This window comes from Mustela putorius, unplaced genomic scaffold (assembly GCF_011764305.1).
Source record: "Mustela putorius furo isolate JIRA1106 unplaced genomic scaffold, ASM1176430v1.1 tig00537335_pilon_pilon_pilon, whole genome shotgun sequence".
NCBI lineage: Eukaryota > Metazoa > Chordata > Mammalia > Carnivora > Mustelidae > Mustela > Mustela putorius.
The window spans coordinates 4,700,048-4,805,007 of NW_025422457.1; the positions used below are offsets into that span (position 1 = coordinate 4,700,048).

A 104,960-nucleotide genomic window follows, 5' to 3' on the forward strand; every position below is an offset into this window, starting at 1 on the left:
TCCCCACCACCCTGCTTTGTTTAGCCAGAGTATGTTTCTTGGAGTTAAAAACCCCAACTGCTATTGGTGGGAATAATAATTGGGAATAACAATGATACCTGTGTCATATGGCTTTATAAATTCTAAGTATATGGGAAACATCCAATCAGTGATCATTCTTACTATAAGCTATTAGCGAACATTACCGGGGTTTAGAAAATCCTGGCTGAAGACGCGATGTCTCTGACTTCATTAGGCTAGAATTCTCCCTTATTGCTTTACCAGAACAAATACTAACAGGTTGTTTATCATTGTAGTTCTGTATCTTACTCAGAGTTTCAAATTTAGAAATTTCAGTTCAGTCATTTTGGGTCAAAAGAGAACCGTTTTCGGCCAACCCCAGAAAGAAACCTGGGGAACTGCGAGGTTTGCGACCCACAAGAGGGCCCACCAGGCAAAAGATCTGTATCTTGGTCTCACCATTTGAGCTTTGCCCACACACATTAATTCAGATGAATAACAGAACAAAAGAAAGTACACAGCGTATTCTTTCATTAATGGGTTTATTCATCAGGAAAGGAAGAGAAGAATAAACGCTGACAATGAGAATGGCCCATTTTCAGGGAATTAAAGGACACTTTTGCTTGAAGGTGCTGAACGTTTAAATAACAAATAAATTATCTGAGTCAGTAGCTTTTAAAGCACATTCAGGGACGTCCTGGCGTTTTGCAAAGGCACCTCAGGGGCAGCTCTGAAGTTAGTCATCGTCCCACTGGCTAAATGTTAACTTGCAGAGGAATGGGGGTACCAAGGCCCTGAGGCAGGGGAATGACTTTGAAACAGGTGCATCAGACCCTAAAGAGGTGATCAAGCCTCGTATGTGACCTTGGTCAGGTCACGCCCCGCTCTGGGTTCTGTTTTCTTTTCTGTCCAACAAGGAGAATCAGTGATGGAAAGGAAACAGAATTCTTTTAGCCCTAAAACTCTGAGATCACTGCATGAGTTGTGTTCCCCCCAATGTCTGCTTCCAACAAAAAAATAGTGTAGGATTATCTTCATACCACCGTCTTCAAAGCCTGTGCATCATGTCTTTGACATTTCTTGGTGATTGCGAATCCTAGCTCTTTTTGTTTGTCCCTTTGTTCAAAACCAGTTTTTTTGTTTTTGTTTTTGTTTTTTTCCCCTTTCACTCCAGAAGTGTTTAGTGAGGGCTTTTCAGCAGTCAGGTGCTGATCTAGGTGAGGAGAAGAGGAATAGGCCAACTTTTCTGTCTTCTCCAGGAATTCCCAGTCCAGTGATGCGATGGTAAACCCACTTGTGTGGTTTTTTGGTGTGGTTCAGACATGTCTCCCAGGTCTGGCCCTTCTGACTAGGGATGATAATATGTTTGAGCCAAAGATCAGAGAAACTGGTAATTACCTTGGAAAGAGGGATACACACCACCCCAGCCTTTCGACACGTTTCCAATAAATATCTTCTGGCGCAAAGACCATAAGGCTTGAATCCGAAAGCAGCCCATTCTCCTATTCCCACGTCTTTGGTAAGTGCAAAGTACCTTCAATTTCCAGATCTTTGTAGTGGCTGGCTGGTTGGCCAGCTAGTTGTTTATAAGAATCCCCGATGCAGCCTTGTTTGACAACGTCTGTACAGCAATCTGATTTAGATCAATCTAGTCTCAAATTCCAGCCCCCTCTAACTGGGTCTGTCCTTTCTGGCAAGCCGGTCAACTTTGCTGAAACTTCTTCTTCCTGATCTGGAAAATGAAATTACAGACATCTCACGAGGTTGTCCTATAGGGAAGGACTCCGATACAGAGTGCCCAGTGTCTGTTGAGGCCTGGTGAAGACTCAGAAAGTGGCAGCTCTTTTTATGATAAGCTCTTCAAAGAGGGCCTTAGGCATCACCCTGCCTGTGAAGAGGAGGTGACTAGACCAGATCTCTCAGATCTCTGCTGGAACTTGAAGGAATCACTGTAGGGTTGAGCAGAAGCTTACAGATGTATCCTGGGTGCGAGTCAGGGAACCCCCCAGAACCACAGAAGGAAGGTGCTGGGGTGAAGCTGAGGCAGTAGTCTGGCCAGACATGTTGATGGAGTGGACATCTGAACTGGATTTGAGAAGAGGAACTTGCATGGCCTCATACCAAAGAAGGTGTCCATGGTTGACATTAGATTGTAGGCAAGTGAATGGATGAGGCTTTTTCTCCCCATTGACCTGCTTGATTAAACCAATAATGTTTGGAAAGCTGTATCACCACCATTTGAAAGATTAACCTAGAAAATCTCAACAGTTGGAGGCGGCCTTTCGTCTCCATAGTAAGTCTGGAGCGAGAGCTTGGGGAATGGTACCTTGAGAATGGAGGAGTCTTCTCCCCACACTGGGGAGACAAGGGTCTGCCAGCGCAGGGGTTGCACGCTGGAGGTCTTTCTTGTCTCATCTGTTTCAACCTGAACGGCGTTTAAGATGAAATCTCACCTAGTTTTCTTGGCTTTTTAAAAATATTAGACAACACGACCACACTGAACCACATTCTTGTGTAGTGAGTTTGCTGGCACCAACTTTTTGGGGGGGGGGGTTCCAGATTATTTGCCAATTTTCTCCTTGAAATAATCTTTTCTTCTGGTTTTTGTAACACTGCTCTGTCGTCCTTTCCCTCCTCCTTCGCCACCTGCCCGGTTACATTCCATACAAGCCCTGGCTCCTGTTGTCTAGAACGCCAGCTAGCTCAGGGCCCGGTTTTAGAGCCTCTTCTCTTCTCCCCAGTCCACAGAATCCTCCGGAGCAGTCTTTTGAGTCCCAGCTCTATGCTGTTGGAAAGGAGAAAAGCTCTTCCCTTCCTCCCTTCCGAGTTCTTCGGTGGATCTAGTCACTAAATTGACCTAAGACAGATTAACAAAAGAAAAGCAAATTTAATTTTCTATGTAAGGGAGCCGTAAAAATACAAGATTCAAAGAAGAGACCAAAGCAGGCAGCTTTGTCACCCTTTTCAGACAAGGAAGTAATACATTTGTGAAAAATCAGCAAGACAAAAGGGTTTGGAGTTGGTGTAGCAAATTAGTGAGCAAGTAACAAGGTTTGCTAAATGGCCCTCTCTGTTCCCCGCTCTGGTGATAAGGGTGCCTCCAGCCTCCTGGGACAGGGATGGTCCCTTTCATGTGGCAGGTTTATTTCCTCTTTTCAGGGAACAAAGGAAGGCCAGAGTGTCCTTTTCACACTGGCTGTTTCTTGAGTAACTTTAATTCAAAACAATCCATTTGCCAAAGCGGTGTAATTGGGCCGGCCTCTTCTGGAGTCCTTCCCGGCTTCTGTCCATGACAGCTCCGGGGCACATCAGGAACTTGAATTGTGCAGAAGCTCAAGATGGTAGGGTTCGGATGTGGTATTTCTCTTTCTCCCTTTTATCCTTGACCTGACCCAGGCTGTTTTTATTCTTAAAATCTTACTCATCTTGTAAACTGATGAAAACACAGAAAGTTATAAGTAAACAGATAGAAACTGCCTACAATCCAGAGACAACCACTGTTAATATTTTGGCTAGTTAAGAGAATTCTTTTACTATGCTGGTTTCCATCACTATCCTCTCTCACTGTGAGTTTTTGTTCATCAACACATTATCAGATTACTACTTTATCTCCCACCTTTTCTATGTGTTGCCCACTGCCCCAGACAAGGCCTAGCACACAGGAGGTGCTCAGTAAGTCTTTGCTGAATAAATGAGTCTCTCTTTACATATACAACACAGCTGAGATCGTATATATACAGTCCCAGGTTTTTCTTCATTTAGCATTATATTCCCATCTTGCCACTGACTTAAGCATTTTTCGGTCATCTGGGATGACAAGTATGTTTTGTTTGTTTGTTTTAGAGATTTTATTTATTTGACAGACAGAGATCACAAGTAGGCAGAGAGGCAGGCAGAGAGAGAGAGGAAGCGAAGCAGGCTCCCGGTTGAGTAGGGAACCCGATGCGGGGCTCGAGCCCAGGACCCTGGGATCATGACCTGAGCCAAAGGCAGAGGGAGAACCCACTAAGCCATCCAGGAACCCGACAAGTATGTTCTTTTATGAACTAAGAGAATCCTCAAGGGTCTATCATTACTTCTTCACTGAAGATGAACACTACAGACCTCCAGGCTTATTAGAGTAAATCAAGAGCAAAGCTTTGGGAACTCTAAACTTGACTCGCTGGTAGATGCTGACACTATTCTCAACCCTCACAATTCTTAGCTTCTCTTAGTAGAGAGAACTCTTAAACTTACTTTACCCAGGAAAGAAGGGCAACCTCCCCTTTGAAATCTTCCAAGAGATACTATTAGATCCTTTAAACTCTTGCTGAAATAGTGTGGTTCTGTCCTCGGGGAATACAGGAAGGCTGACACCAGAGTTCGTGTCCGGAGACCCTGAGAATGGATGCTACCATTTCTAAACTTTAACCCCAAATGGGAAGAAAGTGGTCAGGTGGGAAGGTAGTGGCTGAGTGAAAGGTGAGCCGAAACTGTAACGGAGGTGTGAGAAGGGCTGAAGACAGAGAAATGGAGAAGGTGCGCTGAAAGGAACGTGGGCTCAGGAGATAGACCAGAGAGCCCCTCCCATTGCCCGTCACTAAATGTGGGGCTTTGAGATGCTTAGAACTTCCGGTCGCAATTTACTCATCATTAACGAAAGCAATTATCAATAGATAATAGTAATTACGATTAGGCCTTTCAGGGGTCCGAGCTCAGAAACTCTGGAACGGTACACATGAGCAGCACAGTATCCCAGGATCTGAAAGTGGCTGCTAAAAGGAAGCGGCCCCAGGGGCACCTGGCTGGCTCAGTGGGTTAAAACCTCTGCCTTTGGCTCAGGTCATGATCCCAGGGTCCTGGGATCGAGCCCCACATCGGGCTCTCTGCTTGGCGGGGAGCCTGCTTCCCCCTCTCTCTGCCTGCCACTCTGCCTACTTGCAATCTCTGTCAAATAAATAAATAAATCTTTAAAAATAAATAAATAAATAAAAGGAAGTGGCCTCACTGGAATTAACAGGAGAGGCTACGTTGACTTTGGATGACAACAGCCAAAGATTTTATTAAGTAAACTCAAAATATAAACATGTCACCAATATTGACACTATGAATTATTAACTCATCTCTGCTCTGAGGGTCCTTGGCACTATTTGAGTTGTGGAACTCTTCAGTGCTTGTTTCTATACCCTAAACTATCCCCAGATTTGCCCCCCTGGGGTAAAAAGAAAATTAAAGGGAAGACAGACTGGTGAAAAAATTTTTTAAAAAGATACCAAAGTAGGGACGCCTGGGTGGCTCAGTTGGTTAAGCAGCTGCCTTCGGCTCAGGTCATGATCCCAGCATCCTGGGATCGAGTCCCACATCAGGCTCCTTGCTCCGCAGGGAGCCTGCTTCTCCCTCTGACTCTGCCTTCCACTCTGTTTGCCTGTGCTCGCTCTCGCTCTCTCTCTGACAAACAAATAAATAAAATCTTAAAAAAAAAAAAAAAGATACCAAAGTATAGGGGCGCCTGGGTGGCTCAGTGGGTTAAGGCCTCTGCCTTTGGCTCGGGTCATGATCCCAGAGTCCGGGGATCGAGCCCCACATCGGGCTCTCCACTCAGCAGGGAGTCTGCTTCCTCCTCTCTCTCTGCCTGCCTCTCTGCCTACTTGTAATCTCTGCCTGTCAAATAAATAAATAAAAATCTTTAAAAAAAAGAAAAACCTTAAAAAAAAAAAGATACCAAAGTATAAAGATAGGCAAAGTGATGCTGTAAATCCAAATTAAAACTAGACCAGAATATTTACATATTTTATTAAATCTTTACAATCAGTAATTATAATCAAATACACAATTATATACAAGGATTATATACATTTTGCCCAGACTTTTACATCACAGTACATAGTTTCCCTTAGAAATATTGTATACATTTATCACCAAACAACAAAATCCAACAACAGTAGTGTTACAGCACCTGTTAGTACAGACATCTTTTTCATAAATTACATCATAAGAAAATATACGGCTGTAAATTGGGCTTTTAAAAATGTCTTTTATAAAATCTGAACATACAATATTTCATTCACAGAATGTTTTTTTTTCTATGTTCTGACTGAAGCCTTGTGCATAAAACGACCGGTTGAAATATTTAATAAATCAGCTCCCCCCCCACCGCCCGCTTCCAAAATTATAAGCACTATCTGAATTACTTATGCTGAGCTTCCTTTATGATGAATCTGGCATGGGGTTTGGTGAGAGAACAAATGCTGGTTTTATTGTAAAAAGGGCTATGATGGCAATTTAAATTTTAAAGAAATTCTCAAAAGAATAATTAATTAGAAATTAAAACCAGAGAGTGCACAATTTTTCATTTTACTCTCTAATACTGTGAAGAAAAAGGGGAAAGTATAATGTCAAAAAACAATTTGTTCTGAAACAACAGTTATATTATTGTTGGAAGCCTATTAAAGGTTAAAAAGAAAAGAAAAAAAAACAAAACCTACCCAACAAAATATCCCATCCTAAACATATCCAGTAAATTACAATTCTGTCACACCTACTTTATGGGAAAATTATTGCAAATCAGGGTGTATCATTTTAATAGACTTTCATAAGCAGAAAAAGCTACAGCTATTTTTTAGTTAGGTAAACAAGTTAAGTTTTAAAACTTGAAAATACCTGAATTAAATACTTGCTCTAATATCTAATTTTTCACTTTCAGATAAAATCCTTACTTGATTCCAGGTTTGTAAACATTGTATAAATCCTTCTTAGTCCAACAATTTTATGGCTGTGGTGATCACTTCAGCTCTGTTTCTATGCAGTCAACATTTAACTGAGGTAGACCAGATGTTTCTAAAATTCAGGGTCTCATAGAATCCCCTGAATATTCAGGAAGTAAATAAAACATCTATCAAAGGTATTTAAAAAACAAAACATTCAAAAAAAAAAACCACCTAATGCTGTTGGAATTTTTTAATGAACTCAAAAAACAACTTCATGGCAGTACATCAAATAAGAATGTGTTGTTAATGATAACATTGGGAGTTCTGAAGCTGAACATTACACCTTCTCAAATAGGGAAAAATCAAATATGATTCCTTCTGGGTGTTAAGTATAACTTGTTATAAAAGACATATTTTAAAAGGATTCACTTTTATAAAAAAAAGTGAACAATCTGCTTCTAGACGTCAAGGAACGGCAAGAACTCGCCCTAATGGCCAAGGGCAGGGAAAGTAATAAGGAGGCTCTCGTATACCTTGAGATCTTTGCTGGGGGAAAAAACCACGTTGTTTTGTTAACTTAGAAAAGTTGAATTTAGACAACAATGGCTCTGAGCTACAAATACAAAATCAAATCAATGTATATAAGGCTTCTGGAATCAAAGTCTTAGAGGAACATCTGCTCCTTTTCTGCAAGCCCCAGTCCTATAAATCAAGGCAAGTCAAGTAATTAAGCTTCAGCTATTTTGGCAGCTTTGCAATTAATATGAACAAAGCACTATGTCTATCCTTCCGTATACTGTATGTATTATAGTTCTATCTTCTTACACCAAATTTCACATGCAGAAAGACTAAAATATCCATTTTAGTGTCAGGTTTAATTAAGGGCCAATAAAGGTCTTATTCTACTACTCTTCCCCGCCCTCCCCCTAAAACGTGAATTCTCTATTAGTTTTATTATTCATTGACCCAATTATATTTAGCTGGAATTTTTGAAAGCAGCTATTTATCCCCTTAGAAAAGATTATGTTTACTTGGGATCTAAGACATACTGTACACGAATATACATAACTACAATACAGCACTGCTCTCCATACAGTTTAACAGCTCCCCATACAGTTTAAGTTCATCAGTACCTCAAAACTGTGTTTTAAGAAAAAATTAATATGTAATGTCACGGTAAAGAGAAAGAAAATTAAGTCTCACAAATATTCCTTTAGAACTGATTTAGTAAGTTTAAAAATAAATAAATAAAATGAATAAAACCATGATTTCAATTACAGGGCTGTCTACAGGGTATCAAGAACAGATTTTAAAACTTAAATGCGGCCAGCACCAGACTGCCACCAAAAAAAAAGGGAAAATAAATTCTCATTAAGCTATATGGCTATATGTTAGTTGCCACTGTGTATGCTTCTTACACAGGTTACCATAGATTACTTTTCAAGTCCATATCAAAAGGAATATCTGTTAAAAAAAAAAAAAAAAGAAAAGTTAAAAAAAAAACCTCAAAAACTATGATTCAACAGAAAATGTGACAGATTCCTTAGGTGCGTCTTTAGAAACTATAGTTTCAAAGAAGAAAAATAGTAGTTTCCCTAGGATTTTTAGATCACTACCACAGTTTCATTATGGCTCCCTAAAATAGAAAAATGGAACAAAATGTATTCAGCTATTGGCGGTATGGCCCTTGTGGCTCAAACTGCATACTAAACATGGGATGGAGTAAGGCTGATGGCTAGAGGTAATCACCTCTAAGAGAAATGAACCGGCAAAGATTTATAATTTACCCGACAAGGATAGAACTTTAAGTTCCATTTCAGAGTAGTCATGGCTCTCCCTACGGAAGGCCCAATGGCAAGTTCATATTACATTATAGTTTCTCCCTTGTTCCATTTTTCCTAAGTATTAAGTAACCAATTTCCATAATATATTATATGACCTTTTTACCTGGTCCCAATGATTAACTTTATGCAGAGAACTCACTGAGAAAAGTACACTGGGTTCACCTTTGGTTTAAACAAAAAGGACACTGTTAAGAGAGGAAAAAAACCAAGTCATCTTGATCATTTGTTTCACGATGAAGCAAGTGGAAGTGATGAGCAAAGCCCGTTTTCATCATAAACGCATCTGCTTCATGACCACTCAGGTCACTCTGAGTGTTTTTGTGAAGGCAGCAAAACCAGAATGCCCACAATGCTCATATGTATTTTCCCAAAAGAGCCTCTAACCCCCAAAACGAGGAAAGTCAAGCTTCCTTTAACTAGAAAGCTAACAAATTCCTATTCTCCACTCCACCATCAACTGAATTTATTTCTTGTCTATCCAGAGACTGCACAGCAATTTGGCTCCTAGGAATGCCCAGCTATCCTTTCCCGGCCTGAGGGGCTGCAGGGTGGTGTGACGCTGTCCCAGGCGGGAGTCAGGGTGGGGAAGGGACTGTGAGTTTCCATTCTGGATGGGACGGTTTTAAGCAAGGTCAGCTCTAACGCAGCATGCTCCAGGCTCCTATGACCACCATCTCAGTCAGAACGTGGTTACTCATCAGCATCCTCAAAGACTCCCACTAGAGAGCCTGCTTAGTATCAGGGTGTCTGTGAACCACAGTTTGCCTTTTCTTTTTAAATACCTACCACCGGATTCTTTAGTGAGTCATAGTTCATCTTTCTCCATCATTTCAAATGCTTCTATATCTTCATTCCAGTCTGCTAATATGGAGTCTATAGGCTGGACCTTTTTACCCCAGCTAACATTAGGATTGGAATCTTCCTCAGTTTCTGATTGTTCCTGGAGTTGGTTATCTAAATCTGTACATTCACCATCAAGACTTGTAGTCTCATGGTTCTCCATGGGGTTAGAATTCTGTTCAGAAGCAGAAACGCTTGCAGCATTGTCCGTATCTGCTGGAGATGATGATTCTGGTTCTGAGTTTAGAGAACTTTCCTCAGGAGACTCTTGATCAACCAAATCAACCTCCTGAGAACTTGGCGTAATCTGTTCAGCACTCTGATCCTGAGAATCGTTTTCAGAGGATGGCTGTTCTTCACTCTCCATGTCGGGATCTGTATGTGAAAGAAAGAAGCTTCATGCTACTTTCCCACTCAAAATATTTACTATGGCAGTTTTAAGAGCATACTGGTTTTCACAATAAAATGAAGAAATAAAAGAAAAAGAAAAGCACATTAATGCAAAACAGTGAATATTAACATTGAAGGGTAAAAGTACTGCCTTCGAATAATAATGTAACCACATTTTTCTTTTATATGCATTTTGCACAATTCGACAAAACTTTCAAACCGAAAGGATGACTCTAGTCATCATCTAGACTGCCTTCAATGGGGATTAGTTGTGCCAAGAAACACAATAAATAATACTGCTAAAATGCATATAAATTTGCACTAGATGTCTAAAACTTATTGTTAAATATCTAAATTCAGAAAAGCTTGTACATGAGAACACATGAAACAGAATAAATTTTAAACAGCACTTATCAGTATGTTTTAAGATAATACTCTTTTGGAAAGTGAAATTCCACTCAGTAAGCCATGAAAATGCAGATAATTCAACACTATGGATTTGAGGGTACTAATGTGGTTAGATAAAATATTTTCACAAAGACAAGCAAGAACAGATTATTTATTGTATTTCATTATTGTAGGTCTATGAATTAGAAGGTATCATTTAAAAATCCACTGGGAGGCTGAAGAAGAGGTTAAACCTCTTGTATTGAAGATACAGTGAAACTGCTAGAGACCTTCTGTTCAGGGCTCCCACGAGACAGTGCGGGACTCACACTGATGGCCCCTGCCGTGTGCTCCCCGTCTCTGCAGGCAGTGAGCTCGTGGGTCCTGAGGGGCCCCTCTCAGTGCGGCAGGCACTGTGCAAGGTGATAACGTGAGGCAAAAGCCAAACACCAGACCTGCCCTCATGGATCTTTCAGTCCAGGTGGGGAAAACATTTACAAATAATTACACAAAATCAATGGAAAAGCGTAACTATGACATGTTTTATGTTGCTAGGAAAGCTTACAGAGAATAGGAAAGAGTAAGGAGAGCCGAGGGTTTCCTTCAGAAAGTGACACTGAGCTGAGATTTAAAAGGTCAGTAGAGTTAATGAGTCAAGGAAGGGAGGGAACATGGGACATACTCTGAAGCCGGAAAAACTAAAGGAAACAGGCATGCGGGAAGGTACAGACAGGTGCGTTTATGTACACCCTGATGAAGGATTCCCTGACTAGGGAAGTTTAAGTTCGCGGGAGCTGGGGAGTCCCCACACTCTCTCTCTTCTAAGCTGTGGAAAAGGTATACTTTAATCCAACAATCGGGAAAATCACGGTGGGGACCAAAGCAGAGAAAACAGGAGCTGGCCGCTCACTTACAATAGGCTACCCTAAGTTCAAGGGAAAACAAAAAGAAAAACCTTCAGGGTTTTTTCTAGATTGTATTAATCTGGTTTAGAAGTATAGGAAAAGATGTAGTACTGTCTGATCTAGTAATAAAAATTGTGCTTTTGGCAAAAAATTACCCTACGGCTACAGATTATGCAATAGATTCTGGAAATCTAGCTAAAACAACAGGATAAGAAAACAGAAGTCGGTATAAATATAGGAAAAGAATAGATCAAATTGTATTTTTAGAGTGTGTTGTATATTTAAACTCAAAGCAACTCTAAATTTTTAAAAAATAACATTAAGATAATATAAGAACTTGAAAAGAAGGGTAAAAATAAAATAGGCAAATAACCTCTCTATAGTAAAAACAAGTTAGAAATAAAGTTAAGTACCCTTTTCATAATAAAAATTAAAACTATAAAATGATTAGAATTGCTATAAAAGATATGAGACCTACATTACTTAATACCATAAAATGTTAATAAAAACATACAATAAGACCAGATTACATTTACAGATAGTAAAACTTTCTACTTATATATAAAGCATACAACTACACAATTCCAAAATGAACCCCATTTCTACTTTTTTTTTTTTCTTTTGGGACCAGATAGAATTATTTGGAAGTTCTTATGGAAGAATATATATCGAAGAGAAGTCAAGAAATTTTGAAAAGAACTAGTGAGAAGGGAGTTGCCTTATCAGGTATCAAAATACATTCAAAACAGCAAACTTTTATTATTGGCACAGGAGTAAACAAATAGATTAGTTGAAAAAAAGAGCAAGTCTTTCCAGACTTTCTAGACAGAGAAAATATGTACGACTATCTGACAGACAGCAAAGCAGCAGCTATCAGTAAAGTAAAGATGGCCGTTGAAGAAACAGAAAAGGCAAGGAAGGAGTTACTGTTGGGGTCGCATGGTCTCACGGCCTTATTCTACGGGGCGGGTCAGCGTCCTGTAGGGAGCAGCCCAGTCCTCAAGAGCATTAACTACATCATCATTAAATTCCGGAATGGAGTATCAGAAACACACACACAAAAAAATGAAGAAAATCTCAGGATACAATGACAAGAAAATGATTAAGTTTTTTTTTTTAATATTTTATTCATTTATTTATTTGACAGAGAGAGAGAGAGAGAGATCACAAGTAGGCAGAGAGAGAGAAGGGGAAGCAGGCAGAAAGACTGATGTGGGACGCGATCCCAGGACCCTGAGATCATGACCTGAGCCAAAGGCAGCGGCTTAACCCACTGAGCCACCCAGGCGCCCAAGAAAATGATTAAGTTATAATAATAAAAGAACAAGGGAGCCTTGGCAAAGACTTGAAACTGGATGTTCTATGATCATTGATACGTCTGTCCGGCCAACATTTGCTGCAAGCACGGCTTATAGAGATGAGAGCAGGTACAGCAGCAGGATTTAATATGAATGTCAAAGTAGAATGATATTAAAAAGATCCTTGGAGCGCCTCGGTGGCACGGTCCTTTAAGTGTCTGACTCTTGGTTTCGGTTCAGGTCATGATCTCAGGGTCCTGAGATCAAACCCCATGTCCGGCTCTGCACTCAGCAAGGAATCTGCTTAAGACTCTCTCTCCCTAGGGCGCCTGGGTGGCTCAGTGGGTTAAAGCCTCTGCCTTCAGCTCAGGTCATGATCTCAGGGTCCTGGGATCGAGTCCCACATCGGGCTCTCTGCTCAGCAGAGAGCCTGCTTTCCTTCCTCCCTCTGCCTGCCTCTCTGTCTACCTGTGATCTGTCAAATAAATAAATAAAATCTTAAAAAAAATAAAAATAAAAAACTCTCTCTCCCTTTCCCGCTGCCCCTCCCCGTTCTCTCTCTCTCAAGTAAATAAATAAATCTTAAAAAAAAAAAAAAGACACTCTTACATTTCACCTATGAGAATAAGAGAAAATTCCATTAAGAAGCTGGTATTTAGGGTGCCTAGGTGGCTCAGTGGGTTAAGCCGCTGCCTTCGGCTCGGGTCATGATCTCAGGGTCCTGGGATCAAGTCCCGCATCGGGCTCTCTGCTCAGCGGGGAGCCTGCTTCCTCCTCTCTCTCTCTGCCTGCTGCTCTGCCTACTTGTGATCTCTGTCAAGTAAATAAATAAAATCTTAAAAAAAAAAAAAAAAAAGGTAGTATTTAAATGGGTGTGCAGGATGCTAAATGTCCTCAAGAAGAAATGGGCCATGGGTGTGCGGATAGGGATGGATAAGCATCTCAGAAAAAGGAAGATATGTACAAATGCAAAAATGCATGCGCAAACATGTCAGGCTAATAGAGGGGTGCAGGTAAGTATCAATTCGGCTTAACAAGAATGCTTCAGAAGCTCCTTTCCAGGCCAAGAGGTCTTCTGCATACATATTAAATTTTGCAGTTCAACTTTAGGGTAGATTCACCCCAATCAAGTTCAATGGGGGATAATCTTAGGAAAAGTAACACTGCTAGACTTAAATCTTGAGCAGTTCGAACCATGGGACCTTTCTTTTCTTTCCCCCATTTTCTCTGTCCGCCTCTGTATCAGGTAGGTATACATACAGGAACAGGACTGAAAACAGTCTACTGCTCTCAAGGCACCATAGACCTACACTGTAAACTGAAAGCATGATCGTGTCTGGAACCTTCAAAATGCTGATTCATTTCCCCTTTAAAATACTACTGAGAAAAAAAAAATAAAATAAAATAAAATAAAATAAAATACTACTGAGAAAAGGAAATGGATTCTTAATTATAAACTATCAATTTGGATCTAAATGTAACAGCACAGTGGTGAGCACAGGGTTGGAATAATTCTTAAAATTTGGAAAGGTGGGACACATGAGAGACAAGATACTAAAACTTCCATGACAAGCTCAACTATTAGAAGTAGGACTGGTCTGACCTGAGGAAGCAGTATTTCCACTTCATAAATTACTAATGCTTTACTTCTTTAGAAGAATGTGTAATAAGATATCTTCTTGCTAGCAGACAAGACTATTACAGATATATATGTATATATATATATTTTTTAATTTTATTCATTTATTTGACAGAGAGAGAGACCACAAGGAGGCAGAGAGGCAGGCAGAGAGAGAGAGAGGGAGAAGCAGGCTCCCCACCGAGCAGAGAGCCCTTGACGCGGGGCTCGATCCCAGGACTCTGAGACCACGACCCGAGCCAAAGGCAGCGGTTCAACCCACTGAGCCACCCAGGCACCCCTATTACAGATATTTCTGTTATCAATCGCTGGAACTTCTCATCAGAATTAGAAAGCGAGAGTGGGAGTAGGGGCTTGTTCTGGGGCTTTGGGCTTCTATTTTCTGTGTCAACATGTGGGATGAACTGCTCAATTAAAACTGTGCGACTTTATAAAGGAAGTATGAATTTGTGGAATGAGATTTTTAAAGAGCAATCTGGAGGACATGTTAATGCGCAGATTTTAAGGATGCTAATTACTGGAGGTACTTATATAATCCTACCTAGCCCCCTTGATGGTATAATATGGTTCATACATAACTGGGAGACTAAAAAAAAAGGAAGAAAAGGTGCCTTCTTAGTGTTGTTCAATGCTTCTCAAAGTGTAACTGAGTGGAATTACCTGGGATGCTTGTTTACAATTTCAGATTCTAGTCCCCTGCCTTCCAAGAGTCTGATTCAATATTCTGGAGTAAGACTTAGGAATCTACACTTGTAACAACAGCATCAGCATCCGCTGATGCAGAAGAGAAATGCGGGCATGTGGTAATGGCGCAGGACAAATGAATGACAACACTAGAGACATCATCTTCTTAGGATATTTTCCTAAATGAATAAAGTAGTTGATTTAATAAAACTATTACTGAGTTTCTGTTATACCAATAATTTTATTATATTGATTTTGTTAACATAGTTGTGCAACTCTTGAAAGAGCTACATAAAAAGGGGAGGTTTTTTTAAAGACTTTTTATCAAACGATCATTCTGTAACAGAATCACAGCTCACTAACTTTAGAGCCCAGCAAAACTTTAAAAATAAATCATTTCTATAAAGCCCTTTTAACTGCACAGTCCTTAAAAAATACTTTTCAGGAGTGCCTGGGTGGCTCAGTCCGTCAAACAGCTGCCTTTAGCTCAGGCCATGATCCTAGGGTTCTGGGATCGAGCCGCACACTGAGCTCCCTCGTCAGTGGGGAGCCTGCTCCCTCTCCCTCTGCCTGCAACTCTGCCTACTTGTGCTCTCTCTCTCTCATCAAATAAATAAAATCTTAAAAAAAGAGAGAGAGAAGGGGCACCTGGGTGGCTCAGTGGGTTATAAAGCCTCTGCCTTCAGCTCAGGTCATGATCCCAGGATCCTGGGATTGAGCCCCGCATCAGGCTCTCTGCTCAGCGGGGAGCCTGCTTCCTCCTCTCTCTCTCTGCCTGCCTCTCTGACTACTTGTGATCTCTGTCTGTCAAATAAATAAAATTAAAAGAAAAAAAAGAGAGAGAGAGAGAGAATACTGTTCAGATAGTATTTTTTGTACAGTAGCACACCCCCCCACCGGTTTTCCTTTGTGACATTTCAGTTACCCGCCATCAGCCGTGGTCAGGAAGCAGATGATCTTCCGCCTCCTGACCCAGCATCAGAAGGTGAACAGTAGCCTAATGCTAGGGTCACACTGCCCATGTCATTCCTCTCGCTACATCTCATCAAGTAGCATTTTATCACCTCATATCACCACAAGAAGAATGGGTATAGTACCGTTAAGATATTTTAAGAAAGACCAGGTTCACATAAATCTCATTACAGTATATTGTTCTAACTGTTCTGTTTTATTATTAGTTATTGTTATCAGCCTTTTATTGTGCCTAATTTGTAAATTAGACTTTATCACAGGTATGTATGTATAGGAAAACATAGTATATATACAGAACAGTAGACCATCCATAGTTCCTGGCACCTACTGGGGGATCTTGGAATATACCCCCCACAGATGTGGGGGCAGGGGAGGATCTATAGTAGAATTTATCTTTTTCTCTTATTCTTTCTCTGGTATGAGAAGCATATGCTTTACTATGACCTTGTAGTCCTAATCCCATGCACCCCTACACATATATGTATTTTTAAAACAAGCTGATATTTTAAAGACTTTACATTATATTCAAATAAAAGTGATCAAAATTAATACATGCCAAAACAACAGCATCGTCATTAGACTGACTCTTACATGGACTAGTGAGTTCATCTATACTATATGGATATGTAATTCATAGGATTTGTTAGGACAGGATCAATAAAGAATTTTTATTGTGGGAGAGCTGACTAGACATGAAAATCTAATTACATTAATCCAGATATTATCATGGTATCCACTGAAACAAGTTATATGTATATATATATTTGCACATGCATGTGTGTATATATATACACACATACACACATACATATATACATATACATAACTTAAAGCTTAGTAATGCAAGATACTTACTACTATTAATAATGTAGCTTGGAATCATTTTACCTTTTAATATTGCTGCTGAAATTCCAATGGTAGCACAAATAGGGGGGAGAAAAGCAAAGGCATTAAAGAGTTATATGGAGTAATAATTTGCCTGTGTTTGATGTGCCTACACGCATATATGGAGGAGAGAGGATCCGAGTTGAGAAAAAAGACTCAGAAAAAAAAAAAACCAGGAACACAGGAGGATTTAAGAAGATTAGAAATCCTATTCTGTTCTGTTTTTATTTCTACATCTTTACAAACATTCATCCTATTCACTTCATTGTTCTTAAATACTAGACACGTGGAAGATCCTCAAAGAAGAATAAAGTAACACAAGAAGAGAAGATAACACACTGATCTGGCTAGTACCAGAGTACCACTGAACTTTTTTTTTTCCCCACTGTTTCACTTGGAAGTTACACTGAATTGAATCAACCACCTACCAAGCTGTTGGACAAACATCCCCAGGGATTCAAGAACCCTGCACAAATCCCACAACGTTAGTCATAACGTTGGAGGCATCTGCAGAGAGAAATACAGTTCTCTCTGCAGATGCCTCCAGCGGCTAGGTAAGCCCGCTCCCAGAAGCACGATGGCAGTCTATGTCTGATGGGTCACTTTCCCTCACTCCTCCACTATCCCCCGGTGTCAAACTAAAAAAGAGTACTAGTGAGACCTTGCATTTATACAATTATTTGGGTTTCAAACAACTTTCAAGTTACTAACAAACATTTTGGCCTAGAGAGGACTACATATTGTCACAACTTAAGGCATGCTACCCTGTCCTTCACACACCAGCCAGTTTTAACTCTTGTAACTTATAAATCCTTATGTGATAAACGTACACCTCGGTGGACAGAACCTGCTAGATTTTTACTGCCTTCACCAAGACAGTGGTCATCTGATTATTGGTGGTCTGCTGAAACCCAACTACTATTACATTGTATATAATGTCATTCCATACAATCTTTTTATTCCTTATAAAAGAAATGTAAGATGTAGTGTCAGTATAATTGAACAGTGAACACCTGAGACTGTTTAAATTGACTCTCTTGATATATTAGCTATATTTTTATCACTGGGCAGAACCATAGCAGAAGTGATAAATGTCATATAAAAAATAAAATTCGAAAAACATCCTAAGTCAGCAAACAAAGCAAAATAAATGTTTTACAACTCTTATTTCCAAAAATATTTTTCGAAACCATCTTCTATTTTACCAGTTAACCAAAAGTAACTTTTTATAACTCATTTTTATTATCTAACTAGTAAAATCAATGCTAAGCTGTATAAAAAACACGTGATTTTTTACCCTTACCTCTATCTTTTGCTTTGTCAGAAAGAAGCACTTCCACCTCCTCATACTCCCGGATGGCATCCAGTATGATGCTTCCTTCTTTACTGAATAAGAACAGCATGGGGATCTTGATGTCATCTGTGTCTTTTCCATCACCCGCCATCTGGAACAGAGGGGCAGTATCACTGCTGCTCCCCTCATTGTCATCTAGCCAGGAAATGAATAGAGTAAACGTCAAAACCTCTGTCCATTAAAAAGATCTATAGACCAATCTTTATTATTGTTTTCGCCTGTTGGCGGCATTTATTTTATCCATCAAGAATCAGAAAAGTGAACATACTTTTAGAGCTCACTAATTCCATTCCTAGAAATTTATTCTGAGGAAGAACTCAAAACAAGCAAAATGATCTAGTTCTAAAGTAGTTTACTGGAGTACTATTTGTAATTGTGAACAACTGTGAATTATTTTTTTTTAAAGGTTTTATTTATTTGACAGACAGAGATCACAAGTAGGCAGAGAGGCAGGCAGAGAGAGGGGGGGGAAGCAGGCTCCCTGCTGAGCAGAGAGCCTGATGCGGGACTCGATCCCAGGACCCTGAGATTATGACCTGAGCTGAAGGCAGAGGCTTTAACTCACTAAGCCACCCAGGCACCCCTATTATAAGCAAATTATAATTAATTACTTAATGGAACACACAGAAAAACAGAATATTACTATTACATGAAAAAGTAGAACACAATAATCCATAATTATGACTAAAAACTTCCATATGCTTATAAGAAAGCCCAGAAATATAAATATTCAAAGCCTTGGCTTACAATGATAGAATTATGAATGAAATTTCATTGCTGTTTAAGATTTCCTTTAATGGCATTTACCAAACTATTAAATGATAGCTCCTATTTCTATACTGTTCACAAAGAAGAATGATGATCGTGGTTCTTCCTCTGTAAGTTGAGGTGAACACTACAGTTGTTTCACACGGGTGAGGTAACTGCTGTAGGACTGCTAAATAACTGCTTTACTGGTGAGGTGGTCACGCCCCCCTCTAACTGCGCTGCGCAGGCCAGATGAGAAGCCTGCCTGTCCCTTCTCAGAGAGCTTGCTGTGATAGGCCCTGCTAAGTGGAGAATACCAAGTAGGACTCTCCTCCTTAGCGATAATTGATTGGACAAAGCAGGGCCACCTGGCTCTCAGTCTCTCTAGAGGCCCCGGAAGTGGCACACCGCAAGACGGTTTCAGTTAGCAATGGACAGGGATCTAATAAGGGGGCACAGACTCAGGACTGAGGCTCTAATTTTAGAATGACCTGTTTGGAACTAATGAGCAAAGAGGGAGCAAGCTGGTGAGAAGCTGGAGAATGAAGCAGAACTGCAAAGAGATGCAGCGAAGAGAGTCTATGAAGAGAAGAGAGTATAGGAAGACTGAAAGATACGAGAGAGAGATGTGAAAAACTCTAGCAGCTATCATGGTTTCTGATGACTTTTATTCAGCCGAATTTCTTACTCTCACATTCAATTAAAATAATCCAGTTCCGGGGACGCCTGGGTGGCTCAGTGGGTTAAAGTCTCTGCCTTCGGCTCAGGTCATGATCCCAGGGTCCTAGGATCGAGCCCCGCATCAGACTCTCTGTTTAGCGGGGGACCGGATTCCTCCTCTCTCTCCCTACCTGCCTCTCTGCCTACTTATGATCTCTGTCAAATAAATAAATAAAATCTTAAAAAAATATACAAAAGATTGGGGTGCCTGGGTGGCTCAGTGGGTTAAAGCCTGCCTTTGGCTCAGGTCATGATTCCAGGATCCTGGGATCGAGCCCCACATGGGGCTCTCTGCTCGGCAGGGAGCCTGCTTCCTCCTCTCTCTGACTGCCTCTTTGCCTACTTTTGATCTTTGTCTGTCAAATTAAAAAAAAATCTAAAAAAATCTAAATATATATATATGTATATATAATATATATATACACAATAATAAAATAAAAAAATAAAATAATCCAGTTCCATGCAGTAAACAAACCTCCCTTCTTAAACCAGCTTAAATCAATTATTGTCTCTTGCAGCCAAATGATTATTCTAAGATAATTTTCACTTTTAGTACTTGTGATAAAAAACAGCTAAGCCCTAATCTGCTCATTTATATACAATGAAAACCAGCAAAACCAAACAAAATACTTCATCAGAAACAAAAAAAAAATAATAAATAGGGAAAAGATGTTATAATACAAGAAATTTTCTCTTTAAAAGTGATATTTCCTGGGGCACCTGGGTGGCTCAGTGGGTTAAACCTCTGCCTTCAGCTTAGGTCATGATCTCAGGATCCTGGGATCGAGCCCAGGATCAGGCTCTCTGCTCAGCAGTGAGCCTGCTTCCCCCTCTCTCTCTGCCTGCCTCTCTGCCTATTTGTGATCTCTGTCAAATGAATAAATAAAATCTTAAAAAAAAAATTTCCTGAGAGTAAGGATCATTGCCTCTTACTTGTTTACCCACTGAACTCAGTAGAAGATTCTAATAACAGCTATTAAAGAAAACAAACTTGAAAAACCTTGCAGAGTATAGAATACCTTGAGAATAAGACTTAGTGGAAACCTAAACTACTCCATATGTGTTCCAGCCCTTATTTCTTCTATTTTATATTTTTTAAGTCTTGGTAAAGAGGTGTTCAAAATGATAGTGATGACAAGTTATTAAATTCCTCAATAAAAACAACCTCACAGTGTGGAAAATCACCAAGGATGAAGAGATCATTTAAGTTGGGCAGCAGCAGCCTTTTTCTGTAATTGGCCAGAGAGTGAATATTTTAGGCTATACAGTTCTCTACTCTTACTGTTGCTCGGAAGTAAGCATACACAATATGGAACAAACAAACATGGCTGTGTTTCAGTAAAACTTCTATTTACAAAAAAAGGCAGTGATGTGGACTTGGCCTACAGGCTGTAGTGTGCCAATTGCTGATTTAAGTTATTAAGCAGAACTTCTCCTAATACTGAATTAACTAATGAAATCTCTGCACTCAATAAATCAGCCCTGAAGTGCCCGTATAGGATAAGCAAAAGGAAGAGTAAATAATTATTTTCACTGAAATAAATCCTAGTATTTTATTTCAAATGCCTTAATTTTTACTTACCTTGAATTGGAAAAGGAAATCTATCCCAGAAAGAAGGAAAAAATTCAAAATAGATTTTTCCCTGTGCGAGAAGCTATAAAAACTTTTAACTTCATAATTAGGATGTGATCTCAGGTCTTGCAGTTCTGAATATAAACTATATACTTAAAGCAAAGAAAAATTTGGGGCACCTGGGTGGCTCAGTCAGTTAAGTGTCTGACTCTTGATTTGGGCTCAGGTCATAGTATCAGGGTTGTGAAATCAAGCACGGCATGGGGCTCCCTGGTCAGTGGGGAGAGCCTGCTTGAGACTCTCTCTCTGCCTCTCTGCACCCTCCACCCTGCTCCTTCTCTCTGAAAATAAATAAACACATCTTTAAAAAGGAAAGAAAAATTTCTTTTTTTCCTGGCAGTCAAGGTCTGCTTGTTCGTGATTTTCTATGAAAAATAAAAGAGCAGAACACACTGGTTGAAATACGGAGGTAAAATGATTTGAGTTCGTAATTTCAGTGGAAAAAAGACCCAAGGAAAAAAAAATTTGCTAGGAACTAGTGCTTATACCTATGATATGTAAACTATTATACTAAGACATTTTGTATATATTATAGTCAAACCTTAAAACCACCTGGAAGATATTTATTACCACTTCTACTAGAGCTCAAAAAATATTCTACTGAGGGGCGCCTGGGTGGTTCAGAGGGTTAAGCCGCTGCCTTCAGCTCAGGTCATGATCTCAGGGTCCTGGGATCGAGTCCCGCATCGGGCTCTCTGTTCAGGAGGGAGCCTGCTTCCCTTCCTCTCTCTCTGCCTGCCTCTCTGCCTACTTGTGATCTCTCTCTGTCAAATAAATAAATAAAAAATCTTTAAAAAAAAAAAAATTCTACTGAATAAACCAATAAACTAAAGCTAAGCCAAGGTCACACCATGATCTTGCGGCGGAGCCAGGAACTGCACCCCAATGTATTTGAGTCCAAAGCCTGCATCTTTGTGGAGGAATGGGTATTTTTAATGGCTTCCCACTGGAGGTGCCAGAGTGTAATTCTTGCCTTTAGAGGGCTTTGGATCTGAAAGCACATTTTCTTACCATGCTGTTGGGTGCTTTGGGGTGCCCCCACGTTCTTATCTGTCCCAAGTACTTTTATTGGCCTTAATATACAGAAACCCCAATCTAGACTTTCAAAAAAGATATACAAGACACAGACATTATTTAAGAGAGTCACTGGATTACCCACCCATTATGCTGTCTGGTGAACTAAAAATAATGTGATGAATTCTGCTAACATTTTGACAAACCCAAGGAAAAATCCTAAAAATGATCTCCTCCCAGTGTACCCAATGGCACAGAGGAGTACTCACCAATAACAATGCCACCAATGGCACCCGCATTCTGAATGTTGCGAGCCTTTTCTGCAAACATGCACTGTCCTCTTTGTATCAAAGCGATTTTTCCCATCACTGCCTCGGGGTTAGTAAGCTCTGAACAACCATTGTATGGTTTACTGCTTGCAACAAATCCTCTGGTCTGTCAGAAATAGAAGGAAGTTAAATATCCTTTTGTCTTCTCAAATCACTCTCTAGTCAATACAATTCACCATCTAGGGCTTTACTTCATTTCTAATGATAACATATCCAGTATAAATTTAGCAAAAAGTTTTTGTTTTGAACTCTTTTGCAAATCATAGTACCCAACCAACATTTTACTGTGCTCTGCAGTTTATAAAACATAACTACTTTTTAAAGCATATAGAGCACATATATATTTGTATATAAAGCATAAATACAGTTTATAAAACATAAATTACTAAAGCTGATCTTTATAATGACTCTAAGAAAAAAATATCTCCATTTTACCTATGGGGAAACTAAGACAGACTTGGGTTACATAATTTACTCAAAGACACAATGTTAGTAAGTGGTAAAGTTGGAATTCATAGGCAGATTCACTTCATACCCACATCCACACTTAAAATAGCTGGGAACCACTTTTAAACCATCATTATAGGCAGAAAAATTTTTTGAAAGAGGGGAAAAATGGATTTAATCTACATGAATCTGTAAGCAGCTCTCTTCCTAGAATGATCAATCCATCCGAGAACTGATTTTGAAGATACCAACATAAAGATACTTTAATATCCCTCTCTCTCCTAGAATGCAAACTCCACAAGGGCATGATCTGCACGAGCTTCATAAACAACACACACAGCTAACATCTAAAACAGGACCTAGAATACAGTAGTACTGGACTCAAAAAAGAGCTGCTTGACTGGATGAGTCAATCTATAAACATTTAGAGCTTTAAAGTACACACACAAAAAACATCTCCGTTAGAGGGAATGGAGTTCAAAGAGCATTGGCTTTAGATTATCAGGCAACTTGGGTCTGGTCCCAACTCAGCAACTAGTTACATGAATGTGTGAACTGTTTAACAATGTAGGTATTTGTTTCCTACATTAAAACTAAGGGGCTGGGCTAGCTTAGTGGCCTTCCGAGAGTTGGCTTGGTGGGACCACAGTGTCATGCTCTCTATGGCCACCTGAGCGAGAGCATCTCTGGTTTTAGTTGTGTTCTACCTTAAAGCTCCAAGTTAGATTTCTGTTCAATGAAAGGTTCTAGTAGTTGCTAAAAAGTCCAAAAAACCATTTTTAGATAAATTAAAGATACCAAATTACAGAACAGGCCAAGAACTAGACAATATGTGAACAACATTTTAAGTAAAATTTTTAAGCATGTTGTATACATAAATTATGACTCAAAATTTTCAAGATATAAAAAAAAAATTTTTCAAGATATGCTTTTAACTTTAATCTGCTTTAATCTGGGAGAATGGATATTTGGGTTTTAGTAGATTAAATATTTAGGTTTAACAAACTGAAACTACTAAATTAGACTAAGCAATGAGACAATACTTACACAATACATTCAGTTTCAACAAGCATATTGTAAGTGTACACACCTCTTTATGTTTAGACAGATCTAGCCCAAACTGAGCTGGTCCAGCAGTTAACACTACCCTGCCAAAAAATGGGTGGGAAACAATTTGTACAGCCCGTGGAGGTAGCTGCTGTTCTTTCTGTTGCTGACTTGACAATTCAATCATCTCCTGCATAAACCTCAACCCATCTTCAGCATCAATTGAACTAGCAGCCTAGGGAAAAAAACAGATTAATTTTATCCTTTTGAAATGAAAACTTTCAACTTTCTGATGTCTTAAATACTAATGCACTATATAACCTACTCTAAAATTTCCCCTTTCGGTTTCAGTCCCTATCAAATACTTATGGCCTGATTTGTCCTAAAAATACTACTTCTGGAAATATTTTCTGAAAGTACATTTGTAATTTTTTTCAACATCTCCTTCACTGTTCTACAAACCACTTCTGATACAAATTGAGAACTGGACTTCCACCAAATGCTGAAATGTTTACTTTGCTTGATTTTTTCCACTGCTTCCCCTTTTAAGAAATAAACCTCATACTGATCCATACTTCGCTTCTTTGGAATTATGATCCAATAATCACACTAAATTCAAAATATATGTATCAGGCTTCTATTAAGATCCCAGCAATGGACTAGGAACTGGGGACAGAGTCTTTCACTTTAAGAAGTTTGTATCTAGGGCGCCTGGGTAGCTCAGTGGGTTAAGCCGCTGCCTTCGGCTCAGGTCATGATCTCAGGGTCCTGGGATGGAGTCCTGCATCGGGCTCTCTGCTCAGCAGGGGCCTGCTTCCTTCCCTTTCCCTCTCTCTGCCTGCCTCTCTGCCTGCTGTGATCTCTCTCTGTCAAAGAAATAAATAAAATCTTTAAAAAAAAAAAAGAAGAAGTTTGTATCTAGAGGATACAGACATATAAATTTACCTATGATAAAATTCTCATGTGGGAAATTAGTCTAGCAGCACAGACAAGGGAATGTTTGATTCTGCCAGTGTGGATCTGGGAAATATTTAGAGAATGATATTTGAATTGAGTCTTAACAGAGGAAAAGCTGAAGAATGCCTACCTTAGTGGAAAAAAAAGGTGGATTCCTCACACTTAACAGGAAAAGTTAATTGTACTTGACAGAGTTAGAGGACAAGACAGAACAGAGAGAAGTTTGGAGACAGAGACAAGTTCAAGACTATCTAGATATATCCAGGTTTGGTGACTTAAAGAGAATGATGCTAGGGGTATTGAGATGGCAAACAAAAAGGAAGAAAAATGGACTGAGATTGGGGCACAAAGAGATAATCCAGGTTTAGACAGAGACTGAGATGCAGACACATGTCATACATATGACCGGCAGATAAAAGCTGAATTTAAGAGTATAGGTAGGAATCAGGGTTACCTACGTACATCTAAGAAATCACACGTACAAAGATGACAGCTGAGCTTGCAGAAACAGATGTGACTGCGAAAGAAGAATACAGAGAGAAAGGGGTGCGATCCAGACTCTCTGGTAGTGCCTACATTGAGTGGCTGTGGCAAAAAAGGAAAGTTCCAAAGGAACGCACAAAGCAATAAACAGAAAAGTAGAAAAGTTATATGTTGCTGGAATGCCCTGAAAGCCAAGAAAGGGGTATATTTTAAAAAGGGTCAGTCAACAGTTACAAAAAAACTAATCAAATAAGGATTAAGAGGTCACTGGGTGGTAGTTATGCCATTGGTGGCGTAAGTGAACATGTCACTAGAGATGCTGCTCTCTCTACTGAAAAGTGACAGTAAGTGAAACATAAGGGAGCAGGCAGAAGACTCTTTAAGAAAGGACTGATATGACAACAGAGATGAGAAAAGAAATCAGAGGGAAAACTAAGGTTGTGGGAAGTCTGGATTTGAGATTAAGGGATACCATGTTGAAATTCTTTAGCAAACTGTGTTTTTTCTCACAATCAATATATTAATAAGGTGAATAAACTGAAAAATTAAAAGGTCTCATATTATGAAAGCTTTTTAAAGCAAAAAACAATAGAATTTTCTCAAAAAGCTATGTTATTTTTCCTAGGCATAAACAAATACTTGCAAATTTTGATTTTCACAACGAATAAAAATAAAATAAAAGATTTTTGGAAACTAAAATACTGTAAACTACAGAGGTACTGAAATGAATTACTAGCTTTTAAGATTTGCTGTAAAGGGTGGAAAGACAAGGTGCTGAGAAACAGAAAACTCTGAACTTGAGCCCTACATTTGACTCTACTGATTTCAGAAAATTACCCAACCTATTCGTGATTTTTTTTTGATGTTTTATTTTTTTAATTTAATTTTATTTTTTCAGTGTTCCAAGATTCATTGTTCATTTGATTTACACTAGGAAGGGGCCGAATTACATGGCTTTCCAAGATACTTCCACGTCCTAAAATTCTGATTCTCTAACTTTAAATCACATATTAAAAGTTTTTAGAAAGCCAAATGTCATTATCTTATGAAAGCTGATGAGACCAAAAAGGGCAGAGATGGTAACTAATTAGTACAGCAATGGCTTACTTGGATTGCATGTTGAACCAACTGGACTCTCCCATCTTTGAGGTGAATCAAACTCACCCCCATCTTCTTCAAGATTTCTAAATGTTCAGAATTAGTGGCCATGAAATCTCTGGCTCTCAGAGGGGGTTTAGCTCCACTCCTGAAACTCTCCTCTCTGCTAAAAGTAATTATAGGCAAGGCTTAGAAAACTACAAATCAGAACTGGGGAAAAACCCAAGACAAATAAAAATAATTTTAGATACTTGCAAAACTGCTAGTTTTAGAACTAGTAGAACTGGAAAAACTGGAAACAGCTATTTTCTCATATATAACTTAGTTTATTAAGTGGCATGGTCAAATATATTTTACAGTTACCAAAGCATGTATATTATCTACAAGTCTGTATTAGTCGACAGCCTTATAACTATCTGAAAGCACAGAAAAGGTTGGCTTGGGGATTTGTTATTATTGATTTCTTCCCTGAAAAACAAGGAAGCAAAACAGCATTTCTATCTGTGCATAATAACACTCACTTAAAAAAAAATTTTTTTTTTAATTTCTTATTGATGGCCTTTCTAATGTAACTATTTAGGAAAAAATGAACTCATTAAGCCAAAAAATTTTATTTAAAAACTAAGAATCAGTACTTCATCAAAAAACAAAATCAAATGAAATAAGAAACTGTATTTTCACTACATAGAAACTACAGCTTAAAGGAAAAATACTTCCTACATAAACAAGATATGTGGAAGTATTTGAAGAAACTATTTTGTGTAAAAATGAACTACAGAAGTTAACTATTATATGCCACCCACTGACTATTAACAGTTCATTAAACAAAATAATCACCATAATAAATTTCCATAATAAGAAATAACTTTGCCATCTAACTTTACCAATGAATAACTTTTCATTAGTGATAACTACATACTTCAATATGTTTTTGGTCTAAGTGAACATCTTCTTGGCCGTTATATATTCCTTACACTCTCTGTCATTTACTAACAATTAACTTCGTTATTAACAAGTACGAAATAAAACATCTTACACTCTGATGATGCCTCTAGGACAGCTCTTATCCACCACATTTTTCAAGGGTTCACGAATACTCTGAGCATACAGTGGATCATTAGGAAAGAGAATCTGAGTGTTTGGACAAGTCCAGTCAAAATTACTGTCATCCAGTTCTGTATAATCTGAGGTCTACAATATAAAAGAATGTTACATAAATAAAAATAATTATTTTACTAAACATTATAGCATGTTCATATAAAACATTAAGTGAAATCTAAGCGTGTATAGGATAAACAATATAATAAAACAAGAATACAATAAGTGTATATAAGATAAAACTGTAAGAAAACAAAATAAAGGGGGGCGCCTGGGTGGCTCAGTGGGTTAAGCCGCTGCCTTCGGCTCAGGTCATGATCTCAGGGTCCTGGGATCGAGTCCCGCATCGGGCTCTCTGCTCAGCAGGGAGTTTGCTTCCTCCTCTCTCTCTCTCTGCCTGCCTCTCTGCCTACTTGTGATCTCTCTCTGTCAAATAAATAAATAAAATCTTAAAAAAAAAAAAACAAAAGAAAAAAAAATATCAAGTGTACTTTTCTTCCTGCCATACATATATTTATTGAATTCTATTCATGAATTATTTTTCACTTGGAAAAATAACCACATAAAAGAGAGGAATAAGACATTTAATTAAAAAACATAACCTACTGTATTCTTCTTAGAGATACTTTGATTTGTAGTAGAGAGCCAAAGAGGTAACAGATGAGCTTCTGTTGTAAAGATGTAATCTTCTATGTCAAAAATAATGTCCTCTTTATCAGCAAATAGCAGGTAAAGATACTTAAACATCTCAGCCAAGAAGAAAGAATCCATCCTGAGATAAAAAGTCACAAATAAATCTAAGAACATAAAAATATCCAATGCCAACTATCTGAAATAGACAGAGTCAAGGTCAATGAACAAGTCTATACCAATTCCGATGTCCAAAGTACTATAGTATCTATCTTTTCCCCCAATGGAACAGTCTTGACTCGAAGCATATTCCAAGGGAATGAAAAACATCAGAGGGGCTGCCTACCACACAGGTACACTAAATCTTGTCAATAGTACCGACAAGATTTTTCCCATTGGCCTTCCAATGAAGGAGAGTTTTCCATTTCTTCTACAGAGAACCAACAGCAGGGAGGTAATGCAGATAAACTTTACCACTGAGAGCCATACAAGAATTCAATTAATATTAAGCTGGATAAAGTAAAACAATTTTGATGGAGTTCATTATGTAGCTATTTAAGTGATAAGCAAGAAGGCTTTAAAGGTAAAGGAAATCACTTACAAAAAAATTACAAGAAAAAAGTACAGCACAAAATCACAGGGACTACGATTATAACTTTGTAAATCTTTAAATACTTATCAAAAAGGGAACAGAGAAGAAACAAAGGGGATAAAAATATATGCGACTTTATAAATTATTTAATGTTACAATGTTTTAATTAACATTTTTTAAAAAGGCTTTAATAAAATTAAAAGTGGCAGAAAAAGAGCATAGCTGTTAGATGGAGTTATAGTAACATGGAATTTATCACATTTACTACCTCCCAAAGCAACTTGTAATTTACTGGACAGATAGCATAGTTTCACACCTCCAGCCAAGCACAAGTCCTGGCACACAGTAGGCACTCAATAAACATTTACTAAATCAAAAGCAAGTTTTAACAGTATTACTGAAGAATGAACTAGAGAGGCAATGGAACACAGAGGTAACGATTTGGGCTTTGGAAATAGAAGACTTTCCACCGACTAGCTGTAGAATCATAAGAATATTATAGAAGGACTGTGAGTTTCCGTTTATTTTTCTGGAAAGGACATAATAATGCATGTCTATGTCTAACACTGGGGTAAAGACTAAAAGAGATACTACACATTTATTATTTAGCACAGCACCCGGCATATGTAGGAGCTCAAAAACAGAGCTATCATTATTTTTCCTATACAAAATGTTTGTTTTAGAACATCTATAATCTTTCAAATTTTTTTGAACATTTTATATGTTAATCTTTTCAGAATAGATAAAACACTTCCTGTCAATCTGCAATATACTTATAATAATTTAACCTTCACTGGGGGATAGTTATTATCATGAGCAAATGCTACCTTGAGAACCACAGACTGATGAGCAGGGTGTTGATTTTTGGGCGAATTCTAGAACTTACTATGAAAGAGATGGTTAGCAAACACTTAGAATAGAGAAATGGTAAAATCACTACAGTACAAATTGGGTAAGGCTAGCAAACTGGGTATCATATCATATAATTTCATTTGTATTATAAAACCATAAATATATACATATATGTAATAAAACTATCTGGAAGACTGTTTATCAAATTGCCAACAGTAGTTATCTTAGGGCGGGCAAGCAGGGAAGTGTCTTAGGAAAGATTTTTGATATTCTTTTTGCCATTTATATTCTTTCAGTGATCATTAAGGAACATACAGATATTCCCATTTTGAAAATTGTATATGTGTATGCTCGTGAGCCAGGGGACAGCACTGACAGATCTGTAAGGGAATAAGCAACCAGATGCAAAAAACTTGCAACCTGAAAGCCCTCAAATGTCATACCACAAGGTATACTAGTCATGGTCCAAACCAGAATTCTTCCCCAACAATTTAGATGGCAACTTTTTAAGGTATGCCTATCGAAACTGCAGATCACTGGAAACAGGTAATTTAGGTAGTATCTTAGATGACTGAGATGAGATTCAAACTCCCTTTTAGGTCTAGAAACACACACACACACAACAACCCAACAAAATCAAATTTTGATAGGCTAAGGATAAAGTTCGAAGTTTACAACAACAACAACAAAAATCGCTTTCTTAAAAGCAGGTTGGGGAATACCCATTTGTCAGGCCACAATTAAGTAACTGAAGTGAACTGGCCACAAACTCACTGTGAGCTGAATATAATAAAGCTGCTCAAAATCTAAAGCTTCTCTGGTAACACAGAATGATGATTAGTAGTTCTCGACCTTTCGCTGGGCCAAATGCAGGAGAGGTACAATGTTGCCATGAGAAACAGTGAGTTGATGAAGCCCTGATCCTCAGCTGGATGGAGGACGAAAGCCCATCAGCTGCTCAGAAAATTAGCGACCTCACAACTGTTCTCGAACAGTGATGTTTTGCCAGGCACATCCTGAGGATGGCTAATTCTGGACATGATACTTTAAGAGATACTCTAGGGCGCCTGGGTGACTCAGTGGGTTGAGCCGCTGCCTTCGGCTCAGGTCATGATCTCAGGATCCTGGGATCGAGTCCCGCATCGGGCTCTCTGCTCAGCGGGGAGCCTGCTTCCTCCTCTCTCTCTCTGCCTGCCTCTCTGCCTACTTGTAACCTCTCTCTGTCAAATAAATAAATAAAAATCTTTAAAAAAAAAAAAAAAAGAGATACTCTACATACTGGAATATAATCAGACTGGGGCAAAGGCAGTGGTGAACGGTCTAGAAACAATGTCATATAAGGAATATTTACAGGTAAAAATAGGAGATTGCTAAATTTACAAAACTGGAACTCTCTACATAGAGTAAATCATGCCTTGCTCTGTAATTCCTCAACCTGTTACTCTTTTTTCAACTATAGCATAAATCACCTGGTTGTAATTGTATCTTTACATACTTATCTTCACTAACTACAAGTCAAGGGAGGGCAGGAATGGGTTCTAATTTCTCTTCCCATCCCCACAAGTAAGTGCAGTGCCTGGCATTCAGCAGGTGCTTAATTATTTTGTTCCTTGCATGAGCTGTCAGAATAGCACTGCGTTCAAGAGCCAATCTTCCTTGATAAGAATTCTAATTACTAATTGTGTGATCTTCGGTAAGTTCCCCAACCTTTCTGTGCCTTGGCTTCTTCACCTACACAATGAAGATTATAACAGAAATTACACATCAGAGGGTTGTTGTCAAGATCAAAGGAATTAAACAAAGCAGGGGCTTAATCAGAAGAGTGCCCAAAATGTAGACAGCAGTAAATAAATATTAAAAATAAATACACAGCTTGTTGGTATCTACATGCCTACTTCCAAAAACCTATCCATTTCTCACCAGCTACGATCAGGGAAGTAGGTCTCAAGCCTCATTAACTATTATCTAATTACTCTCGAGTGAAGGACTAAGGACAGCTCTGAGTAGATGATGAGGGCTGTGTCTCACCTGCCTCTACCCCTCTGCCTGAAATTCCTTTTACTACTGTTTTCTCATCCTTATCTTGAAGGATGATACAGAAGCCTCCAGAAACCCTCCAGGGACTGTCATATCCCAATCTTTAATACGTTTCATGGCACATTTACAAAGTAGTAGCATCTCTTTATCTGCCTATTCTCAGTGATTCAAAGATGGAAAAGACATGTCTTCTATCTTAAATCCTCAAAAACTAGTATAACTCTGGCACATAAAACACTTCATAAACACCTGTGGAATGAACATTTGGTAACCAAATCAACAAATGTTAGTGTTCATTAGAGATGTGCTGCTAGGTTCTGGATGGTTAAAATAACCAGATAAGTAATTCTGGAATAACTGTAATGTTAGTGAATATCACAGTAACCAAAGTATGCTTTTTACAGCTCGAGTATTTCATGCCATCCACATCTATCCGATATGTGATGAAAGAGAAATTGACAATGGTCTTCCCCAGCCCTTCAAATCGGCAACAGAATAAGAAAGAATACACACATTAACCAAGACATGCTTTGAGGAATTCTTGACTAGCAAAAATCATAATCCAGATCATTCGTCATCATCTTGATAATTTCAAACATTGTACATAATATAAAAACTATTAACACAGGACCCCCTCCCCGCATTCCTAATACTCCTAATACCAAGGTTCTGATATTTAACATTTATTTATTCATCTACTTAAAAATCATTTAAGCACCTACTATATGCCAGGCACTATGATAAAAATACAAACTGTTCAAACAATTTTAAATAAGCCCATTCAAGAGTTTAAAATATAAACACAATGAACTACCTTTTGCATCTTCAAAAACCTTTTGTAAAAGCATTAAGTGTATCTGAATTCTAAGAGTTGTATTTTGTGTTGTTTCAGAGTTACCCTGAGGAAAGGGGATGTTAGGAATTGTTTTACCTGTCCTCATGACTTCCAGTACGAACATCCTTCATGGCAGCAAATCCGCAAGGCACTCTAGCATATTTATTTAAATTTTCAATAAGTGTTTTCCCTACTTCAAGGTAGTAAGGATCTCCTGTAGCCTATTAAAAAGGAGAATATATGTATACATATATATAGCTTATATATTACCATATACCCACTCATTTATCAGGGATTTATTGAGTACCTACTAGGTGCTTAGGCATTGTATCAGGCACTGGAGTATATGTTACATAGAACTTAGCTCTGAAAATAAGCCAGGGATCTGCTTTATGGAATATCTTAAACACATAACTGGAAAGCTGTCCAATTACATTTCTCAGCCCTTTGATAAAATTTTCAAAGCCCAAAAAGGTAAGAGACATGCTTTAGAAAGCAGCTCTAAAATATAACATTTTTCTTTTTAGAAATGTTTATGTAAATATTTTGAAAAGACACAAAACTTAGGTGTCAATTCTTCTATCTTTCAATAATTATGGTCTAGATGAATGAAAACCATAACATATCCAATCATGATAACATTAAAACAAGGACTTTGAAAACCCAATAACTATTACAAGGTAGTGAGATATCCAACAGAGAATGGGGACTAAACAGCAAAAAGAGAGGTAAAAGAGCTTACTTTATATAAGAAGTAGGTACTTTCTGCAAATTCTGGTCTTAAAGGATGTTGAGCCCAATGTACCCTGAAATCTGTGGTAAATGCCTAGACAAAACAACATATAAACAGGTATAGAAATGTGATTAAAAAACAAACAACTGGTTCCAGAGTATACAGTATATAAGTTAGACTATAAGAAAATAAAATTAAAATATTGGTAACAATTTTCATCAATAAAATGAAAATATTCATTGCTTAAATCATAATTCATTTTTGCTAAAGTGCTATTTTTAGCAATTAAAGTATTTCTGTAAATGATCATTTTGGCTATTAGGAAGCTTAGAGAAAACTATGAAACTCAGTAATGCTACTAAATGGGTCTTTGTGTTTTCTTTTTCCTTATCTCCATTTTTTCCTCTTAATTATTATTATTTTTTTAAAGATTTTATTTATTTATTTGACAGAGAGAGATCACAAGTAGGCAGAGAGGCAGGCAGAGAGAGAGAAGGAAGCAGGCTCCCTGCTGAGCAGAGAGCCCGATGCAGGACTCGATCCCAGGACCCTGAGATCATGACCTGAGCGGAAGGCAGCAGCTTAACCCACTGAGCCACCCAGGCGCCCCATTTCCTCTTAATTATTAAGTCCCTTGTTCTATTTCTATTTTAGCATTTTAGTATATTCTTTCTTTTGTAACAACCTCAAATCCTCTGCAGAGTGAGACAAGGCATTATTTAAAAATAAAACTAGTCTCACTTGAAATTATTCACTAACAGAGCCAACTGGTTTAAAAAAAAAAAAAGATTAAAATAAAACCAAAACCTTTATGGGAACCAAATAAAACTTCATCTGTGATAAGATGTATTTAGTTGAACCTTGGTTTATTCTCAGTGGATATGAATTTTCTACAATGCATAGGCCTACTTACCTGAAGTCTAATAAAACTATACTTTCTCAAACAAACACTTACGGAAGCAATCTAGGGGCACCTGGGTGGCTCAGTGGGTTAAAGCCTCTGCTTCTGGGGGCACCTGGGTGGCTCAGTGGGTTAAACCGCTGCTTTCGGCTCGGGTCATGATCTCAGGGTCCTGGGATAGAGTCCCACATCGGGCTCGCTGCTCAGCAAGAAGCCTGCTTCCCTCTCTCTCTCTCTGCCTGCCTCTCTACCTACCTGTGATCTCTGTCAAATAAATAAATAAAATATTTTAAAAAAAAAAAAAAAAGCCTCTGCTTTTGGCTCAGGTCATGATCCCATGGTCCTGGGATTGAGCCCCGCATCAGGCTCTCTGCTCAGCGGGGAGCCTGCTTTTCCCCCCTCTCTCTCTGCCTGCCTCTCTGCCTACTTGTGATCTCTGTCTGTCAAATAAATAAATAAAATCTTTAAAAAAAAAAAATCTCTCTAGTTGGTGGGTATATGTAAAAGTTAGGACGAGAAAATATGTATGTAATGGCATAGATTAGGAAAGGCTTAGAAATACTACTTTGGGTTGTTTTCTTTTTCACAGAGGTCAGCATTACCTTAAATTAGACTTCTCTTAATACATGAGAAAAAGGAAAAACATATATAGTACTGTATAAACCAAAAACTACTTAATTAAATAAACTATTTAACCAGGAAAAATACAAATAGGAAAGAATAAACCAATCCTGAAAATAACATTTGCTATCTTTAAATTAGCAATTTATAATATATGTAAATTAGAATTCCAAAGATGATGTGCTTACCTCTGGTAGGAAATTATGTTTTTTTATCACCTGATATAACATTTCATGAGTTTCAATAGCAGGTCTAATATCCCCCTTTAAGACCTAGAAGTCAATAATAACAACAAAATTACCTAATAAAATAGGAGTTGACTTTATCTAGAGTCATTATATAAACAGAAAAATGTATATTAATTTTAAAATGTGACTCCATTTTGGTAACTCAATTTTAGAGATCACATATGCACTTAATTATTCTATGTTAATACTTTAAAAGCACAGGTTTTTTGGTGTGGGGTTTATTTGTTTGTTTGTTTGTTTTACCTGCAAACCTGGAAAAAAGGCAAGCAAAGCATCCATCCAAGTTCGAGCATTCAGCATTGGCTTGTGGATGTGTACATCAAGCAGAAGAGGTGGCTGGCTAATGTACCTCATTATGGCATCGTAGTGCTAGAAGATCACAGTATGTATTCATGAAAGTAGATGAAAAAAGATGTATTATTCTTAAAAACAGTAATTAAATCTCACTGTGAAGAAAGTTAACCTGAATTTATATATAAATACATTTACTTATAAGCTATGTAAATATTTAAATTATTCTATATGGAAATCTTTCTAAAATATAGTATATATACTCCCCTGTGTTAAATCTGATGCAGAATATTAAAGACTATAGTTGAATATTAAAGACTATAATTAATAAAGAATCTTCTGAGGGGAGATCCTATTGCTGTCTTGTGGGAATGGCCCATGGCTGTGGCCAAAGGATGCTCTTATGTCCTCTTGAAATATAGTTATAGGCTTCTGTATTACAGAATTAGTTGCATTTTTCTCCTGTGTATAGGAAGTTTGGTCCCTTCTCAGCTAATGTAATACTCTGGTGGAGCTCACCACTACTTAAATTAATGTATCTAATTACTGTTACCCCTCTTACAGTCTGCTATACTTTTATATTCTTAAAAACTCTTTTCCCCCTTCTTTTACCTTCTAGGTATTTCTCAGATTTGACAAAAACAGGTTGAGCTGTTAGTCAATACATGAGCCAATTAAGAAAAACCTATCCTGGTTCACTTAAAAAAAAAAATCTTGTTATAATCTAATAATATGTGATCTTTTTTTTTTTTTAAGTATTCAACTGGTAACTTATTAGGTCTCTTACTGGTTTTTCCTAACTCATCTATTATTTAATAAATATTATTGAGTATCTGCTAGATGCTAAGGCATTGTTCTAACACTTCAAATGCACTAGCTTATTTAATGCTTCCAATAACTCTATGATAATACTAATATTCCCATTTTGTGGATAAGGAACAGAATTAAATAGTGTAAAGTTACTTGCCCAAAGTCACAAAACCAGTGGTACACCAGGATTTAAACTCAAGTGGGACAAACTCTCCTACGTTAGCCACTATACCATACTGTCTCTCAGTAATGTGGGTGAACTGATGGGTGCACAAAGAAATTATAAATGATGTTGAAAAGAATACAGTGATATAGCTGATGAGTTTACTGTACTGATTTCAATTTGCTTCAGTTACAAAGGCAATCCGATCAGGTTCAGTAATCCATCCCCTTCTCCCCTAAAAATATGCCTGTGGTTCTGACCCAGACTTAAAAAGAGTTATTGACCTGCTTTTGAAATGAATACTAGTTTCCCTAAATCTCCAAAGCCCTGCATGCTTGGTGTGATCAAGGACTAGGCCAAATTTCCAAGATTTCAACAAGAACTGGAGTCCAAAGGAGAAAGATAACTAGTAATTTATTCCAATAAATTCACTTCCTTGTATAAAAGATTAGGTAAACTCAAATCTACTTATTTTATGACTTACTGGCAGAACTCAAAAACTTCTGAAAAGAGATGAAAATAAAATTACTTTGTAAACTAATTTTTGGAATGTATGTAGCTTTGTCCTGCCCTTGTCCAACATCATCAGGGAATACTGACAAAAAAACCAATACACATTTTAAAAAGATTGTTTCTCCAACTGTCACTCAGTTCAGTTTCTATCAAAATCTGGCACTCAAATAAAATTGGCTCTAAAGTTACTATAAAATTAGATCAACTTACTGTATTAAATCTTTCCAGAAAACTGTCATCTCCAAGCAAGACATAGGCTTTCAATAGATATTCATAATAGGAATCAATCCCTGCTCCAACTCCACTATCTATGAAAAAAATACATATAAACATGGTTTTTATTAAACAAGTCTTAAAACCTCTTGACAGAGTACAAGTGAGGATAGGAATACACTAAGAATGAAACGTCAGTGGCGCCTGGGTGGCTCAGTGGGTGAAGCCTCTGCCTTCAGCTTGGGTCATGATCTCAGCATCCTGGGATGGAGCCCTGAGTCAAGCTCTCTGCTCAGCGGGGAGCCTACTTCCCCCCACCTCTCTGCTGCCTCTCTGCCTACTTGTGATCTCTATCAAATAAACTAATTAAAAAAAAAAAAAGAATGAAACGTCAGTCTAAACATAAAACTATTTAAAAGTTCAACATTTATAGAAATATTAACCCAACTATATGAATAACAATGGTTCCTTGCTGATATCTGTATATTTACAAAAAAAGAATCTTACTTTGCAAAACTCGTTACATAAGTCTTATTTAAAAGCAGGAGATAGTAGTTCTAAGAAGTTTTTCAAAGTTCATTTTCTCAGTGAGAAACTCCAAAAAGGAAACATTAGAGAGGACCATTATACGTTTTAAAAAACATTTAGATCCTTAATCAGTAAGACATCAATCTTTAAAGTTAGAGTAGATATGAAATCAAGACTGCTGCTGTTTGGAGGGTCCAATTTTAATTGCTGCGACTTCCTCCAAGATCATCACCGAGAACCAAAGGAAACCGTAAGAAGCCTGGCAGCATGGGCAGGGCAGGTAGGGAAAGGGTGGTTTTGGCCTGGAGCAGAAGGCAGCTGGACATGACTAAGAAAGAATCAAATAGGAGGGAAACTGCTAGAGCTTTGCTCTTGCTTCTCCCAAACCACTATCTTAAGACACACCTCCTCCTCCACTTGCTACAACTCAGGTCTCCTCAGGTCTCCTCAGGAGTAAAATCAAGACAGCACTGAAACCCTGCCTAAGGAATTGAACAAAAGAGGTGGGAACTAATTTTAGACATTCTTTCCCCTACCTTTCCTGGTGATTTCTGAGGTTGGTGCGTTTACAATTTAAATTACAACTACAATTACAATCTTAGAAATCCCTATACCCAGGGACCATGCAGCATCAATGAAATCAGACTCTCCTGGGGTCCAAGCATTGATATATTTTTTAAAAATTCTTAGAATTCATCCCTAAGATCACTGGGGATGACAGGGATTGGAATCTGACCTTCTCACAGAATAGGTGAAAAAGGAACATAAACTTATATGCCAAAAACATTTAAGCAGCATGACTTACTAAAAATAAAAAGAAGGTGCTGGAATGAGAATTTATCAGAAGAAGAAATAACAAAACAGGCACACTTACTTTAAATGATTTAATTTTAAAATTAGCCTAGTAGACATACTAAAGATAGGGAAGATACTAACAATATAAAAAAATAAGAAAAAAAATTTCAAGTAAGCTCTCCATCTTACATGGGGACTGAACTCATGCTCTATCAACTGAGCCAGCCAGGTGCCACACAAGAAAAATGTTTTAACCAGGCATAAATATACAGAATAAAAAATGAAACAGTTAAAACAATAAAGCAGATGGGACATATAGCAGAAAGGGTGAGGCTGAGGCAGAGATCAGCAAATTGGAAGATCACATGTGGCAATCTTCCAGAAGAAAGGAAGGCAGAAGGAAAAAAAAAGAAAATATAAAGATAAGATATATGGAGCAGAGAAACAGAATTGATTTAGATAATAGGAAGTATAAAAAGAGAGATTAATAAAAATGAAAAGAATATCTAAAAAAATAAGACCAGTTTTCAGCAATTAAAAACAAAGATTTTAAGGAGAAAGGACCCACAGAATATCCAAAGGAGAGCTAAAGGAAAGTCTACACCTAAAATTACAGACACATTTTTAGAAATTTCTCTTTGCTTTTAATATTCCTAGTCTTCCAAAGAGGAAGAATAGATCACACACATAAGGGCATAAAAATCAGAATATTTCTCATTTTTTAATAGGATGTATGAAGACAACAGAATTGTATTTTCAAAGACTTGAAGGAAAAGAACTTAAATAGAAAATTTTATAAATATCCAAACGAACACTCAAATATGAAAGCATAATAAAATTGTTGGATATAAAAGGCCTCAGAACTATTACAAGCTACTGAAAACAAGGATAAATAAGTAGGAAGGAAGACAAATCTACCAGATGTTGTTAGCAATAAATACACAAGGTACAAGTGACCAAATACCTTGACAGTTTGGTTTTTTACCTTTAAAGAAAGGAAAAGAGGGCTACGCTAAGACCAAAAGGAAAAAGAACATATTCACAGTGAATAAAAACTAAATAACTACATAATATTAACAAAACGAGGGGTGGAGGTTGGGGTGACAAGAGGTAGGAGAAGATGCCTAAGTTCATTTCTTACTAGAAGGTAAATAGAGGTTTCATTTAATAACAAAAGGATTAAAGAGAAAACAGGAAAGGTAGAACACACTGAAATTACAAATAAGATAGTATAAGTCCAAATATATTAAAAATAGAAGTAAATAGAAATACATAAAAAAATAGAAGTAAAAATAGAAGTAAATGTAAATGGACTGAAATCACCAATTTAAAGACAAAGACTGACAAGTTGGCTTTTTAAAACAATCCATAAATTTCATTAAGAGTTACACTCAGCATGAGCACTTGAAAGACTGAAAATAAAAGGACAGAAAACTTATCAGGCAATTAAGCAAAATAAAGCTGATGTAGCTGTATTACTACCAGATTAGACTGTAAGACAAGGAATATTATTAGAGATGATCACTACATAATGAAGAAATACTTTAAATCATTTGTGTGTTTAAAACAAAAGACACAAAAATATTTCTCTCAACTAAGAAGAGAGAGCTATTTTAAATGAATGTACCTAATAAAACAGACTAATGCACCCAAAAATATATACAAAGCAAAACAAAACTACAAGGAGATATTAATAAGTCCACTACCACTGTCAGAAATTTTATCTACCTTTCTTAATTCTTAGTAGGACAAGCAAACAGAAAATCAGCAAATTGACACATACAGAACTCTATATCCAAGAATGAGAAAATACACACTTTTAAAGTGCATGCAAAATGTTCATAAAAACCAGTCATGTTTGGGGCACCTGGGTAGCTCAGTTGGTTAGGCACATCCAACTCTGGTTTTAGCTCAGGTCACGTCCTGAGATCGTCCCCTGCACCAGGTTCTGCAATGCGCCTGGAAGCCTGCCAGAGTCTCACTTTCCCTTCTCCCCTCCCTTTGCCCCTCCCCCTACCCCATTCATGCAACCTTTCTCTCTCTCTCTCTCTATCTGGAGAAAGGAAAAAGAAAAACAAAAAAACCTGGCCATGTTCTAGGCCAAAAAGAAAACGTCAATAAATTTTAATGGATAGTTATCATATAAATCAATATCATATAGGTATCAACAGTATTTTTTTAAAAGTACAACTGAACAGAAAATGGAAAAAATACAAAAACATCAATATTAAAAAAAGGGAAACCTATAGAAAAATTCTACTCTTCCATACATAACCAAGAAATACTCTTGGAGAAATATATAAATATTCATGGCACTACTTTTCATAAGAGTAAAATCCAGGAAACAATCTAAATGCCTAGACTGTGACTGATTCATCCAATAAAATATTATACAGCAGTCAAAAAAAAAACCAACTACACCTTCATGCAACATTATACATGAATCTTAGCAATATATTATGTGAAAAAAGTCTCAAATGCATGATGTGATATGATTTTATAAGGGTTTTTTTTTTTTTTTAAAGATTTTATTTATTTATTTGACAGAGAGAGATCACAAGCAGGCAGAGAGGCAGGCAGAGAGAGAGGAGGAAGCAGGCTCCCTGCTGAGCAGAGAGCCCGACGTGGGACTCGATCCCAGCACCCTGAGATCATGACCTGAGCCGAAGGCAGCGGCTTAACCCACTGAGCCACCCAGGCGCCCTGATTTTATAAGGTTTAAAACAAAAAATTCTTTTTAAGAATACATACTGATGCAATAAAACTTTATTAAAAGCAAATGATCAGTAGAAGATAAGAATGCTATTTCAATTAGAGAAGGCAGAGGTATGGGACTGCAGAAGTGGAGTCAAGGATCATACGCACAAGTGTTTGTCATCAAGTGTCCACTTGTGGGTCCTTATTACCTTATTAAAAACGATTAAATAGGGGCACCTGGGCAGCTCAGTGGGTTAAGCCTCTGCCTTCACCACAGGTCATGATCTCAGGGTCCTGGGACTGAGCCCTGCATTGAGCTCTCTGCTCAGCGGGGAGCCTGCTTCTCCCCCACTCTCTCTGCCTGCCTCTCTGCCTACTTGTGATCTGTCTGTCAAATAAAATCTAAAAAAAAAAAAAAAGGATTAAGTAAAATGGGCCATGCATAGACCAATGATGAGTGTGTCATCATCACTGATTAGGATTAGGATTAGGACAAGGATTAGGATTAATTTAAAATGAATTCTGACTAATTAATTTGTACCTGAGTTCCAAGCAGATTAAAAAACAGAAAAGAAATGGTAGAATTCTGAAACCAGAATTCTGATTAGTTTCAAGAACCATCTACATAAAATTTGAAAAAAACCTTACATAATACTAAATAGACAAAAAATAAGATAATCTTACTAAGAATAAATATTCTAGTATATTTCCATTCACCTATGCTCTATAAGGGTGTCTTATAAAGATAAAATTATATTCTTTACATAATTCTATATCCTGTTTGTTCATGTAACATTTGTCTCATGATTCCAATTCATTTCAATAACATCTAGTGACAACATTATTAAATATAGATTTCTACTTAATGTGAGACAACTGAGGTATTCTGATTCTTTAGTTCTCAAGAAAACTAGTTCTAGGGACGCCTGGGTGGCTCAGTTAGTTGAACGACTGCCTTCGGCTCAGGTCATGATCCCGGAGTCCCAGGATCGAATCCCACATCGGGCTCCCAGCTCCATGGGGAGTCTGCTTCTCCCTCTGACCTTCTCCTTGCTCATGCTCTCTCTCACTGTCTCTCTCTCTCAAATAAATAAATAAAATCTTTAAAAAAAAGAAAAGAAAGAAAACTAGTTCTAGTGTTTCATCCATATCATATCTATAATGCTGTATCAATTAAGGTATGAAATAAAACAGTAAGTCCATCTAGAATAAATGTGCTATTTTTGGATCCCAAAGAAGAAAATCAGGTTAAATTAAAATTTCAGCAATCCGGTGAAAAACTATGCTTTATACTGTCCCAAAGATTATTTTAACAAATGAAAATCCTTTCTTCCCCATTCAGAGTATGTGAAGGCTTGATTTAAAAAGCCCAACTTACATGAAAAAAAAAGAGAGAGCGCCCAACTTACATACCTTTTCTTACCCAATCTCCAGTATGAATATTTATAGTCACACCCACTAAATTACTACTTCGTTGTCTTTTTTCCCAGAGAAAATCAAGAGCTTTTCTTGCGTATTCCTATAATTAAAAAAAAGAAAAAAGGATACTAGAAGAACTGCATGTCTCTGGCAAACAGGAAACAAAGAAACAAAAGTCAAAGGCTCATAGAATAGTTTAAGGATTACATAAAATTCCTATGATAATCATTTATAATATACATTAAATTTCCTTATAAGTCAATCTTGGCTCTTTTTCAGCCAATCAAGCCCAGTTAAAAAGAATGAGTCTAAAAATACTATTTAGTGGCAGTGATCTCAGTTTGAGACCTTCATGTTCGTCTAGATTAGTAGTACAAGTTCACATTCATATACATGTATTAGAAAATTATATTAATTGCGGCCATAATTAAATGCACTTCTTAAAATAATTTCTATCACTTAAATACAAAGTGAAAATCTCCTCACAGACTCTTACTTAGAGAATTCCAAAGTTGGTATGTCATCTCTGAAACACAAACAGGCATTTCAAGAACCCACTTTTTACACAGCATACAAGTTTGTTAGTGAAGAGTAAATAAATTCACTAGTATTCATTTGCCAATACCAAACATAACCTTATGACACCATTTCTCTTCTTTTTCACTTATTTTTATCCATTGGCCACGAAATTAAAATAGTTTCTGATCAAATTCTTAGGTCTGGATAAAAAGAGGTTATAAAACATAAAAGCATAAGACATGTGCAGCAGAGTTTCTAAGTTAAACTTAATTTCGGAATGTGAATCTACTTAGCATTGGAGAAGTACTTCTACAGAGAAGCACTTCTACAAAAGAAAAAAAAAATCATTAAACCAATTTGCCACTCTGCATATTTAAGAACAGGGTATAAAATAGTCTTCGCTCTTAAGTCAATTTATTTATGCTGACTTTTTTAAACAAAGCAGACTATGGCTTTAATTAAATGCTATTAATTTCAGAGCCAGAAAGTTTCATAAAGATTATATTTCCCTGTTCCTATCTTACAGCTAAGAAAACAGGCCCAGTGAAATCAAAGATTTAACCGAAGTTTAAAACTGAATTACAGAACAATATGAGAATTCAGAGCTCTTTATATATTAGATCAAAAGTCATTTTGCCAGATAGTATTTTAGGCATTATGAAGCCATATAGTCACTATCACAATTACTCAACTCTTGTCACTTCAGCACAGATGCAGTCATAGATACAAATAAATAAATAAGCATGGATGTGTTTCAATAAAACTTTATTCACAAAAATAGGCATTGGCTAGATCTGGCCCCGTGGCTGTTGTTTGCCAACCCTGTATTTGATCGATGCTGTCAAATGCATCGTGTTGCTTCTCTTAAAATAAATTACTGTATATTCATGAAGTTAAAAACATCATAATTTCCAAATAGATTTATTCATAAGTACAAAATAGACCAGTGGAAAGAGTATGGGCTTTGAATTTAGAAAGGCTTGGATTCTAATTTCAATTCTACTCATTCATCCATAGCTGTGCATCTTATACTCTTCGAGTTTCACTTTCCTAACCTATAAATGCATCAGTATCTCAGAGTTTGTAGTTCAAATTAGACTGTGCAAAAGTGACTATACTTTTCAATAAAAGGAAAATACATCAGCAAAGTACAGAATAAAATCAAACCAAACGTGATAAATCTGTCCTTGACACTCTGAACATACAGATACACAAAGACCACTTGACTTGTTTTACTTACACTCAGATCCAATGTCTCTAATGCTAATATATATTCCCTAGTTTTGCTTGCTATATGTGTGCCATTTGCTGAATTTTTAAAAATTTTCCCAAGTCATATTTTTAAAAAGAGGGTGTTTTGTGATACTACTCCACACAATAATTTGCCTAAACATATAGATAAAATTAAAGTGTGAGACATAGCTAGTCTATAACAAATTACTTGGGGAATATTAAGTCTTTTGGATAAAAAATAACATTAACCTTGGAGGTAAACAAACTTACAGATATGACTATCAAGACAAGTGCAAAAATTATACTGTTTCAGCGAGGTTCTCAGATATGCAACAGATCATCTAGAAGTATAACAAATAAAACAGTTTGTCATGTAAGACATCTGTGATATCAACTTCATATAATATGGCTAGATATCTCCTAAGAATAAACCTAAACATTTATAGTTTGTGAAAAATGCAGTTGTATTAACTCACAATGACTTCTAGGTTTTTGACAAAAACCGTATAATGGAATCTAAACAAAAGTGTATAAAATGATAGCAATCCTCTAACTGATAATCCTCATACTTGAACAATGAAAAAAAAGATATAAAGTTAGTTACGCCCAATACCCAAGAGATCAAAGACTATGAAAAGCAAACCTCAAATATTGTTGCTCCTGTGAATCGACTTAAAGCCGCAAACTCAAGGATCAAGGTACCTGCACAAGCTGTACAGGTATCTGTCTCAGTTCCAGTCCGAGCTTCTGGTTTTCTGATACCAAACTTTAAATTAATCTAAATAAAACCAGAAGATTATCATTAGCAACTATGAACAGGAAATGGCTTCTGGATAAGAGATTACTTTTCAATCAAGATTCTTCATCAAATCATCATAAAATATCTCAACACTGAAATCTGATGATCTTTGTGACTTTCCAATTTAACATCTAGAGAAGAGTATTCTACACATATAATATTCATGGGGTAAGAAAGTTTTCATTGATTTCCTTCCTTAATGAGACCAAAATTCAGTACCTATATAAGAATTACATAGGGGGGTGCCTGGGTGGCTCAGCGGGTTAAAGACTCTGCCTTCAGCTCGGGTCATGATCCCAGTGTCCTGGGATCGAGCCCCACATCAGGCTCTCTGCTCAGCAGGGAGACTGCTTCCTCTTCTCTCTCTCTCTCTGCCTGCCTCTCTGCCTACTTGTGATCTCAGTCTGTCAAATAAATAAATAAAATCTTAAAAAAAAAAAAAAGAATTACATAGGGAAAATACCTAGTTCTATATCAATTTTATTCTCTGAACAGTCTGAAACTAGACTAGCTCTAAAAGAAATTTGAGAATTTATGAAAAACCAGTACTATATTAGTCCTTCACAGCAAAAAAAACAAAAAAACAAAAAAAACACTGATTAAGTTATGGTATGTATTCAAAAGGAGATTAAAATTTTGTTTACAGCTTTTAAAAGTTTTAAAATGTAGAGTATATTGCCTTGCTGACAGGCTATCAAGCAACACAGAAAATTTTTTCAAAAGAGTATTTTCTTAATAATTCAAAGACAGCCAAATTACATTATAAACCTAGATTAACCAGAAACAAACTGACCAGAAACTGATTAAAACTTGAATGGTCTTCTGCAGTCTAAATAAATATAAAAAAGAGCAAGCATACAGCAAGGATTTCATATAACAATAAACAAAAACATCAAATACAAATGTTTCCAGATCAGTTATTATTCAGACTCTGTAAGGAGAAGTTCAAATAAATTCATATTTCAACTTATCTGCAGAAATCAAGTGCTGGGTAAGCCTATTACCTTAATAGCGCCCAACTGACTCTAGGAAGCAAGGAGACAGGGATAATACCCACTTACCACCAACAGACAAACAACAAAAGTGAAATGTACATGAGACATGAGGAGTGGATTGTTGCACTGGCTGTTTACCTCACTTTCCAAAATGTCACTTGAGGCATACAAATGCTATACAAATGGAACTAACAACAAATGCTAAGATCTAAAACTCAGAAGAAATCTCACAGATATTTGATAAAATATCACTGGATTGGGAATAGCTGAGAGCTAACAATAGCAAAGTCCAGGGAAGTGGTCATAAGAAAGCAAAGGCAAGACAGAAAACATTTATATTCCATTTTTAGTATCTCTTCTCTTAACAAAAAAAAAAAGGAAATACTTTGACACACTGAAGTTCTGTACGTCAAAAATATTTAAGATGGTTGTATATTGCATTATAGTCATTACTGTCCCAAGATGGTTGGTACTAATGATATAAAAGGTTTATTTCTTAATATAACTATCTCTAGTATCATATCATTTCCATCTCCTATGCTGAAGATCCGCATTATTAAACAACTTACAAATGCAAAACCTCCAGAGGGCACCACGGTTTTTATAAGACAAGGAAAAAGGGCTGAGTGCTTATGTTAATCCTCTTGTTGAGTTTTGCTCTAGAGGCTGCTGAGATAAGCTGCAGTCCTCCTGACTAGATCTCAGAAGACCAGTGTAGAGGGCGCAGGTAGGAGCATCTGTTTAGTCACGTGCAAGTTAGAAACAAGGAGGTTATTGCCCTTTACTTGAAAGGCTTCAGACAAAAAGGGTTAAAAATATAATAAAGGTTTTTTACTTAGAAGGAAATCTGGAAGCTGCTTTCTCCCTCCTGGTCCTATGTTCCTGGGAATCACAAAGTAGTCCTTGAAAGGAACATTTTTTTTTTTATTGAAAGGTAGAAGTTTAAATTACCTACACTAAATTTATCTAGGCTATATATTTGCTATACCCTAAAGACCCCTAAAGTACAAAATCAAAATGGAACTGCCATTAACCCTATGTTTTATGGATATAATCATCTACCTGACCTTAGAAATGAGGTCTTAAATGAAAAACTGGCAAAGTACTTTTAATTAACTTTGAGGAAATGGCATCACAAAGTGTCGACTGCCTCTAGGGTTTATAGGGAGATGTAACAAATGACCATTAACCAATAAAATATAATTTCTGTCCAGCAAATTCTTGAGTTAAAAGCAATAATGCAATACTCTTAATTATGTATGCATACCTAAGAAACACTGTACACATTTTCATGAGTAAAAGCTCGTAAGTCTGGAAAGGCAAGGAAGACAGTTTCTATCAGCAGTCCTCTTCTAAAAGGAAATTTTTATAATTTTCTTGATACTTCAGAGAATAAGAAAACAATACATTTTCTTTATTTTACTCGAATACTCTTAGTAGCTATTGTTTTAATTCCTCTTCTATTTCTCGTGTTATGACAAAAGTGAAGAAATGCTAGATTGCCCCAAATGTAGCACTTCCTATTAAAACAAAAACTAAAAGTATTTACTAAAAGTAAATACAAGGGGCGCCTGGGTGGCTCAGTGGGTCAAAGACTCTGCCTTCAGCTCAGGTCATGATCCCAGGGTCCTGGGATTGAGCCCCGAATTGGGCTCTCTGCTCAGCAAGGAGCCTGCTTCTTCCTCTCTCTCTGCCTGCCTCTCTGCCTACTTGTGATCTCTGTCTGTCAAATAAATAAATTAAAAAAAAAAAAATCTTAAAAATAAAAAGTAAATTCAATTAAAAAATACCTGGGTTATTTGAAATAACTTTGTTTTTAATTTTAATATGCTAAGAAAATAAAAAGATCAACAAACAAGTTTACCCACACCAAAAAGCAAAGAAATTCCAATTAAAACAAGACTGCATTTCTTCTCATCCAATTGGGAAAATAATAACAATACACACTGTTGGCAACAGTACAACGACACATACACTTTTATAAAACACTATAAAAGTGTTTTATAGTTATAGTCTAACTATAAAAGTGGAACTCTTCTGCAGAGCAACTGGGCAAGAAGTACCCAAAGCCTTAAAAAACATTCCCTATTTGGGGCGCCTGGGTGGCTCAGTGGGTTAAGCCTCTGCCTTCGGCTCAGGTTGTGATCTCGGAGTCCTGGAATCGAGCCCCGAGTCGGGCTCTCTGCTCAGTGGGAAGCCTGCTTCCCCCTTGCCTCTCTGCCTACTTGTGATCTCTTTTGCTCTGTCAAATAAATCTTTAAAAAAAAAAATTCCCTATTTCTGGGACTTACTATTTCCTCTTCTAGTAACTTATCCTATGGAAGAAGTAAAGAGATCTGTACAAAGATGTTTGCAGAAGAGCTATTCAAAATATCAAAAGTGAGAAATTTAGATAAGAGATTTAATAGTCTGTTTCTCTAAACAAACAAAATAAGTGTTGGTCACGATCCACTAAACTGGTGGGTAAAGTATTATGCCTCCAGTTTGAAAAGCACTGCTCTACATTATGCTCTCTAGTCAAAGGTTTCTTGATGGTGAAAGTGAGTCTTACTTGATTTATATTGGGAGAAAAAAGTTATTCCAGGTAATAGAGATGAAAGGCCTAACAGCATGGAAATAGAAAAAAACAAAAAACAAAGGAAAAGATGACCTTAGGTGGTTGGGGGGAGGACACTATTAGATTTTTCTGGCTGAAATGGAACACTCATTTCATTGGGGTATGAGGTTCTGAGAGCATGTCAGAAAGTCTATTGCCAAACCATAATAATAATAAATTCTGAATTCTCATAATAAATTCTGAAAGTTAAAAGATACTCTGTACAGGGGAGCCTGGGTGGCTCAAGATGTTAAAGCCTCTGCCTTTGGCTCAGGTCATGATCCCGGGGTCCTGGGATTGAGCCCCGCATCAGGCTCTCTGCTCAGCAGGGAGTACCTGCTTCCCTTCTTGTCTCTCTGCCTGCCTCTCTGCCTACTTGTGATCTCTGTCGGTCAAATAAATAAATAAAATCTTAACAAAAAAAAGATACTCTGTACAATCACAAGTAGGCAGAGCAGCAGACAGAGAGAGGGGGAAGCAGGCTCCCCGATGAGCAGAGAGCCCAATGCGGGGCTTCATCCCAGGACTCTGAGATCATCACCCGAGCTGAAGGCAGAGGCCCAACCCACTGAGGCACCCAGGTGCCCCCGTTTTGAGATACTGGGTTGGTAGTACAAGAAAGCCGGCTGCAGAGTCAACTGAGGGAGTTTTGTATTCCCCCCGAGAAAATGTTATATTAAGCAAAGGGGAAAAAGCCAATGAATAGGAAAAGAACTTTATATGTTGGTTTATTTCTTTATTATTTTTTTAAATTTTATTTATTTATTTGAGAGAGAGAGCATGAGCAGGGTGAGGGGCAGAGGGAGAAGCAGACTCCCTGCTGAGCAGGGAGCAGGGCTTCATCCCTGGACTCCAGGATTTCCGGATCATGACCTTAGTCAAAAGCAGCTGCTTGGGGCACCTGGGTGGCTCAGTGGGTTAAGCCTCTGCCTTCGGCTCAGGTCATGATCTCAGGGTCCTGGGATCGAGCCCCACATGGTGCTCTCTGCTAAGCAGGGAGCCTGCTTCCCTTCCTCTCTGCCTACTTGTGATCTCTCTCTCTCTCTCTCTCTCGGTCAAATAAATAAATAAAATCTTTAAAAATAAATAAATAAATAAATAAATAAATAAATAAAATCTTTAAAAAAAAAAAAAAAAGGGTGCCTGGGTGGCTCAGTGGGTTAAGCCGCTGCCTTCAGCTCAGGTCATGATCTCAGAGTCCTGGGATCGAGTCCCGCATCGGGCTCTCTGCTCAGCAGGGAGCCTGCTTCCTCCTCTCTCTCTCTCTCTGCCTGCCTCTCTGCCTACTTGTGATCTCTGTCAAATAAATAAATAAAATCTTTAAAAAAAAAAAAGCAGCTGCTTAACTAACTGAGCCACCCAAGCCCCCCTGACTTATTTCTTTATTAATGCTATTGGTCTCTCCCTCCTGTCCAAGTTAGACACCTCAGTCATTACTAAGTTGTGTATAATTCCTAAACTACTGTACATACCCATCTTATTCCTATTTTACTCTTTTCCCTCTGGCTTATTCTTTAGAGACTTAAAAAATTAATCTTACCGGGCGCCTGGATTAAAGCCTCTGCCTTCAGCTCAGGTCATGATCCCAGGGTCCCGGGATAGAGCCCCACTTCCGGGCTCTCTGCTCAGCAGGGAGCCTGCTTCCCCCTCTCACTCTGCCTGCCTCTCTGCCTACTTGTGATCTCTCTTTGTCAAATAAATAAATAAAATCTTAAAAAAAAAAATCTCAAAATGAATGCTTCCTGTGTTTTCACCTAGTTGGAACCCTTCCCTACCCTTTATTCTCTCACATTACATCCTTTAAGGGTCTGTTTGCCTCTAATTCTTCAATTGTTTTCTAAAACACCTCCTTTTGTCTTAGGTGTTTTCTTAAGTATCTAAATCTCATCATCCCAAAGCTACAACTGTGTGGTTCCTCCAGAGTCTCTGAACCCCCTCCTTCCCACTGCTCTACTTCCTCATTCCCTTCTTTCTTTAAATTTAAATTTATTTTTTTAAGATTTTGTTTCTTTATTTGAAAGAGAAAGAGATCACAAGTAGGCAGAGAGGCAGGCAGTGAGAGAGAGGAGGAAGCAGGCTTCCCACTGAACAGAGAGCCTGATGCAGGGCTCAATCCCAGGACCCTAGGATCATGACCTGAGCCGAAGGCTGAAGTTTAACCCACTGAGCCACGCAGGCGCCCCTCCTCATTCCCCTCTGTCTTATATTCTCTCCATATCCTCTCTTCCGGGGAGCCAACACCCACTCTCACTGTTTCAAATGTATCTTCCGCACAAATAATTCTGTGCCCAAATTCTAGTCTGGCATCTGTTTCTTCCTTCTTTGCAGCATAATCTAATCTATGGTTACATGGTGACACATAAAAGCCTTAAATGAATCTAAACTCTCATATCACTCAAATGCAAAACTGAAATGTCAATATAAATGTTTTATATAGCTATCAAGTATTTTTCTTCAGCCTTAAGCACATGACGAATAATGGCTCCAATTACAAAAATTCATTTCTTTTAAGACCATAAAGGAAGAATATAAGGGCTGCCATATTTTTCAGAATTACTTACTCTTGGATAAGGAAGGCCACTGGTAGTATTGAAAGCTGGTAAAAGTTTGTAACCCAATTGCTTGGCCATTTGGAGAAGTTCATCATTGTACCACTGCATGTACTCCCCTTTTTCTTTCAGCATGATTGCCAATGAGTGTCCACCCAAAAGACCCCTACAAGCACAGAGATGAAACATTATCCACTTCTTACAGATACTTAAAAGTCACCACCTAAAAAGATGTGGGTACCTTGTTATCGACAATTTAGCACACATAAGGAAAGACCTCAGAACATTTTCTTTTTTACACCTAACTCTGGCCGTTCATTTTATGACAAAACACAGATAAAACAAGAAAGTTTTAAATGTTCTATCTGCTGAAGTATTTGGCATTCTCAAATACCTTAAAATTTCTTAAAATAAAGAAGACCCTTAAAAACAAAAGACTTGACAACTTTTGATTCTACCAACTTTAAAATTTAACTTAATGATATCATCACATAACCTTTAACTCTTACAGTATAGCATTAAAAAACCCTCCCCAATTCTGTACTAAATATAATAGATTAACAAACTCTGTGAAAAGCTACATAAATATTTCCTAAACTGACTTACTTTACCTGTCAAAAGGAAATGTGTTACAACATACAAGTAACCATTAAATATAAAAATTTAATAATGCTGAAACTTGAATTAATAAATCCTGTAATTCAATATTTTTAAATGTTCTAAAAACATTTTAGATTGTTGAGTTGAGTGATAGTATTATACATTTAATTTCATTTGGCCCGAAGGGTTATTGGCTAAGATTAGCAAACTACAGAAACTAGTGAAAAACCTGAGCTATAGCTAATATGCAAATGTTCAACCTCTAATCCTTTTTTAATGGGGGGGGGGGGAGTCTGCAACAATTTCCAATGTCTGCTGCTGTCTGTGCCTAATATAATGCAGTCATCCCAGAGCCTCTGTTTCATAATATCCCAACTTCTATCTTTTAAACATAAGAAATATCTTGCTTTATTACCATCAAGAAATAAAGCCAGTAAACCTTGGCTTTTCTGTTATTAAAATTATAGCTTTAGTGTCTTACATACTTACCCAAGAACTCTGATGTTTGTTTCAAAGACTGATACAACTACATCATTATCTAAATTAACATCTCTTAAAACTTTTCTCACCGCATCTTCAAATTCTTTAGTTTTATTTAATACCTAGGAGAAGAAAATTATGAAAATAAAATTCTATCAAGTCAAAGAGAAATAGCATTAGAATGAAATGCTAAAAGTTAATACAGTAAGACTCTAAAAAGTGACATATACAAAATGTTTCCCTTAAACCAATGATAAAAACGTGGTATCTAAAACCCACCAAAATTAACTGCCTATATTATAAGGAATCTTTATATATTTCTTTTTTAGATACACAGAAATCATTAAGACTTTAAAACATCATCAGAACTGTTAACTGGTTTCTTAATATATTACCCTTGACCTAGAGCTACATGAGATGAGCTCTACCAGGATTTGGTTTCCAAGTCAAAATATCACAAAAACCATCCTATTCACCAAACATCATTTTAAAGGTTGCTTGTTTTCAAAAGAGAGCACACCCTTCAGAGAATGACTGACTGACTAATCCTAAACCACATACCACCCGCAATCCTCCCGCATGGATACCCTGACCCTTAACTATAAAGGAGTTTAATGTTGTAATCAAGAGCAAGCCCTGTTTTGAACTCACTACCTGAGTAATCTTGGTCAAGTGACTTCCATCTCTGAACCTCTTCCTTCAACCATAAAAAGAAGAAATATCAAAAAAACTTTAAAAAATTTTAAAAAAAGAAGAAATATCCACTCCTGCAGGATTGCCCTCTTAAATGAGGTAATATATGTAAAGTATTTTCAGTCGAGTGCCTGACTTAGTAAGTGCTTAACATCATTACTGTTATTATTATCATTATCACCATAAGGGTCTAGAATCCTAACTAGGTTAACAATCCTGTGGAATCTTGTGATCAGTTCTGTGAAGGGGCCAATGCATTACATAGTTGCTCTGATTTTTCAGTCAAAATCGAGGCTGTGTCAGAGAGCTCTCTTGTTCAACTATTAAGCCCAACAGTTAAAACCAGAAATAGACAAGACCACTTAATTCATGCTCTAGCTACTACTCATTGTGCTATTGCTCATCACACTTCCCTGAGCCACTGACAAGACATTTTGCAGTGACCAGAACATTCCAACCGCCAGACCAGAAAAGTCCTGATATCAATGGAATGCCTAGAAGACCACAGCCTACACATCCCTTCCTTGCCCCTGATTACGGGATGAACACCTACCAACCTCCGCCCTCAATCACACGCGCCCGGCCTGCTCTCTTGCATGTACCCCTACCCTCAATCTCACCTTATAAAACTCTAGGTATCCACCTTGTCTGTGGAGAGGTCTGTATTAAGGCCTGTGCCTGCTACCCCCCCAGCTGCCAGGCCCCAAAAGAAATCTCTCCCCTTCTCTTTTCCAAACCTTCCTCTCTTGAGTTACTGGCTTCTCTTGCCACAAGTTTATCTGAGTCTGTTCAACAACAGTGTTGGCATAACCAGCCAGGAGCTCTGCTTCTGATTTGTCCAGCTCCCTCGGCATTCCCAGGGAGAGAGCAGCTGGCTGAGGCAGCGTGCTGGGCCTTACCTGCTCATTTCTTGGGTTAGTGGCGGTGATAAGTTGTTCGATAACTACACAATTACCCGGTATTTAGACCCCAGATCCATTAAAAGTAGTTCTCCTTTTCTTGCTTGTTTAATCTTCCTATTTGATAATACTTCAGAGTGCCTTTCACTTGATTTCTTTCATTAAAAATTCTAATATAGGTATAAAACATTCCATAAGAATATTTGACTAAGACTGAGCCTGGGTGGCTCAGTGGGTTAAAGCCTCTGCCTTTGGCTCAGGTCATGATCCCAGGGTCCTGGGACTGAGCCCTGCATCGGGCTCTCTGCTCAGCCGGGAGCCTGCTTCCTCCTCTCTCTCTGCCTGCCTCTCTGCCTACTTGTGATCTCTGTCTGTCAAATAAATAAATAAAATCTTTTAATTAAAAAAAAAAGAAGAATATTTGACAAAAATTCAAATAAAAGTAAAAGTCAGGATAAGTTCTGAGTAAAATATACTATCAAGCCTGCCCTTAAACTGCTTGGGACACCTGGGTGGCTCTGTCAGTTAAGCGTCTGCCTTCGGCTCAGGTCATATTCTCAGGGTCCTGGGATCCAGTCCCACACTGGGCTCCTTGCTCAGTGGGGAGCCTGCTTCTCCCTCTGCCTGCCACTCCCCCTGCTTATGCGCTCTCTCTCTGACAAATAAATAAAATCATAAAAAAAATTAAAAATGATTAAAAAAAACACTCCTCCTTATCCACTTCTATATCCATGTAAATTCTGTAGCAACAAGTGCAGCTGCAAATAGCCCTGAATCACTTTTAGAATGAAAATCAACTGTGCTACTCCCCACTCATCCACATTTAGTCTCATTTTGTTAATCTTACTCTTCTTCCTAGGTCTATCTCCTGAGAATTACTCCCAAGAATTATACCAATATTATTTGTTTCAAAGGAGATTAAAAGTGGAAAGAATTCTCTTTGTCCATAATTAGCTAGAAAATTCATTCCAACTGCTCTATTACTTAATGAACTCTTTAAGCTCTTAGCTGATAACAAAGATGAATTCAGGCCTCTTCCTTTCCTCACCATCTTTAATTTGTTTTGGTATCTATCTTTCTACAGCTTACATGGTAATGTAGACTATAAAGATCACACGTGATACATTCTATTATTATTTTCAAATAAGTCAAATAAAATAATCACAATGTAAAGGTAAGGTAAATCAGAAATACTATTAAGTGTATTACTAAAATGTACCAAAACAATTCCTTTTTTTAGTAGGAAAAAATTTTCTAAACTAATTTTCTGTTTAAACTAGACAGAAAATTCTATTTAAAAAAATGTTTCAAACAGTAATAAAAATTCAAAATGAATTTTTATCTTTCAAAGTTATGATGGTATGTAGTAAGTTACTTAGGCTATTCCTACTTGAAGAGACTAAAATTTAAAGAGTTTATAAAGTATTCTTTTTTTCAGTGTTCCAAGATTCATTGTTTATGTACCACACCCAGTGCTCCATGCAATAAGTGCCCTCCTCAATACCCAGCAGCAGGGTCACCCATCTCCCCACACCTCTCCCCTCCCAAACCCTCAGTTTGTTTTTCATAGTCCACAGTCTCTCCTGCTTCTTTCCCCCCTCCGATTTATCCCAATTCACTTTTAAGTATCATTTTTTAAATGTAAGATTTTTATCTACCTTTCTTAACTCCTCCTGAGGGTAATTTCAAAAAATAGAGGAGTTATTTATCTGAATCTGAACCAAAGATAAGTAAGAAATAACATGTTATAGTTAATAAGAAACTTAGATACCTAATTTAGGCCCTTCTAAGGTGAAAACAGGAGCCCAGAGAAGTTAAATGATTTGACCGAGGTTGCACACATCAGTATTATGTGATCACTCCTTATTACTCCCTGCCACAAGGAGCCAGAACTCAAGTTTATACCACACAGTACGGAGAGTATGGCCTGTTAACCAGCACGAACAGCACCACCAAGTGGCAGCTAATTAGAAACACAGATTCTTGGACCCTACCTTCAGTCTACTGGATCAGAATCTGCATTTTAGCAAGATCCCTAGGTGACTTGTAATACATTGAAGTTTAAAAAGTACTGCAGTATTATACAGTATTTCTCAAACTTTATCATATATCAGAATCATCTGGAAGCTTGTTAAAAAACAGACTGCTGGGCCTCGCTCCCAGACTGTCTGATTTAGTATGTCTGGGATGAGGCGCTAGAATTTTCCATTTCTAACAAGTTGTCAGGTGCTGCTGCTGCTGACGGTCCTGGGATATTTTGCAAATTAAAGCCAAAGTATACAACTGGTATAACATGAAAGACAGAACCTTTGTAATAATGAATGGCTCCTCAATTAGAAGCCAACAGATTTCTAAATTTAGGAAAGTTATGTAGCCTGATAGTACCTTTTCTCCTTCATTTCTGTTAAGATTTTTTAAAGCATATGATATCTGAGATCCATGTTCAAGAAAATCTTACAGAGAGATGATGGGGAATTTGCTATATGGAAAGAAAGCCAAGCTGACAGAACGAGAGACAAAGTTAAGTTCAGCTGTGATCCTTCCTAACACAAAGCTACTGCTCCTCACTTACTTCCCCCACGTCAAGGTAGACCTGAGAAGTATGACCTAGCTACAGTTACAAGGACACCACCTGGCTTCTTCCAGGGTGGCAATCTGTGCCTCCCGGGATATCTTGTTTACCTTTGCCTTTTATTTGTAAAGGAAGCCCTGTTATAACAGAACACATAGGACCACTAAACCAAAAATAAGGCATACAAATATTCTCATTCTCATAATCATGATAATACAGTTCCCATATTCCTTTAATCTCTGAGAAATAAAGTCACAACTTTTGAAACCCTGACCCAACTGTAAAAGTTGTAAACAATGCAGGCTTCACAACAAAAATCTTCTCAACCATGGCTGCATTTTATAAATGAAGAGAAGCTTTAGGAGCATAAATAGTAATAAAGCCCTGCTCCAGAATAATTAAATCAGAGTAATTCATGAGAAGGGGATATTCTTTAAAACTTCATAGGTCATCCTCCTAAGGTGCTGGTATAGAAGGAGGGATGAGGGACGCCTGGGTGGCTCAGTTGGTTAAGCAGCTGCCTTCGGCTCAGGTCATGATCCCAGCGTCCTGGGATAGAGTCCCACATCGGGCTCCTTGCTCAGCGGGGAGCCTGCTTCTCCCTCTGCCTCTGCCTGCCATTCTGTCTGCCTGTGCTTGCTCTCTCCCCCACTCTCTCTCTGATAAATAAATAAAATCTTTAAAAAAAAAAAAAAAAAGAAGGAGGGATGAGAAGGGAAGTGAAAGGGAAGAGAAGAGGATAGGAAAGGAAAAGAAAAGAAAAAGAGAATGCCCATTGAAAAAAGAACGTACAAACAATATTGGAAAGAAAAGCTTGGTTCCGAAAAGTTCCTGCCAGCCCAAAGATTTTTTTGTTGTTGTTTTTTAAAATATTAATCAATCCTCAAGACATTTACTCAAAGTTGAGAATTAGGTCTAAAGGAAAATCCTGAACCAAGCCTATACTGTAAGTGATCTCAAAGTAAAAAATTAGATACTGTATATAGAAATTATGACATCTGGAACTCAATCTTTCTCCTCTGCCATTACAAACCATCCCAACCAGAATTAATTAAAATGATTTTTATCCCATGAGGTCAAAAACAGTTGCCAAGAAGTGAACACCTGGTGCTAAAAATCACTGGTGTGAAAAAATTAAATTTTTTATGAACCTAAGAATTCTAGTTTAACAACTTCAGTATCATTGTGGCATGCCGTTCTGGATCAAGAATATCAGTGGCATTTTCTAGAATTAATTTCTTCCAATAGCTTCAACCTCCTTGCATAATGGGGAAACAACCTTCCTGATTAAAAGTGCCATCACATAAGCTACCATACCTATAAATTATTTTAATACCTCCATGACTTCTACATACTTTCACTTGATATTTACATGACATCAACTCAATACTGTGAAAGAGCTATTTAGAAGCAAAGCTCAGAAGACCTTAAATTCTGAAAACTTCTACTTCAGACTTAATGCATCATGACTGCATTCGTAATATTTTGAGTGTACAAATTATGAAATTTATAAAATATGTAAATTCAAGAGGATTCAAACCTACCACAAGAGTGTCCAAAGAATCAATCAGTGTCAGGGAAAATCTAAGAAACAAGTATAATGAGACACAAACCATTAGAAGTCTGAATATTTTATCCATGAACGTATAAGCAGATCTATCTATGACTTATCGACTGGCAGTTTCTATCAGCTAGGACTTCCAGGCATCTATAGTACTATGTAACCTATAAAGCACCGAAGGCACCGGAAAAGGCTTAAACATTACATTTAATATTCAGTGTATCTACGTATCTTTCAAAATGAATAGAAATATTCATTAACTCTCTTTTAAAGCAAATAAAATTATTAAACCATCAAAATATGAAACCAAGGTGCCTGGGTGGCTCAGTCAGTTAAGCATCTGCCTTCAGCTCAGGTCATGATCCTGGGATCCTGCAATCAAGTCCTATGTTGGGCTCTCCGTTCAGCAGGGAGTCTGCTTCTCCCTCTCCCTCTGCCCACCCTCCCACCACTTTTACTCTCTCTCTCAAATAATTAAAAAATAAAAGATATTAAACTATGAACACTTTACAATGTATCAATGACTTTATATACATTTCAAAAGTTATATTCATCTTAGCAACTCTTCACTGATCTAAGAGGTAAACTGATTTTTTATAAAACATAACAGAAGGAAATAAAAGAGTTTAAAGTCTCACTTAAAGCAGTCCTTGAAATTTAACCAACCCCCAGAAATACAACTGTAAGCTGCATCTAGGATGTCTAAGACTTCAGAACCCTGAGCTGCCACACCATCCACCGCGTTAATACTCACTTTCCCAAGGCATCATCAACATCCCCCCGACTTGGCTCTTGGCCTCTAACGCGACCTCTACAGGTTAAAGGCATGAGTTCATCAGCTGGGTAAGCATGTTCCTGCAAGGGAAATTACAGTGAGTCACTGAAGAAAATAAAAGAAAGCAAACATCATCTAGAGGACACAATCTTCTTGCAGTTATTTTTTAAAAAGGAAGATGCAAGTTACTCAGAAGTTCTACTATTCTTAAGTCTATGGGAACCTTTTCAAAAATTTAGTTATAAAGTCATACGTGCCTAAGAAAAAAATGCTAAAAAATCTTTCTTTAAAAATCTGATAATCTGCTTCCATTCCACCAAATCTCACTCTTCAAAGATAACGACTGTTACGACTGGCATTTATGCTTCCAAATTTATCCACATACATTAAAATACAGGCACATACATAATTTACATTTTATTTACAAATAGGTACTCATGCCATAGGCACACATTGCTCTAAAATTTGTTTACTTTAATCACCGTGGGGTTTTTCCACGCTAGAATTTTATAAATGTGTTTTTTAACTACAAAGTGGTCATTTAATATTAGCTAATATTACCAAGTACTTATGTTTTAAGCACTGTTTTACACAGTTTAGTTCATTTCATTATCATACCTCTGAAACAGATTCAATTATCCCTATTTTACAGAGGAGAAAACTGAGGCCCAGAGAAGGTAAGTAAGCTCAGACATGCAACTAGTAAATGACAAATCCAGAATTTGAGCCTGGCGACCTGACTCGAGAGCATATTATCCTTCACGGTGCCCGCCCTTCACAGTATCACACAGTATGGATACACTACAATTCACTTATTCCTCACTTGAGGAATATGTAGATTGAACTCAGTTTTTCACTATATAGACATGTATATGCATACATCTTTTGCACATATGCTTGTATTTCTATAGATTAAATCCCCAGAAATACACCCAGTGGGTCAAAGGTATGGATATTTAATTTCTGATACCTACAAACTGAAGACACTAACTTATATCCCAACAATACTCTAACACAGGAGATGACCAATCACTTATATTTTGCCGATCTCTTGCATAAAAAATGGTAACACAAGTTTTATTAATGAGAATAAACTTTTTTTTTGTATTCGTCATTGCTATTTATTTGAAATGTCTGTTTATATATTTTGTCCATTTTCTATTGGTTGTCTTATTGGCCAAGACATTCTCTATACATTGTGTTTGTTATATACAGTAAAAATATTTCTCCTGTCTTTTATCTTTTATTTTTAAGATTATTTATTTATTTATTTGACAGAGAGAGAGAGAGAGATCACAAGTAGGCAGAGAGGCAGGCAGAGAGAGAGGGGAGAAAGCAGGCTCCCTGCAGAGCAGAGAGCCCGATACAGCTGGATCCCAGGACCCTGGGACCATGACCTGAGCTGAAGGCAGAGGCTTTTACCCACTGAGCCACCCAGGCGCCCCTTTTGATTATCTTTTAACTTTGTTTTGGTGCTTTTTATTTTAAATATGTAGTTAAGACTATGAGTCTCTTCCTTTATGGTTTCTAGATTTCAGGCACGGTTAAGAAAGCTATCTTGAGCCTCTGAAAAGAGCACCCTTATTTTGTCTAGAGATTTACTCCATCTGGAATCTAATACCCCTTATGATGTAAAATAGGGATATAGCTGTGTTTGCCCCCCCAAAAGAGCCAATTTTCTAAATTCCACTTTTTAAACAAACCATCCACTCCCTAATTGCTTGAAATGCAGCTTTATTAGTTCAAAATTGTCTATACATTCCTATAGCCTCATTTTTGTTCTGCAGATCGATCTGCTTGACAGATTTATTTCCTATGCCTACTGCCCTACAGATCTAGTTCCTGCTCCAAACCATTATCTTAATTATTCTACCTTTCCACTATACCTTCCTACTTAGGACAGCAACTCACTCCCCCCAATTATTTTTCTTCAAAAAATTTTTAACTACTTTTTCAAATTTAGCTCTGTGGATAACTTTAGATTTTCTCTAGAACTCCACTGAAATTTTAATTGGAAGAGCCTACTTTGGGGGAGAATTGACATTATTACCAACTGGTTCTTCCCATTTAGGAATGTACTATATCACTACATTAATTCAGATCTTCTTTTATGAATTTGGTTTTCTTCTCTAGGTCTCACACATTTCTTAATATTTATTAATAGGAATTTTATCATTTGGGATACTACTTTGAGCAAAATTTTCTGTTAAAGATTTATTTATTTATTTGAGAGAGACAGAGAGTGTGTGTGCATGCACACGTCAGGGTAGGGGTAGAGGGAGAAGGAGAGGGGAAGCAGACTTCCTACTGAGCACAGAGGCCTCTGCCAGGCTCAATGCAGCTCAATCTCAGGACCCAGAGATCATGACCCTGAGTGAAACCAAGAGTTGGACGCTTAACTGACTGGGTCACCAGGGTCCCCTGGAATTCTTTTTTTTTTTTTTTTTAAAGAACAACCATGACAGAGTATTTCTAATCCAGATAATAATGAAACAGACACAAAAATCTTCCCTCCTATTCATTACAAATACATAGAACTGCTGTATCAGTATTAAATTATTTTTAAAACATAGCTGAGCTTAAGAACAAGAAAAAATTCTTAAGTACCAAAAGTGAATAATGGAGTACAGAAGATGAAGCTGCAGTGACAATGGTATGGGCGTTAGAAATAAAGATAGACTTCAGGAGAATTATGTTAATGCCCAAAGGGTATAAGAGTTGATACTACTGGTCTTGCATACATGGCCATAAGCCAGAGAAGTAGGTTCTTTAAGTTGGATAGTTGCTTCAGTAAAACTAGACTGGATCCCCACCTACTGGCAGAAAAGGACAGAAACAAGAAAGTCCTGCTGAACTTTATTTTTTTCACTAGGGGACAGTCCCTAGAAGATTCCTCTAAAATTAATTACATGATTATGATTAGAGATTAGAATCACTGTGCTTATATATTTCAACTTCAGACAATATTCACTGATTCCCTGTCAATAACAGTAATATAGGGGCGCTTGAGTGGCTCAGTCCTTAAACATCTGCCTTCGGCTCGGGTCATGATCCCAGGGTCCTGGGATTGAGACCCGCATCAGGCTCCCTACTCTGTGGGAAGCCTGCTTCTCCTTCTGTGTCTCTCTCTGTCAAATAAATAAATAAAATCTTTCATTCAACTTAAGATTTTTGCCAATTATGCTACTACAGGCAGTCTTCAACCTGCCTGGCCTCGCTACATAGGAGTTTCTACAATCTAGTTAAATAAACTCTCAACAACATGACTTAAATTCAGTTACCACTGTGTATTAACTGCAAGTGAGTGCATAAAAGACAAACTTCGGTGCCAGTTCTTCAACCCACAAGTCACTACATAAATAACCGACACTCATCATGATCAGTGATCACTCACATCACTTCTTTCAAAGTCAGTGTCTTGATTACCGTGTGTCTAGTTTTTAGCTCATACATACCAAGCGTGTGGTTATCCCCTTGTCAGCCAGTGATAATCAGACATGACAATGTGACAATTTATGAGGATGGATAATCAAAAAAGGAAATTAGCCAACAAGGATGAAAGTTCAGCGAAGAAAAGAAAAATGAGGGCACTGAAAGTGCAATTTGAACTGAACATAAACACTGTAGAGAGCAGCTGGCCAGGGACAGTTGGTCACACTGACACTCCAGAGACCAGCAGATGTGCATCTACAGGAACTGAGTGAGGGCCTAATTATCCACATAGATGAAGAAAGTGGTTGCAACATAGAGTGACCAGGTCACAAAGGAAAGGATACCTGCAAAAACACTTCTCATTAAAGGAATTCCCAGAGGTATTTCAGGGAAGGGAAAAGGGTAACATTTTTTCAGCTGATCCAAATTTTGAAAGCAGGAGGACAATTCACAGATGCACAGAAAAGATGTGTGCTGTTATCTTAGGTTACACAACTAAAATGAAGGCAATGGAGGCAAGACTACCCAATCTTAATGAATTTTTGGAAAGAAATAACACTTTAATTTTCAAAGTCTCTAATATTTTGAATGTTAGTTGTGCTATTTTAAAATCTCTGTACATTTATAACCATCAGAAAGAGAATTTTCAATATTTTGACAAAGATTTTAAAAGGTTTGTAACATTTGTATTCTGGTCTGGAACCCTAATTCCCACAGTTGCTAGTATCAGAATTTTTCTTAAGTAGAGTCAACTCATACCATTTTTCTAATGGCTTCTCCATTCCTGACTTTTTATTTTGACTCAGCTGTCGGTTGCCTGGACTTGTCCTCAGGTATGTTTTTGTTTCTCGGTTTTTTAGAGTGTCATCAGTATTGTTATTTCTCTAGTATCCCTGGGTTAGGATGTCTCTTGTCTTACACTTGAAAAATAAAATGAATGTTATAAAATGCTCGAGACATATTTTCTTCCCTTCCGAAATTTGAGGATACTGTTCCACAACCCTACATCCACTGAGAATCATCATGGCAAAGTTTCTAAGACTAGTCTGATCCCTCGTACCTTGAACGACTTGTACCACCTATGCCTGTATGTTCCCATGATTCTTAATTCTTTAAGTTCAGCAGAAATACTCCCAATTCCATACCCAGCTCTATCCTACAGCCTCTCACTAAACTCAACGATCTATATGCCAAATCCATAGCACATTAGCAGCAGAAAAACAGAATAGAGGACATAACACTAAACACCTGGTCAAACAGAAAAGGAAAGACAAAAAAATAATAATAAAGTAGGCTAAAGAATACAAAAAGCACTGAAGCCTGCAACCCTTCAGATATTTAAAAAAGTTCAGTGCTCCATAATGATTCATTTCCTGAGGAAAGGATCCCAGACAACTGTTTGTACTATAATTAGAATCCACATGCAGCTACCAAATTCTGAATTGAACATACTGTGATTTTAATATTATATACAATTTTTAGCATAAATTCCTAATAATTTTATCTTTTAACATTTTAAGTTCCTAACTTCTTTTTCTGTGTTAATGCCAAAAGAACTGTGATTTCCCAGAATGCATACGATTTTTTATTGCTTAAGTTTCGTATTGAACACATCTAAACAACACTCTGAAGTACTTCAAAAGTGATATATTTTCAGCTTGCTGATGAATTTTGAAACTTCGTAAAGTATCATTCAAATGTTAATTTGACTGTAAGGAGTTCTTTACTATCTAAACCACCACGGCTTAGAATACTTTATACTATTCCTAGGGTTCTGCAAAAACACACACATGCAAAAACACTTCTGTCTGAAATTAAATATGAAGCTCAAACCCTAGGCTTATCAAGATAAGAAAAATATTAGGAGCAATTACAAACAGAATTATCAAATAAGGGAGCTTTGAACAAGACGTAAAAATACTTTATGCCCTGCTAATTCAAGATTACAGATAAAAACAAAAACCACAGCATTTTCTTTGGGCTAACCACAAAGTGAACTACAGCTGGTTTGCGTAAATCCGGAGCAATGCCTACGTCGTAAATAAACAGCCATTACACTTCAAATATCCTGTCTACTGGAGATAATAGAGTAATATAGTAATACCGTCTCTTCACAATGTATTGCTAGAATGAGGGACAAGTAATTCCTATTGCTATGACTCAGAACCACAAAGCACAATAATTACTCAGAAACAAAACTCAGGGATAAAAAGAGTCCTATACAAATTAAGTAGAACAGGTGCCTACCTAAAAGCAAGAACAATTGCATAAAACAAAACCAAGCAGACTTCTCTCTCTGGTAGAAACTGATACCACGATTCTAAAATTTACAGAGAAATGCAAACCAGGGCACCTGGATGACTCAGTAGGTTAAGCCTCTACCTTTGCCTCGGGTCATGATCTCAGGATCCTGTTTGGAACCCCACGCTGGAGTCCCTACTCAGTGGAGAGTCCACTTCTCCCTCTCTTCCTCTCCCCATGCCCCACCCCCCCACACGTGCGCATGTCCCATGTACACACCTGCGCTCTCTAATAAAATCTTAAAAAAAAGAAATGCAAATAACCCAGAATATCCAAAACAATTTTGAAAAAGAACAACACTGAAAGACTTACACTGCCTGATTTCACAACTTAATATCACACGAAAGACAGTGTGATATTAGCATGCATATAGATATTCGGATCAATGGGGAAAAAATAGTCTAGAAACAAACCCACACATAGATGGTTAACTACTTTTACACAGATACCAAAGTAATTCAGTGGTAACAGGATATTCTTTTCAACAAATAGTGTTAGATAGAGATGGATATCTACATAGAAAAAAATATAAATCAATCTTTACCTCATTCTATATACAAATATTAACACAAAATGAGTGATAGACCTAAATAAACAGGCTAAAATTTTAAAACAGCTAGAAGAAAATCTTTGTGGCCTGGGCTAGGGAAGTATTTTTAGGTAGAATATAAGATAGGAATCATAAAAAAGGATAAACTGCATTTGATCACAATTTAAAACATTTGCCTTCATAAGACATTGTTAAAGAAAAGGCAAAGCACAGAGGGGGAGAAAATATCTGTGCTATGTGATATATGTGATAAAGGACTGATATCCAGAGTATTTAACTCTTATGACTCAATAATCAGGACAAATGACGACCTGATTTTGAAATAGACAAGAGATGTGGAGCAGGCATCACTAAAAAAGAGATATACTAAGCACACAGATTTTCAACATCATTGGTTATTGGGAAAAGTCAAAGTCAAAACAAAATGCCACTACATACCTTTTAGAATAGCTAAAATTAAAAAGACCGAAAATACCAAGTACTGGAGAAGATGTGGCATAACTAAAACTCTTATACATTGCTGGTGGGGAACACAAAATATTAGACACTTGAGGGAAGTTTTTCAGTTTCTTACAAAGTTAAATTTATCCTTCTCATATAATCTAACAATCCTGTTCCTAGTTGGGAAATACATGAAAATGTATGTCCATATAAAAATTTGCATTCACAGCAAATTTTCATAGCAGTCTTTTTAATGATAGGCAACGACCAGAAACAAGCCAAATATTTGTCAGTTGGTGAACAGATAAACAAAGTGTGTTCTATCAAATCAACTGAATACTACTAAGCAATTAATAGTAACTACAATATATCCAACAACATGGCTAAAATCTCAACACCATCATGTTAAAAGAATCTGAATCAGAAGACTACATACTGTATGATGCCATATATGAAACCCTAAAAAGGAAAAACTAGTGCCAAAAGCAGATTACAGTGGTTGCCAGGGGTCAGAGGTAGGGAAAAGGAACTGACTGCTATGGAGCATGAGGAAGCATTTTGATGGAAAAGTATGTCATGACTGTGGTGGTAGTTAAACAAATAGAAACAATTGTCAAAACTCAGAATCAAGTACGTAAAATTAAAAATTTTTTCAGGACACCTGGGTGGCTCAGTTTGAGTTGGGCCGCTGCCTTCGGCTTGGGTCATGGTCTTGGGGTCCTGGGATCGAGCCTCACATGGGGCTCTCTGCTCAGCAGGGAGCCTGCTTCCCCCCTTCTCTCTGCCTGCCTCTCTGCCTACTTGTAATCTCCCTCTGTCAAATAAATAAATAAAAATCTTTTAAAAAAAATAAAATAAAAATTTTTTTCATCTGTAAGTTATACCTAATTAAACAAAAACTTTATTCCACTGAGTTAAAATCCTATACAGAGTATCAGAGTGTGAAAATAAAATATTACAAGGGGATACTACAGAATTTATGGCAATTGGACAAAGTTTAGGATGCTCTAAAAGTACAGGGCAAGGAACACTGGTTAACAAAAGATAGTCCCACACTCATTCACACAAGAAAAGACATAAATTTATAACTTCCCTCCTCCCAGCCATTAGTACCACTTTTAAAGTACTTTATTTACAAAATTACTCTCTTATTTTTTTAAAGATTTTATTTATTTATTTGAGAGAGAGAGGCAGAGGGGGGCAAAGGGAGAAGCAGGCTCCCCGCCTGATGTGGGGCTTGATTCGAGGACCCGGGGATCATGACCTGAGTCAAAGGCAGAGGCTTAACCCACTGAGCCACCCAGGCACGCCCAGAATTACTTTCTGATGATCAAAAAGAAAACATTAGGTACAGAGTTTCAAATGGGGAATATGAAAAAGTTCTGGAGATGGTAATGGTTTGCACAACATGGTGAACATACTTAATACCATAGAAATGTCCACTTAAAAATGGTTAAAATGGGGGCACCTGGGTGGCTCAGTCATTAAGCGTCTGCCTTTGGCTCAGGTCATGATCCCGGCCGGGGTCATGGGACTGAGGCCAGCAATGGGCTCCCTGTTCATTCATCGGGAAGCCTGCTTCTCCCTCTCCCACTCCCCCTGCTTGAATTCCCTCTCTCACTGTGTCTCTCTGTCAAATAAACAAATAAAATCTTTTTTAAAAAATTAAAAATGGTTGAAATGGTAAATATATATATATATGTATATATATATATATTTTTTTTTAACCACAATAAAAAATGTTCAAAGAAAGTAACATTGGGGGGATAAAAGTAATTCTAAGAAATCTTACATAAATCAAGAAATCTATAAGGAAGTTATATTTTCCCTTGGTTTGAACGATAAGGACGAATCTACTGTGTTTTTTGAACTATGCTCTCATGAAATCAAGCTTAAAGTGGTTATTAGGTATGATTCTACTAGGTAAAAGAAACTGTGCTTACCAACTCTTTTAAAGTTTATTTGTAATGTTTAAGGCTCTACCTTAACAGTTTTTACTTCTAACAGTTTGGGTAGTTGACAGTAACCGGAAAAACGTTGGGAGACAAGTATCAGGTCAGGAAGCACAGATCTAAAACGGTTCTGCATTTGGTGGCCTAAATACATGTCATTTTGTCATCTAAATTAATCTGAAAAGTAACCTCAACGTAAGTACTAAAAACATACTAACAGAAGTGCTGAAGTGGCTATGGTCTGAGGTTAAATAAGGCCACACAAGAACTGCCAAAACAAACATCTAATTTCATGTTATTTGAGGGAAAAAGAAAGCCATCTGTGCAATTTACTGTGGATAAATTGCAGTTGGAGCAAGGCTAGAGATCTGCCAAACATAGTTGTTATAATGTTAATATTTAAGCCAATAATTGATAAAACCAGAAAATTCCTGGATATAACAAAGGATGGCAGTATTGTGGTACCTTACAGGGCACTGTTATTGAAAAACAGTATTTACAGAACTTTGGAGAATCAAGAAAGAAAAAAAAAAGGTAAGGGAAAAAATAAGCTCAAAGGGTACATGCCCAAAACAGAAAAGAATGTGTTTTAAGAAGTTTGTATGTACAATGGGAAGAATAAGCTCTCAGTTAAAGGCCTGGATGAAGTTTAGGAGGGCAATTTCAATCTCAAGCAGAGAATGAATAATGACAGTAGCAATAAACTCTTATATAGTGCTTCTTATTTGCCAGACACTAGATCCACATACTTGAATTATATTAACTTATTCAATCCTTACAACAGCAGTGAGGAAACAGACTCAGGGAGATTAGGTAACTTTCTCATTGCAACATAGCTAGCTCATAGTGCCCTGTTCCATTTCTAGACTTCTTGCTCGCTCTTAATATTATATTGCATCTTTGGAAATCCATTGGTCTCCTAGGAACCAAGAAAGTTAAAAGGAATTGCTCTGAATGCTCACTAGAATGGAGAATAATATAAAAAAGGACTAGTGAGAAATGAAAAGCTTTCAGCACTTATTAAAAGCCCACCATGTGCCAGGTACTTACATTTCAGCATAGCAGGCAACCACTACAACAAAACAAGCAGACTTATAGATCCCAAAACTCACCATAAACTTGTATCTTTCGTGAAGTTTGTTAAATGATTTCTTTGAATTTAAAAGGCAAAGATATATCATAATAATCAAATGCAAAAAAAATCACTATTTGATTACATCTTCACAAGAATTCAATTCAGCTTCAAAAAAATTTATTTTTTAAAAATATTTTATTTATTTCAAGAGACAGAGAAAGCAAGCACAAGCAGGGGGAGGGGCAGAGACAGAAGGAAAGAGAAAGAATCTTAAGCAGACCCCACACTCAGCATGGAGCCCCACTCAAGGCTCCACCTCATGACCTGAGCTGAAACCAAGAGTCAGACACTTACTGAAGCCACCCAGGTGCCCCTCTTTAAAAAAATTCAATAAGGGGACGCCTGGGTGGCTCAGTGGGTTAAAGCCTCTGCCTTCAGCTCAGGTCATGATCCCGGGGTGCTGGGATAGAGCCCCGCATCGGGCTCTCTGCTCAGTGGGGAGCCTGCTTCCTCCTCCCTCTCTGCCTGCCTCTCTGCCTACTTGTGATCTCTGTGTCCTATAAATAAATAAAATCTTAAAAAAAAAAAATTCAATAAGCATTTGTGTACCAGGCATGATTTCAGGCACAAGACATATAAAAGATGAATTTATTAAAAATTAAATAAAATGGGGCGCCTGGGTGGCTCAGTGGGTTAAGCCGCTGCCTTCAGCTCGGGTCATGATCTCGGAGTCCTGGGATCGAGTCCCGCATCGGGCTCTCTGCTCAGTGGAGAGCCTGCTTCCCTCTCTCTCTCTCTGCCTGCCTCTCCATCTACTTGTGATTTCTCTCTGTCAAATAAATAAATAAAATCTTTAAAAAAAAAAAAAAAAAAAAATTAAATAAAATGATCCCTGTTCTCAGGACACCTGGTGGCTCAGTCAGTTAAGCGTCTACCTTTCATGATCCCAGGGTCTGGGGATCCAGTCCCTCCCGCATCAGGCTCCTTGCTCAGCAAAGAGCCTGCATCTCCTTCTGCCTGCTGCTCCCCCTGCTTGTTCTCTCTCTATGAAAAAAATAAATAAAATCTTTAAAAAATAAATTAAAAATAAATAAAATGATCCCCGTTCTCAACAATCTTACAAGCTACAATAGCCCTTGACAATTATGCCCATTTTACATAAGATAGTGCTCAGAGGGGTTAAATGAACTGTTTAGGGTCCAAGCTATTAAATAAACAAAACAAAATTTGAGCTCAAACCCATCTAATTCCAAAACCTATATGCTTTTGCTTTACAGCAAACTAATACTGTTTCTGAGTATTACAACTGGAAAAAAATTTCAGGTGACTTCAAATAACTAATACAGAGCACCTGGTCTCTGCTTAATATTTTAGAACTGTTTCAGGTTAGTTCTGAACTTGAAAAAGGGAAATGAGAATTCCAGACTAAATCTTGGGTTACAATCTTCACATAAACTAAGCAGAGCACAAGTACCTTGCAAGAGTCACTTGTGTGGTAAAACCGTTGAACTTTTAAAAATATGTATTGCAGAGGAATGCAGATGGTGTGGATCCACTGGAAAAATGAAGGGGCGTGTTAATTCCAGGAGTTCCCAGTCTTCGGGGTTGAAATCCCTCCCCTTTCAATCTTATAGGTAGGGAGGTGTAATACAAAGCTTCCCAATTAGGGTCCAAAAAATAGGAACTGGCCCAGGAAGTCCTCGGAGAGCTGTTGTCAGTACTCTGTTGTCAGAGAGCTCTGTCATAAATCCATTTACTAAGTGAACTCTGTAACAGGGAAAAATGTATCGATAGAAATTTCTGATGTTTACCTAAAAAGGGACAGGGATATTAAAAATATTGTGCTTTAGGGGCACCTGGGTGGCTCAGCTGATTAAGCATCTGCCTTTGGCTCAGGTCACAATCCCAGTGTCCTGGGATCGAGCCCCACACTGGGTTCCCTGCTTGGTGGGGAGTCTGTTTCTTCTCTGTCTCTCTTTGTCCCCCACTGCTTTCTCTCTCTAATGAATAAGTAAAATCTTTGTAAAAAATAATTAATTAATTAAAATACTGTGCTTTACAAAGAGAGGATCCTCTTCACAGTGAAATATACTGAACTGATCCAGCTGTATACCCTTTCATTCAACTTTGGAAGTAAAAGTATGCATTTGTGAGATGGCTAATGTTTGAGGGTATAGCATCGATCCACTTGGCCACCACAAAACTATTGGCCTAGATTTGTTCAATTTTGCTTGGCCCAAATGGAATGAACTAACCAGAGATAAATAATTTTGAAAGAACGATTAAGGGAATTATTAAGAGAATGGCCAAGGTCTTTAGAAATGAATTTAAAACTGTGTTTTCAATATGGTTAAAAATACCCCAAGTTACATTACCATTATTTTCAAAAAACATTTATTAAGAACTCAATATAGGGCGCCTGGGTGGCTCAGTGGGTTAAGCTGCTGCCTTCGGCTCGGGTCATGATCTCAGGGTCCTGGGATCGAGTCCCGCATCGGGCTCTCTGCTCAGCAGGGAGCCTGCTTCCCTCTCTCTCTCTCTCTGCCTGCCTCTCCATCTACTTGTGATTTCTCTCTGTCAAATAAATAAATTAAAAAAAAAAAATCTAAAAAAAAAAAAGAACTCAATATAGACTCCTAGAAAAACGAAATATAAGGAGTAAGAATTATCAAATATAAAACATGTTCAAACAATACAAAAATGCAGGGCGCCTGGATGGCCTCAGTCAGTTAAGTGTCTCCCTTCCACTTGGGTCACAATCTCAAGAGTCCTGGGATGGAGCCCTAAGTCAAGTCTAGCTCCCTGCTCAACAGAGGGTCTGCTTCCTGCTTCTCCCTCTCCCTTTGCCCACCCCCTACCTGTGTTCTCTCACTCACTCTGCTCAGTGTCAAATAAATTTTTTGAAAAGCTAAAAAAATGGGGTGCCTGGGTGCCTCAGTGGGTTAAAGCCTCTGCCTTCGGCTCAGATCGTGATTCCCAGGGTTCTGGAATCAAGCGCCACGTCAGGTGCTCTGCTTGGTGGGGAGCCTGCTTCCCCCTCTCTCTCTGCCTGCCTTTCTGCCTACTTGTGATCTCTGTCAAATAAATAAACAAATAATTCTTTTTAAAAATAAGATAAAATAAAAAGCTAAAAAAAAAGGTACACGAACACATAAAGTGTGTATACTTAGGTGTTTATAAAGATGTTAATATATGAAGATATTTGCATTATATATAATGAAAAATGGATTCACAGAATCAGTTGAAATATACTTAAAGCAAAATCAATTAAAGTTAGTTCTCTGTCAAACATTTCCCAAGTATATTTTATAGGCTTTCATCATAAAAGAAAATCTGACACATTTTAAAATGTTTGTACATTTGTACATTAAAATGCACAAACATTTTAAAATGTAAAAAACTAAAAACATATTTTAAAATGCAAAAACATATTTTAAAATTCATAAGAATTCTCAGAATAATTTGATTACTCTTTTCAAAATTATAGAAATTCACAGAGAATTTTCTTTGAATTCTAAAATTTGTTGCTAGCTCATCTTTTTAGAAATTAAACATTTTTTTTTCCTGAAGTCTAAGATCATTTTATTAAGGGGCATGAGGCAGGAAGAAATAGGGGGCACCTACACCCCCCAGCCTTGCCATCCCCCAAGCGGCTCCCTGTACTATGGGAGGATTAAATTTTTAATTGTGGTTAAAAAAACATAAAATTTGCCATTTTTAACATTTTTAAGTTCAGCAACATTCAGTATATTCACTGTTGAGCAAGAGAACTCCGTAACTTTTTCATCTTGCAAAACTAAAGCTGCAATTTCATCCCAAGTGAAGACTAAGACATTTTAAAACAATACAGATCAGTGTATTTAGAAAGTAGAATATATTCAAATCAAAGCCCACTATTAAGACATAACTTGGACAGAAACTAGGTCATATTTTGTCTCTTTTCAACAACCGTTTTCTTCGTAGAGTATATGAAGCAATATTGTAAACAGTATTTTTAAATAAGAGAAAAATTTTCCCAAAGGCTGGAGATAACATCTTATGCATACACATCCACAATATCTAACCATATTAATCACTCACATTGCTGATCTCATCAAAGGAAACTACTTAAATACAAAGTTACCTAATCTAATGCAGTTTCATAGCTATCCAATTAAACTTCTCTAAAAACCAATTACCAAAAACACTGTTAGTTTATGCTTGCACTGTTTTTTTTTAAACTTCCGTTAAAAAGAATGTGCTATTAATACAGGTTTCAAAATCTGCAGCTATTTTTTATATAATAATCCACTCACATAAATGATGTATAAAGATAAGACTTCTACTTACCATATAGTTACCATAAGCATGATCAAACATTTCCAGTACTTGATTCCTAATTTTAAAAGAGCAGAAATGGAAAAAAGTTAAGTACATTCTAGAAGTTTTTCCTAAAAAAGTTAATGCTCCTTCATAAACATACACCCATTAAAAAAAAAAAAGAAAGAAAAAATTAGTTAGAAACGACATAAACAGAGTCAAGAATACATTAGTGTTAGTAGACAAGCTTTCATGAACCACAGAGAGCTGGCCAAACTTTTACTATTCCTAGCAATTTATGTAAAATTCACCTTATGTTTCTCAAGAAAATTGATAAATGATGCATGCCATGCAGAGAGAAGGAAATCTGATGCTAAAAAACAATTACCTCTTAAAAAACTATTCAACAGGTCTTTTTTTTTTTTTAAGATTTTATTTATTTATTTGACAGAGAGATCACAAGTAGGCAGAGAGGCAGACAGAGAGAGAGAGAGAGGAGGAAGCAGGCTCCCTGCTGAGCAGAGAGCCCGATGCGGGACTTGATCCCAGGACCCTGAGATCATGACCTGAGCCGAAGGCAGTGGCTTAACCCACTGAGCCACCCAGGTGCCCCAACAGGTCTGTCTTAAATGGAAGAATATAGCTGGATATTCTCTCAAGAGAAGGGTGGGTATGTAATGATTTGAAATAACAGTACTCTAACAAGCTTCTTTCATTTTAAATCAAGTCACTAATGCCTCGTTTAATACATACTTATTAACATATGTTTGTTCACACTTTCAAAAGATATACTTTATGATTTTATGATATACTGTCTTCTTTAAAAAATTGTCAGAAGTCAAATAATATTCATGTCTCAAATGAGAAGAGATTTGTGTGTTTTGGCTATCTGTCTTTCTTAAAATCCCCAAGACAACTATTTAAAATGGAGATTTCTGATCCCCACACCAGATTTACTAAGTCAAAATCCATTTATCTGTCTGGACCAATAAATCAGTCTTTCAGTTCAACACTCCCAAGTTTGGGGGCTTGAGGACTACACGAAAAGCTACAAAGTTAATGTTATGGTTAGACAAGGCCAACTATCTCAATAATTAGCAAGGGAAAAATATTTCAGTAATCTTCTATTAACACTTACTATTGTTCCCAAAGCTCCAGTCACTAATAGCAAGAACTGAAGAAAGTGTTAGAGAATATGGCTGGGTATAATTTTATTTTACTTCCTGTTACATTGCAATTGTCATTTTATAAAAACTGTAATCATGAATGATGAAATATTGGTAATAATAAAGCTAGCAGACAGAAAAGAACTAATTTCCAGATCCTAGCTATAATGACCAGCAAAATCAAGTACACTCAAATTTGTAAACTGAATAAATTAAGTCCTGACAAACTTTTTATGAATAATCATTTTAAAATAATCATTATAAACAAGATCTTATCACTTTGCTAAAACATGAGTTATGTCTGTACATATATCATAGAATATGGGCCAAGTTATCTCAGAAAACTATGAAGTATCTTTTTTTTTTTTTTTTTTAAAGATTTTATTTATTTATTTGACAGAGAGAAATCACAAGTGGATGGAGAGGCAGGCAGAGAGAGAGAGAGGGAAGCAGGCTCCCCGCTGAGCAGAGAGCCCGACGCGGGACTCGATCCCAGGACCCTGAGATCATGACCTGAGCCGAAGGCAGCGGCCCAACCCACTGAGCCACCCAGGCGCCCCAACTATGAAGTATCTTAAAGAATTCTTCCACACATTTATTATATTACAGACGATAAAGATCTCTCAAATTAGCTAATGAACCACCAAAAACAATGTTAAAATTTTCCTTTCAAGCACTGGTATCAATAAATGGAATATGGAAATTCTTCTTCCTTTCACTGAAATGGAATCAACACAAGAGTACTGCCAAGAAATAGGAACTCTTTTAACTGGTAATGGCAGTGCCTAGACATGTGCATTAAAGATAACATAAGCTTTAACTGGTTAACCCAAACTTCAAAAGCATTCAGTTTTCATGATTATGAATAAATCACAACTGCATATGAGGACACATTATTTTCCAATCCTTACATTTTTGTAGCACATGGCCATCAAATTTCACAACACATACTTCAAAGTGGAGATATTTAATACTCAGTTGAGCACTCTCTCTCCTAAACCTGTAAGTCCTCAGAGTCATCTTTAAATACAGAATGGTAGTTTACTCTATTAAACAGAAAAAATGTCTCTGTGATGATTTTATTTCTATTCAGCCAGTGAACGGAAATTTATTGGGAATCAGATCCACAGTTTGAAAATTATGTCTTTTTAATTATGTTAAAATAATTTTTATAAGTCAGCTTTTTCTAAAACTACATTGCCTGTCAATGTCTTACAGAAATTGGATAACTTTATACTTCCCTTGTTTTAAAATGAAAAGATTGGGCGCCTGGGTGGCTCAGTGGGTTAAGCCGCTGCCTTCGGCTCAGGTCATGATCTCAGGGTCCCGAGATCGAGGCCCGCATCGGGCTCTCTGCTCAGCAGGGAGTCTGCTTCCCTCTCTCTCTCTGCCTGCCTCTCCATCTACTTGTGATTTCTCTCTGTCAAATAAATAAATAAAATCTTTAAAAAAAAAAAAAATAAAATAAATAAATAAATAAAATGAAAAGATTATATTAACAACTGCTGTAACATTTAAACCACAAAAGCAAAAAACAATGCATTCCAGAAAGGGTAAGACTACATATGATCAAGTAAAAAATTCCACAAACTGGAAGCAATTGAGCAACTGCTTCCAACTTGTGATAATTCCAGTCTTTATCATCCTTGGTTTGGGGGGACAGGAAAAGGGATGAGGCATTTTTTGAGGTTTTTTTTAATCATAAATCACTTGGGCTTTTAAAAGAATCGCACAGGTTCAGGTTCCGGAAGGAAAATTCCCAGAGGGGAAAGCAGTCAAGCAACTGTGTATTTGTGGTTTATAGCTCCAGACTCTTACTCTCAAAATTTAAACTGACACTTCAAGTCATTTTTGTTAAACTTTTCCAGTTAAAAATTAATTCTGACAAAAATGACTTAACTAATGACTTTTCTTCAAATAAAAATTTTTAATACAAAAAAGAAAGAAGAGTGGTAGTCAAATAAGATACTTTCTATCTTTAACAGACCTGAAGCTCTCTTTCTAAGTCTTAAGAAGTGCAACACAGTGGAGAGAACACGGGCTCCGGGGTCATACAGACCTAATCTTGAATACTGAGTCCACCATTTACTAGCTCTGAGTTTGAACAAGTTGATCTTGAGACTCAATTTCCTCCTCTGCATAATGGGGATCACCTCCATTAACAGGGAGGATTAGAGAGAGAACATATATAAAGTGCCTGGCACAGAGCAGGGCATTCATTAAAACAGTTATCAATGACACATTAAATTCATAAAGAGAGAAAATTTAAGATACTAATTAAGAGTTTACTGATCATTTTCTTTGGGTAGCTGACTTTTTTTTTCCCCCCAATCAGGCATCTTTTATTGTTACCTTATTTAAAAGTTAATACAATACTCTTGCAATGATTTAAACAACAAGGAAGTATATAAAACAAAACCTGATGGTTCCATCTCACCTCCATCCTAACCCAGGGGGTAATCATCCTTCCATGTTTTTCTGAGCTTAGACAATTTTTTTTTCTGCTTCTAAAAGAACATGGGATGGTGGGGCACCTGGGTGGTTCAGATGGCCACGTGTCTGCCTTGGGCTCAGGTCATGATCATGATCCTGGGAGTCCTAGGATCTAGCCCCCACATCTCACTCCCTTATCAGTATGGAGCCTGCTTCTCCCTTTGCCCTACCCTCTGCTCCTGCTCTCTCACTGGCCTCTCTCTCAAACAAATATAACCTTTTAAAAAGAAAAATATATATATAGAATGGCACTATACATATTATTCTACAGTTTACTTTTTTTTTTTTTTTTTGGTCTTGGGAATGTATCCTGGATAGCCTTCCAATGATCTACCTCCTCCCTAATGTCTGAATATTATTTCACAATACGGATGCTCCGAATAACAGTCCCATTCTTTCAAAACGCACATCTTGTACACCTATCTATACATCAATAGTGCTTTTATTTCTGTAGGATTGATTCCCTGAGTCGGGATTATTGAATCAAAGAGTACGCACAATTTAAATTTTAGGAGATACTGTCAGTAAGTTACAGCAATTTACACTCCCACCAACTCTTTTCTCACATTTCAACTAGTCAGTACTCTGTGTTTTGTACTTACGAATCCTTTTTTTTTTTTAAGATTTTATTTTTAATTCATCTCTGAATTTAAAAATTTTTTTAATTAAAAAAAAAATTAATTCATCTCTGCACCCAATGTGGAACTCCAACTTACAACCCTGAGATCAAGAGTCACAGGCTTTGGGCGCCTGGGTGGCTCAGTGGGTTAAGCCTCTGCCTTCGGCTCAGGTCATGATCTCAGGGTCCTGGGATCGAGCCCCACATCGGGCTCTCTGCTCAGCGGGAAGCCTGCCTCCTCCTCTCTCCCTCTGCCTGCTGCTCTGCCTACTTGTGATCTGTCTGTCAAATAAATAAATAAAATTGAAAAAAAAAAAAAAAAAAAAAGAAAGAGTCACAGGCTTTACTGACCGAACCAGACAGGCACCCCTGTACTTATTAATCCAATGGGAAAAACAGCTATCTCATTGTTTTAATCTGCATCTCTCACATTTAAGAAGTTGAGTAACTTTTCATGTTTATTGACCATTTGCATTTCCTCCCATGTGGAGGAAATGAACTCTTCACGCTCTTTGCTCATTTTCTTACTGGTTCTTGGATTTTTCCTTATTCCTTTGTGGGACCCAGCGTATATTAGGAATATTGACTCCCAACTAAATGCTGTAAATATAACTGATAGTTTTCTGACACTTTCGAAACTGGTAAAATTACTTTGAGTAAAGTGAACAAGTATATTTAATTGAGACTTCTGAATAATACCATTAAATACTGTTCCATTAGAAAACGTAGTGCAAGAAAACACTGCAAGGAAATGGTAAATGTGTGAAGTTCAAATTCCAATGAACGCCCCCTTTTCCCGTAACAGGTGTAAAGACTATTTCCTTAACTACTCTGAGATCAGCAGCATTTTCCAAGCTGGGAGCTCACTTGTGCGAGACATTCAACCATGTCTCCGACTAAAGACAACCGCAGGACTCTGTCGCGTGGTAACACGGGCAGTAGCCCCCTTCACGGGCCATTGACATGGCAGCTGCGTTGACAAACGGCGGATGGCCTCAAGCAGCCTGCACAGGTCACCGACGGCCCAGGCGACACCCCGACGGCCCCTCGAGGTCGCACTGCAGGCGACGGCCCTCACCTTCCCGGACCCTGTCCTTCCCTCGCGGGGCAAGAACCATCCCAATCGCGACAAGAGAAGCCACTGCGCGCCCGGGTCGCAATGACAGGCACCTCGCCTGTGGTCCGCCTCCTGAGGAAACCCACCCGAGGCTGCCAGGCACCCTTACCCAAGCTTCTGTCTCTCCTCCCTACTCATGGGCGCGGCCCCCGCCGTCCACACGGACGTGGCCGACACCAGGCAGAACGCGGCCGTCGCCGCCACCAGGCTCCATGGCGCTCGCTGGGGGACCGAGGACCCACAGCCCCGGCCGCCGCCGGCTTCGCTCATGGCCCCACGGTTCCGCGCACGCGCAGCGGCTACGCCCGGCCGGTGGGACACATTGCCGGACGCCGGTGGCAAGGGGGCTGCGAGCCGTGCCGAGGGCGGGATGCGGAGCTACGCGAGCGGCAGCCGTCGCCGATCTGCTTCCCGAAACCACAGAGCCGGTCCCCAGCGCCAGCGCTGCCACCGCCCTCCGCCCTCAGCAGCCCCGAGCACCTCCCCCAGCTTTCCGGTGTCGTAGTCTAGGAAACCGCCTCCCCCAACGCTACTTCCGGGTAGGGCCCAAGGCGCTGAGGCTCAGGACCAATGGGAACCGGAACGGAGAGGGGCAGGCTCCGGGAATAGGAGAGGGCATTGGCCGGGAGAAGTGAGACGTGGACAAAAGGCGGGACTGGGGCGGGACCTCTGACTTCGACCCTCCTCCGACCCGTGAACTTGTGACCCGAAGACTACAAGTCCCAGCGTGCACGGCTTCCTCCGGCGCGGTTCTCAATCCGAGTCCGCCTGCCCAAATTTCCACCCAGAGTGGGCGCGCTGCACCCTGGGACGTGTGGTCATCCGAGGGTCACGGGCGGTGCCTGAGACCCTGATTCTCGCTGCGTCTTGCGGCCAGTCCTTCCTCTGGGCCTGTCAGCTGCGGAGTCTGGGGAACCTGTCAACCACGTATCCCTCTTCCTGTGTTTGACGCTTCCCGGAGGGCTGGCAGAATGAGGCTTGCACGTTCCCAGCTCGCTCTTACACGCTTTAGAGACTAGTATTGGGGTTGTCTTTTGCTCTCGGGGGATTACAAAACGGTCACAGCAAAAATGACAACCTTTGACGCAATGTGCTGAGAGTTTTACTTGCGCTCTCTCGTGCAAGCTTCTCGACTCTTAAGAAGTAAGTACCGCCATTCCCATTTTGCAAATGAGGAAACTGAGGCTGAAGAGTTTGGGGGAAGAAGTCCTCATCCCGCTGCTGGATTAGATGCCCAGCCGACCTCTAGGACTGAGGAGTCCTTGAATGGAACCGCATCCACAAGGATTAAAAAGGACACGTACCTGATTAATAACAGTTCTCTAAAAAACTCAGTGCAAGGAGAGTAGAGTGAGCTGCAAAGAAGATTAATGAAGGAAATTGGAACTTGTGATTTATTTTGATCACGGAGTCGGAGTCCCACATTAACTATTGATAAAATGAGTAGTTTCCTCTTGAAAGAAAAACAAACAAACAAACACGTGTGTGTGTGTGAGATAATTCGGTAGATAGGTGCGGAGTTTAGGTGCAGACGTGATCTCTGTGACCACAGGAAATCGCCTACTGATCCCCTCAGTTTCAGTCAGTTCTATTTCTGGAAACGTTTCTCCCTTGATTTCTATCACCTTGCATCATCCACTTCCCTCTCAGACCTACCGTTCATGTGACACCAATGACTCTTCCTTCACTCCCCCACTCTCCTCTTGCTTAGAACGCTGGTGTTCCCTGCATTTTAAGGTTTTCTTTTTGTCTTTTTCCTCTTTGTGCGTTATTCTTTGGTAATTTCTTCCACTCATACGGATTCAGACATCGTATGCCTGTGGTTGATTTCTTAATCCCTATCTGTCCCGATCTCTAGACGCCCCCCAATCTTTGCACTTTCCTAATAGAAATTCCCTTCTCTCTGACCCAGCGTAGCTCAAATCTAGTATGTTCACTGGTTCAGGTTAATGGATTAGAATCATCTTCAACAACTCCTCCTCCTCCTTCAGGGTCCACACCCACTCAGTTGCCAAATTATATAGATTTTACTTCTGCTATCACTACCTGCTGTCATCACTCCTACTTCTGATCCATTCAAGCTTCATTACCTCTTTCCTGAACCATTGCAGTTGTCTCCTAATTATCTCCCTGCCACCCTACTTTTTACCCCATTGTTACCAGAGTTGCCATTAAGGCCTTCCAAACATGTCATCTCCCTTCTATCCCTGCCCTACCCTCAGATTCAAGCGATAGCTAACAAAATCACATGTCCTACCTTTCTATACCTTTGCTCTGACCTCTGCTATCCCACCATCTTTGCCTGTAGAACACTCTACCCATTAAATCTTGGCTCAGATTCCATCTCTACAAAACCCTTTCAAAAGCTTACAGCCATCAGAAGTCACTCCCCCTGTTCTTTCATTGTATTCTATATTTATGATGGCATTTTTCACAGTCACCTATGTCCACTAGATTGTGACTGTTTGGAGGGTATGGAATTCAGCTTAATTATGTGTATGTTCGAAAACTCTGCACTGTGCCTCTGCTGTTACAGATGCTTAATAAATGTTAAATATACTTGTTTCCTTTTTCCTTCAGTTTCCTTATCTATAAAATAAGGACTAATATGGTCCCTCGATCTACTTAGATGAAGGCTATGAAAACACATGAGGTCATTTCTGTACAACATTTAATTTTATTCTTTTTATGCACTTGCAAATCTATTCCATCCGGGATCCTCTTTGGCAGCTTTAAGGATGAAGTTAGCTAAATAAATTACACCTGTGCATTGTTCTTGGCTCCGGCATAAAGAGCATGACAAGGTAAAGGTCAATATCAACTATCCAGTATTTGAAAACTAGGAACAAAGAAAATAGAAAAATAGGGATGCCTAGGTGGCTCAGTTGGTTAAATGTCTGACTTTGATTCAGGCCATGATCTCAGGGTCCTGGGATCCAAACCAGCTGGGGCCTCTTGTTGGTCCTGGTCAGCTGACATAAGCCACGTTTGCCCCTCCACCCCAGTCAGGTCCTCTGGGGCTTCTTGCTCAGCAGGGAGTCAGCTTGTCACTCTCCCGCTGCCCCTCCCCCTGCTTGGGCACTCTGTTTCTCTCTCAAATAAATAAGCAAAATCTAAAAAAGAAGAAGGAGCGGGGAGGAGGAGGAAGAGGAAGAGAAAGGGGAGGAGAAACATAGCCAATGACCTTCAATTTTATTGAAATTTAGTCAAATCAGTTATTTGTAGTAGATTATTGGAAGTAACTCAAGTTTTCTTTATCTTCATGATGTTCCAAGCCTTTTTAAGAAGTCAAAAACTGACTAGTAACTATCATTAACAATGTTTTCAAGAAGGAGTTCTGGCTTTTAGTGTTTGGCATTGTCTATCCCCCACTTTGGCTTATATATTTGTTTTCAAGCTAACACTGCATTTAAAAAGTGTCTGATGAGAACATGGAACATACTTTTGTTGACTTGCTAAGTAATAAGCATTTTTTTACTCTTTTACTGAAATTCAATTTCTAGCCAGTTGTTGAGTCCATTTGCCACTAATCTCTGCAAAACTCTGAGTAGAAAATCTTGTGTGGCCTAAAAAGCATTGCAACTTGTCATAGGTAAGGTGGAACCCCGTGGAAGTGAATGAAAAATATATTCACGAAGTACTTTCAAAGAGATTCTATTTTTAACTCCATGATGGAAATAATAAAAATTCTTAGCTAATTGGCCAGTTATGAACACCAGAAATAATTTACATTCCGTATTTTAAAACCTATACACATTATTTTAGAATCTATACACTTAGTGATTAAAAAGGGTATGAGTTAGACAACAGAAAATTGGTGTGTTATAAAGGGGGAAACGCTGGTGGAAAGTGTTAAGGAGAATAAGGATAAGGACTTTTAAACAATATGGAAAAGATTTTAGATGTGTAAAGACTATTAAAAATTGTAAGAAATCACAGGGTGCCTGGGTGGCTCGGTCAGTTGAGCATCTGCCTTCAGCTCAGGTCATGATCCCAGAGTCCTGGGATCAAGCCCCGCATTAGGCTTCCAGCTCAGTGGGGAACCTGCTTCTCCCTCTCCCTCTACTGCTCTGCCTATTTGTGCTCTCTCACTCTGTCAAATAAGTAAAATCTTTTTTAAAAAAATTATAAATCAGAGGGCGCCAGTGTGTTAAGCCTCTGCCTTTGGCTCAGGTCATGGTCTCAGGGTCCTGGGATCAAACCCCACATCGGGCTCTCTGGTTGGTGGGGAGCCTGTTTCCCCCTCTCTTTCTGTCTGCCTCTCTGCCTACTTGTGATCTCTGTCTGTCAAATATATAAATAAAATCTTTTTTTAAAAAAATTTATAGGGGCGCCTAGGTGGCTCAGTGGTTAAGCCGCTGCCTTCGGCTCAGGTCATGATCTCAGGGTCCTGGGATCGAGTCCCGCATCGGGCTCTCTGCTTGGCAGGGAGCCTGCTTCCTCCTCTCTCTCTCTGCCTGCCACTCTACCTACTTGTGATTTCTCTCTGTCAAATAAATAAATAAAATCTTTAAAAAAAAAATAAATAAATAAATAAATAAATAAATTTATAAATCACTACACTACAGAAATAAAAAGCTTTTGCATAGCAAAGGAGACCATCAACAAAACAAAAGACAACCTGGTGAATGGGAGAAACATTTGTAACTGATGTGTCTGATAAGGGGTTAATACTCAAAATATATAAGAACTTACACCAAATAATCCAATTAAAAATGAGCAGGGGACATGAATTGACATTTTTCCAAAAAAGACATACAGATGGCCAACAGGTACATGAAGAGGTGCTCAACGTCAGCAGGCATCAGGGAAATGCAAATCAAAACCACAATGAGATATCACCTCATACCAGTCAGAATGGCTAGACTCAAAAAGGATAGCAAATAACAAGTTATGGGAAGGATAGGGAGAAAAAGGAGCTGTTGGTGAAAATGAAAGATACTGTAGTCACTATGGAAAACAGCATGGAGGTTCCTCAAAATACTAAAAAGATCATATGATATTTATCCAAAGAAAATGAAAACACTAATTCAAAAAGCTATGTGCACCCCTATGCTTATTGCAATACTATTTACAGTAGCCAAAATATGGAAGCTCAAGTGTCCATCCATGGAGAAATGGATAAAGAAAATGCAGGATACACACACACACATACACACACACACACATACATATATACTCATACAGATATAATGGAATATTACTCAGCCATAAAATAGAATGAAACATTGCCATTTGGAACAATGTGGATAGATCTACAGGGTTTCATACTAAGTGAAATAAGTCAGAAAAAGACAAATACCATATGATTTCACTCATATGAAATTTAAGAAGCAAAAAAATGAACAAGGGAAAAAAAAAAGACAAGCAAAAAGCCAGATTCTGAAATATAGAGAACTAGGGTTACCACAGGTAGGGTGGGTAGGGGGATGGATAAAATAGGTGAAAGGGATTAAGAGCACCCTTATCTTGGGGCACCTGGATGGCTCAGTGGGTTATAGCCTCTGCCTTCAGCTCAGGTTATGATCCCAGGGTCCTGGGATTGAGACCTGCATCGGGCTCTCTGCTCAGCTGGGAGCCTGCTTCCCCCTCTCTCTCTGCCTGCCTCACTGCCTGCTTGTGATCTTTGTCTGTCGAATAAATAAATCTTAAAAAAAATAAAATAAAATGCCACCTGCTACCTTGTCTGAGGAAAGCAGCTGCATTCTTAAAAAAAAAAAAAAAAAAAAAAAAAAAACACCCTTATCTTAATGAGCACTGAGTAATGCATGGAATTGATGAATCATTAAAATGTATACCTGAAACTCATATATAACACTGTGCTGGGGCACCTGGGTGGCTCAGTGGGTTGGGCGTCTGCATTGCCCTTAGGTCATGATCCCGGGGTCCTGGGATTGAGCCCACATCAGGCTCCCTGCTTGGCAGGGAGTCTGCTTCTCTCTCTCCCTCTTCTCCTCCTCCTGCTTGTGCAAGTGTACTTGCTCTCTCTCAAATAAATAAAATCTTTAAAAAAAAAAAAAAACACCGTGTTAATTGCACTTGAATTAGGAAAACAAAGTTGTCAAAGCAAATGGTTCGAAGTAAGAGCCATTTATAAATGCCCTTTTACCAGTTAAGAGTTTGTTTGCACAACCTTGTAGCGTATGTAAATATGTATGCTCACCTGATGTTCTCTTTACTTTTTTCCTTGGATGGATCAGGACTTAGCGAGTGGGAGGCGTCCTGGTCAGAATCATGTGGATTTGCAAACACAAGGAAGGGTCCCCCGTCCATAGCCCACCTGGGAAATAGTCCCAGGAGGCCACACGCAGCTGTGTGAGACTGACCATTACAGGAGCAATTACCCCTAAATGACTTGAATTCTGTAGTATAACAGATCTAATTACTCCTAAAATGGTAGGGTGGAATTTGAGAGTAGTGATTTTGTCATTCTTCAAATTGCTTTCCCCATTATTTGATAGCGGGTGGAATTTGCAAAACACTTCTTGAGAACCCAGTCTTATAAACATTAAATAGAGACAATACTCAGTCTACATTCACAGCCAGGGACTTTCAGGCCCTAGAAAGGCGATTTCATGAAGAAGATGGTGAATGTGACGGGCTGACTTCAGGCTTGGCTGACTTACCCAAATTCCAAGAAAGAGAATGGAAAATACAGAAGATTCACGGCGGCCTAAGATGTCCCCAGGGCTTTCCTACCTCTCAATCATGATTCAAGATCTTAAAAATCACTTCAGCTTCAGATTATTATCTTGGTTCTCTCCGTGACACCTGCACCTGCTGTCTTAGATAAGAGAGTTTGTTCCTGCATCATGTTTCATGTTAAGCTCACGCTTGTGGTTGAGGGTCTCATTTTATAGCCATTTCCCACTTACTCCCACATACCACAGCAAGCCAAGGCACACGGCTCTTTCCAGGCAAGTGCATTTTGCTCCTGGCCTCTCTCCTAAATCCCCACCCTGCATTACCAACCCAGTCCCCACTTTGTATTTTAGTCTGGCCCCAGGGGTTTAAGTCTGCACCACTCCGTGTCTGAAGGGTGCTGTCTTCACACAGTGACCGAGAGCAATGGTTCTGAGCCAGCTCTGCCACTGACTTGCCATGTTATCTTAAGCCAATCACCGAGTTTCTTCGTGCCTTAGTTTTCTCATTTAGAAAATGAGAATGCCTCCCAGCATTTATTTATTTTTTTGATTTTATTTATTTATTTGACAGAGATCACAAGTAGACAGAGAGGCAGGCAGAGATAGCGGTTGCGGGGGGTGGGGGTGTTGGGTGGGTGAGAGCAGGCTCCCTGCTGAGCAGAAAGCCCAATGCGGGGCTTGATCCGAGGACCCTGGGATCATGACCTGAGCTGAAGGCAGAAGCTTTAACCCAATGGGCCACCCAGGCACCCCCCTCCCAGCATTTATTAAGAGGATTCACCCAGTGCCTGGGTGGCTCAGTAAGTTTAGCGTCTGCCTTCAGCTCAGGTCATGATTCTGGGTTCTCCGATCAGCTACATTGGACCCCCTGCTTCTCCCTCTCCCTCTGCTGCTGTCTCACTCTCTCGCGCTCTCTCACCTGTGCTCTCTCTCTTTCAAATAAGTAAAATCTTAAAAAAAAAAAAAAGAAGAAGAAGAAGAAGAAGAAGGATTAAATGGTTTAATTTTTTTTTTTTTAATTTCTTTCCAGCGTAACAGAATTTGGTTTACTTGTTTTAAAACCTTCCTCCTCAGGGATGTTGTGAAAGTAGTGAGATGATGGGTGTTAAATATTTAGCACAGTTCGAAAGAGCTCAATAAATAGTAGCTATTGATATTCTGGTCAGTATGGAGTGCCCAGGAAAAGTCACCATTGTTGAGAACGTTGGATTCAGGGGTAGGTACCGCTGGTCCCACAGGACCATGATTCTACTCAGCCTTGAATCTTGTCCCCTTCCTTGGCTTTCTGGCCACATCCTGATATTGCAGGCTCACTGTCCGAAAACCTAGCTCTCGAGACCCGCAACTCAAGAGACTTGAATTCATGCCTGGTTTCTGCCACAGGGACCTTGCATAAGCTGGAGAGCTTCATCCATGTTTTGGAGTAAACACACATACAAACACAAGGTACTGTTCTCCCCTCTTAAAATTAAAAGTGGCCTCATCTGTAAGCCATTTGGAGTTTTATAGGTGGAATCAACGTGTCGGAAATCTTTTCAGTCTCTCATGTGACTTAACTCAGTTTTTTACTTCATTTTCACGAAGGTCCATTTTACCTCCAATCTCCATGGGACTTAAAATATACTCAACCGAACAGGCTTATTTAATTATATATGAAATTGAGGATCAAAGTGAAAGAGGCCCAGCCTATTGGAATAGGTCAAAAAGCATCTCAGGATTCTGACACTCGAGAGTTAAAAATTAGCTGTTTCTGGGGAGCCTGGGTGGCTCAGTTGGTTCAGGGTCTGCCTCCCGCTCAGGTTATGATCCCAAGGTCCTGGGATTGAGTCCCACATCCGGCTCCTGGCTCAGCAGGGAGCCTGCTTCTCCCTTTGCCTGCCATTCCCCCTGCTTGAGCTCTTTCTCTCTTTGACAAATAAATAAAATCTTTTTAAAAAATTCGCTATTTCTGTAGTGACACTGATTTTAGTCATTATTCAACTGTGACATTCTTACTTTCTAGAAACTCCATTTGTATATATCAACATACATGTAGAAAATTTATACACACCTAATACTGTCTTTTCTTCCTCTTATCCCATAATCCTTAGACAGAGTGGTCCAAATTTGAGAAACCTCGTCATTTGTTAACCTCAAAGGTGTGCTTTCCGTTGAAATAAATGTTGACAGTTCTTAAATATTTAAAATTAGCTACTTCCTGGCTTTCTTCTCCAGCTTAAAGTTGTATAAAAATAGTACTTTATTTGGTTCTTCTCCAAATGTATTGAAAGATTTTTGTACTTTTTTTTGTTGTGTTTTTGTTCTTGATTTTTTTCTTTTCTTTCTTTCTTTCTTTTTCTTTTTTTTCTTTTTTCTTTTTTTTTTTTTTTTATAAGCAGAGTGTTTAGTATTTTAGGAGATAAGCCAAGGGAAGGGAAAATTTGTCATGGATGAGAAATGGAATAAACTGTTCCTTTGGAGATCAATTTCCTTGTGTTTTAAAATCACTCTACGATCTCCAGTACACATGATTGTACTTAAAACTTTGAGAGATGTGGTTTTAGATACCACTATCCTCTTGACCACGTTTTTCATGGTACCAGACAACAAGGCAAGCACATCTGCATTGTGCATGGAAATGTGTTGTTAGTCCACTGTTAATGATTAATAGACCTTATTATTATTATTTAGAGCTCTTGGGAACACCTGGGTGACTCAGTTGGTTAAGCATCTGACTTCAGCTCATGTTATGATCTCAGGGTCCTGGGACCCACCCCAAGGGGGGCTCCACATTCAGCGGAGAGTCTGTTTCTCCCTCTGTCCCTCTCCCCCACCTTTCTCCCGACGTGTGGCAGCACACTCTCACTCTCCCTCTCACTCAAATAAAAATTAAAATATATTTTTTAAAAGAACTAGCTCTTAACAAATACTAATTCCAGAGTCTCCCCAGCCCTACTTTGGAGGCTTGCACTTAATTTTAGCACCTTCTTTGGGTTGCCAAAGGACCCCACAGTGTTGTCTAATGTTTTTTTTTTTTCTGTTTTTCCTCTGTGTCACCTCATATCATCTCACTTTCCTTTCTACTCTTTCTCTTCTTCTGGCACAGGCGTGTGGGTGTACATGCATGTACACACGTGGGCACACACACACACACATGCACACACACTCGCATTTGCTTTGTACCCACTCTTGAGCACTGAATTTCAAACCACGTGATTTGAGTTCTACATCTGGATCTGCCATTTTCCATTCTATGCAAGTCAGTTTTTCTAAGATTTGTGTTTTTCAGCTTTTTTTTTTTTTCATCCCAGATGGCCAACAGAAGTGGGCAGAAGTTCCAGATGTACACTCACATTAGTGGTTAAAAACAGAGATATAACTGTTGCAAATATTTTAATCACACAAAATGACTGGCTTATTTTTTGGTGGATAGTGATAGCAGCCACTATAGGAATTAGGATGAAAATGAACTATTGTTCCACACCTCATAGCCAGTTTTTATTAAACTAAATTTCAGGCCAATTTCTGTCATACATACAGACATTTATTCAACAAACACTTGTTAGCAAGCAGAAACAGGTAACACATACCACCTGTTCTGTGAGTTTGATGAAGTGCCTGGTTTCTTTCCGTTTGGGAACTGTAATCATGACCTCACATGAAAGGTCCACTGGAGGGAGATGAACAATATTCCAGAGCCAGGATTCTGTCACTCTCACAGTAAGCATCAGACAATTGCAAGACCTCTATCCCACACACCATCGCTAATGGTCCAGCTTCTTAAAAACGTGTTCATGCAAGCATGGGAGTACCCCTAAAATAGGTTAGCCACACATTTTGGAAATCATAAATTCTATCAATGAGAGCTTAGTTCTAATGTCCATTATGATGACTAACATTATGATGACTAACAAACCACTAATTCCAACAATGAAAAGTTCATTTAAATATCCCTCATATTAAATAGCATGATCTTTGGTCTGAACTCGGGTAAGACAGAAGGATGTGCCTGCTGTACCTACATCCTGATGAGATCACTTGCTGCCATTTTGGAGTGTGAAATTCTGACTGGGGCAACTGACTGCACCTCTAGGAGTTACTTAACCTGATTCATTCACAATCTCATACTGTCTACGTTGCAGAATTTTGAGGTATACTAGGCAAACGTCATCATGATAATATTGTACAAAGGATATACAATATGTCAGGCACTCGCCCCACTCTCAACATGTGAACAGTGTTATCTTTCTTTTACAGATGTAGAAAATGAAAGTTGTATCACTTTCACAAGTCAAAACAGGAAAATGGTATAGTCAATATTTGGATAGAAGTCCAGGTCATTTCTACCACAGTAGGACAACCATAAATTCTGGTTTTGCCTGTGATAGTCTTGATTTACACTGTCCTGTTGTCTTATTGGAAGAGTGCCCCCCTTCATTTTCAAAAATGTCCCAATTTAAACAATATGCTATATGATTGCCAAAACTACATGATATCACCTCCAAAGTCCAAGGACCTCAACCACGACCTCTGTCAGAGGCTATATGAATACACCACAGCAAGTTCTGGCCAGGCTGCTTCTTGCCCCACCACACTATTTTGAATAAAAGGAAGAAAAAACAGCATCATTAGGTGGCACAAATTCAAGAAAAGAAAGCCCTGCTAACAGGAAATACAAGTCTCCTCCGTTACTAAGAAAAATGTAATCATGAGTCACCAGGAAACTGGACAGACTGAAGTAATTAATTATAGAATGAAATGAAAATTATATGAAGAAGAATAAGATCAATATTGAAATTAAACTATATGTCCAACCATGTTTGCCCAAGAATATCCATATTGACTAAATTTGGTGTCTATTTTATCTTGGTTCCATTTATGTTTATTCTGGAACACTAAGGGGATAAATTATTTTTGCACCCAAATTTTACCACTTTGGGTATCTGATGTAGAGTTAAATTTACCAGCCTTTGATGTATAGTTAAATTTACCAGTTGTGGGAGCTGAAAAACACTTCTCTAGGATGCACTGAAATTTTACTCAAAGAGCAAAATCAAAATCCCTTATCACTGCAATGACCTTTTCCTGAAATGATAGAGACAGCTGCCAGGGGATGTGGGCTGAGAAATGCTGGCCTTTTCTTATATGAAAATTCACCATGGCAGAGACACACAGTCATGTGACCCCGTAATGAGCAGGCTTCCAGGACTAAGAAGTGTCCTTGTGTGAGGCAAAGGCAGCCGTCTGTCACTCATCATCCCGACTAGGTCGAACTATCAGAGGCTCCTTCTTATTCTGATGGTTTGCTTGGCCCTCTCTCTGAAATTTATGATTCTTTGGAGCATCTGCACAAAGCTTAAGTGGCAGTCACCCTCTCTTCCCACCTCTGACATTGCCTGAGGCCTTGCCAAAGGGGGGCTCTCAGCAGTACCTGACAACAATGGCAGAGGGAGAACAATTGATGAGACAAGTTCACCTTGACAATCAGGAACTTTCTAGTTAATTCCTTGCATTGTGTCTTGGATTTGGTTAGATCCAGTCTTTTTCTTTAAATTCTAGAAAGTTTTCTACTGGAGACAGATGGGGAGAATGGAAGAAGGAGACAACCACATGGTAAAATCCGTTGCCATGGTCTAGGAAGACAAATGAGTCTTTTGAGTAAGGAACAGTAAAAAGGATAAAATACAATTTGTATGAAACTTAACACGTATTGGATTTATAATAAAATGTGTTTCAACTTTCATCTACATCTTAAAAATACCTTGTAGGCATTTGTGGTGTCACAGACAAGGTGGGAGTCATGGGAATGTTTTGAGCTGGGAAATTAGGAGAGATGTCTAAATTACATTTTTCAAAGAAAAAAAACTCTATTCTTTCCTAATCTAATAAATGATCATGTCCCCCTTTTCTTCTTGTTAGGACTGTGAGAAAATGATGGCTAGTGTCTATGGAGTTCTAATGTCATTCTGGGTGCTGTATGTGTACACATTATTTCTCATCCTTTTAAAAATTTTGGGAAGTAAGTCCTATTAGGATCCTCATTTTCCAGAAGTTGGAAGTGAGGGACCAAGGGGTCCTCAGCCTCCCAGCCTTGGAATGGCAAAGATGGGTCTGAACCCACATGGTCTGGCCCTGGAGGCTGATTTCAACCAGCCAATACCTTGCCTCATAAATGACTTTCGAACATGGGTTAACATGGGGGTGCCTTGGTGGCGCAGTCTGTTAAACCTCTACATTCGGCTCAGGTCATGATCCCAGGGTATCAGGACTGAGCCTCAAGTCAGGCTCCCTTCTCAGGGGGGAGTCGGTACCTCCCTCTCCCTCTGCCCCTGGCTCATGTGCTCGCTCTCTCAAATAAATAAATAAAATCTTAAAAAAAAAAAAAAAAAACGGGTTAGCATGTTCTTGGCTGTCTTAAAGGACTAAAACAATAATCTGTACTTACTTAAATGTTCAGTATGCGGCTCTCATATTGGAAAACATCACAAACTTCTTTTTTTTTTTTTTTAAGATTTTTATTTATTTATTTGACAGAGATCACAAGTAGGCAGAGAGGCAGGCAGAGAAAGAGAGGAAGGGAAACAGGCTCCCCACTGAGCAGAGAGCCTGATGCGGGGCTCTATCCCAGGACCCTGAGATCATGACCTGAGCCAAAGACAGAGGCTTTTACCCACTGAGTCACCCAGGCACCCCCATCACAAACTTCTTAAAATCACCTGGAACACAATTTATTTGACTTACAGGACTTATTTGATGTTACTTTTATTTTTTTATTATTTATTTTTTTAGAGAGAGAGAGCATGAGTGGGATAGAGGCAGAGGGAGAAGGTGAGAGAGAGCCCCAAGTTGGTTCCATGCCGATTGTGGAACCCAACATGGGGCTTGATCTCACAACCCTGAGATCATGACCTGAGCCAAATGAAGAGTTGAGTGGCACTTGGGTGGTTCAGTCATTAAAGGTCTGCCTTCAGCTCAGGCCATGATCTTAGAGTTCTGGGATCAAGACCCATGTTGGGCTCCCTGCTCAGGGGGGAGCTTGCTTCTCCCTCTTCAGCTCTGCTGTGCTTGCATTCCCTCTCTTGCTGTGTCTCTGTCATAAATAAATAAAATCTTTTAAAAAACAAAAAACAAACAAAACACCAAAATCAAGAGTTGGATGCTTAACTGACTGAGCCACCAGGGGCCTCTGATGTTACCTTTAAATGAGTTTTTTGATATTGAAAAACATTCATTGACTCGGTATTTACTGTTCTCCTTCCAGATACAAAGTACAAAACTGAGTATGCATGGAGTCTGTGTAGGGGAAAATCTCTCTGATAAGAGGTAAGATATGTGCACAAATCATAAAATGAAAATAAGTGCCATCAGAGAAAGGCAAATAAAGATCTATGGGAATTCAGGAAAGGAAAGCTGCCAAATGTAATGACCTAAAACTCCAAAGAATGTCCCATCTTCTCACGTATCCATTATCATAGCTATTATGTCTAAATTATGATGAAATCTTGGAATACATAACAAAGAGAAATTATTATTAATTAGAGAACTATTATTAATTAGAGAGAATTAGAGAAGCTATTAATAATTTAGCATTTCTTGGTCATGAAGTAAGATTAATTGAACTTCAGTAAAAATTTATCTCACTTAAAATACTATGACTGGGCGCCTGGGTGGCTCAGTGGGTTAAGCCGCTGCCTTCGGCTCGGGTCATGGTCTCAGGGTCCTGGGATCGAGTCCCGCATCGGGCTCTCTGCTCTGCGGGGAGCCTGCTTCCTCCTCTCTCTCTCTGTCTGCCTGTCTGCCTACTTGTGATCTCTCTCTGTCAAATAAATAAATAAAATCTTTAAAAAAAAAAAATAAATAAAAAAATAAAATACTATGACTATTTTTTTCTGACAAACCACATTCCTAAATTCCCTAAAAATATTGTTAAAGTCCAATCTCTAATGAAATCAGTGCCTAGCACAGGGTCTTGTACTAACAGACACTTAATAAATACTTAATAAATTGTTTGAAGACTACTTAATTAAACCAGCCTTTAGCACTTGCGTGCTTATTTGAACATAGCTCTATTATATCATTCTCAAGATTTACTCTGTTGTTTTCATCATACTTGATCTATCCTTCCATTCATTCATTAATTTAGTCATTCAACAAACATTTTTTTTCAGAAGAAGTAATCTGGATTGATGATTTTATTTCTTTATGATTTGAACAATTTATTGGAATGTGGTGCTGCTCACCAAAATGGAAACCATGGGATGAAGGACAGTTGAGGAGAAGAGGGATAGATGGTGAGTTCAGTTGAGGCATGGTGAGTGGGAGTAGAAGTTGCCTGTTTGACATCCCAGTGAAGAATACAATATACAGCCAGATGTGTAGGTCTGGAGATGGAGAGAGAGAAGCAGAGAGAGAGAGAGAGAGAAATCCAGGCTAAATAGAAAAGAGAGTCATTAAGCACCATCGGTGGGAATTAAAACCATGGAAAAGTTGTTCTCAACCTCATGGGGTAGGGACACTTTGAGAGTCTACCTATGTTTCAGCATGTCCACATAATCCTATAATTATATGCAACAAGTCCTCCCCCTAGAATGTATTTCTCCAAGAGGTTCATGACTCCAGAAAGGCTAAGAATGATAGGTGAAAAGAGAACGTTCAGAAAGGAACACTGGCGGGACGCCTGGGTGGCTCAGTTGGTTAAGCAGCTGCCTTGGGCTCAGGTCATGATCCCAGAGTCCTGGGATCGAGTCCCACATGGGGCTCCTTGCTCGGCAGGGAGCCTGCTTCTCCCTCTGCCTCTGTCTGCCATTCTGTCTGCCTGTGTTCGCTCTCTCTCCCTCTCTCTCTCTGATAAATAAATAAAATCTTTAAAAAAAAAAAAAAAGAAAGAAAGGAACGCTGGCTACCTCCAAAATAAGAAGTGGAGGAAGAGTGGCAAAGAAAGGAAAAGCCACAGTCGTTAATGTCTGCCTTCAGCTCAGGTCATGATCCCAGAGTCCTGGGATGGAGCCCATGTTGGGTTCTCTGTTTGGCCAGAAGCCTGCTTCTTCCTCTTCCACTTCCCCTGCTTGTGTTCCCTCTCTCACTGTGTCTCTCTCTGTCAAACAAATAAAAAAAATCTTATAAAAAAAAAAAAAAGAAAGAAAGGAGAGCCAGAAAAATTGAAAAGAAACTAGGGATGAGTCACTCAAACCAAAGACGAGAGACTTTGAAGGAAGGAGCAGCCAGTAATGGCCCTTGTTGCAGAAAAGTCAAAAGACACAAGGACTGAAAGTTCCTTATCTTACTTGCAAATTCCCTTAAGGTGGGTTCTGTTTCAGTGAACATTCAGTAAATGTTTACAGAAAAACTAAATCCATTAAATAATTTGAAAGGACTGAAGTAAAATTAATCAAACTCTATGCCAATGGCAGATTTAATTAGGTTTGCCTTTATATCAACAAATGAAAGACATATGCAGTTAGACAGTAGCACTGTATCGGGTCATTTTATAAACCTTCTCTTAAGTGATGAACTGAATCAGTCTCCCGAATACCGAGAACCAGCTTTATACAATGGTAAGAGAAGCAGCCACTTTCAAGGAGGAACTGAACAGATCCATGTGTCTGGATACCTCCGAATCCCTCCTCCTGCTATCTTATAGCACCTGAAAACACAATTATTCTGGAAGTACGTACATGTTGACTGGATTATGTCACCTGGGAGGTGGGCCACACTAGCTGGCTAAAATGTTTGCAGAAATATCAGTAAATCTCCATGATCATGGATGGCTAACTCAAGATTAACATGACTTTTCACTAGCAAACCTTTTAAGTTTATGAAGATTTCATTAATACCATATTATATCATTTAATACTAACACTCCTCCCAAGAAAGTAATCATAGGACCTTTCATTCTAGGTTTAAAAAAAAAAACAAGCAAACAATCCGTGTGTCTTTTAAGGAGATACTCTCATATATAAAGATGGTTAAAAGTAACCAACAAATGTTTTGAACATAGCACACATCATGGTGAGGATGATGCTAAACCCTTTTATGAGTTAAAGTATAAGCCAAGGTGCTCCAAGAAAGAGATCCCACATACAATGATTTATACAAGATAGAAAGTGGTTTCTCTTCCAGATAACAGAAGAGAAGGCGGGAGTTTCAGGATGGATGGGCAATTCTACTCCATGACGTCATCCAGGAACAGATTGTTATTTGGCCCCTGGTAGGCTTTTCTTTTTTTTTTTTTTTCCCAAAGATTTTATTTATTAATTTGACATAGAGAAATCACAAGTAGACGGAGAGGCAGGCAGAGAGAGAGAGAGAGAGGGAAGCAGGCTCTCCGCTGAGCAGAGAGCCCGATGCGGGACTCGATCCCAGGACTCTGAGATCATGACCTGAGCCGAAGGCAGCGGCTTAACCCACTGAGCCACCCAGGTGCCCCCTGGTAGGCTTTTCTATGGTAGAAGCTGGTTCACCAGCATCACACAGACCTTCCAACTGGCCTGAAGGGGAAAAAGAGAGAGGAGGAGGAACGGTTTCCTTTATAAAGGATGGGACCAGGAATGTGCATACATCCCCTATGCTGACATATTATTGGAAAGGAGTTAATCAATTGGTTGCACCTAGCTACAAGAAGGGCTGAGATTTCTTTTTCTTCTAACTTGGCAGCCACGTGCTCAGTGTAAACTCAGGAGATACTACAACTAGAGAGGAGAAGAGAAAAACAAATATTGGTAGATAATTGGCAATCTATGCCAAGCTCTTACTTTGGTCTTTTTATAGTCATGATCTTACTTGTACTGAAGATGCAAATAGGAGTTTTATATTTATTTTTTTCAGATTTTATTTTATTATTATTTGAAAGACAGTGATCACAAGTAGGCAGAGAGGCAGACAGAGAGAGAGAGAGAAACAGGCTTCCTGCTGAGCAGAGAGCCCGATGCTGGGCTATATCCCAGGACTCTGGGATCATGATCTGAGCTGAAGGCAGAGGCTTAACCCACTGAGCCACCCGGGTGCCCCTTCAAATAGGAGTTTTTGAAACGTCTATGGATTCCTAAAATGGTTAACTGAAAAAAAATCTGTTCCATTTTACTTTTGGTTTAGCTTATTGCCTATAGCTTATCAATTCCAAAGTGCTATACATAAATAATTGGCTCTCCTTGAAGAAGTGTTTAAAAAAAATCATTATTTTGGTGCACCTAGGTGGCTCAGTGGGTTAAAGCCTCTGCCTGCAGCTCGGGTCATGATCCCAGGGTCCTGGGATCGAGCCCCACATCAGGCTCTCTGCTCGGGAGGGAGTCTGCTTCCCTTCCTCTCTCTCTGCCTGTGTCTCTGCCTACTTGTGATCTCTGTCAAATAAATAAATAAAATCTTTAAAAAAAATAAAAACATTATTTTGACCACACTTTGGGGTGATTTTATAGGAAAGGAGGTACCCCAGTTTATCTTTATGACCTTCTTCATCCTTTCTCATCTGTGTAAGATGCACAGAGATAATGTGTTACTGGAAATATTGCAAGGTAGCTTCCCTTGAGAGTACTTAAACCCCATGGTGATAAGGCACAACTAGTAAACAGTGAAAGCTGTACCAAGTAGTCCCTTCTTATCCATGGGGAATATGTCCCAAGACCTCCAGTGGATGTCTGAAAACCTGGATAGGACAAACCTTATCTCTACTGCTTTTTCTTTACTGTTCTATTTTTTTTTTTTTTTAAGATTTTACTTATTTATTTCTGTGTATGTATGTGAGAGAGAGAGAACACAAGCAAGGAGGGGGCAGAGAGAGGGGGAGGAGCAGGCTCTCTCCTGCTAAGCACAGGGCTCTACACAGGGCTCCATCCCAGGACCTCAGGATCAAGACCTGAGCTGAAGGCAGATGCCTAACCAACTGAGCCACCCAGGCATGATTTTTTTTTTTTAATACATGTGCTAAAGTTTGATTTCTAGATTAGGCACAGTAAGAGATTTGTAACAACAGTAATAAAACAGAACAATTATAACAATAACAATATACTGTAGTAAAAGTTATGTCAACATAGTCTTCCTCTTTCTCTCAAAGTATCTTACTGTAGTGTACTTGTGCTTCTTTTTGTGATGCAAGAGGATAAAATGTCTATGGGATGAGTTGAAGGAGGGGAATGATCCAGGCATTGTGACCTAACGTTAGGCTGTTGTTGACCTTCCAATCCCGAGACAGAGGGAGGATCATCTGCTCTGGATACTGGTTGACCACAGGGGACTGAAACTGTGTATGGTGAAACCACAGACCAGGGGGACTATGGTATCACTGACTGCAGTTGCTCCTGGAATAAAAGAATGAAATACAATAGAATTAACATAAGAGTATTATTATTTTTTCTTTCTTTGTTTCTTTTTTTTTTTTTTTGAGAAGTGGAAACTGTTAAAATTTCCTAAGACAGCTTAGTGCCTTGCAGCTATGTTAAAATTTCCTAAGACAGCTTAGTGCTTTGCAGCTATTTAATTCACTTAATACTAGGTTTTGCGACAAAACATGGAAAGTATGAGAGAAGTCACCAAAGGAAGTGTGAATGTATACCAATTAAACAAAAGTGGTTTCTTATCACTTCCTCTCCTCCAGTTTGCCAGGAAACCTGGATTTTTGAAACCATTTTGGTTTGGTTGGTTTCAAGTTCCAAAGAACTTGGTTCTTTTTTTCTTTTTAATTCTCAGAAATCTCATTTGCGCTTTCATTAATGATATATTGTAAAACTATGCTGTTCAATGTGGAAAACCACTAGCCACATGGGGCTGTTGAGCCTCCAAAAAGTGGTTAGTTCATAAATGTAAATATACATTGGATATCAAAGACTTACTATGAAAAAGTAATGTAGACTCTCTGATGATTTTTAACATTGGCTACATGTTTAAGTGATAATATTTTATTTTATTTTATTTAATATTTTATTTCTTTATTTGACAGAGAAAGAGAGGGATCACAAGTAGGCAGAGAGGCAGGCAGAGAGAAAGGGGGAATCAGGCTCCTGCTGAGCAGAGAGCCTGATGTGGGGCTCCATCCCAGGACCCTGAGATCATGACCCCAGCTGAAGGCAGAGGCCTAACCCACTGAGCCACGCAGGTGTCCTTATTTTATTTTTTTAAAAATATTTTATTTATTTATTTGAAAGAGAGAGACACAGAGAGAGAGCGAACGTAAACCGAGGGAGTAGAATAGGGAGAAGCAGGCTTCCCACCAGCAGGGAGCGCAACATGGCGCTGCATCCCAGGACCCTGGGATCATGACCGGAGCCGAAGGCAGATGCTTAACAACTGAGCCACCCAGGTGCCCCAAAGTAATAATATTTTAGATACATTATGTTAAAATATATTATGAACACTAATTTCACCTGTTTTCACTTTTTTAATGTGACTACTAGAAAGTTTCTAACTACGTTCTGACTCATATTATTCTTCTGTTGGACGTGCTGCTTTAGAAGCTGCATAAGAGGAAGGATCTCTTTTTTCCAGCCTTGAATTGACCTACTTTACAGCACATTGTCCTAATCAAAGTTTACAGAGTTTTAAACCTATAGCCTCTCCACCCTGTACGCTCTCATACCCCAAATCAATGCAAGGACACTGATGGTGTACCCAGAGTCACGGATCTTGGATTGAAAAATTCCCAACAATGGATGCCTTACTTCTCTGTACGATGATTTTTTTCATTTATGGTCAAGTCTAAAGATCAGAAACTCTCTGTACTTTCAGCTTCTAAGACGTTTTCCTCTAGTGTTGTTAAAATAGATCTAATGCTTCTTGCCATGTGAGTCTTACCATTTAATTCGACTTAAAAATTGCCACGTACTGTGTAAGGAACTGTACAGCTGTCATGCTCTTATCTAATCGCAGCTCAAGTCTGTTCCTCCCCAGAGCAAACAGAACAATTCCTGTTCCTCTCCCTTGTTTGACACATTTCTCATTTGTCAATAGAAGCTCTTTTGTCAGAATATTCATTCTCCAAAAGTTGGCAAACACAAGTGTGTGGATAAAAGCAAGAGTTTTTATAAGATGAAAATATTCACTAGTGAACTGAACTCTGAAAACGTTGGTCTGCACTCAACCATCCATTTTAGTTTAACACCGCGTCTTTAGAACACAAGAGATCCTTGCAAGATTTAAATACCAAAGGACTGAGAAGTACCAGGGGAAACTTGATGAAGCCTTTCAAAGGATGATTTTTATGGTAATGGAGCAAAATTCACATGATGTGAATTGTCTCATGCTATCAAACGATTTTTTTTGGTCAGGAAAGGTTTTTTACAAACAAAAAAATACTGCCACACTCCTACCATAGGTGTGGCCTATCACACGTCCCAAAGGTTAGATGGATGAATGTATCATCAGGGAATACTTAGGAATGTAAATTTTATAACCCAGAAAGTAGGATACTGCATAATTTCAAAATTCTATTACATTTTTTTTTCTCAATTCTGCATCCTATATATCAAAAGAAAAATCCTAAATCATTACTTTTTTCTCCCTTCCCTTTTGTATCCTTTTGATGTTTTCACATACCTTATGATTCCATCTAAGGGCTTTTGAGGATCTAAATGCTGGCCCCAAAAGATATGTCCATGTTTTCATCCCTGTAACCTGGGAGTGTGATCTTATTTGGATAAATGGACTTTCCAGATGTAATAATGGGTCTCAAGGTGAAATTATCTGGGTGGCCCTAAAACTAATGACAATTGTCCTTATAAGAAACAGAACAGAAGACAGAGAGGAGAAGGCCAGGGCAAGATGGAAGGAGCGACAGGAATTAGGCAGGCACAATCCCCCAAAGCACCTGGAGCCACCAGAAGCTGGAAGAGACAAGGAAGAAGTTGCCTCTCAGAGCTTTCAGAGGGAACGTAGCCTTGTGGACACCTTGATTTTGAACTTCTGCCTTCCAGAACTGTGAGCAAATAAATTTCTGTTGCTTTAAGCCTCCAGCTGTGTTATCAACTTGTTATGGCAGCCTTGGGAAACAATATAGCCTTGCTTGTGACAAAAAGCCTTAATTTATAAAACTAGCTGAGGAAAGGGGAAGGAACTAGTCAACTTTCATTCTTTACTTTTGGCCCAGGTGACCATTGTACATTTCCAGGTTGGACTGAAGGGATGAGAAACATGTCAGTCCTAAATCATATTTTGGTAATTTAAGCAAGTTATTTTGTCTGCTCGGGTCTAGGTTTGCCCACACCTAACATAAAAATTGTAAATTCAGTCAGAACATCCCAGATTCACATCTTGAGGAATTCTGGAGGATATGAACAGATGTACTGCACAGTATCCTCCCCCAAAGTCAGAAACTGTAGGTGGATAGTGTTGTGTGTACAAATAAATTGAGAGAGCACCGGGCTGGATGTGTGCTACGTGACCTCACCCCCTGGCTATGCTGATTTGGACCAGGGTCTCTTTGCTGGTTCCTAGAAACGGGGGACAAGTTAACTCAGGGCAATGGGATAGTGACAGTCCCCGCTGTGTGCAGAAACGTAGAGAAGGCGACGCTGCCAATCGATGAGAATGCAGCAGATGTGCCGAGAGAAGCAAAAATGGGAGACCAGACATGGAGAAAGAGGGAGCCATGATCTCCCCCATGAATTTTGGGTTCTTTGGTTTCCAGGAGATACCTGTCTGACTTGTAAACTCTCCTCTTTTTGCCTAAGCTCATTTGAGTAGGGTTTTGTTACTTGCCTCCAAATAGCACTGACTGAGACAGGAAGACTAGCACTTGGTGTCTAACATACTGGTGCATGTCAAATACAGAACGGGGGGGCACCTGACTGGTTCATTCAGAGAAGCATGGGACTCTTGATCTCTGGGTCATGGGTTCAAGCCCCACGGAGGGTGTAAGGATTACAAAAAATAAATAAACTTATGCTATATATAGAAATACAGAGAGAAAAGTACTGTGAAACAAATCTAAGCTAAAGGCCTAAGGATGGGAATTAAAGGTCCAGGTAAATAACAGAGAAGAAAATGAATTTTACAATTTCACATTAACTTCATCACTTACATCTTAGCAGTAGTTTAGTTAGTAAGAGGTAAGCATACAATGTAGTGGGTAATCCCTGTTCTCAAGGACTTTACTGTAAGCCTGCTAATTCGGAACTAATATTTTTCCCAAATAGACTCTTTTTTTTTTTTTTTTTAAGTATTTGTTTGAGGGGGAGAGAGAAATAGTGAGAGAGAGGGCAAGCTAGGCAGAGAGGCAGAGGGAGAGGGAGAAGCAGGCTCCTTGCTGAGCAGAAAGTCCAGCTCAAGGCTCCATCCCACGACCCTGAGATCATGACCTGTGGCAAAAGGCAGGCACTTAACCCACTGAGCCACCTGGACACCCCCCAAATAGATTGTGGATGACATCTGTGTATAGTTTATAAAGGGTCACTGGTTTCAAACAAGTAGAACAAAATTACTACTTCCCTGGTAACTATTACATAACTAGGCACGAGAAAAGATTTAATGGAGTGTCTCTGCCATTTTTATGGGCTTACTACATTTTATTTTTTTTTAAGATTTTATTTATTTATTTGACAGAGGGAGAGATCACAACTAGGCAGAGAGGCAGGCAGAGAGAAAGGGGGAAGCAGGCTCCCTGCTGAGCAGAGAGCCCGACGAGGACCTCCATCCCAGGACCCCAAGACTATGACCCGAGCAGAAGGCAGAGGCTTTAACTCACTGAGCCACCCAGGCACCCGAGACTTACTACATTTTAAAAAGTAATTATGAGACTGTCTTTTTCATGTAGATATGTTTAAATGTTTTGTGTTCATGTATTTAATCTCATCCCCTTAATGGAGTGTATCAACGCTATCTTCAGGTCATTTTTACCCACTGAGAGGGTTTCCATCCATGGTTTTGATCTGGAAACCACTATTTTTCAGAGAATCAAAAAGGACACGTTTACACATCAAAGGATATTCTGGCTTTTCAGACTTCAGATAATAACTGTATGCTGTATTATTCACAGCGCATGATGTTGGCCTTTAATGAGTGTGATCTCTTTCATATTTGGAATTTCTTAAAGCCTATCAAGCAAGCAGTAATAGGCTTAAGTATATTCGTTTGTCTTTCATGTTAGACCTCTTGGGGGGATTCCTCAGTACTGAATGTCTGAAAATAGAACCTGGATATTCCTAACTCCCCACTAGGCAGTCCGTTATATCTTGCTGTGCTCAGGTGTCTGGCCCTCTGTGGTGGGAAGAAAGTCCCAGCAAGGTGGCCCGGCAAATGTCAGGGTATCAACACAGGAGTTATGGGGAAGAAGATCGGAGTCGAGGTCAGAACTTCAAAGGAGCAGCAGACCTCTTCAGAACAGTACTCATCAGATGCTTACTTTAGGGGCTAATTTTAACTTGGCAAAAGTTTCTAGAGACTTTTTCCCTTGTGTTTACATATCATTCCCAATTATACACTGTTGTTAATGGGCCTACAGATAGAAGTAAATGTGCCCACAGTATTCCTTAATTTATGTGATTCTGGAAGAACAGAGGATCCTTTTGCCCAATTTAAATTAAAACTTAAAATATTTTTAAACACTCATATTTTTCCGATTTGGACAGTAACACATCATTGTGGAACCTGGGGGGGGCAGGGTGAAGGATATAAAAGATGATAATAAACATCTAAAATCTCATTATCCCAAACCACTCTTGTTTCTATTTCAGCAAAATTTCTTCCAGGCTTTTTTGCCTATGCAAAGATTTAAAAAAAAAAAGATTTTAGGGGCGCCTGGGTGGCTCAGTGGGTTAAGCCGCTGCCTTCGGCTCAGGTCATGGTCTCAGGGTCCTGGGATCGAGTCCCGCATCGGGCTCTCTGCTCAGCAGGGAGCCTGCTTCCCTCTCTCTCTCTCTGCCTGCCTCTCCGACTCCTTGTGATTTCTCTCTGTCAAATAAATAAATAAAATCTTTAAAAAAAAATTTTTTTTTTAAGATTTTATTTATTTATTTGACAGAGAGAGATCACAAGGAGGCAGAGAGGCAGGCAGAGGGGGAGGAGAAGCAGGCTCCCCGCTCGGCAGAGAGCCCAATGCAGGGCTCCATTCCAGGACCCTGAGATCATGACCTGTGCCGGAGGCAGAGGCTAAACCCACTGAGCCACCCAGGCCTCCCCTATGCATAGATATTTAATCCTCTTGAGATTTTTTAAAAATTAAAAACCATGACTAAGCCTTCTCCACATTATTGCAAACTTTTTGTAAACAATTCTTTCCAAGGTTGGTACAGCCATATATATTGGAAATAAATAGCTCAGCAGAAAGATTTAAATGGCTTTTCTTGGTGTTTTGAAGTTCAGTGCGCTATGAGTTTGGAGACCTGCAGATGGAGAGGACAGTTCTCTCCTCCTTGAGTTGAGAGGAGAAGGGAGGAGGAGAAGCTTCCTTTCTGCAGTTTAAATGGTGACTAAATCTGCTTCATTAGCTGGTCAACATAGGCTGGACCTTCTATATGTGTTCATGGTATGAAGTCACCGCCAGGCACAAGTCACATTTCCAAATGGTTTAAGCTACCATATTCATGAAGGAGTGTTAGACAGTGTTGGTAAGTATCTGGTCCTAAACCTAACTTTAATGACTGTCCTATCAGTCCAGTAACAGACATTTTCAGCGCAGGAAAGATAATCCACAGTCTGAATGCAACTGGGGTAGGGATCTGCCACTCTGTTCCCAGGGCCTAGCCGAGTCTAGAGCACGTTAATAGATACCCATAAATATTTCTGAAAAAAATACCCCGTGAATGAATCCTGATGGTGCATGGAAAGCATCATTTATTCTAAGACATGAATCAATGATTTAAGGGTTCAAAGCTTGAAGCCTCTGACATAGAAATGAAAATATCTTCCTTTTTCCCCACATGATCTCCCTCAAACCAATGTACCAAAACACAGTCCCCCACATGATTCAAGAACCTGCAGACAATGCAGAGGCAGGGAGGGAAGGAGGGGTTAAGTATTATCACCAAAAGACATCCCTTAGCTTCAAAATCACTTCAGTACCTTGGAGGAATTCCCCAACACATAAACCTACTTTCCTTCCCCAACAGTTCCACTTAGAATTGCTAATAGAAAGAAAGACCTCACCACGACTCTTGTGTATCCTTTTGTATGGAGACCAGAGGGGGAAAATTAATCCACGAAGTTGGCTTCCATGAATGAAACCACAATGGGTCTGCCGAAGGTCTGGATCAGCATCCAGAGGGGCCACAAGATTCCTGAGAAAAGTGTATAGGGCTGGGTATAAAGAGATCCTGATAAAAATGTTCTTCAGGGCATCTGTAGGCAGCTAGAGTTTGGATTTTAGCCCATGACAGAGATGAAGTAAAAGAGGCAGAACATAAAGGGCAGGCTCGATAGGTTCAAAACCAAATGGGAAATTTCTTGAGTGGAGTCTTTTGCCCTTCCTTTGTGCGGCCAGAACCCTTCCTCCTCTGCCAGCAGAACCACAACTTGCTTCTCTGTCTTCCCGACTGGACCATGTTCCCTAAAAGCAGGGACCACAGCGTCTTTCCTGCTCCTTGCCCAGTCTCAAAGAGGAATTATCGTCAGAAGGCAGATGCTGTCCATGAATTTCTTGGGCATTTGCTCATGTCTCGCAGATTTGGGTAGAATTCAAGGATAAACTTTTTGCCTTGTTGACGTCACAGGGACCTCAGGAAAATCCAGTGGAGACTCCTGTTCTGAAACCTAGGAGTGGTTCCTACTAGCTAGCTTGATGTGGGGGTGACTTGACTCTTGATATTCTCTCCCAGAGAGACAGGTGTGCACAAACATGCCATGAAATTCCATCATGAAGACAGAACTCTCTCAGTAGGCTGAAGATGAGTACTTTTCAGCTTCACAGACCTTACGCTGTGTCAGGCAATCATGGGAGCTACCTTGCCACTTGTCTCCTACTTCTGGGATTGGTGGTAGATATTCATTTGTTCAATACTTATTGTTTTCTGTACACAAGGATGTAAACTCTAGGGACACAAAGATCGAAGACAGGGCAGCACAGAGACGGTAGACAGCTGCAATAAAGTGAGAACAGCAGAAGTGGGCAAGTAAATGAGAGCGAAAGCTCAGCAGTGTTATCGGGAAGGGAAGGTTTGTCCAGACTTGTCCTGACTCTTACAGCGAAAGTGGGAATTGGCCAGATTGAGAAAGGAGGGTCAGAAGTTCTTGGAAAAAGGGAAGACTATGGCAAAGGTCGAGAGGTGTTCAAACAGGAGTGGCTCCAAGCCCGGCTGACAGAAGAGCTTTATTTAATGGACTCCTCCCAAGACGTCCATGAGTTCCACCCAAACCACATAAATAAACATA

At 38.6% G+C, this 104,960-nt stretch overlaps 1 protein-coding gene across 5 annotated transcripts; it reads right to left on the reverse strand.

The window, feature by feature from the left end:
• Positions 1-525: 525 nt before the first annotated feature.
• On the reverse strand, positions 526-78,558 carry EDEM3 (ER degradation enhancing alpha-mannosidase like protein 3). Of its 5 annotated transcripts, none has more exons than XM_004767953.3 (21): positions 78,161-78,557; positions 72,687-72,732; positions 58,586-58,686; positions 57,815-57,854; positions 52,116-52,228; positions 51,039-51,192; positions 44,731-44,865; positions 42,330-42,435; positions 36,894-36,991; positions 35,150-35,275; positions 34,847-34,930; positions 33,146-33,229; positions 32,500-32,624; positions 28,064-28,229; positions 27,396-27,550; positions 26,369-26,525; positions 23,865-24,056; positions 22,268-22,433; positions 17,834-18,019; positions 9,317-9,745; positions 526-2,857 (listed from the first exon to the last, which is right to left on the reverse strand). In XM_004767953.3, the coding sequence occupies exons 1-20, from the start codon at positions 78,319-78,321 to the stop codon at positions 9,336-9,338; spliced, it is 2,805 nt and encodes a 934-aa protein (XP_004768010.1). In that variant the 5' UTR covers positions 78,322-78,557; the 3' UTR covers positions 526-2,857; positions 9,317-9,335. The 5 variants fall into 5 exon arrangements, with proteins under 5 accessions (XP_004768010.1, XP_004768009.1, XP_044930225.1 ...); XM_004767952.3 differs by lacking the exon at positions 526-2,857 and adding an exon at positions 5,749-8,150; XM_045074290.1 differs by lacking the exon at positions 526-2,857 and having other exon boundaries at positions 8,157-9,745; positions 26,426-26,525; positions 78,161-78,558.
• Positions 78,559-104,960: the final 26,402 nt, after the last annotated feature.

Coding starts and splice junctions, on each gene's coding strand:
- EDEM3 (XM_004767953.3), bottom strand. CDS start 78,321: ATGAGCGAAGCCGGCGGCGGCCGGGGCTGTGGGTCCTCGGTCCCCCAG. Junction 42,436..44,730: donor CAGGAGCAACAATATTTGAG/GTTTGCTTTTCA, acceptor TTTTAATTATAG/GAATACGCAAGAAAAGCTCT. Junction 18,020..22,267: donor CATTGGTGGCATTGTTATTG/GTGAGTACTCCT, acceptor TTTCCTGGCTAG/ATGACAATGAGGGGAGCAGC.